Source organism: Ipomoea triloba, chromosome 5, assembly GCF_003576645.1.
Source record: "Ipomoea triloba cultivar NCNSP0323 chromosome 5, ASM357664v1".
NCBI lineage: Eukaryota > Viridiplantae > Streptophyta > Magnoliopsida > Solanales > Convolvulaceae > Ipomoea > Ipomoea triloba.
This window is the reverse complement of record NC_044920.1, coordinates 230,966-341,277: the sequence shown is the minus strand read 5'-3', so window position 1 is coordinate 341,277 and position 110,312 is coordinate 230,966. Positions and strand designations below refer to the sequence as shown.

General features: G+C 34.8%; 11 protein-coding genes, 2 long non-coding RNA genes and 1 other non-coding gene across 18 annotated transcripts; 6 read left to right on the top strand and 8 right to left on the bottom strand.

The window, feature by feature from the left end:
* The first annotated feature begins 26,831 nt into the window (after window positions 1-26,831).
* LOC116019516 (sphingosine-1-phosphate lyase) lies at window positions 26,832-31,437 on the top strand. Of its 2 annotated transcripts, XM_031259757.1 has the most exons (15): window positions 26,832-27,187; window positions 27,275-27,320; window positions 27,839-27,990; window positions 28,094-28,153; window positions 28,384-28,608; window positions 28,692-28,833; window positions 29,084-29,134; window positions 29,216-29,307; window positions 29,699-29,825; window positions 30,055-30,070; window positions 30,219-30,326; window positions 30,432-30,486; window positions 30,575-30,721; window positions 30,858-30,936; window positions 31,183-31,437. In XM_031259757.1, the coding sequence occupies exons 1-15, from the start codon at window positions 26,997-26,999 to the stop codon at window positions 31,303-31,305; spliced, it is 1,614 nt and encodes a 537-aa protein (XP_031115617.1). In that variant the 5' UTR covers window positions 26,832-26,996; the 3' UTR covers window positions 31,306-31,437. The 2 variants fall into 2 exon arrangements, with proteins under 2 accessions (XP_031115617.1, XP_031115618.1); XM_031259758.1 differs by lacking the exons at window positions 26,832-27,187; window positions 27,275-27,320 and having other exon boundaries at window positions 27,843-27,983.
* A 193-nt stretch (window positions 31,438-31,630) lies between these two features.
* On the bottom strand, window positions 31,631-33,901 carry LOC116019517 (protein LAZY 1-like). Its single transcript, XM_031259759.1, has 5 exons — window positions 33,714-33,901; window positions 33,572-33,638; window positions 32,593-33,374; window positions 32,063-32,336; window positions 31,631-31,938 (listed from the first exon to the last, which is right to left on the bottom strand). The coding sequence occupies exons 1-5, from the start codon at window positions 33,717-33,719 to the stop codon at window positions 31,919-31,921; spliced, it is 1,149 nt and encodes a 382-aa protein (XP_031115619.1). The 5' UTR covers window positions 33,720-33,901; the 3' UTR covers window positions 31,631-31,918.
* Window positions 33,902-42,554: 8,653 nt separating this feature from the next.
* Window positions 42,555-46,475, top strand: LOC116019942 (glucose-6-phosphate 1-dehydrogenase, chloroplastic-like). The gene is made up of 10 exons (XM_031260340.1): window positions 42,555-43,009; window positions 43,477-43,709; window positions 43,879-43,973; window positions 44,130-44,244; window positions 44,368-44,573; window positions 44,654-44,803; window positions 44,897-45,017; window positions 45,116-45,345; window positions 45,428-45,628; window positions 45,745-46,475. The coding sequence occupies exons 1-10, from the start codon at window positions 42,820-42,822 to the stop codon at window positions 45,992-45,994; spliced, it is 1,791 nt and encodes a 596-aa protein (XP_031116200.1). The 5' UTR covers window positions 42,555-42,819; the 3' UTR covers window positions 45,995-46,475.
* Window positions 46,476-47,442: 967 nt separating this feature from the next.
* On the top strand, window positions 47,443-49,844 carry LOC116019920 (exocyst complex component EXO70B1). The gene has a single exon (XM_031260304.1). The coding sequence runs from the start codon at window positions 47,551-47,553 to the stop codon at window positions 49,525-49,527; it is 1,977 nt and encodes a 658-aa protein (XP_031116164.1). The 5' UTR covers window positions 47,443-47,550; the 3' UTR covers window positions 49,528-49,844.
* Window positions 49,845-50,136: 292 nt separating this feature from the next.
* LOC116020842 lies at window positions 50,137-52,287 on the top strand. Of its 3 annotated transcripts, none has more exons than XR_004098857.1 (3): window positions 50,138-51,614; window positions 51,683-51,947; window positions 52,025-52,287. It is a non-coding gene; the product is annotated as an uncharacterized LOC116020842 (long non-coding RNA). The 3 variants fall into 3 exon arrangements; XR_004098856.1 differs by lacking the exon at window positions 52,025-52,287 and having other exon boundaries at window positions 50,139-50,397; window positions 51,129-51,614; window positions 51,683-51,910; XR_004098858.1 differs by lacking the exon at window positions 52,025-52,287 and having other exon boundaries at window positions 50,137-51,614; window positions 51,683-51,910.
* An 8,682-nt stretch (window positions 52,288-60,969) lies between these two features.
* On the bottom strand, window positions 60,970-61,892 carry LOC116021193. Its single transcript, XM_031261805.1, has one exon. It carries the CDS (start codon window positions 61,356-61,358, stop codon window positions 61,050-61,052), a length of 309 nt encoding a protein of 102 aa, XP_031117665.1. The 5' UTR covers window positions 61,359-61,892; the 3' UTR covers window positions 60,970-61,049.
* A 482-nt stretch (window positions 61,893-62,374) lies between these two features.
* Window positions 62,375-66,300, top strand: LOC116021033 (4-sulfomuconolactone hydrolase). 2 transcript variants are annotated; one of them, XM_031261630.1, is made up of 11 exons: window positions 62,375-62,389; window positions 63,911-64,296; window positions 64,389-64,460; window positions 64,670-64,749; window positions 64,955-65,054; window positions 65,134-65,187; window positions 65,318-65,395; window positions 65,532-65,629; window positions 65,726-65,783; window positions 65,867-65,988; window positions 66,074-66,300. In XM_031261630.1, exons 2-11 carry the CDS (start codon window positions 64,099-64,101, stop codon window positions 66,225-66,227), a joined length of 1,014 nt encoding a protein of 337 aa, XP_031117490.1. In that variant the 5' UTR covers window positions 62,375-62,389; window positions 63,911-64,098; the 3' UTR covers window positions 66,228-66,300. The 2 variants fall into 2 exon arrangements, with proteins under 2 accessions (XP_031117490.1, XP_031117491.1); XM_031261631.1 differs by lacking the exon at window positions 62,375-62,389 and having other exon boundaries at window positions 63,875-64,296.
* Window positions 63,934-64,007, bottom strand: TRNAV-AAC. Its single transcript has one exon. It is a non-coding gene; the product is annotated as a tRNA-Val (tRNA).
* Window positions 66,301-66,419: 119 nt separating the features above from the next.
* Window positions 66,420-67,436, bottom strand: LOC116019569. The gene has a single exon (XM_031259840.1). The coding sequence runs from the start codon at window positions 67,434-67,436 to the stop codon at window positions 66,420-66,422; it is 1,017 nt and encodes a 338-aa protein (XP_031115700.1).
* A 2,163-nt stretch (window positions 67,437-69,599) lies between these two features.
* Window positions 69,600-71,658, bottom strand: LOC116020066 (exocyst complex component EXO70B1-like). The gene has a single exon (XM_031260529.1). The coding sequence runs from the start codon at window positions 71,593-71,595 to the stop codon at window positions 69,841-69,843; it is 1,755 nt and encodes a 584-aa protein (XP_031116389.1). The 5' UTR covers window positions 71,596-71,658; the 3' UTR covers window positions 69,600-69,840.
* Window positions 71,659-72,336: 678 nt separating this feature from the next.
* LOC116020067 (bidirectional sugar transporter N3-like) lies at window positions 72,337-74,361 on the bottom strand. The gene is made up of 6 exons (XM_031260530.1): window positions 74,157-74,361; window positions 73,902-73,938; window positions 73,586-73,796; window positions 73,331-73,492; window positions 73,088-73,207; window positions 72,337-72,829 (listed from the first exon to the last, which is right to left on the bottom strand). Exons 1-6 carry the CDS (start codon window positions 74,206-74,208, stop codon window positions 72,446-72,448), a joined length of 966 nt encoding a protein of 321 aa, XP_031116390.1. The 5' UTR covers window positions 74,209-74,361; the 3' UTR covers window positions 72,337-72,445.
* A 12,472-nt stretch (window positions 74,362-86,833) lies between these two features.
* Window positions 86,834-90,065, bottom strand: LOC116019514. The gene is made up of 2 exons (XM_031259754.1): window positions 88,223-90,065; window positions 86,834-88,138 (listed from the first exon to the last, which is right to left on the bottom strand). The coding sequence occupies exons 1-2, from the start codon at window positions 89,581-89,583 to the stop codon at window positions 88,105-88,107; spliced, it is 1,395 nt and encodes a 464-aa protein (XP_031115614.1). The 5' UTR covers window positions 89,584-90,065; the 3' UTR covers window positions 86,834-88,104.
* Window positions 90,066-100,290: 10,225 nt separating this feature from the next.
* LOC116020962 (NAC domain-containing protein 83-like) lies at window positions 100,291-101,604 on the top strand. The gene is made up of 3 exons (XM_031261541.1): window positions 100,291-100,556; window positions 100,647-100,918; window positions 101,006-101,604. The coding sequence occupies exons 1-3, from the start codon at window positions 100,376-100,378 to the stop codon at window positions 101,279-101,281; spliced, it is 729 nt and encodes a 242-aa protein (XP_031117401.1). The 5' UTR covers window positions 100,291-100,375; the 3' UTR covers window positions 101,282-101,604.
* Window positions 101,605-105,071: 3,467 nt separating this feature from the next.
* LOC116020880 lies at window positions 105,072-109,376 on the bottom strand. Its single transcript, XR_004098863.1, has 4 exons — window positions 109,167-109,376; window positions 107,146-107,318; window positions 105,321-105,668; window positions 105,072-105,139 (listed from the first exon to the last, which is right to left on the bottom strand). It is a non-coding gene; the product is annotated as an uncharacterized LOC116020880 (long non-coding RNA).
* Window positions 109,377-110,312: the final 936 nt, after the last annotated feature.

Below are 110,312 nucleotides of genomic sequence, written 5' to 3'. Positions count from 1 at the left end.
TTTTTTTTTTTTTTTTTTTTTAACTATTTTTGTTTTGTTTTTTTTTCTTCCTTTTCCACTCTCTCTTTCCTAATCACACTTACAAAAACTCCTCAGTTACCGTGAAAAAACTCCATTAATAAGGATGCTCTTAGTTGTATTATTAGTTGTATAGCACCATGAAAATGTTACAGAGCTAGGGCCTAGGTGCCTCTGAATCTATCAGATGGATGATTTTTTTTCTCAAAATAGAATACTTTAAAATTTAATTTACCAACAATAGTATGGAATTAAATCTTAGTAATCACATTTTAAAATTCTACTATTTTATAAAAGGAAAGAGTAAAATTACACTACTCTCATAAATTTATCTCTTAGCACTATTTACCTACCTGTTCATAACTACTTTCTCAACCTACTGAAACACAAAGAGTCAACAGTTGACTCAACTAAGGCTCGAACCCACTCCCATCATCCATGTGGGAGTGTAAACCAGGATACTGGGTGACTAGACCACAAGGTGATCTTTGGCTTCCTAGCCAAACTATTTGATTCATCTTATTGTATACTTTATAACTATGGTAGTTTTTTTTTAACATGCATTTATATCAATTTATTCATGAACAACTAATAAATATAAAAAGTTTTATTTTCACGTCAAAATCAAAATGTGAACATTTTGACATAAATTTAAACGGGCAAAGTAGCATCTTTCATAGGAAAACAACATGACAATGAAAAAATGGGCGATGACGAGGGGAAAAGAAATTTGTCGATGAAAGAAAAAAATTTTTCGATGAATATACTTGTCAAATGTAGAAGGGAATTTTACACTTTTGATCCCTTAATTATTTTGCATGTTTAAATTTAGTCTCTTAATTATAAAATGGACATATTTAGCCCCTTAATTATCTCCTTAATAGTCAATATGATCATTTAATTCTAAGATAAAACATATTTGGTTACTTAATCATCTCATCAGTTGTAGATATGATCTTCTACTTACAATGTAAATAGATTTTCATTTCAACCAAAGAGCAAAAAAAATTGTTGATGTATTAATGATTGAACAAAAAAATTAGGATAGTTTTAAAAAAAAAATGAGGATAAAGAAAATAAAATGGTATGCAAAATTTCCAAAACATTTGGCTTAAACAGAGATTTATTTGCTCCACAAATAAAACAAATCATATTTGTAACTGAGAAAATAATTAAGAATTCATATGTATTCATCACCTCATAGCTCAAGGATCACATTTTAAAACCTACAATAATTTATATAGATCATCGAAAACATAGATCATCAAATGAACATGCACATACTCTTGCTATGACAGCTAATTCACAATCTGGTCATTTAGTTAGCTGATTCTATACTATAATCCTAGCTAGTTGTATTCGCCACTTTTTTAATGATTAATTTGATTGCTTGATTTATTTTCAAAAAAAAAAAATTGTATGTAATTTAATTAATTAACATATTTAAAAGATGACTTACTAATTCATCCTTGCAAAATCAACTATACAATTATTAATGTTTCATGAACTAAGTACATTTATATAAAATTTTGAGTCAAGCATTACATATTGCATGCAACAACTTATATAACACAAAAGTGACAATAAATTCAATTGAAATCTCTCACTCTGCTTATATTTACACTCACTCATGATATCATAATCCAATTAATTATGTGATATTATATTATAAGAAATATTTCTAATCATGAGAGGGGTCAAATTATAAATATTAAAATATACTCTGTAATACATATTACACCGCATTATATAATGGTGTTATGAATTTATAATCCCTGGCGTAAAAGAATATATATCACATTATCCCTACCAAATAATAAGGAATATAGCTAGGGAATTGAAGATCATGAAACCCATCATGTTTATCATTCTTGATTCAAAATCGTCTCTATATTATGGATCTTTTAGATATGCTTCTAATATAAATCTTATATATAATTCAGCATGGATTATAATACATATTTTTTTTATTATGTGAATATTATATGCATGCATATTAGGCCTTAGTTGGCTAATTTCATATTAACGAGAGTTGCTACAATTTGGTGAATAATATTACTGTTGGCATATTATTATGAAATACAATTAGAGTGCAACTTCGCTCTTGTATAATAATTTATAAATTATACTACGTATATAACATGATAACTAAATCATACTATAAAGATCTTACGCAACTGGTTCAACTAAAAGGATCGATGTGAGCAATAATCAAATTCGTAATTATATTGAATCATGCATGTTTTATTTATTACATCATTCTTTTTGAGATAAATTGCATCTTTCTCATAACTAGTAAGAGTGGGTGGCAGCCTAGTTATAATATTCCTTTTTTGCAAACGTTGAACGCTTCCTTAATTTTACCAAAACATACATACACGTTAGATAGTTTGGACGTATGTGGCAAATTGCAGATTGGTGAGCTGATCATTGGATCAGTAGCTTTTAATTTCTGTGATGCTGTCGTTTCCTGAGCACGTGCTTCCTCTTTTATTTTGTTTTTTTGGGGCACCAAGAACACGTGCTTCTACATTTCTGTTCTACTGACCCTTTCGCTTAGCTTTTCGCACGTTGTTTTGAAAAGTCAATGGTAATCGGTGCGGCTGCGCAGCCCTGCCTGGGGGGCGGGGCGGCTAAGTGCCTGCATCTGCCTATCACGGGGAAAGAACATCATATCATATCGCCTTTAGTCTGCAAACACCTTAATTGTGCTACACTATGTAAAACGTTGGACTCGATCTTGTTCATCTAATAATTACTGAAGTTTATCTGGGTGGGTAGTTCAACATCTCTTACGTTATTTTAAATACAATTATCATTCTTTACAATAATGTTTTTTTTTTTTTTTTTTTGCAATAATGTTTTTTTTTTTTTTTCCAAAAATGTTTTTTTTTTTTTTTCCAAAAATGTTTTTTTTTTTTTTTCCAAAAATGTTTTTTTTTTTTTTTCCAAAAATGTTTTTTTTTTTTTTTCCAAAAATGTTTTTTTTTTTTTTTCCAAAAATGTTTTTTTTTTTTTTTCCAAAAATGTTTTTTTTTTTTTTTCCAAAAATGTTTTTTTTTTTTTTTCCAAAAATGTTTTTTTTTTTTTTTCCAAAAATGTTTTTTTTTTTTTTTCCAAAAATGTTTTTTTTTTTTTTTCCAAAAATGTTTTTTTTTTTTTTTCCAAAAATGTTTTTTTTTTTTTTTGCAATAATGTTTTTTTTTTTTTTTTTTTGCAATAATGTTTTTTTAATACATTTGATCAGCTAGTGAGCACTGAAACTAAAGAAAGATAAATGTTACTGTTTTCAATGTTTTGGTACTTAATTCGTGGTTTATGAAACACTAATGGCATCTTTGGTTCATAGAATAAGTCAGGAATAACTTATCATTTTCTGAAATAGACATATTTCATTATTTGTTTTCACATTTTACTCATGATGAAAATAACATTTATGAAAATATGAGATATATATACACACCCTACCGAAGTAAGGAATTGTAGATGGAATTTCTTTTCACCATTTGTTTTTTCAATTAGATTCAGCAAACACGCTCCAAGTTTTTTTTTAAAATTACTATACTAAGTAATATTATATGAAAGATTCTAACATATTTTGAAAAAATATATATATAAAATGGTGAGTTGGATATCGGCGGTTCAGTATTCGGCCTCATGGTCCAGGCCCATTATAGTTTGAAATGTGGGGGACTTATTATCTCATTTATGACAAGTACATCGGAGAGATCATAAACTAATATTTTAATATCATTTTTTGTATTATTTTGAATATTGTTTTCCTTATGTTTGAGATCAAAATATCAACTTACAATAATAATACCCTTGATTTGAGTGATTTACTTTTCATATTCAGCCCAATCTTTAATTGGTAGTTGTATATGTACAAAAGCAATAACATTGCCAATTTTTTCAAGTTCTTCTTACGTTTTTTAGTTTTTTTTTTTTTTGAAAACACGTTTTTTTTGTTCTTTTAATTTGCTTCCTATTGATTGTATTGGCTAGTAGTCATTTTAGTCGTAAACGGCAAAATTCAAATATCATTGATTATATTTGTAATAAAAGTGATAAAATTACAATGCTTCCTATTGCTTCCTACGATCGTAAGTATCAAATATGAAAACGGCAAAATTCAAAGTGCTCTCAAGAGTTCCTATATGCATCATTGATTATATTTGTAATAAAAGTGATAAAATTACAACTTATATATTTGATCTATTGCATTTTAAAGAGTATAATTTATTGTCTAATTACACACTAAATAAATATCATATTTTACTACAATGACATAGTATAATTTATTTCATGCAAACTCTCATTTATCATGAATAAACAAACTGACTATTGTTAGCCTTCAAATTGTATATATTATCTTATATTCAAATCCACTAGCCAAAACAATTTGATAAATATTTGTCCACTTAGTAACCATTAAAAATAATAATAATAAAAAGTCACACTTGTGTGAAACCTTCTTAAGATCTTAATCAGTGACTTTGTAAAATGGGTTAAATCTAAGATAGTTACTTGTTACCTATTATATAAATTATAATATTTATTAAACAAAAAAATTATACCAATTTGAAATAAATAAAATATTACTTATAATAGACATTGTAATATTTTTATGTGATATTGTGATAATATTTAAGATACAATGATTGTTAGTAATGATAAATATTTGGAATAATGCTCAAATTGGCCACTGAACGAAACCTGAAAGTGCAATTAGGCCACTGAACGAAAAAAAGTTCAATTACTCCCCTCAACACCCCAAATGTATGCAAATTTACCTGATAGCAGGTCAACACTCCATCCAACAGGTTACATGTTGACGTGGACGATGACTTGGCTTTTCTTTTTTTTTTTTCTTTTTTTTTTTCCTTTATTTTCCACCGTACGTGTACCAGTCAAACTAATAAGGTATATTATGAAATTTCCAAATCAAAATTTCCAAATCAACTAAAATTCAATTAGAAATTTCCATTAAACACTCAATGTTCCATCACCGTGTGTATAACACTCAATCTTCCATTAAACAACTAAGCTTCAATTATATATTTCCAAATCAACTATGAAATTTCCAAACCACACCTTAAATCCCTAACAATTTATCAATTTGTAGCTTTATCGGTTCATAGCTTCATCAGTTCGAATTTTCAAAGAAAAAAAGGTTCATCAGTTCGCAGTTTCAATTCCTTAAGGTATGTATTTCCCANTTTTTTTTTTTTTTGAAAACACGTTTTTTTTGTTCTTTTAATTTGCTTCCTATTGATTGTATTGGCTAGTAGTCATTTTAGTCGTAAACGGCAAAATTCAAATATCATTGATTATATTTGTAATAAAAGTGATAAAATTACAATGCTTCCTATTGCTTCCTACGATCGTAAGTATCAAATATGAAAACGGCAAAATTCAAAGTGCTCTCAAGAGTTCCTATATGCATCATTGATTATATTTGTAATAAAAGTGATAAAATTACAACTTATATATTTGATCTATTGCATTTTAAAGAGTATAATTTATTGTCTAATTACACACTAAATAAATATCATATTTTACTACAATGACATAGTATAATTTATTTCATGCAAACTCTCATTTATCATGAATAAACAAACTGACTATTGTTAGCCTTCAAATTGTATATATTATCTTATATTCAAATCCACTAGCCAAAACAATTTGATAAATATTTGTCCACTTAGTAACCATTAAAAATAATAATAATAAAAAGTCACACTTGTGTGAAACCTTCTTAAGATCTTAATCAGTGACTTTGTAAAATGGGTTAAATCTAAGATAGTTACTTGTTACCTATTATATAAATTATAATATTTATTAAACAAAAAAATTATACCAATTTGAAATAAATAAAATATTACTTATAATAGACATTGTAATATTTTTATGTGATATTGTGATAATATTTAAGATACAATGATTGTTAGTAATGATAAATATTTGGAATAATGCTCAAATTGGCCACTGAACGAAACCTGAAAGTGCAATTAGGCCACTGAACGAAAAAAAGTTCAATTACTCCCCTCAACACCCCAAATGTATGCAAATTTACCTGATAGCAGGTCAACACTCCATCCAACAGGTTACATGTTGACGTGGACGATGACTTGGCTTTTCTTTTTTTTTTTTCTTTTTTTTTTTCCTTTATTTTCCACCGTACGTGTACCAGTCAAACTAATAAGGTATATTATGAAATTTCCAAATCAAAATTTCCAAATCAACTAAAATTCAATTAGAAATTTCCATTAAACACTCAATGTTCCATCACCGTGTGTATAACACTCAATCTTCCATTAAACAACTAAGCTTCAATTATATATTTCCAAATCAACTATGAAATTTCCAAACCACACCTTAAATCCCTAACAATTTATCAATTTGTAGCTTTATCGGTTCATAGCTTCATCAGTTCGAATTTTCAAAGAAAAAAAGGTTCATCAGTTCGCAGTTTCAATTCCTTAAGGTAAAAAAAAGGTTCATCAGTTCGCAGTTTCAATTCCTTAAGGTATGTATTTCCCACTAATTTCAGTCTATTTTAATAGTATGTGTTATGTTGGGTGTTTATGTTTTTTTTTTTTTAATAGTATGTGTTATGTTGGGTGTTTATGTTTTTTTTTTTTTGACTTTTGTCTTTAATTGAAGAAGTTGTAATCTTCAGACATCTCTGCAGCGTTGTTGTTATACATGCATGGTTGTCCATCTTTGTCTAGGTCTTTATGGAACATTGAGTCACACTTGTAGTCTCTAAACTAAAAAAAAAAAATTGCTTCATTGTTTAATGAAGCATTGAGTGAACCGTGTGGTCCCTAAATCCTAAGGAAAATTAATAAAATAGCTTATTTGTTTAATGAACATTGAGTGTACCTCATGTTGTTCGATGAAATGCCCAAAAGAAATACGTGTCATGCATTGGAATGAATGCTGAATATGAATTGATGAATAGATGCCGTTTTAACTAATCAATGAATATGTAGCAGAACTGCAATGGTATATATGAATTGATGAATAGATGGCGTTTTAACTAAAAGTTTAAATAAATATTATATCATTGAGTTTATATATTAATTATTTTATATATTTATGCTCGCTAGTATGCAGAGAAAGCCAGCGGGTTTAATTATGTTATGCTGTAAAAGTATGGATTAGGGAGATGTATGATTTCTTGAATTTCAGTCAGAATGCATTGAGATGCAGAGAAGACTTTAATTTTAGGCTACTTGCAGATTGATATAAAAGTGATTTTAGCTATGTATGGAATTTAATTGATGTATAGATGATTAGATTATAGAGACATGACACATGTGCATGAATATTGTTGATGCTATTATTTGTCAAGGATTAGTTACAATTGATTTTAATTTATTTATTTGTCAAGTTACAATCGATTTTAATTTGTTGTAGATGACCTATTTGTTAGAATTGATACTGTACTAGTGCAGATAGTGTTCTGATCTATTTAATTGAATTGATAGTCTTCTATTTAATTGAATTGCCTAGAATGAATTGTTTGTTGTTAGGTTTTGGCAGTCATGTGCACTAGTGTAGAGCTAATAATACACCATGGGGGAAATTTTGTTAAAGAAAAAGATTTGCAGTACATACATGGGGATCATTGGTATGCAAACATTGACCCAAATTTACTTTCATACCCACATTTAGTGAAGTTCATCCAAGAAGGTCAATGTGGAAAAATTGAGACATTATATTATAAAGCACCCCGTGAGTCATTGGAACAATTAAGAGTTTTGTGGAATGATGCAAGTACCCTAGACCTAACTGCACTAGCAATAAAATTTAAATCATGTGATATATATGTGGATCATGGAATAGATGATGCTGAATTAATTTCAACATATTTGTTACCTGGATGTGAAGGGAATGATGAGGGTAATGCGGGTGATGTAGATGTATGTGAAGGGAATGAGGGAAATGAGAAAATAAATGAGGGTGATGGAAATGAAGGTGATGAAGAAGATAGTGATTTTGATGATGTAGATGAGGGGGATAGTCAAGATACTAACTTTGAGAATGATATTGGAGGGTTTACACAAGAGGATGAAACACAGATTAATGTGGAGTTACAGGATGAAGGAGAAGATGATGGTAAGGGTAAGGGAAAGGAGGTTAAGTATAAGGGCAAGGATAAGGGCACTGATATGAACCTAGAAAAAAGTAAAAGAAGCAAAGATGAGGGTGAGGATTATAGTGATAACTATTATTATGACTCTGCAGACCCACCAACATGTGAGTTAGAAGAAGATAGTTCAAAAGATGCAACACCTCCATCAAGGAAATTTAAACTGCCATCTTATAATCCATTATGTGATTTTCCAGAGCTAGAACCAGGATCTTATAATCCATTATGTGATTTTCCAGAGCTAGAACCAGGAATGTTATTTGAGGATGCAAGACAGTTTAAGACTGCCATGATCAAGTATGCAGTGCACTTTAAAAGAGATATATACTTATACAAAAATGAGAGTATGCGGGTGAGGGTGAAATGTGTTGAGGGGTGTCCATTTCTTTGCCATTGTAGTTGGGAAGAAAGATATAGATGTTTCCAGCTGAAAACATGCATGCTTGAACATAGGTGCAACTGTAAATACAAGTTGAAAATGGTAACTCAGAAATGGTTGGAAGAAAAATATGAGGATATAATTATAAAAGACCCAACCATGCAACATACCAAGCTTAAGGATACTATACAGACTGACTTGAAAATTAATGTGACAATTAGTATGGTTAGAAGGGCACAACAAGCTGTTTTAAAGAGGATGAATCTAGGGTATTCAGAACAGTTTAAGAGAATTAGAGATTATGCTCAAGAGTGTTTGAACTCTAATCCTGGAAGCACTGTTATTGTCGAAACTACTAGGGTAGTTCCAGAGGCACCTTGCACATTTCAAAGGATTTATGTTTGTTTTCAAGCAATGAAAAATGGGTTTCTATCTGGGTGTAGACCTATTATTGGTTTGGATGGATGTTTTCTGAAAGGGGTTATGAAGGGCGAGATCTTAGCTGCTGTTGGGAGGGACTCTAATAACCAGATGTATCCAATAGCTTGGGCAGTTGTTGAGATAGAAAACACAGATTCTTGGAGATGGTTTTTACAGTTATTGGTACAGGACTTGAATATCAACAACAGTTGGAACTGGACAATAATTTCAGATCAACAAAAGGTAATTTTGAACTGATTTTTTTTTTAACTATGCAATTTTTGTTTTTGTTTCTACAGACATGGATTTTTTAAAAAACAAACAGGAAAATTGTGTTTGACTTGGTCAGTTTTTTTTTTTTTTTGGCAGGGTTTAGTCAATGTGATCCAAGAACTTCTACCCCATGTTGAACATAGGAACTGTGCTAGACATATACATGCTAATTGGAGTAAGAAACACAGAGGCAAGGTATTGAAGATGTACTTTTGGATGTGTGCAAATGCAACAACTGAAGAGCATTTCAATGCAATGGTTGAGCAATTGGGTTTAAAAGATGCACAAGCTAAAGCTGATTTGGCCAACTATCCTGCAAAGTTCTGGTGCAAGGCCTTTATGAGAACCGAAATCAAATGTGATTCTGTAGATAACAACATGTGTGAAGCATTTAATGGAACAATTGTCAAGGCAAGAAGCAAACCAATAATCAAGATGTTAGAAGATATAAGGGTTGCTACTATGACAAGGGTTGCAAGATGTAGGAAAGAGGTAGAGAAATGGTCTGGTAACTTTGGACCTAGAGTAATGAAAAAGCTAGATGTGAACATAGTTGAAAGTATAGGATGGCATGTTGACTTCAACGGGGATGATGGATATGAGATCAAGAAGGGAAGACAACAATTCAAAGTGAAGCTAGAAAGAAAAACATGTTCATGTAGATATTGGGATCTAACAGGTATACCTTGTGCACATGCAGTGTGTGCCATATTTGATAAAGGCCAATATCCAGAACAATACATTCATGAATGTTACTCCAAGGATGTCTACAAGAAGATTTACAGTCACACTATCCAACCACTTAATGGTGACATCAGCTGGCCTAGGACTAATAGTGAAGAAATATTAGCTCCTTTACCAAGGCCAATGACGGGTAGGCCAAAGAAAAAAAGAACACGTGAACATAATGAACCCCCTGTTGGAAAAATTTCAAGGCAAGGTCGAATTATGACATGTTCTATTTGTAAACAAAAGGGACATCAAAAGAAAGTTTGCCCTACTAAGAGTTCTATGTCAGTTTTTGGTTCTGCTTCAGTTGTTGGTTCTGCATCAGCTCCTGGTTCTGCTTCAGTTGATGGTTCTGCTTCAGCTTCTGGTTCTGGTTCTAGGACAACTAAACAAAGAAAAAGGTATGGTGGTTTTGGTGTGTTCATCAACCCAAACAGTGGAGCACAAATATTAAATGTAAGTGACTCATAATATTAAATTAATATAGTTTAATTTTAAATGTTAGAATTAGTATGACTAATATTTTAAGTTTTATGCATTATGTAGCCTGGACAAAGAGGACAACAAGTGCTATCTGTTGAAAGGAATGCAACTGCATTGGGCAAGAAGAATAAGTAGTGGAAAAACTTGTGGCCTATTATTTTTGCTGTGGAAACTTGTGATTACATTGTCAAATATTGTGCTTCCTGGAGATTAATTTTTGGGTGTATATGTTCATACAAAAGAACTAGGTACTACAGTAGATTTTTTGCAGATTGTAATAAAAGGAAGTACACTAGATGTTTTAGCTTCAAAGTAGTGTTTGGTCCACCTTTTAGCCTAATTTAGCTCCAAAGTATTGCACTGTCAAGGATCCGTTTCCATTCTATTTATTAACATCTTAGTTCTTATATAAATTGAATATATACTGTTTTTGGTCCATCTTTTTTACTGAATATAAACTGTATAAAATTGAATACTCTTCCACAAAATTTATCTACTTCGTAATTTAATTTGGAGAGAAGATTTGGATGCTATGTAATATTGCAACTCATACGTCCTACACTTATCTTAATTATGGTTAGTTGTTCTATAAAGAATAAGACAAATAGAAGTCTGTTAAAAAAAAAAAGAAAAAAAGAAAAAAAAAAAGAAGACAAATAGAAGGAAAGGAAAATAAAGGAAGAAAAAAATGCCAAGTCAAGACAAATAGAAGGAAAGGAAATAAAGAAAATAAAAAAAATGCCAAGTCATCGTCCACGTCAACATGCAACCTGTTGGATGGAGTGTTAACCTGCTATCAGGTAAAATTGCATATATTTGGAGTGTTGAGGGGAGTAATTGCACTTTTTTTTTGTTCAGTGGCTTAATTGCACTTTCAGGTTTCGTTCAGTGGCCAATTTGAGCATTATTCCTAAATATTTTAATACTTATAACTGAAATTATGATACTTATAAAGTGTAATTCTAATGTAAATATTATAATACTTATATGTGAAATGTTACTTATGAAATAAATTGTAATACTTATCGTAAAAAATAATAATATTAATTTAAATTGAAAATAGATTGTTACTTATGATAGATATTGTAATACTTATATGTGAAATTGTGATACTATTTAGGGTTAAATTGATTGTTACTAAAGTTGTCTTTAACTCAATTCGTTTTATCCATAAAGATCCATAAGACTATTTTACACAAATTTTTACCTTAAAATTTTGCAGAAAATACAATAATAGGACATGCATTATTAGGACTAGTGTTTTATAAAATATCACATATTTTATGTACCAACAGTCCAACACAAATATAATACTTAAAAAATGCTACTCCGTATTTCATATAAAATTGTATTCATTTATAGTATATTTTAATCACAGCATACCACCTAATTAAATTTAATATAATTGTCACGGCGTGAATGTGCGTTTCTTGTCTATTTTGAACAAAAGAGTTACTGGAAGATGTGACCTCTCCGTCCAGTCAATATCATCTAGAGACTCGATTACAATAATCAATTAATATTAATTAATTAAGTATAAAATTGACCAGTCAAACATAAGAGGAACATATACGCATGTTCCAAACTCGGAAGTTATCGGAATGTTACAAACTTGCGTCAGCCGTGATGTCACCGCCATCTGGAAGTTTTGCATTCAAATTAATACAAGGCAAAATAACAATAATACGGAGTAATAATAATAATAGTTTTAAAAAACTTGCGTGAGACAATACGTGAGATGAATCGGTCGAAATAAAATAAAATGTAATACTTATATTATCAAATATAATAATAAATCAGAAATAAAATAATTATATGAAAAATATAATATTTTTGAAGAAAAATATATATAATATTTTTACATTTTAATGTAAAAGTATCATATTTTTCATAAAAAATATTACATTTTCCTTTATAAATACAACATTACTTATAAGAATACTATTTATGAAAAAAGTACTCCGTAATACTTTTATATCAAAATATAAAAGTATTACATTTGTTCTTAAAAGTATTATGTTTTTCCTTATAAGTAACAAATATGTTATTCCTGATTTAGTATTATATTTATTAATATAAGTATTACATTTGCATATTGATATGACTCGACGCGATTCGCCTTACAAATAAGAATCCGTGACAATCTTATACAAGTGTATTCCTAATAATAATTGAGTATTAGGTTATTAGTAAAATTTAATTTGGAGCATAATTTTTCCTCCCAGTTTAGTGTAAATTCAACCCATGAGTCTCTTTCGAGATGAAAATGTGTGTTTATTTCTCTCTAAAATAATGAGACCTCGAAACTTTGGTGTCTAGCCAAAGTAGAAAAAATTCTCTTTCTACCTTCACAACTGTTTATACTTGCCGCTTAGGGCTTCTATCATCTAAAGAAATGGTTACAAATAGGTGTAGAGTTTGCTTTTTTCTTTACAATATAATATATTCAATACTGCCCCCACTGGGGCTTGAACCTATAACTTCTCATTTAAGAGAACCACTTCGTGCCACTAAACCGCAAGGTCATTAACAGGTGCAAAGTTAATTAGAGCACACATTAGAAATTTTCAGTATAGATCCCATATTTCTTCTCAGGTCATGAATCATGATGGTGCATGACAAACCTTTCTTGAGGGCACTCTACTCGGTTCGTCAAACTGGTACTTGGTCCAGTTGACAGACCTACTTGTATTTTCTCCAAGACTACCACATTTCATTGCATTGATTATAAAAGTCATAAATGTGTAAATCGTCTAATTAAAGAGTGACAAAACAAAGACTTATAAATATTTATCCTATTTCAAATCGACAAGGTCAATAGAAATGTGTAATTTTAGATTATTTGAGGGTGTTGCACAAACAATAAGACTATAAATGAGAGAAAAGTGATTACCCATCATTCAATATGTACACTTATTTACTTATGACATTTATTGATGCAATCAATCATGCAAAGCCATTGTGTGTTCGATCGAGGATCACCTTATCTCATATCTTCTTAATTAACATACTAATTGTACAAATCTTTACACCATATCGTGACCACCAAATCATCAACTAAGCATGCACAAATTATTAACTACATCAAACAATTAATGTAAACATATATTACATTTTTAAACTACGGCACTATATGTATAGCAAAGTAAAGGCGGTGTTAACCATCTCTACGAATTCTTACACGAATTCTATTGTATGTACTTCTATTTTAGTATTTATTTTCTAGTGTTTTAAACAGAGGGTGCCTCACTTTGTTTTTCTTTATCTTTGACTCAAGATTGTATTTACAGGAATTTAAAGTGCAAGCAAGTCAAACAGAATCTAGTTAGTTAAAGTTTAAATTTAATGCAATTATTAAAAAAAAAAACAATTGAAATTCAATGTTAACTGAACTGAAATATAATTTTCAAATTTTTACATTAAAAAATTATAATAATGATGGGATTTTGAAGTCTGGGCCCAATAAGCAAATGAATGGAGTGCATGTTTGGCTTAAGAAGCTAAGGGAAGTGGTACAAGTTGGGCCTAAGAAGCTCAAAGAGAATACATCAAGACAAATCATTATTGTGTGGACCATATATACTACGGAGTATTAAATAATGTGCATTTAATACAAAAATAATATATTTTGAGTATATTAAAAATATACATTTTATAAAGTACATTATTTGAGTACTAAAAGTACATTATTGGTCCACACAGCATTATAAGGACCATAGTCCACACAATAATTTACCTATCAAGACTATAAAGAGTACAAACTAAAACCTGGAGCTGTGTTTGAGCAATCCTTACATGGACCAGGATTCATAGTGCACTGTGAACCCTGGTGCATTTGAATGTGTTTTATGTTGTGAGATTTTTGTGTTTTGTGTTATCAAATTATGTGTCTTAAAAGTATGAATTATGAACCTAAAACAAATTAGTAATTGTGTCTTATGTTATGAATTTATGTGTCTTGTGTTGTGTAATTCTATGCCTATAAACACAAATAATATTACTTAAATCAAATTCAAAAAATAAGTAAATATATAACATGTGTATACGTCTTATGTTGTAATTATTAGAGATTATTATATTTAGTGTTGCAATACTTCTAGACATCTATATTGTATAGGATTCTTGAGCCTATATCTTGTATTATCTTCTGTTAATCATTTGATCAATTTTATCTAATACTAGACTTCTATATTCATCGTAATTTTTTGTGTCTTGTATTATGTAATTTTGTACTTTATCAGTTATCTATTAAAAAAAAACTGTTGTACAATAAAACAAATAATCAACTACCATTGAAGTGAAAGCTCAACAAACTCAAAGGGCCAAATGATAAGCCAAACACAACAATGTAACGTATACGATTTTCCCTCGCATGCACTCTCCTCACGTCATCTCAGTGTATTAACAAGTTCCATAAAGAAATGATATACTTTATCTATTTATCTTTAATCAGTATTTTAAAATATTTTAACTTAAAATGTTTAATTACGATTATTGAAATAAATAATACTTAATATGTAATTTATAAATATCTAACTGGCCTTTTCCATTCTTACGTAATACTGTAAATATATAATTTATTACGGAGTATAAAAATATAATTTACTATAATATAATAATAAATTGTTCTAATACTAAATAATACATGTTTACTACTGTAGTACTGTGTGAAATATTGGGTCTAAATTTAGATCAATATGACCAACACCCCGCAGTGGAGTCTATGCCGCAGGCATTGAGTTTTTTCAGTGCGATTTTTCTCTTTTTGTGTAGTTTGCAACTTTGCGTGTTATTACACGAGAACATGATTTATCGTCACATATAATTACTGATTTTTCTAGCCACTTAAAAAATAAATATACTATTAGAGCAATTCAAACCTGGAAGTACAAATTTATTAGGCATGTTTAAGCAACGTCATTAATAATAGTTAATGTCGCACATAAACCGGTGGCCATAGTTGGCACAATAGACGAACCCAGGGCATAGGGACTTATGTAATGCTCATATGTGTGTTAGTTTATAATGCACGGATGTACGTTCACTACCGATTTTAAATATCACAAAAACCGATCTCGATCAAGAATAATATTTGGAAGGTATAGCAGAATAAGAGACAAATAATTATAAGCACATATATTTGATAACGCAGTTGAAGACTGCCTTCTATTCTGCGGGGCCACGCCCAAAATACTTTTCAGCCAAGTGCAACTCTAAGTTTTTACACTTTACAAGATTCAATGAATTACACAAACTAGGACTAACACCTATTTGAACCACTAATCTTGTAAGTAACTTTCTGAAAAATAACGAATTACAATTTTGGATAATTCTACAAATTACACAAATTGTAACGAACCTGATTTTCCAAACTTAATCGTTGAAGTCGTGCCACTTCGAATTTTCCTCCGTTCAGCTTGTTGAAGTTTTCTTCTAAGTAGAATGTTATTTCAATAGTGTCTGAAAACTTCGAATTGATTGCTATTACACAACGCCAATTTATAGGAAAAAAACTCCTGAGACTTAGGATCATAATTATATGGACGTGTGGCTGTAGCTCCACTTGATTTCTTCCACATTTGTAGCCTCATTTCAACCTTCCACGTACTGAAATTGAATGTATGAACATGTGGCTTTGAATATGTCATCTGATCTCAACTAATATGTCATCCCATCCTTTTAATTTATGCAGTGCAGTAGACTAAGCTTCATTTACATGCATTACATTTATTTGCATGTATTAAACTCATCTCATATACTTCATACGTGTAGGTCCATGCATTACATTTATTTGCATGCATTAAGCTCTTCTCATATACCTCTCATACGTGTAGGTCCAAAAAGACCTCATACGTGAAGGTCCAAAAAGCCTAATCTTCATATAATTCATGTACTGGACTCATAATTAATTTATCAACATTTAGCCAACATGCTATTTACAGTATCACAAACTCCCCCTTTGGCATATGTTGATCAAAATTAATTGTGCTCCCCCTGAGTAGAACGTTCTCCCCCTTTTGATGAACAGGTGCCAAAAACACCACTTTCGAGGCAAAATCAAGTAGGAAGCCATAAATTTCTATCACGAACAATAAATGCATCGAATGTAACTAGATAGAGTATCACTTAGAAAGCGACCAAACAAAAAAACCGCAATGAATTTGTAGCTATGAATTTGTGAGATTGTGATAGATGTACGACAATATATAGAGCAAGCCTTTGAATTTTTTATTTTTTATTTTTTCAAACTTGAAGCTGTATATGTGAGAGTTTCATGAGTATGTGGAATTATCATGCTGCATGAGATGTGTACGTGGGGGGGTTCATGTAGCATGGTCAACATGCAAAGAAAATTTGATTTGCCATGGAAGCGCAAGCGCTAGAAGAACAATTTTGGACTTTTGTCATTTTTTTTCGATTTCTTTGAGGTGTCCGGATCTTTCTTTGTCCGTTTAACGGTCCAGGTCCACCCGACTAATCCTCGGTCACAACGCAAAAGGAAGTAGGTATATGGCTGTAAACAGAGGTGGCACATTTGTCTTGATTGTTTGGTATTTCAAATAAAATACTCATTGCAAGAGTGTCAGTAGGAATTTGTTGACGGCTTGGCATACATGCATACAAATTCAATATACGGAGCAAATGTAAGGTGCCCTAGCAATATCAACATCTACATCTAGTCACATCGGAAGAGTTTATTGAAACTAGAAGAAATTATTGGCATACCAACTATATTTGACTTTCAAACGAAACAGATCAACGATTACCATTTGGAGAGTGGGAATCAAGCAACGCGAGATTTAGTGGTGTCACCCGGTGCTAGCGGTGTATAACCTGGATTGGAGGCAGATGAGTCAGCAGGATGGTGCGAGGGCCTGGCAGGTGCAGCAGAGTCCCATAATAGTGAGGACAAGAAAGCATTAATAATCTTTTCTCTAGTTTGTANATGCCTATAAACACAAATAATATTACTTAAATCAAATTCAAAAAATAAGTAAATATATAACATGTGTATACGTCTTATGTTGTAATTATTAGAGATTATTATATTTAGTGTTGCAATACTTCTAGACATCTATATTGTATAGGATTCTTGAGCCTATATCTTGTATTATCTTCTGTTAATCATTTGATCAATTTTATCTAATACTAGACTTCTATATTCATCGTAATTTTTTGTGTCTTGTATTATGTAATTTTGTACTTTATCAGTTATCTATTAAAAAAAAACTGTTGTACAATAAAACAAATAATCAACTACCATTGAAGTGAAAGCTCAACAAACTCAAAGGGCCAAATGATAAGCCAAACACAACAATGTAACGTATACGATTTTCCCTCGCATGCACTCTCCTCACGTCATCTCAGTGTATTAACAAGTTCCATAAAGAAATGATATACTTTATCTATTTATCTTTAATCAGTATTTTAAAATATTTTAACTTAAAATGTTTAATTACGATTATTGAAATAAATAATACTTAATATGTAATTTATAAATATCTAACTGGCCTTTTCCATTCTTACGTAATACTGTAAATATATAATTTATTACGGAGTATAAAAATATAATTTACTATAATATAATAATAAATTGTTCTAATACTAAATAATACATGTTTACTACTGTAGTACTGTGTGAAATATTGGGTCTAAATTTAGATCAATATGACCAACACCCCGCAGTGGAGTCTATGCCGCAGGCATTGAGTTTTTTCAGTGCGATTTTTCTCTTTTTGTGTAGTTTGCAACTTTGCGTGTTATTACACGAGAACATGATTTATCGTCACATATAATTACTGATTTTTCTAGCCACTTAAAAAATAAATATACTATTAGAGCAATTCAAACCTGGAAGTACAAATTTATTAGGCATGTTTAAGCAACGTCATTAATAATAGTTAATGTCGCACATAAACCGGTGGCCATAGTTGGCACAATAGACGAACCCAGGGCATAGGGACTTATGTAATGCTCATATGTGTGTTAGTTTATAATGCACGGATGTACGTTCACTACCGATTTTAAATATCACAAAAACCGATCTCGATCAAGAATAATATTTGGAAGGTATAGCAGAATAAGAGACAAATAATTATAAGCACATATATTTGATAACGCAGTTGAAGACTGCCTTCTATTCTGCGGGGCCACGCCCAAAATACTTTTCAGCCAAGTGCAACTCTAAGTTTTTACACTTTACAAGATTCAATGAATTACACAAACTAGGACTAACACCTATTTGAACCACTAATCTTGTAAGTAACTTTCTGAAAAATAACGAATTACAATTTTGGATAATTCTACAAATTACACAAATTGTAACGAACCTGATTTTCCAAACTTAATCGTTGAAGTCGTGCCACTTCGAATTTTCCTCCGTTCAGCTTGTTGAAGTTTTCTTCTAAGTAGAATGTTATTTCAATAGTGTCTGAAAACTTCGAATTGATTGCTATTACACAACGCCAATTTATAGGAAAAAAACTCCTGAGACTTAGGATCATAATTATATGGACGTGTGGCTGTAGCTCCACTTGATTTCTTCCACATTTGTAGCCTCATTTCAACCTTCCACGTACTGAAATTGAATGTATGAACATGTGGCTTTGAATATGTCATCTGATCTCAACTAATATGTCATCCCATCCTTTTAATTTATGCAGTGCAGTAGACTAAGCTTCATTTACATGCATTACATTTATTTGCATGTATTAAACTCATCTCATATACTTCATACGTGTAGGTCCATGCATTACATTTATTTGCATGCATTAAGCTCTTCTCATATACCTCTCATACGTGTAGGTCCAAAAAGACCTCATACGTGAAGGTCCAAAAAGCCTAATCTTCATATAATTCATGTACTGGACTCATAATTAATTTATCAACATTTAGCCAACATGCTATTTACAGTATCACAAACTCCCCCTTTGGCATATGTTGATCAAAATTAATTGTGCTCCCCCTGAGTAGAACGTTCTCCCCCTTTTGATGAACAGGTGCCAAAAACACCACTTTCGAGGCAAAATCAAGTAGGAAGCCATAAATTTCTATCACGAACAATAAATGCATCGAATGTAACTAGATAGAGTATCACTTAGAAAGCGACCAAACAAAAAAACCGCAATGAATTTGTAGCTATGAATTTGTGAGATTGTGATAGATGTACGACAATATATAGAGCAAGCCTTTGAATTTTTTATTTTTTATTTTTTCAAACTTGAAGCTGTATATGTGAGAGTTTCATGAGTATGTGGAATTATCATGCTGCATGAGATGTGTACGTGGGGGGGTTCATGTAGCATGGTCAACATGCAAAGAAAATTTGATTTGCCATGGAAGCGCAAGCGCTAGAAGAACAATTTTGGACTTTTGTCATTTTTTTTTTCGATTTCTTTGAGGTGTCCGGATCTTTCTTTGTCCGTTTAACGGTCCAGGTCCACCCGACTAATCCTCGGTCACAACGCAAAAGGAAGTAGGTATATGGCTGTAAACAGAGGTGGCACATTTGTCTTGATTGTTTGGTATTTCAAATAAAATACTCATTGCAAGAGTGTCAGTAGGAATTTGTTGACGGCTTGGCATACATGCATACAAATTCAATATACGGAGCAAATGTAAGGTGCCCTAGCAATATCAACATCTACATCTAGTCACATCGGAAGAGTTTATTGAAACTAGAAGAAATTATTGGCATACCAACTATATTTGACTTTCAAACGAAACAGATCAACGATTACCATTTGGAGAGTGGGAATCAAGCAACGCGAGATTTAGTGGTGTCACCCGGTGCTAGCGGTGTATAACCTGGATTGGAGGCAGATGAGTCAGCAGGATGGTGCGAGGGCCTGGCAGGTGCAGCAGAGTCCCATAATAGTGAGGACAAGAAAGCATTAATAATCTTTTCTCTAGTTTGTAGCATTTCTTGTTGATCAGCAATCCATTTCAATTCTTCGTGAAGGAAACTAATAATTCGATGACTCATAGGAAACGATGTTGTAAACTTCGTAACTCCAATGTCCTCGGCATGATCATGGNATAATAGTGAGGACAAGAAAGCATTAATAATCTTTTCTCTAGTTTGTAGCATTTCTTGTTGATCAGCAATCCATTTCAATTCTTCGTGAAGGAAACTAATAATTCGATGACTCATAGGAAACGATGTTGTAAACTTCGTAATTCCAATGTCCTCGGCATGATCATGGACTAGTAAGCGTGAGTCCACTTTAATTGGTACGGCCTCCGTCTCAAAACAATCATCTTTATTGACTTGGAATCNATGTATGAACATGTGGCTTTGAATATGTCATCTGATCTCAACTAATATGTCATCCCATCCTTTTAATTTATGCAGTGCAGTAGACTAAGCTTCATTTACATGCATTACATTTATTTGCATGTATTAAACTCATCTCATATACTTCATACGTGTAGGTCCATGCATTACATTTATTTGCATGCNAAATGAGTTCCTTTCTCCTTTGTTTGCCATCCCGAGCGTCAAACACTTGATCAAACAAAAGTTTCCCTAAGTTAATTTTTACGTCATTTGCAATTTTGTGCAAAAACACAACTAATGACGCTTTGACATAGCTTTTGTGTTTTGTTGGCATCCAATTATGCAGGGCAACTTTATGCAACAATGCATATGTCGGAGTGAGAATGGTTGATTGCACAGTATCTTTAGTTGTCCACAAATGCTTGATCCCACCCGTCAATTCATATGCCACGATGTCTAAATCCTCTTGATAGTCATCATTTATATTTGGTGAATCAAATAGGGAATTAATCACGGTCGGATTAAAATCATAAAACCTTCCTCGTAGAAAAACCTTCCCTTGTTGAACCAATTCCGGTACTAGGTTTGTGTAAAATTCACATACCACTATTTTCACAAACCTATCAATTCTGACAATAGTTTGCGACAGACCAACTTTTTCAAGTAACCCTGTGACTCCAGGGTGTAGGCTAAACTTATCCAGAAGAAGTTTCCGTTGGCAGATAAAATTTTTTTGTATCATGAGATCGAACACAGGTTTTAGGTCATCAGTANAGCTTTCTTTAGCTTGTACACATGGTCTGGATGTTTTGAGCTTTCAAACCCTTTAGGTTGTGCAACATATACTTCTTCTTTGAGATATCCGTTTAGGAACGCTGTCTTGACATCCATTTGTTGTAATTTGAACCCTAGTGAACATGCGATGGAGATGAGAAGTCTGATAGATTCTAGTCTTGCCACTGGTGCAAATGTTTCTTCGAAATCAATGCCTTCCATCTGTGAATACCCTTGTGCTACCAAACGAGCTTTATTTCTGACGACTATTCCATTTTCGTCTGATTTGTTCCTGAAAATCCATTTAGTACCAATGACATTTACATTCTCAGGTCTCGGTACTAAGTCCCATACCTCATTCCTTTCGAATTGGAGTAGTTCCTCTTGCGTGGCATGTATCCAGCACTCATCTTTAAGGGCTTCACACACATTTTTTGGTTCTATCATTGAGATGTAGCACGAGTAGCCTATCATCTCACGATAGTTTTTCTTCTCTTTGCCCCTTGTTCTAACCCCTGATGTGATTTCACCAATCACATTGTCAATTGGGTGATTTTTCTGAATTCTTGTGGATGGAATTATGTCTGAGCTGTCTTTGTGTTCCATATTTTCGGTTGACGATGCATTTTCTTCTGCCTTTTCTGATGTTTCTCTCAAGCATGCTGTCTGTTCATGTGCTTCTTCATCATCGTCATCATGTTTATTGCTCACATGATCATCAACCACCACATTTGTTGATTCCATGATGGACTTGGTTCTCTTGTTAAATACTCTATAGGCTTTGCTATGTGTTGAGTATCCTAAGAAAATTCCTTCGTCGCTTTTAGCATCAAACTTGCCTCTTTGTTCCCTGTCATTCAAAATGTAACATGTACTTCCAAACACATGAAAATACTTTAGATTCGGGATTCTCCCTTTCCACAGTTCATAGGGGGTAAGTTTAGTACATGATCTTAAAATTACCCTGTTTGTGATGTGACATGCTGTACTCATTGCTTCAGCCCAGAATCTCTGAGAGATGTTTTTAGTGAGTAGCATTACTCTTGCCATCTCTTGTAGAGTTCTATTTTTTCTTTCCACTACCCCGTTCTGTTGCGGTGTTTTAGGAGCAGAAAATTCATGTTGTATGCCAGTTTTGTCACAGAAGTTACTAAAAGAATTATTTTCAAATTCCCTACCGTGGTCACTTTTTATCCTGATGATTTTCACAATCTGTGCCTCCTTTTCTCTTTGTAATCTCAAACAGATTTTTTCAAAGGCAGGAAAAGTGTCAAATTTTTCTTTTAAGAAGTCAATCCATGTAAAGCGTGAAAAATCATCCACACATACCAACACATATTTTTTTCCTCCTAGACTCTCTACTTGAGTTGGACCAATTAGGTCCATGTGTAGTAGTTCAAGAATTCTAGTAGTAGAAATGTGTACTAACCTTTTATGATGCACTCTGGTTTGCTTGCCTTCTTGACATGGTCCACACAGTTGAGATTTCTTCGTGATTGTGAGGTTTGGAAGTCCTCTGACTGCCCCAGCTTTACCTAACTTTTCCATGTCATGATAATTTAAATGCCCAAGTTTGTAATGCCAATTTGTGCATTCATTGGTTGTGACACTATTACACATGAGCACAGATTTGATCATATAACAATTATCAGCTATTCTAATCCCTTCCATAACACATGTTTGTTGAGTATCAAACACTTTGCATTTTTTCTTGGTAAAACTAACAAGCAAGTTTTGATCACATAATTGACTTATGCTAATTAGGTTGGCTTTTAGACCTTCTACCAAAAAGACATTTTCAAGTTTAGGCATACCTTCTGTGTCGAGCGTTCCTCGTCCAATGATTTCTCCTTTCTCTCCGTCACCGAAAGTGACATGGCCAGCATGTGCATATGTTACATTTGTCAAATACCCTTTGTGTCCAGTCATGTGTCTGGAGCACCCGCTGTCGAAGTACCATGTTGATGACACGCTAGCTGACATTGAAATTTTTGTTGCCATACATGTGATCTTGGGTCTCCACATTTTTTTTAGTTTTAGTTCTAGTGCTTTACACCACCTCCAACTATGCCCTCGTTTGTTACATCTAAAACAACTTTTATTGTAAAGATGATTAGTGTTTTTCCTTACCTCTATTGTCTTTTCTCTCAACCAGGTAGTCTTTGACTGATTGGTTCTTCCTTCAACATATCCCAACCCTATTTTGGTCAAAGATTGTCCATCTGTTCTTAGTATCTCCTCTAACTTGTCGGTACCCGTGTTCAGCATCCGGACTTGTTTCCTCAAGTGCTCCAGTTCCTTTTGTAAAGATCTTTCACTAGAATCTTTTGTTCTTATCTCGTTTTCAAGAACTTTTACCGAAGATTTCAGTTTCAGATTTTCTTCTTCAAGATTCTTAGCATCTTTAAGCAAAGAACGATTTAATTTACTTACCTCAACCCAACTTAGGCACAGTTCTTCATATGCTTTTGCTAGACCATCTTCATCTTCTGATTGAGAGTCATCCTCGTGACATGACACTTCCTTGAGCTCTGGTTCTTCTTGATCTGCACACTTGAAGAATTTTTCAAAGTTAGCTCGTTCTTCTATATCGTCTGGGTGATATATATTACCATGAAATGCCACAAAGTTGGTTTGTTGCTCCTCTTGTGTATCTTTGTCGGAGTCATCTGTATCACTCCAAGTGAGAGTAAAGGATTTCTTTCCTTTGTTGTTAGCACAGTCTGCTTGCACGTGCCCATAGCCTCCACATTCGTAGCACTGAATTCCCTTCTGTTTGTAGTCGACACCCACAATTTTTGGTTTTTGATTGCTTCCTTCATTTCTAGAGTTTGATCCTCTCGTCTTTCCTCGACCTCTAGCCTTCTTCAGAAACTTTGTAAATTTCTTGGTTAACAGTGCCATGGCCTCATCAGATTCAGAATCTGAGCCAGTATTCTGTGTAGTTACACCAAAAGCTACTCCCTTGTTTTTCTTCGAATAGTTGTCTTCCTCGTCTAATTCCATCTCGAAGGTTTGAAGATTGCCCATCAACGCATCTAGTGTGAGTGTTTTTAGGTCTGTAGATTGTTTAATAGCAATTGCTTGCATTTTAAACTTTGGAGGTAGAGACCGCAACACCTTACGAACCATCCTTTCTTCATCAAATGGCTCCCCTAGGTTGAAAGCATTGTTTGCAAGGCTTTTGACACGTGCACTGAACTCTGAGACAGTTTCTGTTTCCTCCATCCGTAGACTCTCATATTGGGACATGAGCATCTGTATTTTGGATACTTTCACAGACCCAGTACCTTCAAAGTGAGTTTCTAGTGCGTCCCATGCATCCTTTGCCCGATCTGTGGCGGATATAAGCATAAATTGGTCTGGGCTCTGTTGTTTGCTGATGATAGCCTTTTCTCCTCAAATGTCCAACTGATCACTGGTTTTTTCTTTATCTCATTTTGTTCGATGATCGTTGGTGGGGTCCAACCATTGTCTATAGAGTCCCAGCATTCCTCATCAAGCGACTTTATGAACGCCCTCATTCTTGCCTTCCAAAAGGCATAATTGCTGACACCTTTCAATAATGGAGGCCTCGAAATTGATGCCCCCTCTTCCATCCTGCAAAATATAACTAGAGTATCCCTAGGATCTCGCTAGTAATTTGAGCGACACTACTCTGATACCAATTGTTAGTTTATAATGCACGGATGTACGTTCACTACCGAATTTAAATATCACAAAAACCAATCTCGATCAAGAATAATATTTGGAAGGTATAGCAGAATAAGAGACAAATAATTATAAGCACATATATTTGATAACGCAGTTGAAGACTGCCTTCTATTCTGCGGGGCCACGCCCAAAATACTTTTCAGCCAAGTGCAACTCTAAGTTTTTACACTTTACAAGATTCAATAAATTACACAAACTAGGACTAACACCTATTTGAACCACTAATCTTGTAAGTAACTTTCTGAAAAATAACGAATTACAATTTTGGATAATTCTACAAATTACACAAATTGTAACGAACCTGATTTTCCAAACTTAATCGTTGAAGTCGTGCCACTTCGAATTTTCCTCCGTTCAGCTTGTTGAAGTTTTCTTCTAAGTAGAATGTTATTTCAATAGTGTCTGAAAACTTCGAATTGATTGCTATTACACAACGCCAATTTATAGGAAAAAAACTCCTGAGACTTAGGATCATAATTATATGGACGTGTGGCTGTAGCTCCACTTGATTTCTTCCACATTTGTAGCCTCATTTCAACCTTCCACGTACTGAAATTGAATGTATGAACATGTGGCTTTGAATATGTCATCTGATCTCAACAAATATGTCATCCCATCCTTTTAGTTTATGCAGTGCAGTAGACTAAGCTTCATTTACATGCATTACATTTATTTGCATGTATTAAACTCATCTCATATACTTCATACGTGTAGGTCCATGCATTACATTTATTTGCATGCATTAAGCTCTTCTCATATACCTCTCATACGTGTAGGTCCAAAAAGACCTCATACGTGTAGGTCCAAAAAGCCTAATCTTCATGTAATTCATGTACTGGACTCATAATTAATTTATCAACATTTAGCCAACATGCTATTTACAGTATCACAAACTCGAAAATCAAATTAAAATATTCATATTTGATCATTACATTATAATTTTATTTTTAGGTAATTATATTTGAGCGTAGCCAATAAATATTAAATACTATACATGATTACATATTATTTTATTTCCAAATATTATATTTGTAAGATTTACATAATTATACTAATATATATAGTTTTATTAGAGATGTCAATATGAATGGTCATTTTCTCTGAATTGTGACAAGAAACCTACTTTTTCATCCCAACATGACGGGAACATGAAAAAATTCGAGGAATGAGAGGAGTGAGGGGGGGGAGGGGGGGAGGGGGGGGAGAATGAAATACCCTCCAAATGTCGATCGACTTCTTAATTTATGATATCTATTGAATTGGTTCAATTTTGACTACTTAAATCTCCTATTTAACTTTGAAAATGTTGAAAAATGTGTTTTGTAAATTTTCATACAAAAACTCTAAACTCATTGAGGAATAGTGTTTGATGTTTGTATTTGCCTAATTGAAGCAATCAAACAATTACTATTTTATTTTATATTAAAGTAAGAAAAATACTATTGCACTTTTTATGTTCATTGTGATTAAAAAAAAAAAAAAAAGAAGTACTTTTTTGAAATTTGGCATCAATTAATTGATTAAGTTGGTCTATCCCAAGATATGGACAAAAGAAAATAATTTTGGACTTTCTCTCTTCCACCCTACCGCGCGATTCTTGCGCCCATAGGATTGCTTAAAATGCAGTACGATGGGAGAAGAAGAAGATGAATAAGACAAGGAACCACAAATATTAATATACAATTCTCCTTATCTTCTTCTTGTATAGTTGTTTCGGCTTTGAACTCTGAAGAACTATCTGCTTTCTTGTTCGCATCGATCTGGCAATGGAGTTTGATTCGCTAACCCGACTCAGAGCTTCCGCCAACTCCTTCTTGGCCCAGTACGAGCCTCTTGCTCTGCTTCTCGCTCCGCTGCTCTCTCTGCTCGTTGCTCGGGGTTTTCAATCTTTCTTCGCTGTTATCCATGAACATGGCCTCAAAGCTACGCTTGTTGGGTTCTTCATGAGCTTAGTCAAGTAATTTCTCATGGGCATCCTCTTTTTTTTTTTTTTTTTTTTTTTTTTTTAAACTTGATTTTCTGATGTTTCGACTTTGAGAAACAGGTTGTTGCCAGGCGTGAAAAGGTATATCGATTCCGAGAAACAAAAGGTGTGAACTTTGCTCTGAAATTTGCGGATTTTAATGTTTTCTGCTTCGTTTGTTGTATTAACTATGATTTTCGGTAATCCCAAGATTGTGTTTAGTGTTTTCTTGGTATGCTTGTTGATTGTATATATTCCAAGGTCTGTTGGGTGCTAAGCTAATAGTGACTTTCTACCGGCTCCCATTTCGAAGGGCTTGTGGGCCAATTCTTAGTGGCAAAATACTAGCTCAAGTAAACTGAAAATAGCTGTGGAATTCATAACTGTATTTTCAAAGTAATCATTGCCAAATAAGAGTAATAAATGAGCTCTGCTGATATGATACTCTGTTCAGGTTTAAAGTTGGTTCCTTTACTGTTGTCTCTGATGGGTACATTAGATTGTACAGTGTATTTATTTTAATGCCTCTGTTGTCACACAGTGATGATAGAAAGTTGAAGATTTCATGATTCTTCCTCTATCTTTCTTTCATCAATGATGACCATATCCTTCTGGAGCTGAAAGATTGTGTCTTTGACTGGGCAGGTTGTAGAAAAGATGCAAGCTTCTGGTAAATCTAAGAGAGATGGATGGAGAACTGATTTGCCGAAGAATGGTTTGGGAGACGGTGTCATAGAGAAAATGAGAGATGAGAAAGAGAAAGATGTGAACTGGCAGGGCAAATGTTCTGGTACAGTGTATGTTGGTAACAATGTTATAGTACAAACTATAATTCCGAAGTAACTGTTAGAAATCATGTTTTATGTCTCATGGACTGAGTAATTACATATTCTTATGCAGCTATATTGGAGGGAATGAGAATGAAGGGCATTTTTCTTTGATAAACCAAGCATGTTCAATGTAAGGGCTTATGGCACTTGCTCTCTCTCTCTTATTAACCCATCAAAACAAGCGTATACTTCTGCAGTTGCATTATATCATAAGTATTGTATGATATGTAAACCATAAATTGTATGAAATGTTTTACTAAGCAAGGATTCTAAATCTGTCATTCACCTTTCCATTGAGTATCTTCTATTATCCTTTTATATCTGCTAATTTCTCACTTTGTTATATACATGACGTTTCAGGTTTGCCCATACCAACCCGCTACATATGGATGTATTTCCTAGTGTCGTAAGATTTGAAGCTGAAGTTGTTGCAATGACAGCTGCACTTCTTGGAAGTAAGGAAAAATCTTCGGGAGGACAAATTTGCGGAAACATGACATCTGGGGGGACTGAAAGTATATTGTTAGCTGTTAAATCATCACGTGATTATATGAAAGCTAAAAAGGGAATCACTAAGCCGGAAATGTAGGCAGTTCTCTTCTCAAATTGCTTAATATCCATTTATGATGTGTGCATTGTGCATTACTGAGTAGCATTTGTTACTGTAGGATAATACCGGTATCTGCCCACTCAGCATATGACAAGGCTGCAGAGTATTTTAAGATCAAGCTGTGGCGAGTTCCTGTAGATAAAGAATTTCGAGCAGATTCAAAAGCTATTAAGAAATATATTAACAAAAACACTATAATGGTAAGAGCAAATTTCTTTGTTATGAACAATATGCCATCATATTTTTTTCCCCAAATCGTGGTATTCTCCAGTGTCATGCTCTGGGAGTAATATTCTTAGTTCCTAGTTTTGCTATTATGCTCTTTTATGCATCTCAATCGAATAAACTAAAAACATTTATGATCATTTCCAGACTTTTCCAGTTTTCCACTCCCAGCATTAGTATACTCAACCGTTTCAGATTAGCTAACTAAATCTAATGCATGTACAGATTGTTGGGTCAGCACCTGGCTTCCCGCATGGAATAATTGATCCAATTGAGGCAAGTGACATAGTCTTGTCAGTTTGGGATGTTTGAGCAACTATGCGTTGCTTTTCATTCATGAGTTGTATTCTTCTGCAGGAGCTGGGTGAATTAGCTTCTAGCTACAAAATTTGTTTACATGTGGACCTTTGTCTGGGTGGATTTGTATTGCCATTTGCTCGTAAACTTGGGTATGTTTCACTCCAATGATCTTTCGCTATCCAATTGTTAGACCTATTAAGTAGCTATTATTGAGTGCTGGAGGGGGTTCCGGTGCTCCAATTTCTTTTCTTAACGGTGTATGCTTTTAGCGGGACTTTCTAAAAAGTAATTCCATTTTGTTTGTATAGGTTTAGAAAAAGTCGGTATTCTATTTTGTGTAGAACTTCATCAGGATATAGTGGTATTAGAAAATGAACTTGCCTGGAAGTGCATAATTACATCCAAGTTACTTTCACTTTTCTGTAAGAATTTAAAAATCTGTCGGGTCAATCTATCCTTGATGTTCTAGACAATATTCTTGTCAAGAGTCTAAGTCGTCAAAAATTCTCAAATCAATTACTTTTGCTTTTGCTCTATTAGGTATCCTGTCCCACCATTCGATTTCACTGTTCAAGGAGTAACCTCAATATCTGTGGATGTACACAAGTATGGATTGGCTCCAAAGGGAACCAGTGTTGTTTTATACAGAAATCATGACATTCGGAAGGTATTCAATTCGTAACTTTCCATGTCCTTCGTTTTATCCACCAAACTTTCATACTTCATTTAACAAATTACTGTGTTACTGAACTGTTGATTGTATTTGTACTTTATATTTTGCATTGACCAAAATAATTGCACGGTTAATTTTTTTTTCTTTGTTTCTTATTCAATTTTCTGAATGTGGGCTCTTATGTTGTGGCTCGTTTGCATTTTGCTGGGACTGCTTTTAACAGCATCAATTCGTTGCTGGTGAGTTCCTTTATTCTTAAAACAGATGTGGGTCATCATACGATCACGACCCAACATTTGATAGTGTTTTTGGATGTCAAATACATGTGCTCGGCTTAGTTGTGGATAATCACTCACTGTATGTATATATCTTCATTTTACAATTCAGTTACTGAATGGACTGGCGGGCTTTATATTTCTCCCACCATTGCTGGGAGCAGGCCCGGAGGTCTGATTGCTGGAGCTTGGGCAGCGATGATGTCCCTCGGACTGGAAGGTAGCGCCTGACTACTTTCTCTGTTGTTGTCCGTCTAATCGTCTCTAGCCGGAGCTAGATACTTGATCCATGGCTTGTGGACTGACATTGCATTATGCCTTACAGGTTACCTGGAGAATACTAAGCAGATCATGGAAGCGTCTAAGAGAATTCAGAAAGGGTGAGCGTTTTAGTATTGCGAAATTTTGATTGGGATTTGAACTATGAAACAACATCGATATATAACCATTTTTCTTTAATTATTGCAGAATACAGGAGATTCCAGAATTGTTTGTCATCGGAAGGCCTGACATGAGTATTATTGCCTTCGGGTCCGATGTTGTAGACATATTTGAAGTCAATGATGTGTTGTCGTCCAAAGGATGGCATTTAAACGCACTGCAGAGACCCAATAGGTAAGCACTGCACGGGCGTTGTGAATCTTGCAAAGAAGACTCCTCGAGCTTATTACCTCTTGAATTATTATATCTTAATATTCTCAAAACTCGAGGAAAATTTAGTTCTAATGCCAATTTTAATTGCCCTTTCCAGCATTCATATTTGCGTTACACTTCAACATGCATCAGTCGCTCAAGAGTTTGTGAAGGATGTCAAAGACGCTTTCCAGACTGTAAGTAACTCGTTGCCTATCTTTCTCTTACCCCTATTGGTCCACCTGTTCTTAGCTTTCTGATCAGATTCTGAAACAATTTTATACAATAAAGACACATACATGGAAAAGTAACATTAACATTGGGGAGCTTATTTAGCTGCCACTACAAATCTACAATAGAATTAACTATAACCATCGGTGCTTTATCTCTGCTGTGCACTGCGATGAAATATTTGGGATTTCTTAATCTGTGTTGTTTTTCAGGTGAAACAAAACCCAGGTCCTATGAGTGGAGGGCTTGCTCCAATATATGGCGCAGCTGGGAGGATACCGGATAGAGTTATGGTTAAAGATCTATTGATAGATTACATGGATGGAACATGCTAGTGTCATTGCTCTGTTACTCCATGATTCTTTCTTGTAGTGGGAACATATCCCAGAAACTTTGTATTGATGATTGCCAATGTTTACAACAAGAACATAAATAAAATGAAAAGCTTCACTATGTTTAAAACATCATTTGCTTTTTTCTAGTATTGTACACTTTTCATATTCATTTTGTTCTGATTGATCATATATATAAGGATGCCATGATCAAACGCTTACCACTATGTCAAAATTTTATTTCCTTATACCTGTGATGCTTTCTGTTGATAAGCTGTCTGCATTTTGCAAGTGGAGAAAACATAGTGTTATATATGCATAATAACCAAACATTAACTTAACATCTCAAATACTTTTATGCATAAATCATGCTCATCTTGGTCCATACATCTCAAACCTTTGTACATAATAATACTCATAAAATAAGCATAAATCAAAGAGACAGACACTCTTTAATACATATCTTATTCTGATGCTATAAAGTTCTCTCTCAACCTTGTCAAGACTCAATCACTCAAACATATTAGTATAGAGAAGAGTTTCATTAACCCAAACATGTTGCAGGTTTAGCTGGCAGTGAACCTGAGCTGCTTCTGATGTTTTCTGGTTCTTGGCCTTAGAGCTCCAAAACCAGGTCTGCAATAATGCATACAGAACCAAAGAACAGATTGTAACAGTTTTCGGTTTTAGAGAACAGATATGATGTGGAAATGTAAATGATGACAGAATATGTTGTGCAGATCAAAGTGGGAAGACTTACAGTCTGCGTCGCTTTTGATCCAGCATTCTCTGTTCCCGTTACAATCAGCAGCACTAATGGTGAACTGATGCATGTTGGATTGGCTCTTCAGACGCCTTATGCTCTCCTTTGACATGCGTCGCTTAGGCACCAGGGCAACATCTTCAGCACCTCCGAGGTTGTAGGCCCCATCATACATTAGATTGTTCCTGATCTCATTTTTGGAGGGCTTGTCGAGCTTTTCTGCTGTTGCTGTGCTCTCAGGATGGACTTTCCTGTGGAACATATGCAGAATCTGCTTTCCTCGCATTATCAATACAGATCATACTCAGGTGCTATACGACTGCTAAGAGTCTCACATTGAAAATATAAGAACATATGGGTTTATAAGGTTATGTGTTAGACTAGCTAATTGATTGGATTCAGTCTTTTAGTGTGATTTGGCCCATGTGCATTTATAGTCCAATCTTATATTATAACATGGTATCAGAGCTTGTTTCAGATTCATAGGATTCCTATTTTTAGGATGTGCATAAGGAAAAAGGGCATACCTTGTGCAGTTTTGTCTCAGCAGCAGCAGAATCAATAGTGCAGCCCAAAGCTGCAGTTGAGCTCTTGGAAGAGGCATGGGGCATTCCTTTCTTGAGTATTTTCTTCACAAGGTGCACAGCAGACTTGTCGTGTTCCTTGTCCATACGAGGTTTTTCGCCCCTGTCATATTTTGCTCCTCCAGAGTTTTCATCTGCTAACTTGGTTTTCTGGAAAAGCTCTCCGAGAGATGGCCTAGGTTCTTTCTTTGCAATGGTTGTGTCTGGCAGACCAATTGCAGAACCAAACAGGTAACCTTGGAGCGGACAAATGTTTGTTCCAATGTTTCCGCTGTTGTCTAAGCTCTCGAGCTGCTTCCCGCTGAGTGTGATGGTGCTGCAGTGACTGCTCCTCCCAGCACTAACCTGACTGCTTCTCCCAGATGAGATGTCGTCTTTGGCCTCTACTCCCAACACCTTCTCCAACTCGTCATTGATCAGCTTCAGATCATTCTCTGTCACTTCTGTTTCTTTCTCCGCTATGTTCTCCACAGAGATGGAAAACGTTGGGGTCGAAGGGTCGTTCACAATAGGGTCTCCTCCCAATGTGCCAATTGCGAGAAAACCATGGAACAGTTCAGTGAGTGCAGCTGAAGATTCTTCTTCAAAGTCCTCTTCGTCCGCCCTGTCTCCATCTGGACCAGCAAACGATTTGCGCAGAAGGTTGTCTCTCTGAGATTTGCTGGAGGACTTAGTGTAGAAATTCGTTTTCGGGTAGCATTGTATGTCATCCAACGACGGCTGCCCTGCAAGACAAGAACAAACAAGAAATCTAGTTTATCTAGTCAAATGACAATTAAGGATGATGAATCAGATACAAGAATCTGCTTAGGTTGCCCCTGACAGATGTTTTGTGATTCATGTTTACACTACCTTAATTGCTTCAAAAAAATATAATCTTTAAGGATGACATTGAAGAAGATGAGAAAGGGGAGAGTGATACCTAAGGAGAAATCTTTGAGTGGTTCATGGCTACCTTGTCGAAACTTCCGATGCATCCAACCTAGTAACTGCACAGAAAAGAAGATGATAATCTGAGTATAGTGATAAGCAAAGACAACATTTTCAGTTGTGTCTGGGATTACCTTCATCTTGGAAAGTGTTCCACTCAGCTAGTTGTTGGGAATGAGAGAAACAAAGCTGATTTGTTTAGGAATAGTTACAAAGACTGTAGAGCCAAGGCGAGTTCGAAAGGCTTTGGAGGTGTATGGCAAAATATAAGACCTGTGATGGGTGGTTAAGAGTCACTATGATACTACAGCTAATCGTGGTTTGTTCGGGGGGTAAAACGATCGTCTGGATGAACTGAAGGATGGTTTGGACCCCATTCCATGATAAGATGCATTCATGGGAGTGGTTAGACTAAGCAGATCATGTTGTGAGCATGAAATTGCCTGTATTGATTTGACGGTTTACGAATGGATATGGCTGAATGATATATTTGCTTTGGTTATCTCATTTGGCATTGCATGGTTGTACACCTATAATGAACAGAAGCAGGGTAGGGGATATTTTGTTGGTGCTAATACAACAGATATAATCTGACAAAGAGGAAGATTAGAGTGGTTCTGCCCCAGGATATGAAGGTGGAAAACTGCAATAATCTCTGCTGGTGTCACTGCTTACTGGTGTAAAATGGCCTTAAATTTTGTGGAGGGTCTCAAGTGCCAACTTGTTCTGACAGTGAGAGTAGGATGGTTTCAGATCAGATTGATCTTTTGATACAAACATTCATGGCAGATATATGAATCCTGTTAGCAATTTCCTTCTAGTTTGGTTGTCTGTCAAACCATTTTAGGCTGATCTTATGTGGCTAGGGGTTCTGGGGACCTGACCAACTGAGGTAAAGTGTCCCATGATGTTTTTGTTAATTAGAATCAAACACTTACCAATATGCCAAAAGTTATTGCTAACTTTTTTCTTTATATTGCCACGCATTTTCGAGAGCCAGGGTACTACACCTTTATCGACATCAGCCCAACTCTGTGACCTGACTCTAATACCACTTGTTAGGTTCAAGCGCTTATCACTACGTCAAAAGCTATACTTAGTAGCGAAGAAACAACTTTATTTTCTTATACGGCCATACATTTTCGAGGCCCAGGATGCTGAACTTGGCCCTTTACTGACCTCTGCCCAACAATTCACTAGTCACATGGTGCTAGACTTGGCCCTTACCAGCTTCCGTCCAACAGTTTTCTTGATAAGTTGTGTTTATCCTTGTTAAAGTGTCCAATGAGATTGATAAAAAAAAAAGGGTCAAATAGAAAGCACTAGGATCCGCTTACTACTATACTAAAAGCTTGAGCTATAGGAGTTGGCTAATTATATTTCTTTGTAAACGGTAGAGCAAAGGCCTGATAACTCGGTATTATGGTTGTCAAGCACTGATAAGGCTAAGAAGGTAGAGAATCCAGGAGAGGGCCAATGGCATTCCAGTTGACAACAGCAAGGTGGTGGATACAGAAGAAGTTGGTGTGAAGTGGATAGATTTATGCATTCTTTTGGGACAGCAACAAGGGGCTAGAATACAGAGTTTGGGGAAATTTTTCAGCCCAGGACATGACTTTAGCCAACACATGCATGCAGATATTTATCACAGCGATGTGTTTGTCTTTTAATGTTTGCCTCCCTCAAAGTCTGATTGTGAGAGCACTAAGGTTGCATGTTTTTCTGCTCTGACAGCAACTGGGAAGAGAACCTGAATGTGCTGCTGCAGCTCATCATGGTTCTCTAAAGGAAACTCAGGCCAAACTTTTGGATGATGAGGAAAATCACAGTCAATATTCGAGAGAGTGCACGGGGTAAATCCCGTCTTGTCGGTAAAGGAATACAAGGAGGTAGACGAGCATAATAAGTTGTCTATAACTGACCGATTCAAATCAAGAAGGTCACTAAGTTGCTCCTACTGAAAGTCCAACTTGGAACCTTGTGGTTACCAATACCGAACCAAGCCAGAATTTGCCCTACTTTATGTAAACAAGAATTTGTTTAGGGTTAACATAATACTTGTGGTTCCAGTCCCGCGAACAGTTAGCTCATTTAGTTGATTAATTCAAAAAAGTCAATATAATAGTTTTGCTTCGCTAGTTCAAGGTATGGAATTGACTCTATCGCGAGCACTACCAATATACAAACACTTTAAAAAATCTATTGCCTGCTAAACAAGTTTTACAATTTACTTCTTTCACCAAGCTAAAAGCCATAATTACACACTTTGGGCATCTCTAAACTAAAAGAAGCCAAACCAATGAAACCTTGTTATATCTTCTTATGGAGAGAGAAAATTCATTATTATAATTGGCTTAACTATCATGTACACAAGAAATTAGTCAAAATCAACAAAGTTTAGTTAAATAGACTTGACAAGAGGCCATTTATACTAAAGATAGTTTTAACAAAAGAAAATAGACAAGTAGAAAATGTTGGATAAATCTATATATAGTGTCCCATCAAGTTCATGCACAATAATTAGAGGTTAAATTAAGCCATTGCAAAATATAATAACATAGCAAAAATCTCTGAAATACCTTAAATTAGCTTTGATCTATATAATGTTGGAGTATGGCCAATAAGTCCATGCTCCAACATTAGTAGTTGATGTAATAGAGTTTGACGATGATGTTTTACGTACAATTATTATATGATAGATTATGACCATCTTATAAGGTGAATTATTGACATAGGCCTATTTGGTAGCATAGCTGATCAACTAATTTTAGATGGTTTGATTATTATTAGTTGTTTGACTTGGTCAAATAGGTAATATGAATGTTTGGTTAATCAACTTTTCATAACAACTTATTACTTCCAAACGCTAAAATTCTAAAAGCTGTTCAAAGTATCCTTTTTGACAAGCTTTTTGAGAAAATAAATTATTTTCTTCAAAACACCCTCAATAATTTTTATATATATTTTTTAAATGAGAAAGTGCAGACAAGTTTAGCAGCTCTTCACGATACTAGGCAACAGGGCGCTTGAGCCCATCGACGAGGCTCATAAGCCCGTTGCCTAGTATCATGAAGGTAATTAGCAACACGACATGTGATTAGTGTTCACAGGCTTCCTAAGCTCATAAACATATGTTTATTTTATTTTACATAAATTTTATAATAATAATAGGTTTATTATTATTATTATTATAGGTTTAAATAATATAATACACTCATACCTTAAAGATAATTTTATATGTAATCAATTATTAGCTAACAACTAATAACTTACCAAACACTTTTCTGCAACCAACTAATGCTATCAGTTGGTTAAACTCGCTAACCCAATCCACTAACAAATATCAACTAAGTCAATTCGCTATCAGTTCTCAGCTAATAACTATTTGCCAAACACACCCTATAATGTTCATGTTTAGTATATATTGAAGGTTCATTTTTAACATATGAATGGTTATTTTTTAAAGATTCATTTTTAGCTATATCATTAATCTAAACATGAATAATATACGTGGTTCACAGTATAAATTTGTTATGCGAATCACTATACCATAAACCATGGTTCAACTTACAAAGTGAATGATCAACATAAGTTCATTTTTAGTATATTAAAATTCATTTTTAATACAATTTTTTAAAAGTTCATTTTGTGTGTAATGAAAATGTTTGTTTTAAAATATAATATCTAAAATTAAAATTTATAAACTTTTAATATACTGAATGAAAATGTTTGTTTTAAAATATAATATCTGAAATTAAAATTTATAAACTTTTAATATACTGAAAATAAATATTTATTTATGGTTTATATTGTAATGTGGATGATGTTGGGCAATGTTTGAGGGGCTGATCTGAGCTATGATTGCAGCGGCGCTGCGGGCCCGAGTTGGGAATTATTATTGAGGTTTGCAAAGCATGTCGGACTAGGTCTAGGTAGCTAGAATCTTGTAGAGGAGGATTAGCCACTTGGGCGGCTGGTGACCAAGCACAAAAAGTGAATGGTAACAATAAGGTTGTACTTTAATTTGAGGGAAGGAAGCTATGTGTTTTTTCATGATCGATCGACATCGATCGAGTAGGTTGAATTGGGTTGGCCAACTGGGGGCCCTCATTCCTTGCACTTTTGCCAGCCCAGACATATCATTCACATCGTATTTGTTTGGTTGGAAGTTGGAAGGTTTCTGTTGTTTCTACTACTAAACAGTGTCTCAAAGTTTGGGATTTGTTGTATGAAATGTCACCAGACATTGCTATACTCCAATCACGTCCTTGCATGGAACTGCTCATCTCATCATTCCAAGAGAAAAACACCATGCACAGTTTTTACTCATGTTATTTTTTCCTTCTTACCTTTTTTTTTTTTTTTTGAGTTATCAGGAGAATTCTAATCACCACTTGAATGTGCACACAAAGTAAATCTACTAATCTGGACTTTGAGTAGCTTATGTGGAATCAGCTTACATACTCTAAATAGAGCACCAAATGATATATGGCTCTCAAGTTATATCAAGCGCTAGCTCTTAATTCTTCTACTACAAAAGCTAGCTCATGATCAAGTTTGATCCCATCTCACCCAAGTACCATTATACAATATTCCTTGTGGAGCCGGTGTGAGATTTATTAAAATCTAGCTTTGTGACACTGGCTAACAAATTAAAGAACTACATGTAGATCAGATAAATTTGACTAAGTGTTCATAATTAAATGACTCAAACCAAGAAAGTCAATAGATAATTTTGAGAATTAGCATTGAACCTTCTTGCTTTGGGGTAGATCAGATCAAATGAGATGAACCTCACATCTGACAGGACCCAACTTATATATACCACCACCTCCTGAAAATTAAAGCGACGTTTGTGGTCATTTTATCACCTGCAGCCATGTGAATGGTCCATCTTACTATGATGATCCATCTGATGATGATCAAGAAGGCCGGCAGGAATGGTTTTAATTTGAATATAATGATTTTTCCAGATTCTCAAAGTACGTCATCATGAAGTTGACTGGAAACCTAATTTTAACAATTCATCTTAACTTTTTGAACTATCACTTCCTAGTATGTAGTTGGAAGGAAATCACAGAATTGGAAGTGTGTTTACTAACCTAACCGGAGAACTGAGTTACATTTCTGGAAAAAATGAAAATTTTGGAGAAATATAAGTTTTTTAATTTCTGCAGTTAGTTAGGTAGCAGAAAGGTGAATGAGCTTTGAGGTTGTAACAATGGCGGATCGGATACCGTTGGGCGGTTGAGAACGAATTGAACCTCCCATGCATAAATATTACACTCGATCAACCGGAGATCATGATCAGAGACGCCTGCTGTAAGCGGTGGAATTTTGACATTATTATATATATTGGAGAATTGAATTGTCAGCTCGATCAGCTCTTTATTGTTAGCCTCATCTGATCTGTATTAGGAGTACGTCTATATAAACACTACGTACGTCGGCACGTGCTTGTTGAGGTTTTAATGTTTTATAGTACGTAAGTAGCTAGTCTTCATTGATTTGCTTATGTACATGAGTATATACAGTGTTCATTGGTTGTTGAATTGGTTTAATTTGTTAAGCTTTGTGCTACGTCGTCATCCTATCCTCTCCTCAGATCAATCTTGAATGGTCCCATAATCCGGCACCGGGAAATGAATAAACTCCGATCAAATGGTGGTTTTCATCATGGACGTACTATACATACCCACTTAATAGCTAGTAATGATAATATAAGCCAAGAGTTCACTGGTGAGGAGGAGGAGGAAGAGGAAGAGGGAGAAGGGCACGTGGACTTCACCTTTAATTTATTTTTCATTCTCTTGGTAGGGGAAAGAAAATCAAGATGTGGGGGGTGGGGGAGAATTATAAGAATTGAACTATATTGAAACATGTTAAATAATTAAAAATAATGATAAACCTTTAATTTAAGAAAATCTCATTATTATTAAAATATGTGTTCTAAGTAAAACTTTTCATGTGGCTTAGTTAGTAAAGGATTACATGAAACTAAATTAGCCTAGATTGTTCACTATTGTAAGGTTAACTCTTTCTTCTGGCTGTTTGGATTATTCTTATGCAGATACTGTTGTTGGTAACTGTCTTAAACTAGCTTTGATTTTTATCTTTGTGATCTTAAGTTCGTCCGTAGGTCAATGAATATTGTTGCTGATACTTTGGCTACGAGAGGTATCTCTCAAACGTTGCCCATGTTTTGGGAGAACTCTCGCTTGCGTTTATTGTGATTTGTGAACTTGTTTTCACTGGTTATTATTATTATTATTTTGAAATATTTATGATTCTTTACAAGGCCACAATGTGATATTATTTTGGTGTTAAAAAAAAAAAAGTATTGCTTATGAAAGTTACGAAACCGAGTAGTTTTAGTGGAATGGTTGGTTAACATTCCATAACAACGGCCCAATAACTGGCCTTTTTTGGGCCAATTCAAATTGATCAAGGCCCAAAATATAACTGGAGGGTCCAAGTTAGTGGAATTGCTTTGTATCTCCTTGTAATTCCAGGTGTAAAGTAGACTTTCAAAATGGTTTGGACTAGCCCAACTCGGATCGGCCAAGGCCGGTCTCTAATCTTCATTCCACGGATTAGACCCATTTAAAAGGTGAATAGGGACCGGCGGACCGCCCCGCATGCCCATAGTCTTACAAAATAAAATTTATTTATTTATTTTTTAGATCTCAAAAATCTACCACTTAGGCTCAGAGAAATAAATTGAGTCAACTTAATTTCGAGACTTAACACCAAACTATACACTTACAAACAATGAGCACAAAAACCCAAACCTCCATCATTCTTGATTAGATAAGTAGTTTGAGATAATTTGTAAACATATTCTACCACACTACCCAATGTTGCGCATACTATGTAAACTCTACTTTTTGGGTAATAGAGGTAAACTACGCACATTGTGTAAACCCTACTTCATGTTTAATATAATAGAGGTAAATCACCTACTCATGTGTAATAGCCGGTAAGAGGATGTTGACAAGAATCGCACGTGCACACCTCGCTCATATATAATAGTGCACTGGACTTAAACTAAAATGATGTTGACAATAATCAAACTTACGATTTTTATTGTTTTAGGTATAAGAATCACGCTTCATCCACTTAACAATGCTTCATTTTATTTATTTTTTAATTATTAATCCAAGTTTTCAGTTGGATTATATCTGCACAGGAAACCCACAAATGCATGAGTTTCTGAATTAATTTTGTTGATGGGTAAGTTGGGTCAATTTGGAATAGCACTTTTTCTTTTTTGAAAAACTTAGTTGCACTTTTCTATACACGCAGGTGCACAGATGCACATGAGGCGACTCAATACTAGTGGGCGTTTGGCCATGGAAAACGCCAAAAAAGGCATATAGTTGAGAGGATGGGAGAAACCAAGTTAGCTTTGTCTCTTCAAGATTGCCAATAGGTTGACCACCCACCTAAAACTTGCATGTGATGGGTAACGTCACCGCTCTCTCCATCCAATACGGCGATTGATTGAAATGTGCATATTTTAAACATTGAATAAAAATGTGTAAATAGTACCTTTTTTGTCATGGAAAAAAATCACAATAATTACTTAAAATTGTGCCACTTGATCAATTTCGTCATTGTATAATAATCAACTAATTACATAAGAAAGACAAATTACACTAGAAAAATTTTGTGTGACTGACTCGACTGATAATGTGTTGACAACAATTGAATTCACAAATTTTCAGTACGAGAATCATGCTTCACCCAATTTTCAAATCCTTTTGTGACATTTAAATTGTATTTTTTCTTGAAATATTCGTCGTGTTTGTACCAAAAAGAAATTTATATAGTATACGTTGTATTTTTAATTTAGTTAGGAAAATAAAATTAAAGGGAGATATGGGTTTTGGTTATGCTTATACTTTGCACTTCTATTTTTCCCCATTTTTAAAACACGTGGATTTTCGTCTATATGTCTTCAAGTGTGCATATAAGCATATTTCAATAGGTTCATCGCCAAGGACCTTGTGGTCCAGTGGCATTAAATCCTTCCCTTTATACGGGAGGTGGTGGGTTTGAGCCTCAGTACTCTTGTGCTTCAATAGGTTGAGAAAGTAGTTATGAACAGATACTGCATTGTAATAGAGTTAGTAGTATTCAAAAAAAAAAAAAAAAAAAAAAANAAAAAAAAAAAAAAAAAAAAAAACATAGTTCATCAACCTTCCCCATTCCTTAATCTCATAATAACTTAAATGCAACCACCCTTTTGGAGTTTTGGACTCTACTTGGCATGTGTCCACACTAATGTTAACAACTCCTTTACAAAAATGTTAGTTTATGTATCACAATGTGAATTTTATTTAAAACACATTTTTAGGCGATAGCTATAAATTTTGTTGTAAATCAAATTGTTAATTAATTTTAAATTTAATTAATATATAATTTGTTACAATTTAGTGATAGTTATTTGACCGTTTTAGGAATATAATTTTCCCTAACTCACAATCAATTTAGAGTAGTTAGAGACTGACATTAATCTTAAAACTAGTACGGAATAACAACTAAGGCCTAACCTTGACCCTTAAACTAGTAGTCCATGACGAAGTGAACACTTAAACCATATATTACATCTACTTTAATATTTTATATGAGATTATTTTGCATTTAAATAGGGTGTTTTTACTTAATACGTTCAGATAAGATCACTTTAGATACGATGTGGGATGGTCACAGCTATGCTATTTGACCACGAGGTCTTTGACTATCGCATTCTTATATAAGAGTGCAATTTGATGTCACTAGACCATAAGGTTTTGCCACATATTAAGAGTTATAATCAAATTAAAACTATAATAATTATGGGGTGCCCTTTAGGTTGTTTAAAAAGCCATGTAAGACCAATGGCTAATTAACCCATTAGCCTAGAAGTTGAAAGACAAACGTATCTTGAATACTCAAATAGTAGAAGCCTGTTGAGAATTCAGAATGAGGAGTGCAAGCAAGTACGGAGTTATATACAATATAGTTTGTTGCTTGCGAATCCTAAAACTTATAACTCCTATACTATACGAGGAGCAGCCTTTCGGAGATCTCAAGGGTCTGTCCTCTCGACATCTCCGAACTCTTTTGACCCCTATAACCACTAAATCCTCTTCCATTCTTTCCTCTGAAAACTGAGAACCCGTTCTCGCAATTCTGTTCTTCTGTTATAATCTGCTCCGCAAGATACTTTGTGAGATTCTTTATAGAGATTGGGAAATGGTGATTTCTTCCGCGGCTAATTGTGCTTCATCGTCGGCGGCGGCGGCGGCGACATCGCACTCAAATTCATCGTCTGTTGTCCTGCGTCACCATAAGAAGATATCTGTTTCTTCGATCTTTTCACGGAAGGTTGGCCCCCGGGATATTTCTTTAATATCTAAGCCAAGCCCATCGCGGAGTGTGATAAGTACGAAAGATGCCTACTTTCTTTATTGTTGTTCTTTTGAATCTATAAACTCGTTTTGGGCTGTCTTGATTCTATGCTGTTTATTCGTTGACAATTTGTTTGATAGCTGCAGTTTTTAGTATCTTCGATTGGTTTGTTATGCATTAGTTTACTATCTGGATTCTTGAGCTATGCAATTGATTACAAAGTTTCTCGCCATATGTGAAAATTTTTAGTCTTTTTAGCTGGATTCTATGAATTTCAATTGTAGTGAAACAGTAGGATTATTAGGGTAATTACTGTCTTTTTTGGTCTGTGTTATATTATTATCCTTAGTTGATGCATAGTTTATTAGTATTCTTGGATCAATGGCATCAACACTGTGTTATTTGCTATAAGATGTATTCAAGAATTGTATTGTTGAGAGATTTTCAGCTTTGTGTGTTACGCATTGTTGATTTTGTATGTAAATGGCACTTTGATTTTAGGTTGTGTAGTGTCTCCATTGGCTCCGGCAGGGAATGAAACTACAGCGAAGAAATTGAAAGACAAGGTGACATCAGTTCCCCCACCTGAGGAGCTTAAAGAAGCTGTTATGTGTTTTAAGAATAAAAGTAATTCAACTGTCAGTATAACTGTCGTGGGGGCATCTGGTGACCTTGCTAAGAAGAAGATATTTCCTGCGCTTTTTGCCCTTTATTATGAAGATTGCCTCCCTGAGGTCTGTCTCGAAATTCTCTCCTCTTTATACATTATACTGGCATTTGTAAACTTGCCTGTATTTCTAAACTGAATGGGACTGCATTATTTGTTGTTCATCTGAAGAACCTTATGCTTAGAATGGGTTTTATAAGGAACTTATTTGTTTTATCGTTTTATGGGGGTTTCAGCACTTCACTATTTATGGTTATGCCCGGAGCAAGATGACTGATGAAGAACTTAGGAACATGGTTAGCAAAACTCTTACTTGCAGGATAGATAAGAGGTAAAGCTTTTCTATTCTAATAGTGATTTGATGTTTTTGGTTTTAGTCCTTGCAATAAATGTTTTGGTCTTTCGCTTTCTTTCTAAGCAGGGGGCTTCACGGTGATTGTAATGTTTGTTGATTGGCTAATAAAGCTTTAATGAATTTCATGTGCAGGGAAAACTGTGGCGAAAAGATGGAACAGTTCCTAAAAAGGTGTTTCTACCATAGTGGTCTGTACGATTCGGAGGAAAATTTTTCAGAGCTTGATAGGAAACTCAAGGAGCATGAGGTATGTTGCACTAGGTTCTCAAATTGTTTACTGAAGTGCTCTATTTTCATTACTACATTTTATATCTTTATGATTATGTTCTCTTTAGGTTCCGGTTTTGATCATAAATTAGCATATTTACAGGGTGGAAAGCTTTCCAATCGCCTCTTTTATTTGTCGATTCCGCCAAACATATTCGTAGATGCTGTACGGTGTGCAAGTGTCTCTGCATCGTCTGCCCATGGATGGACTAGAGTCATTGTGGAGAAGCCCTTTGGTCGGGATTCTGAATCCTCTGCTGTGTTAACACGATCTCTTAAGCAGTACTTAAAGGAAGATCAAATTTTCAGGTACGAAGGCTTGCCCATGATCTTATTGTGTCAATGAAATCTTCTTCTTTTTTTGACACTTTTCTCTCGTTGTCGAATAGGATTGACCACTATCTCGGGAAGGAGCTTGTGGAGAATCTTTCTGTCCTCCGCTTCTCCAACCTTATCTTTGAACCACTGTGGTCAAGGCAATACATAAGGAATGTACAGTTTTTATTCTCTGAAGATTTTGGCACTGAAGGACGGGGAGGGTACTTTTTCTTCTTCTCTAAGGCCTATTTGCGTAATCCAAATAATTTTCGTTTAACTCATCGTTCCTGATGCATTATGCATGCTATTCCCAGTTACTTTGACCATTACGGGATAATCAGAGACATTATGCAAAATCATCTTCTTCAAATCCTTGCCCTCTTTGCCATGGAAACTCCTGTCAGTTTAGACGCAGAAGATATTAGGAATGAAAAGGTTAGTCCTTTTATTACAAGGCTAATAAGCTAGTTGTTATTATTGTTATTATTTTATTTTAGTTTTTAGTTCTATTTCTCATGGGCGGTGTATTCCAGGTAAAAGTCTTACGTTCCATGAGGCCTTTACAACTTGACAATGTGGTAATCGGGCAATACAAGGGGCATACGAAAGGGGGAGTTACTTATCCAGGATATACTGATGACAAGACTGTACCAAAGGATAGCCTAACCCCGACATTTGCTGCTGCCGCTCTTTTCATAGATAATGCTAGATGGGATGGTGTGCCTTTTTTAATGAAAGCCGGGAAAGCTTTACATACCAAAAGGTAAGTTAAATCACATGAAGTCTTGTATTTCCTTCTCTCCAATTTCAATTACAGTCATTTATGTATTCTGTTTTTGTCTCAGTGCCGAGATTAGAGTGCAATTTAGGCATGTGCCCGGAAATTTGTACAACAAAAACTTCGGCAGTGACCTTGACCGGGCAACAAATGAGCTTGTTATACGCGTCCAGCCTGATGAAGCTATTTATTTGAAGATCAATAACAAGGTCCCGGGTTTGGGGATGAGACTGGACCGCAGTAATCTGAATCTTCTTTATTCAACCAGGTACCTTTTTCAAATACGATTTGCTGTATACCTTAATTGTTGCCACTGCTGAATCTTCTATATTCAACCACGTCCCCGCTTTACAATTTATTTTTTTTTTAAAAATTAAATTATAGGTACTCTAAGGAGATCCCGGATGCATATGAAAGACTGCTTCTCGATGCTATAGAAGGCGAAAGGAGGCTTTTCATTCGCAGTGATGAACTCGATGCTGCTTGGTCTCTATTCACCCCGGTATTAAAGGAGCTCGAGGGGAAGAAAATAGTTCCCGAGTACTATCCCTATGGAAGCCGAGGACCCATCGGAGCACACTACCTTGCAGCAAGATACAACGTGAAATGGGGCGATCTTGGGGTGGATCAATAACTCTCTGGACTTCATCATCATCTTAACCAAAACGCCATTATTGAAGCTCAGGAAGAACACTGTTTGGATGCCTTCTGTGATTAAGATGTGTAAAACTTGAGTGGCAGTGAAGGTGAAACATTAGTTTAGTGAGATAGATGATAGAAGCCAAAGATGGAAAACTGGGGAAATTTCTATTTTTTTTCCTTCACCTTCAGTAATTATTTTCCTTGTCAACAATCCTATTGGTTGAGATTTTTCTCCCAAGGAGACAGCATTGATCTTTAACTTCCTTTTTGTCCTTAATTCCTTAATAAACCATGCAATGTGTGACTTGAGGGAAAGATGCATATCATGTGCATCTGTTTTATTTGATAGTGATGCAATCATGTGCATGTTTGGTATTTCTTTTATTTTGTCTTCATGTAATTAAGCTGCTCCGCTGCTACTTCATTGTAGCAACACCTATATATACATACATGTATCTCATGTCTTTTATTCACATAGTTATCGTGTATTCAAGTATTGTTTATGATGTATATATTGAGGTTCCGTATTGTTATGGTTAATGTCATGGTGATATTTTGTTGCGTAATTATCATGTATTCAACTGTAGTTTATGACGTATTGAGGTTTCGTATTGTTATGGTTAATGTCATGGTGATATTTTGTTGCGTAGTTATCGTGTATCCAAGTGTTGTTTATGATCTATCAAGATTTCATATTATTATAGTTAATGACATAGTAATACGTCCAATAACTAGTAATGTTTCTTCAACAAGTAATTGAGTATCGAAAAAAATAAATGGATACCATATTTGATTTGATCTTTTCATTCAAATTAGGACATAAGAATCCTATATAATAATATAGACATGATCTTTTTTGGTATATGTAATCTCTTTTAGATATTACATTGATTATACAAAAATATTATTTATATATATATATATATATATATATATATATATATAATAATAATAATAATTTTTTTTAGTGGAATATGATGGGAAATTATATAAATAAATAGATTTTAGCGATTTATTTACTATGTATAGGTAAATCTTTGTTCACAAAAAGATGAAATACAAATACTCATGCCTCAAAGTCCTCACACTGGTTAGAATAGTGAAACGATAAATTATGGTGACTTAACAACTTTGGCATGATAATAGAAAGATAAATTATGATTACTCAATAACTCATTGGTTGAGGGAATACTGACACCTAATACATATAAGGAGCCCATCATATTTTGATATCTCTTATGAAATAACGATTTTGGTATGAGAATTATACTCTACTTACTCAATTATACATTTCGGTGATAAGGTTAACTGTCGTCTGTCCATATATATTAGTAGAATGATGATTATCATTTAAGAAAAAAAAGATAATGAAAAGACACATGAGCTGAAATTAGCTGAAGGATATATTTATATATATTTATACGCAGAATAATACGGAAAAGGGAGTAATAGATACATAGGGTGAATGAGTGTGTATAAGTATATATATAGAGAGAGAAGGAGGGAGGTGTAGAGAGAGAAAGAAAGACAGAGAGACATAGAGGCGCGATGGAAGGGCAAGATAGGGTTCTGGCGACAGCGCAGCAGATCGTGAAGAGCCTCCACACCTCCACAAACGTCAACACTGATGACATGCTTCTCATCTTCTCCAGCTTCGACAATCGCCTCTCTAACCTCTCCAATTTCATGGCTTCTTCATCCGCAACCTCTACTCCTTCGTCCGCCAAAGCTGCCGCCGCCGCCGCAGACGACGATTCCTTTCTCGATCGTCGCTTCGAGGAGGCTGAGAAGCTTATACTTGACGCCGGCGTCGGCGATCCCGCTTCCACCGAAGTCTACCTCGCTGCCGTTGACGAGATTATTCGGTTGACCGAGGATCTGGATCTACCGCCGGACAACGATGCCGTTATGGACCGAGCGGAGGCCGCTCTTCAGCTTGCCATGGCACACCTCGAGGACGAGTTCCGTCACATCCTCATTCGGAGCACTGTCCCTCTCGACGCCGAACGCCTCCACAACTCCTCCTTCCTCCGCCGCTCCTCTATGTCTGCCTCTGCTTCTGAAATTCCTGATTTCGAGACTGGCACCGTTTCTGAAGGCCAGGAGGACGGCAGCAGTGGGAGGTACAATCACTTGAGGGGTCCCAGCCTCGGAGGTATAGAATTGTCCCTCGATTTGATCAATCCCGATGCTACTGTTGAGCTGAAAGAGATTGCAGACCGTATGATCCGATCCGGCTATGAAAAGGAATGCTGTCAAGTGTATTCTACTGTCCGCCGAGACGTACTGGATGAGTGTATGTCTATTCTTGGCGTTGAGAAGTTGAGCATTGAGGAAGTCCAGAGGATTGAGTGGCGTTCCCTGGATGAGAAAATGAAGAAATGGATATATGCTGTGAAAATTGTGGTGAGAGTTCTTCTGTCTGCTGAAAAACAACTTTGTGAACAGATTTTTAATGGCTCTGAACTCACCAAAGAAATATGTTTCATTGAGACTGCAAAAGGGTGTCTAATGCAGCTCTTGAATTTTGGGGAGGCTGTTGTCATAGCCAGGAGGTCTTCAGAGAAGTTATTTAGGATTCTGGACATGTATGATGCTCTTTCTGCTGTTTTACCTGATTTAGAACTTCTTTTTTGTCACAAGGCTGGGGAAATGGTGTGTAGCGAGGCTAAGGGAGTGTTGGATGGCTTAGGAGAAGCAGCTATTGGCACATTTGTGGAGTTTGAAAATGCAGTTCGGGGTGAGGCTTCCAGAACACCTATACAAGGTGCTGAAATTCACCCATTAACTCGCTATGTTATGAATTATGTTAAACTGCTGGTGGACTATAGCAATACAATTAATGACCTTTTACCAAGTGTTGAGAGTGAGTTGGAATCTGAGGGTCTGCAAGTTGATGATAGCAATGATAGCGAGTTGGAGAGTAAATCACTCTTTGCAAGACGGTTGTCCTTGTTGATAAAGTCTTTGGAAGCTAATCTTGAAGAGAAGTCGAGGATGTATGAGGATAGTGGGATGCAATATATATTTTTGATGAACAATTTACTGTACATAGTTCAGAAAGTGAAAGACTCTGATCTTAGGAAGCACTTGGGTGATTTGTGGGTACGCAAGCGGCGTGGTCAGGTCAGACAGTTCGCCACAGGTTATCTTAGAGCTTCATGGAGCAAAGTGTTGTCTTGTTTGAAGGATGAAGGGATTGGTGGAAGCTCAAGTAGTGCCTCAAAAATTGCCCTGAAAGAAAGGTTTAAGAACTTCAACACCTGCTTTGAAGAACTTTATAGGATTCAAACGTCTTGGAAGGTGCCAGATGCTCAACTTCGTGAAGAGCTTCGAATATCCATTTCAGAAAAAGTGATTCCAGCATATCGCTCCTTTATGGGGCGATTTGGTAGTCATCTAGAGAGTGGCAGACATTCAGGGAAGTACATAAAATATACGCCTGAAGATCTAGAGAATTATTTGTTGGATCTATTCGAAGGAACACCTCTGAGCCTTCATCACATGAGAAGGAAAAGCTCATAAAATGCAGGTTATTTTCTGTTTGCCTCACAAGAAAAAGAAAAAGAGCCTACTTTGCGTTTGCAGAATCTCTGTAATTTACCCCATCCATGTTAAAAGAATGAAAGTTTCATTCCATTTCTTTGTTAGTTTCATTCTTCTATGAAACACTCCCATTATACAAACTATGAACAGTGCTGGTATAGTTTCTGTATTTAGAGCAAAGTATACAAAATTCCATGGCTATTTCCGTTCAACGAAGAAGATAAAATTTGTAGATGCATTATTTAGATAAAGATATGAACTTCCAAGTGGCAAAGCAGTTTGCCTCTTCATTTTAATGTTACATTAGTGTATGAGTGGGGCTATTTCAGTCTCAATTATTGACTAAAATTTGCAAGATTTGTCCATCAACAAGGACAACATTCTGTGGCATGCAGAAAGAGATAAAAAGGACGAAAGTAATTTTTCAAATGTAATATTCTTGAGTGAAGCTGATCTGCTTAAGAAATTAAAATGGAATTACTGTTATATATATATATATATATATATATATATATATATAAAATATGCACAAGTAAATAGCATCTCAGTTTCTTGGTTCATTATTTTACTTTCTGATATATGGTTTTCCTTTCCCTGAACCTACATGATGCCGGAGTTTTGCACAACATTTCGTTATTTTAGACACTATGCTTTTCAAATTGTTCAAAATGGGCTAATGACTTCAACTTCTTGCATTGAAGCAAGTAGTAGAAGGTCCTTAAGCTTTGTAAGTTCGTGCAGGTGACCAGCAGTCCAGCACGACCTCTATATTGCACAAAGTTGAAGAATTGCACCTTTTAATATCAAAAATTCTTTTGGAGACATGGCTTGCTAGTGGTTGTTTCAAAGGTTCCTGCTTTAACTTGATGATATCTTTATTTCACGGGCTTGCATTCTCCAAAATCTATAACTTATTGTGCATATACAAGTAATTGTGCTTAGGGGGTTGATGATATAAAGCACAAGACAATATACTTTCTGAAGTTACGTGTAAATATGAAGTTATGAACTTTTGCTGTGGTGATATGGTGTCATTTTATTTTTATTTATTTGTTTTTAGGCCAATAGGCAAAAAGTAAGTTCACTTGTTTGATAAAATTCCCACATTGGTCTTTTCCTCTTTTTCTCAATTAAATATCAGAAACCCTTGGATTCCTTCCTGCTGCATGACTGCCCCTTTTTTCTGCTCTGCAAAAACTGTCGGAGTTTTGGATTGGTAGTCCTCAATGATGTGAAGTACGGACTACGGAGTAATATTTAAATAGCTATATTCATATGCTAAGTCAGTGTACTGAGAATGATATAAATAAATAAATGAATGAATTATGCACCATTTTTAAGTTGCAGGAAAAGTAAAACGAATTAATTTCATTTTGAGGATGATTATTACATTCAAACTGATTGAGGAGGAATATGTTTGGCGCCTAGGAAATGTGAAATTGTGAATATATTATGGTTGGGTTGATCAACTGTGGAAACCCCAGTCATAGACTCAAAGAGTGGAAAATTTGAGGTTTTTAAAGGCTGAAGTTTGCTAACAATAGAGTAATTAGAGTAGCACTATGTGTCTGATGTTGCAGGTTTTGTGAAGGAGATGGGTGGAGGAAAGTAAAATCTTGTTTTGGGAAACAAGATATGGCTGTATAGTGTATGAAAGAAATGAAGATTTTGGCTGCAAACAGATCAAAGTAGGGCTTTCAGAGGTTGATGCTGCATGAAAGCAAATACATGATGAAACAAGGACAGAAGAGATAGCATATGAAGCTTAATAGAATTGCTAGAGAGCCATATTTTTTGGTTCGTGTGTTTTCCCCTTTCTTCAAAGAATTGTTCGTATTACTATTTGTTAATTTGCAGATATTTGCTGTGGATGGAATTGGGCTTGGCAGAATCCAGTTTCTATCTCTTTCTTCTTGTTTGTTAATGAATCAGGGAAGTTGTGTAATATAGCTTTTTCTTTCATTCTTTGCCGCTCCCAAAGCTTTTAAGAAACTTCCTGATATGTTTTATCGAATCAAGAAATGGGTTCATCTCAATAACAGCACAAGCTCTGCTATGATGAGGAGGTACTGCAATGTTTCTTTGGATTAATTTTTCTTTTTAAAAGGTTTGTTCCTGATAGATGATTTTGCAGGTTTCTTGATTTGCAAATGAGATGACAATGAGAGGGCTTAGCCTAGTGCTTGTGCTTGTTGCTCCGCCCCGGTTCATGTAGTTTTCTGGTGCTCTTTCTGCCTTATCTGTACTTAGCTGTTGTGTTGGTTCTCTTTATTCTGGTTAAAACTACATTTGTTGGCAGTTGATACAGTAAAATTTGAGGTTAGATTCACCCCAGGTCAATGCCCATCACTGTTTCTTGGAACCGGACCTCCTGATCCTGCTTGGAACTATGATCAAAGGTTTCCCCCTAGGCCCTAGCAGCTCAATAATTGTTTTACCTTCATAGGATGATGACAACAATTGATTATCAATGTAGGACTAAATTGTTGATAATGGATTCCATGGCACCCCAGCTCAAAATTAAATGTAGTACTCAATTTGTTGGATACTAATCCATTTTATGATGGGCAACCGACCCAGCCCATAATGATTCATGGGATCCAGACCATCTGTATTCTGTCACAACAACCACAGTAAAACCCCAACATTCTTCACACAATTATATTAAATCGTAGATCAGGTTTATTAGTTCTCTATTTCATAGTCACGCTAAAATTTTTTCTTTGTATATTCATTGATTATGACTCTTTTATATCACTATAAATAATCCTTTCATGCATATTGTATTATTCAAGTATTCAATAACAATTTATTCTTCCAGAATTATTATTCTTAGATTTATTGTTCTCATCTGTTATCCATAGACCTAAAAGATCCATGGTTACCAACCCAACCGCCGCCACCAATCACGGGTGACTCAGTATCCACTTCTCGAATTGTTATACCATGGATCAGGGTCTACCTTGCAAGATGGATCCTGGTCCTAAACTGTGTATTTTTAGTATTGGAATTGTAAACTTCTAGAATATAAATTGTGTTTCTAAGTCAAAACGCATAAACTGTGTATGTTAATATTGTGTGTTCGTAGTATACAAATTGTGAATTTTAAAAAATAAATTATGAACATTTTAGTATCTAAATTGTGAACATTCACATTGTGCATTTGTAGCATACAAATTGTGAATTTTTAAATGGTAAATTGTGAACATTCAAAGTGCAGGTCCACAGAATAATTTGCACCACTTCTCATACCCTTTCAAATATATCCTCCACCCCTCCACCATCCATAAATACCCTATAGACATCCCATCAATTTGTATCAATAAAACTTACATCCTCTAATTATTTATTCCGGAAGTCCTAGCTCGTTCTGTTTCTTTACGGGCAAGATCTCAGTGGTTATGTATATGGCATATTCTCGTGTTAAGCTTCTTTTAATAAGACTCTGGATGGATCTTCCATGGTAGCCAATCATGTGGCTCAAAATTGGGTACGTTAGATGCATCTATTTTGTCCATATACTCATCTCATATATATCCAATAAGGTTATGTACGTTGTTGTGGGTCATACCACATCCTGAGCCCTGTGGTTAGCTATTGAAGCTGCATTTGGGTCGTTTCGGGCACATTCTTTGAGTCTCCTTAGTCAATTTTAGTCTTTGCGTTAGGGAGACTCCACAATGAGTGAGTATCTTGACAAAATCGGTTAGTTGCTTTAATTAAAGAGCTTGGTCTTACTATGCAAAAAAATCACCTAAACTTTGATGTGAAAATCTTGGAACTACCTATATGTGTGCGAATCCTGTGTTTCATGCACGAACCAAACATGTTGAAATTGACTACCATTTTGTTCGTGACAAAGTAACATCAAAATTAATACAAATAAACTTCATCTCTACAAAAGACCTGCAGCTAGTAGACATCTTCATCAAGTCACTAATCACAATAAGATTCACTTATCTAAGGAACAAGTTCAATGTTCTTTCTATAGAACTTCAAACTAGAATTCTTCTCTTTGTATATTCATTGTACTATTCATTGTCTGACTTGGACGCTTTATATCCTTATAAGTAGTCATTTCATGTATATTGTATTATTTAAGTATTCAATAACAATTCATTCTTCCATAATTATTATTCTTCTCATATTTATTGCTCTCATTAGGTTTACTATGTGCATTAATTGTGAACCTAGGTCTATATTATGTACATTCGTTACATCCAATTATTTATAATATAATATTTGTTAATTAAATGTACATAATCTGAATTGAATAAGGTTCACAATTGTACTGTTATGATGAATCTTGGTTGATGATATAATAATATAATTGCATTATGCAGGTTGTGGCCTGTGGGTTACCCTGAGTATTAAAATGAGATTAATAATATCTCAAAAAATAAAAATGAAAATGAAATTGAAATGTGGACAGGAGGGTTGAGGGAGGAATGGCGTAGAAATGGGGCAGGAGGAAGAATAAAGAAAAGCGATGCCGTAGTACTGGAATATAATTAAGGTGGACGGAGCGAATTAAAAGAGGGTTTTTAATGTACGATATGATACACACCACATACATGATACAACGTAGGAGCAGTAGTTGGTAGACGACCAAGTCCACATTTACAATCAACTTAGGTTTGATTTTTGTGCTCTCATTTCTCCCAATTGTCAATCCTTTTGGTATTAGTCAGTGTCCCAATATCATTATTTCTGCGACTTCCAAACCTTTTCATCCTATCCGACAAAACCCACACAGCCTAGCCAGCTTAATTGATTGGAATTGCTGCCGTTTCAACAATATAATGTATGTTCACATGCTGTGACTGAAAATTAAACCAATGCCCATGCATTCCATCATCTTCTACTATACAATTCAATCAACTATATATCACTTGTTCATTCATTATAATTCATGCTGAATATATACATACACATACAACCTCTGGTGTCTCTATTCCTGTGAAATTAATTTGAATTTGGTTCAGATTACAACCACTTTTTACTTGAGGGAAGGCGAGACCTAGAACTCTTTAACATGTCACACTTTTACACGAGTCGATCATCTAACTTTATCTCACAGTTGCATGACACAAGGTGAATATATACATACAACATCGATCCTGTATCTCTATTACTATAATATTAATTTGAATTTGGTCTGGGTCACCATCCACTCTTTACTTGAGGAAGGCGAGACCTAGAGGTCTTTGACATGTCACACTTTTACTGGAGTCGATCATCTAATCTTATAGTTGCATGACACAAGGTGAATATATACATACAACATATGGTATCTCTATTACTATGAGATTAATTTGAATTTGGTTCGAGTCATGTCCACTCTTTACTAGGGAGAAGGAGGGACCTAACATAAAGCTCTTTAACACGTTACACTTCTATAGGAGTCGATCATATATATGATTTTATAATTGCATGATCCATGGTGAATATATACATACAACATCAGGTATCTCTATTACTGTGAGATTAATTTGAGTTTGGTTCGGGTCACGTCCACTTGTTACTTTGGAGAATAAGGTGGGACCTAAAGCTCTTTAACATGTCGCGCTTCTACACAAGTTGATCATATGATCTTATAATTGAATGAAATAGGATGGATGTATATTTTGAATTAGAATATAAGATTTTGGCTATATTATAATAAAAGTTTAATGGAATCTTGATACTTTTTGCATTTGGAAAATACTATGTGTACTCCCATTTTCTAATCCCAATTTTTACTTCCACATAACATACAAAATCTTGACGTAGATACTTACATTGGGACCCACATAGAAAAATTAGTTTATTAGTGTCCGTCACATCAGATAGTAAAATTTAAAGAGTAATATTTGAAAATACATGTAGTAAAATTCTTTGCATTTATTGTATGAGTCAACTCGTTTTGATTCTTGTATGGAATTTAATAATTTTATATTAAAATCTAATTAATTATATTTTGAAGTAAAAAAGGTCAAGATTGAATGAATTGAACTTCATACAGCTCATTATTAACTCCCTCCTAATTAACCCCTCTTCTCTTTTAACCTCCAATTCAAATTTATTACAAGTTACATCACACTAGTCAAAACAAGTTGAATATTGAAATATGAGCTGTGTAGACTAGTCAACTGGTTTTGATCCACTATAAAGTTTAACAATTTTATTTTTATGTCTTAAATTTAAATTTCATATAATCCACTAAATTTTTTTAAAACCATGGACACCAATGATTTTTTTTTTCTTTTGCCTTCTGACTTTATGAGTTTCTCATAAAATCTCGCAGAAACCAAACAAAAATTAAAATTAAAATTAAAAAAAAAAAAAAGACAAAAACCACACCTCCAACCCACCCCTCAGCTCATCATATTCTCTCTCCTCTATTCTTTTTCTTCTCATTTGTTATCTAGATGGTAGAAAAATTTACTAATGTTTATCTATTTTTTTAATTAATTAAAAAAGTGATAAGATCGAAATCACGAAATTTTCAACCGTGTTCACTAAATCGAAGCACTCCACACATGTATAGGAGGGCCTAGCTAGCTAGTATAAGCCAAAAATTAAGGAAGTGGGATTAGAATAGGGTTTGATAGATTTAGAAAGCTAGTAAAGTAAGAAACTTTACTATTATTTTTATTTATTTATTTAAGAGTATAGTTGGACAAAAACTTAGAAATGAAGAGAGATGATAATTATGGTTGATACGTCAAAGGATTGGCTTTTAAGGATGACCCCATATGTCCCCAAGGTGGCCAGCAATCATCTCAATAATTCACAACCCCTCCATCCATCTTACTCCGATCATCATGCCCACCAACCTTTCTTTCTTCTATCCCATCCTAATCCTATCAATTTATTAGACTTTTCTTTTTTCTTTCTTTCTTTTTTATTTTTTCCCCCATGAATAATTAAAGAATCAAATGGCGTCAATAACACACTTTGTAGTAAAGTTTCACTATATTAACGCTGCAATCATGATATATTGCCACTAATGTGGCAAGCTCTGGTTGGTACGTAGATGTGACCAATTAATTCGTAAACGCAACGTATCTGTCAACTTAATCTAGCACCCGCTAATTGTAAGTTGGCTTATGTCATGGGTCGGGGCCAGGAATATTGTTAACTAGGAGTGAGAAATTAAAGTATGTCTATACATTATAGAAAATATTCATGACAAAAATTGGATAAAATTAATTGAATTGAAAATATATAATCATACATTATCTCTATTGATGATATGATATTCATAACTACTTTTTCTTTTAGTTAGGTCAATTTAAAAAAAATTTAAAACTAATTTGAATATGAGAACGATAATAGGAACTTTTAGACTGTTTTGATTAAATGTTTCATAATATAAAATGTAGATATTCTTTCCAATTAACTAGACAAGATAAGTTCTTTAGAATATCAGTTCTTGAGTTTGATGGAATGAACTTATTGTTAAGTTATTTGTTTTTAGTACCTTGTTAAGTTATTAAATGAGTTGAGTTGCTTTAATTTATAACCTTATTAATGCATAATTTCATATTATATAAGTAATTTTGTGATATTCAATCTAAGATAATGACAAATTGACTATGGATTTGCACCGCTAAATACGTAGTTACCATTTATTTGACATTTAACTAAATTGTTTAGATGGAAGTTTTTTTTTAGTGTTTGACATCAAAGAGGTGATTGACATTGGGCACACTGATGATGGCATGTTACTATAAATTATTATTATTATCACAAATTCCGTGGAACACAAGGTAGCTACACAAATCATATTGGCGGCACTCCATTTGGGACACCTTACCACCTTTCTTATTCTACACTACTCTCTATTCAATTCTCACATACTAATTAAATTGACAACTTTTATATTTATAGTTGAGATGATTGTAATATTAAGTGTCTTAAGATATAGTTCAGTTGGTCAATTAATTCAAAATAATTTTATAAACAGTACTTTTATAGCAACCACATGCACTAGTATACAAGCACACATTTAGGACATGTAAGTCCATTAATGCGTATGTAGTTATTTGCCTCTCTACCTCTTTCAAAGATAGGAGCGATGATAGGCATTTAAGTTTTGAGTTTAAACTTATAATGTAATATTAAAGTAATTTTTTTAAAATACCATTCTAGGTAGTGATATATATATTGTTATGCCTCTTAAACATGTGATAAATATTAATGTAAAAAAATTGGCTTGCTTTGTGAGAGTGAAAATTTTGAAGATGAAAGAAAGATTTCATTTTGTTTCCTTGGCTTCCCCATAGTTTGGTGTGGCCAATATGCACCATGGTCCATAGATATAGCCACCATTTCAGCTCTATGGAAGATGATGAGCATGCATTTGCATATGGATTCTTATTTAGGGTATCTCCAATAATGGTGGATATTAAGGATGCCATATAAAGTTATATTCGCATGTTCACCATTTGGAGATCAAGAACTTGCCAATATGCACATGCAAAATTATTGCATTAGAATATGGCATGCATTTAAAAGTAAATTTAAGAGGGAGGATACGGTGGAGATTTATACAATAATAATAGATACTTAAAAACTTTTAAACGTGATTGCTTTGAACTAGTTTTATTATAGTTATTAATATAATAAATACTTGATGAGTTTTATAAATATTTAATATGTGAATATTTTAAATATTAGATTTAAATTTAAATTATTGTATGGAAGGTTGATAAGGGAAGATTAAAAGAAAATTTATATTAGGACTTAATGGACAACATTCAATTAATTATGTTAAAGGCAAATTTAATTGATGTGATATGATAAATTATTTTTTAAAAAAAGAAAATTAAAGGAATATGAAAAAGGATTTTTTTAAAAAAAAAATTAAAAGAAAAAATTATAACCAATTATTATTTTTGAACAATTCAAGGAACTGAGGACGGGAGTGATAGTTGTATGGTGTTAGACATAGACATGCATAAGATAGATGAGATGAAATTTGAGCAGCACAACAACCGATAACTAAGCTAATTAAGGGAATGGATCACCATTATCCAGCAATCATCATCATACCTTAATGTACTTGCTTGCAATTTGCAATGATAAGGATGTCAACTAATTTTTTTGTTTTGTTTTATTACTTGGTACACTCTACACATACATATTATATTATTCAAAATAAAATATGTCAGTTTATCATATAGTTAACTTGATAATCACAAGGTTTAAGTTTGACGTACTCCATTGTGAATTGTCTATTGGCGTACTCTCTTGGTTTGAGTCAGGTTATTTATGTGCAACCTAGGTTAATTTACATTCTTGTGATCCTTTAATTTATAGGAAATTCACCGTCGATAAAGAATTTAGTTGTCTGATTAATATAAATTGAGATAGTCGAACATTGTGTTTATCAAATCAACTAACTTAATTGAGATTATCCAAATATACATGTAACTGAGCTGGCATGTGTGTGGCGTGTAGTAACCATTCTCCCCTTTTAAAGAAAGCAATCAAAGCATAGATAAGGAAAAGAAGAACAGAGATTAATTAATTAGTTAATAAAAATGAAAAACAAGTTAACAACCTCGGATGTCTAATTAATAATAATATAAGATGGAGATAATGGTTATCAATTACGTACCGGTCATCTCAAGGCACCTTCAAAGTGCCAAAGAAAGTTACCATCTTTTTCCCCAGCTGTGAAACATCTCATATCAACCTCATTTTATTAGTTGGAATGCTAATGATACTTCTTTTTATAGTTCTTTAAATAATACCTCATTAGATTTATTAGGCTTTACAAGAGAAACACGTAATCACTATTTGAGAATGTATAATAGATAGTTACACAAAAAATATTATGTATGATGGACTTGACTAAGAAAGTATTAACAAGAAGCAAACTTGTGACCTTTAGGTACGAGAAACATGTTTCACGTGTCCACTTGATCATCATTTTTAGGGGTTTCATTAGACTATTAGGTAGTTAGCTACTTGACTCAAGTCTTTATGCCTAACCTATTTACCAATTAATATGAAAGTTATTCCAAGAACTATTGTCCAAGTCTAGGTCTATGCAGCTAAGACCATATCAAATTAAAGAGAGAATTTCTATCCTTACAAGATTGTAGTGTTTTATAATTATATTAAGAAAAGAAGAGATATATATAGTTATTATTATTATTATTATTGTTGTTGTTAAAATCTTCTCAACTAGCTACTATACTCTCCTAATTAGAAAACTTCCTTGCTTGTAGTTTTACTCAAATTGGGACATTTTTACGACTATGTAATTGATACACCATTGATTCGTGCTCATCCCACATCAAGATAATGCATATTATTTTATGCTGGTAATTAAGAGATTAATTAGAATTTATGTTTAAATCAGAAGAATAATTAGTCATTCCGATCCATAAGTATATTTATATTTAATTGATGTATTAATTTAAAAAGTGATGTGCTATATATAGGTATTCCATGTATTGTTTTAAACATTCATAAATCAATCAAAAGAGTTATTTATTTCCTTTCAATGCTTTGGAGCTATCAAGACTTAATTAGTGAAAACGGATAATATCATTGTGACTTGTGAGATGGAAGAAGTGAATATATATAATAGTAGTAGTAGTGATGAGGTGAGTTGTACATTTAGTAGTAGGTTAATACGTACAACAATATAATATAGGGTTTAGTCAAATCGAAGTAATTAATATTATTTTTTGAGTGTATACAAAAATTAGTAGCTGTTATTTGAGAATGTGTATTGTGTATATCAAGTTTTGTGATCTTAGTGGCAAAGGATGTAAACCAACATATATAGGCGGCCTGAAGTTGGTCTGGTGTTTAAATCAAGAAGGTTAATAAACCACTTCTACTGAGAATTGAACTTGTAATATTGTGGTTGTGAACATAAATATAATATAAGCACAAATGTGCAGTCCAACTATCTTGGCTAGGTTGTACCCAACTAATTAATATATTTTTATACATAATTAATATTAAAGGGTTGAAAGGGTGTAGATAAATATAGAATTAAAAAAATAATAAGTGATTGAAATTTGAAGAAGAAGCCAAGACAACACAATTGACGATTACAGTGAAAGGGTGTTGGAGATGACTTTTCACGTCAGCTTCAATTCATCAATCAATCCTCTCTCCATTAATTTAAAAAAAAAAAAAATTATTAGTAAAACATTTGCAGTGCAGTGTTCCCACTGGGGGGCTGATACAATAGAAGGGAAGGGAAGTTGGGTGTGGGGGTACCCACCACTACTTCGAATCGTTTCCCCCAAATCAGACATGGCCGGAAACAAGCCAGCAGAAATCAAGGACCTTCAAATTCTATCTTCCCATAATACTAAAGACCAACCACAACCACAACCTCAACCTCAAGAAAACAACAAGAAGCTTCAGGTTGCTCCTAAGAGGAGTTCTAACAAGGATAGACACAAAAAGGTGGATGGACGAGGTCGGAGAATTCGCATGCCTGCTCTCTGTGCGGCCAGGATCTTTCAGCTTACTCGGGAGTTGGGTCACAAGACCGACGGAGAGACGGTGCAGTGGCTGTTGCAGCAGGCGGAGCCGGCGATTATCGCCGCCACCGGCACCGGGACAATTCCCGCCTCTGCTCTCGCCGCCGCCGCAGAGGCCTCTGTTTCCGAACAGGGTACTTCCGTTTCCGCCAGTCTCCATGAATTCGCCGGGATTAGAAGCCACTGGGCGGTTATGGGCGGCGCCAACAATCTAAGCAGACCCCAAATTTCCTCTGCCGCCGCCGCCGCGTGGCCTTCTATTCCCGGATTCGCCCCCGGATTCTCCGGGAACCAAATCTTGAACTCCATACCCAAATTCGGTTTCCACGGATTCGAGTTCCCCAATCCGGGCACCTTCACTCAACACCTCCCCGGTTTGGAGCTGGGATTATCGCAGGAAGGGAGGATTGGGAGTGTGAACTTCCAAGCAGTCCCGCAGTCTTACCAGATGGGGACAGGAAATAATCCGATGAATCAGCAGCATCCTGGGACTGGTCGGGATGAATCTCAGGGACCAGGACAGTAGAATTAAGGAAGGTGAGCTGGATAGCTAAAACTCTAAAAAAAAAAAAAACAAGTATTTTTGTTTGTGTGGATTTCAGTTTATAGCCGACCCAACCAGATCCGGAGTCGAGTGGACAGTGGCAATAATCTAATTAAGGAACCCAAGCCGTCTGTTTGTCTGTCTGTAACGGTTTCTAGCATTATATTCTCAGAGCAAAACGATGAAGACGCAAGTCCATTCTGTGATGTTCTGGGATTAATTATATTCCTCCTCCTAGCTTGCTTCTTTAATGTTGCCACAAAGCCCAGTTGCAAATTAAATAGGTATGTTACGTTGTTGAACATTTATACATCTTCTCATGATCTGATTAATGTTTTTGACGAGGTTAATTGGTTCAATTTGCAGTTTGGACTAGTATACATACACTGCATACATACATACTCCATAGCAGAAGATTTGTATGGGTTGATACCAAATTTTGATGCGGTTTTTGTTTGAATTTAATTTGAGAGAGAGTTGATCCATGTTATATATATTTAGTATAGGCAAAGGATATTATGTTTAATTTGTGTGTTTTCATGTAAGCGTGCTGCAGTTTTCCCTTTAATTAATTTGTTAATGATGATAAAACACTTTGAGATATTATTATGTTGGATTTCAGTTGAGTTAGTTGATGCATGTTCCAACTTCCCTTTAATTTCGGCTAAAGGCTCCTTAAAATATTTGTTTTGGTAGAACAACAAGGTTTGAATGTTTGGCTCCTGGGAACCTAGGATTTTTCAACTTTCAACTTCTTTCAACCATGCAAAGTGCAACCATGCAAAGTGCTTAAGAGGTAAAAAAAAACAACTTAAGTTGTGTATAATTGAATTGATCTGACTTAAATCAAGAAGATAAATAAGTAGTGATTATCAAGTCAATATGATCGACTTGGTTGTGATGCCTCAATAACAAGTTCATCTTGCCCAAAGGTTGAATCCTCAATTTGAAGTTCCATAATCCAATCCTCAATTTGAAGTCCCATAATCCAACCAACAAATTTTGGAAGGATGATTTGTAGCTTTAGCTTGGACAAGTCCTTCAATTTACACGAACACAAAACTAAACTTGTAGCAAAAGAACAACGGAATTGCGGTGGACATTTAGTATAACCGTTTAGTATAAATCAAACGGTTATGTTTTTGGCAAATCCAACATTAATCGAACTGAAAATCGTTCCGGTTATATATACACTTAATTTTTTTTTATTTATTTATTTAGGGCCCAAATATACATACTAATTATTAAATTCTCAATTTCTTAGAATTCTTAATTTTCTATTTTTTTTTCTATTAGACATTTAGACCGCCATCTTACTCCTCAATTTCTTAGATATATCATGTCTTTGGACTTTGAATTTTTAAATATTCATTGTTGACTTATTATTTTGACTTATTTTAAATTAAGAAATTCGAAATATGCATGTTATTTAGATTTTAAAATTTAAATTATTAATACAAATAATTATGTTCGAAAGAGAACTGGAAAATGCTTGAATCCTTAAAGAAAAAAAAAAAACTGAAAATCGAATTGCAATCCGAACTTAACCAAATTCAAAGTGAACCCAAACTAAAAAACTGAATGGTTTCATTTTTTCAAAAACTTAAAAAAATAATAAAAATAAAAAATGAACCAAACCCAAAAAAATGGAACTGCAAAATCAAACATGTGAGGTTGATGAAGCTCACGGAATTTGAGGTTTCTGCATTCCATGTCGTATGTAGCAGCTAAATGACAAAGCATTGAAATTGCTGCTGCTGCTACTAAAGTGATGATTCAAAATGCCCTCCCTCCCTCTACAACTTGTCATCTTTGCTTTCAGGATCATTCTTATTATGACTCTGACTCCCCGACAAACTAATTAAGTTGCAAAACTAAACCTTAAACGACGGTTGATAACCGGATTCCCTTCCCAGCTCAGACCATCGGTAATTCTCCACAATCACTGATCACAGCCCCTGTCTGTGTCCTGTGATTCGATTAACTTCACCACATGACATCCATGCCCTCTACAACTTGTCCAAACACGACATGCCTCGTATCCAGCCATGCTGTCTACAATTCATCAAAACATACATACGCGCCCTGGACTAATTGGTCGACCAAAATTAGATGCACAAAACCTTATTTAAAAAAAAAACAAAAAATATCATATAAATTAACTTATTAATAGAACAAAAGGTTCAGACCTAGTTGATCTACACTTTAAGGATCGGACATAAAACAAACAAAAGAACTATCATGGTTAGAGTTGAGTATCGCATCACTGACTGATAAAATTCTTGTGCTCATGACGGAATAAAGTTTTTTTTTGCAGGAATGCAACAGGGCCTTAAAAAATGGCGTCGCCCGGACTCGAACCGGAGACCTTCAGTGTGTTAGACTGACGTGATAACCAACTACACCACGACACCAATTGTTCAAGCTTTTAGATTATTCTTATTTATACAGAATTTCCATCAAAATCATGATTAAGGTAGACGAGGATTGGTCCACAGAGCAGGCATGGCTGTGAGGGTTAATGCGCTAAAGCCACTGGGCTGCAATTGGCTTCCTTTCTCTGCCCAGAGTTCCAGGTGGAAGAAGATATCAGTGCCTAGTTCAAGGCTGAAAGTGCAGTCGAGTCAAATGGCAACAAATTCCAGCGAGTCTTCCTCCAAAGTTATTGATTCCCATTTGCATGTCTGGGCATCTCCTCAAGAGGTAATGCTACTAATCAACAACAAATTTAATTTATTGTTTTCAAACGGTAATTTAAACTTACGGGTGTATTTCTAATTTGATTTTTGTTTCAGGCCGCAGACAAATTTCCATATTTTCCAGGACAAGAACCTAGTTTACGTGGCCATGTCGATTTCTTGCTCGAGGTACCTTAAAAATAGCAATCTTTTTAACTAATCTTAGAATAATTGGCAGCACTGGGGAATAAGAAAGAATCAATTTTGATAAAACCATATTTGAGTAGCCAAATTCCTTAATTCTTATAATCCATTCCAGATTGATTAATATTAAAAATAAAAAATAAAATTTAAGGAATGTTTGTGATTGCACATAATGGCTGGCTATGTTTGAGCAGTGCATGAAAGAAGCAGATGTGGATGGGGCACTTATTGTTCAACCCATCAATCACAAGTTTGATCACTCTTATGTTACCAGGTCAGTTATGTTCGATTCCAATAAGGTTTCGATTCATGGCTGCTATGTAAGGAAGTTGCCAACTGTAACTTATATCTTGTCTCTGCAATGCACTTTCGCTTTTCTGTATTTTTTTATTTTTTTTTTTACTTTTGAGGTTGCTTTATATTACCATCAGCTGTGGTTTCAGAGATTGTTGTGTTATATAAAGTTAATTCTTGTCCAGTGTATTGAAGAAGTACCCATCGAAGTTTGTTGGTTGTTGCCTCGCTAATCCAGCCGAAGATGGAAGTGGAGTAAAGCAGCTCGAAGATCTTATTTTAAAGGTTTGGGAAGAACTAAAGTTATCAGATTCCACTGCTCGTGTTACATGAATTATGCTGATACAAACTGTGTTCATGTTAGGATGGTTATCGTGCTGTTCGCTTTAATCCATACTTGTGGCCTTCTGGCGAAAAGGTACTACAGAATAGTAATCTACAGAGAATCCTAATATACCTTAAATCCATAGCTTCTCTACATTCTCTTGTAACATAAAATGCAAATAATATCTATACGAGGAACATATCATGCTCTCTTGTCTCTTCAGATGACAAATGGAGTTGGAAAAGCTATGTTCTCTAAAGCTGGAGAGCTTGGAGTGCCAGTGGGTTTCATGTGCATGAAGGTGCAAAAATCTTCATACTTTTTCACATTTGCCTATAGCCGAGGTTTTCAAGAAAGCTTCCATTTAAGGCATTTATTCTTCAGACTTGATCCAATTTTATTGGCAACTGTTTATATGCTAATGGCATTGTGTTTAGGGTCTTGATCTGCATCTCTCGGAAATTGAGGAACTTTGCACTGAGTTTCCCTCAACTGTTGTTCTGCTTGATCATGTAGCTTTCTGCAAGCCCCCGGTGTAAGCCTTCGACGAATTTTCAGTTGGGAAGTAGCAAAATTTAGTTCTTCGATAAACAGGTCATTTCAGGTCTCTAACGCTTCCTGCATCTTGCAGAAATGAAAAGGAAAACCAACTTTTCTCTGCATTCTTAAAGCTATCGAGGTTTCCACAGGTAAATTTTGGTGAAAATGTTTGAACTTGTAGATTGTATAACACTGTAACATCATCCCTCAACTGCAAAATTGTTGTTGGCAGGTGTATGTAAAGTTCAGTGCTTTGTTCAGGGTGTCGAGAAATCCATATCCATACGAGGATCTATCCCCAGTTGTGTCGCAAGTTGTCTCCAACTATGGCGCCAATCGGGTCATGTGGGGAAGGTAAGAACATTGTATTCTAAGATTTCAATGGTTAGGTTAATCCTAAATCAAAATCGAAACTGATTAAGATTGATTCTGTTTGCAGTGACTTCCCTTTCATTGTAGAGGAATGTGGTTATAAAGAAGCAAAAGAGGCAGTGTATAGCCTTGCCCAGAAAGCCCAACTATCATCTTCTGATGTGGAGTTGATTATGGGTAAAACAGTTCTGAAAGTTTTCAATGGCCAATGGCTTTCTTAATCGCTCTAAGGCAAGGATTTTAGAACAAAAATGGTGTATAAATGCAAAATGGATTGATAGAATTTTCCAGAAATATGTTTTTGAATCATTTCCAATCTACAAGGATTATTTCAGAACAACAATTCCTGAATGAAGAAATTATCAAGTGAGATTCATCATAATATAAAACATGACTGTATATATAAGCATCGATCAAGGTGTATGCTTCTTCTTCATCTTCTTCCTTCTTAGCCTATCACAGACGATAGATTTCTCCAAGTGCTCCACACGCTGCGTTAGCGCTTCCAGCATTCTTGTCTGCGCTTCATTTCTCTCTGAAAGCTGTGCCATCAATCCCATCATCTTTCTATTCTCCTCCATCATCTTCTCCAGCAATTCTCTGTTTCTGTTGTTTTCATATCCCCTGTTGCTAGTCTCTGCTATCTCCAGGCTTCCATTCTTCTCCTCGGCTCCTTCATTCTCCGCCTTCGCATTTGTTACCTCTGAAACAAATCCTCCCATTGATTGTGTCTCATCGCGCTCATTATCCTCCAATTCGGATTTTTCAACGTTTCCTCCTTCTACTGGAGAATCGTTAGGTTTTTCAACACCATCGGTATCAATTTGAGCAGGATTATCAGATTGATCGGCAGTATTTCCAGTTTCAAGTTCACTCTCAGACGAATCATCGATACATGGTGTTTGATCAACTGATTCAGGAGAATCGCACACCTTAGCAGCTTCACTGTCGCCATTATCCATTACAGTTTGTTGATTGGAGTTAACAATTGCGTCAATTCTCTCTTGCAGAGCAATGGCCTTTCTGGTGACAGCCTTCCTGCAAACCCTAACTCCCGAATCAACGCCGCGAACCGAATCCAATTTGAAGAGCAGAGACATGAGCATCTCGTTGACGCGGATCCTCTCCCTCTCGTCTCTCCGCAAAACCTCCACCGTTTCGCTCTGCGAAACTCTCCGCTCAATTTCATCCACCTCCCGCGCAACGGACATCACGCGATTCATGCTTTTCCTCACCAGAAAGCCTCGAAACACCTTCTGGATCTTCAACGCAGCATCGGCTCGGGTAGGCTCCGACCGTACGAAGTGGACCGGAATCTGAACGGTCTTCGACTTCGGCGCTTCATCAACCGGCTTAGGTTGAAACGGATAGACAGGATAGCGGGGGCGAGAGGGTCGGGACCAGTAGCTTCCGTAGAATGGGCTCTCCATTGTTGTCGAATTTTGAGGCTTGGATTATCGCTTTGTTTTTCAATTCTGGGAATTCAAATCTTCAAATTGGGATATTTATTGATGGAGGGAAATTTCAGGAGATTTCCAGAAGGTACTGGAGATATTTTGCAACTTCTTCTAGAATCTTGGGGAGCATTCTGATATTTAACTTAAGCCCATTTAGTGAAGTCCAGTTTTCAGGATTTGGTCAATTAGAGAGTTCGGGCTTAGACTTTTTGTCTTTTTGGGTACAGTCTGAGTCCACTGTACAAGTATTTATAGCTAGTCATCAACATATCAATAAAAATTACAGTAGTTCGTTATAGATAATTTAGACTGAATTATATAATCAAATTTATTTAGAATATACACTTGGATAGGACTTCTTTAAACATATAAAATCAAAATGAAAGACCCTCCAAACCCGTAACCATCCCGTCAAATTAGCAACTCTTGATATCATTAATGATATAGATATCAAGGTGTCTAACATTTCTTCTTGCATCACTTTTTACACGACAATTTTGAAATCATTCCCCACCTCAACGTTTCAAAAACCTTTCCTAGAGCAAAGCACAAAGAAACTAGTGAATAATTGAATGTTATCATTCATCCACACTTATCGATTTTTAGATTATTATTATTATTATTATTTACAAAACTATTTATTCTAGAAATTTCAGGAGGTTTCTAGAAGCTCCGGGATCATTTGCAGATTCTTCTAGAATCTTGTGGAGCGTTCTGATATTTAACTACCGCTAATCTCATTATCTAATTTGTACTTTTCATTAGCATTTTATTTTAGGAAACTTATGCCCTTTAATTAGTCAAGTTCAATTTGTTTTTTTTTGGTATAATCCACGTATATGTATTTATAACTTGTCTCCAGAACATCAATAAAAATTAACTAGAGTCAGTTTATTACAAGTAATCTAGATTGGTTTAATTCTTGATATAATTACATGATAAATTTTGCCATATCATACTTTAGGATAATGATTTCAAACTTTCTCGTAAATAAAAATAAAAATTAGCCATGTACAAATGGGTCTAAACTCGTAACCATCCGGTCGCATACATTAGCAACTCCTGATAGCACTAATGATATGGAGATCAAGGTCTCTAGCATTTCCTAATAGCAGTTTTCAAAAGAGCAAATTGTCATTTGGTCCACTGACTATAGAGGTCCTATTAATTCTAGTTCACGACTTTCAAAAGTGTTAATTGCATACCATGACTTTTCAATTTGTATCAATTTTGAACACTCCGGTGAAATTTTCGGCCAAATGTCGCCGGATTCTCTTAATCCCACCAATTTGGCTTAATACAATGGGCAAAAATGTAATTTCCACGATCCAAAATAACCCAATGCAACCTAACCCGGAGGACGAACAAGGGTGGCGTCATGAAGCAGTGATGAACCGGCGGCGACGGCGAGCTTACATCTCCCTCCTCTCTGTTCAGCGACGGTAGCATGCGGACAAACCAGCAGAGGCATTCCCCTGTTTTCGGCGTCGACCGACAGACAGCAGCGGTGGAGGTCGCAGGCAGCTTGTGCGGAGCGTCCGTACCCGTTCGTTGTGTGCGTCGTGCAGCAAGGGTGGCTTTCGGCGTCCTCCCCTTTCCGGCAGCAGCTGCGGCTTGGCCCTCTTTCTCCGACGTCTTTACCCAAATGGGTTTCTAGCAAAAGTGAGATTCAGCTAAAATTCCAAGACACCCAAAGTCCAGTTATCCCTAAAACTTCTATAGAACTTCTCAGTCGCCGGAACCCCGGACCAGTTCTTGATTTTTCGGCGAAGTCTTTCAAAATCTAGAGAGAGAGAGGAGAAACTAGAGAGATAAGTGAGGGACAGCAAGCTAGCTAGCTAGCAAAGTTCTTTGATTTGGGTGCTAGTTCACTCTACTTTTTGAGAAAAAAAAGTCTTGAGGATGGTAATGGGTGGTCTGACGGTGGAGTTTGGTGGAGGTGGTTGGGTTCCCTCTAATCTCAGCGTAGCATTTCAAAGAGAAGCATAGTAATGAACTAAGGTGGAAATTACATTTTTGCCCATTGTATTAAGCCAAATCGGTGGGATTAAGAGAATCCGGCGACATTTGGCCGGAAATTTCACCGGAATGTTCAAAATTGATACAAATTGAAAAGTCATGGTATGCAATTAACACTTTTGAAAGTCGTGGACTAGAATTAATAGGACCCGTATAGTCCGTGGACCAAAATGGCAATTTGCTCTTTTCAAAATTTTATAGATGCTGATGAAGATACATGGATTAACAAAGAAAAAACAACAACAAAAAATAAGAAAAAAAGAAAAGAGAAAGAAATTAACGATACATATATCCGGCCATTTCGTTGTTTAGCTGTGTTGACGAACGAAATGAACAGAAATTGCTTGGATCTAATTAATTAATTCTTCCTGATCCTACTCATTGAAGTGTGATTACCATCGAATAATCCCTCGATCAATGTCTCAATATCATCAGGCTGGTACTTTACATACTTCTCCACGTGCTTAGTACCATCAAGATGGTGTTTAAACCTGGCCACGAACGAGCGGTACGCCGGAATCACCACCGCCGATATGGAAACCCGAAGCTCCGACTGAAGCTGCTCGTCGTTCACCACCCAAGTGCTCTGCGATTTGTGTATCTCATCCATCATATTGCTGAAAGTTTTGAACCGTTCTTTCAACGCCGGTATGGCTACTTTTCCGTTGTGTTGAAGCCCTTCGTGGCTTAAAATTTGCAGCACTTTGCTCCACGTTTCTCGCTGGTAGTTCTTGTGGAACTGCCTCACCACCGTCGATCTTTTCCGGTAACTTTTGTCGCCCATTACTTGGTGGATCTCCGGGGAGCCTTTGATTTTTTGTAAGATGTATCTGCCGTTGTTCATCAAGAACACGTGGCGTAGGGCTGGGTCTTTGTAGAGTTTGGATTTGGCTTCGAGGTTTGCGTCGAGGAGGTCCATGATGTTTTGTACCTGCGCGGAAAACAAGGAGGTTGGTCGGGCGGTTGTGTCGGAAGTTTCGCCGTTACGGACGGAGTTGGGATTTGCGTGTTTGTGGAATATCTGCTCGAGGGTGGTTTTGAAGTCGCAGGCGTATTTTAGATAGTTGATGACGTAACGGGTGAGGGGATGAACGGCGCCGCCGGGGACCGGATTTCTCGCGGCGATGTCGTTTTTTATTGAGTTTTCCAGGTCGCAGAAAATGTTTAAGGAGGCTTCCCCGATTCTGTCTCCGACTGCGAGAATCTCGGACTTGATCTCGTGCTCGGAGTCGTCGGAGCAACCGCCGTCGCTGATGGCGGGGATTAGGTCCCGGATTGTTTCGTACATGTGGAGGAATTTGAAGAGCTTCTCGGCGGCGCGTTTGGTTTTGGCGACGGCGTCTGCGAAGTCGAGAAGCTGAATGACGACGGCGCGTGCGAGGTTGCTGAAGAGGCTCCGGGAAATCATGGGGTGATCGGAGAAAACAGCCTCGGCGAGGTCCCTTTCAGCGGGGAAGAGAATTTTGGAGCAGATTTTGGCTACTCTCACCCATTTCGTGATCTCTTCTTCAAGAGAATCCCAGTTCGTCTTCTGTATATCCTCGGTGTGGATTTTCTCGTGTTCCAATTTTTTCATCTGCTTCGAGAAATCGTTCCGGCGACAAATGGAATACACCTGGCAACATTCCGTCTCGTAGCCGGCGGAGAGCATGACGTTGGCGATCCGGTTCATCCTCGTCACCACATCCGGCGGATACGGCTGATACTCCTCTTCTGGCGGCGGCGATTCCTCCAACGCGCCGCCGTCGTCTCGCTTGACGGCGGCCACGTCATCTTGTACTGAATCTTCCAATATGATGCGGAATTCCTCTTCCAAGAAAACCATGGCTCGCTGTAAAACTGAACTAGTCTGCTGGTTCGAGGAGGAAGAAGCGGAGGGAAATTCCGTCAATTTTGACAACCTCGTAACTGCCTCGTAAAAGAAAGATTCCTCTTCCGTCATTTTACCAATCTTGGTTCGGCTCTCGCCGGACGACAAGTTGCCATTATCGTACTTGGCGATCCTCGACTCTATGATTTTCGTCAAATGTTGGACGTTGTCCCCCACTTCCTTACTCCTATCTTCATTATTATTATTATTGTTTTCTGTCTCTTCAGAGCTGCTCTTTACCATTATATATATTTCAGATCGATTTCAATATAAATATTATTCAGACTGGTAAACCAGATCGGAAGTACTCGATCAGATCAGATCAGTCTGGAATGAAATCAACACCACATTAACGCAATAATGTAATCGACAAAATTAAACCATTAATGGATCGGATATATGGAAACTGATGAAAGGATAGGGACCGGGACGACGACATACATAACAACGTTGGTTTTGTGAAATTATTGAAAAATGGTTACGTGAATTGAAGAAGAATAGATTCGTCGTTGAGCGTTTGACACTTGACCCGATTGACAAGGTAATTAATTAGTGCTTCCCCGCGACTCATTGCTAGCCTTTAAATTTTAATTTATAGCTTATTATACTTAAATAACATATATATTTCACAGTCACAGGATCATGCATCAACTATACATATAAATTAATAATTTTTTGAGAACCAACTTACCAAATCAGACCGTTGACTTAGTAGTAACAGCAAAATTGTAAGAGCAGACATAGTGATCTTCTTTTGACCTGGACTGAATTACTTCCTTTTGGTCCTTTATTACTCCGTACATACGCACCATCGGGAGTGGATCGGATGTGGGTTTCTCTTGTCACCCGTGCAACTAATAATAATACAACATTTATTACATTGACTTGTTTAACTAATTAATAATACAACTTTTATTACATTGGGTTGTTTAGTGACAGAAAGATGTTATTATAAGTGGTAGCTAGCTAGAAATTACTCCGTAATTTATATGAACAAATTTGATAGCTTAATTATTGCGTAAAAAGCTAGCACAAAATTATATATATTAAAGGAAAGACAAAGAATAATAATAGTACAATAATAATAATATAATTAAGCAGCACAGACGACGACATTCACAGGGTGAGTAAATTGGAGGACATTATCGTCAAGGTTAGGATTTGCCGGCGGCAGAGGCTGTGGCGCCGTAATCATCATGGTTTTCCCGGCATGGTTTTCTTCTTCCTCCTCTTCTTTGTTCTTTTGATCTGGGTTTTCTCCTTTTTCTTCAGTAACGGCGTCACTGACGGTGATGGCTGTCGTCTTAGAATCCTCCACAGATGAGTGCAATAATTCCCCTAGCCCTGCCACGTTTATAACGAGCTCCGGCACGGCGCTCTTTTTCTCCTCCGCCACTTCAACTGGCTTCTTGTTTCTGTAGATTCCGTATAACACCATTTGTACGATCCCCAAGAGAAACCCCAATACGTTTGGTAACTGCACCATTTCAAAACCTTATTAAGTAAAGAATTTAGTAGCTAGCAGGTTTAGGGTAATTTACTCTCAAATTCTACTCCGCTCTCCTACTTTTATTTTCTGTTGTGACAAATAATAATATGTTATTTTCATTATGTGGGTCCCATAAAAATGTCCACGTAATAATTTGGGGTGCACTTAATTAAAAGACATGGATGCATGGGTACGAGGATTATGTCCAGTGCCACTCGCAATAGTGCATGTGTTATGTGTACTTACAGCAATGCACATGTCCTTCAACAGCAAGCCATAGCCTAACCACATAACTGCAGTCAACGTAAGAAAGAAAGACAGGTTGAACGGCATGAACTCTACGCTCTTTGTCTTCACCACTTTGAACTGCATGCAATAACAATCATTTTTAATTTATATATATATATATATATATTTATTTATTAATCAAATTCACACACAAAAAAAAAATAAAAAGGAAATTAAAATCATTTTGAAAAGTGTATGTACCACAATGCTAAGAGGCGCAGCGAAAACACAGACGGAAAAAGCCACACAAATCCATCCCACAATGGCCACACGAAGGGCGCCCTTAAAAGGGAACATTGTGGCCAACACAATCACAGAGTAGAGTCCTCCAACAAGTAACAGCAACATTTTCATGGTTTGACGCTGTATAATATATATATATGTTAATCATTCCTTAATAATTAATTATCTTTACGTTTAATTAGGTTAATTAATTAGCGAGCATATAGTACTTACCCTAGCGGTTTTGGAAGCATAACCAAGGAAAATGGAGATGTAAAGAGTTTCGATGACACATCCGATGGAGTTGATAGTGATGAGAAGAGGAGCGGTCTTCTTGAGGAAAGCATAGTACATCCACAACATAGCAGAAAATAAGGATACAACATAGGGAACGGATTGATAACCCAAGGTTGATTTTGCTTTGTAGATTCTTATAAATGTCGGCCTGCATGCATATATGCAACAACAATATATATTAGCACTTTCATTACAACATGCAACTTCAAGATTCTTTAAAAAAAAAAACAAGAATTGAAATCTGTCAACTTACACTGGGGCTAAGAATACAAGAAGTGATACAATGTTACCTGAAATAATGATACACAATACACAAGGTCAAAATCAAAAGAATTGAAGTAATATTAGTGTATATATATATTAGTAATATTAGTGTATATTAGCTTTAACATATATATATATATATATATGCTTCGTTTTAACTAAAGAAGATAAAGGTTTACATTCTGAGCATACGAATCGAGAAAGGTAGGAATGAAAGTTTATTGAAGACGATTGTGTGACTTACCAAGTACTCCAAATGTAAAGACCCATGGGTGGTGAAGATCAAACAATGCCATCTCCTTGAATGGGTAGGAAAACTCAAACCTCAACTCTCTTAGCTTCTTCAACAGATCCAGATATAAGGATTAATTAGTAGCAGATCAGAGTTCTTGATTGAGAAACTTTGCTTCTCTCTCTCTATCTCTCTCTACAATATCATGGTGGCAACTCTAATGGGATGGTTAGTATTTATAGGTGATGAGGCAATGGAAGGTTGCGGGCAGAAGTAATTAACGTTGGAGCAAGGTGCAGTGTCGTACGACAAAATCATTAGCCTAGCTAAATAATGGACCTAACGCAACGCGGCCCTTATCAGTTGTTCCCCACGTCATCACATCCCATCTGTCCAATCATTATTGCATGAACCATAGTTCACATATTTGTATGAACCATAAATAAAAAGTACACACTTAATAGACTAAGAGTACATTATTTATATACATAAAATACATTATTTAAAAATATATAATTTTTTAATATATTATCAAATAATGTGCATTCAATATACAAATAATGTATTTTTAGTATATTGAGAACAAACTCCAACGAAATTGTTAAGGGAATTAGCTTCATAGTACAAAGTTCTAAGTTTGATTACATGTGGGATCACTTATAGCTATAACTTTTGAAATAGGGAAAAACATATCTTTACAATTACTAATATATTTGGGGTACGAAATACTAACACTTATTTTTTACAATAGTTAATTCTATAAATGTTTCATTGACTATTGATATTTATCAAATAATATTATCCTTAATTTTCAATTAGACCATATATAAATGGTCCATTGATTATTAATTTCTCTCAATTTTCATTTTCGACTTTCAATTTAACGATAAAGGGTCCATTAACTATGAAATTTGTTCTAAATTTAATTCTCCAGTTAATTAAATATTAATTTAATAAAAATTAAATTTAAGAATTAGTATCAATAAATGATTAGTATTATATGTAGAGAGTAATATAATTATCAATAAATGCAGTGTACACTTGTGATCGGCCGTCTTTTCAAGAATTCGCAATCTACATTCTACACATATACTGTTGAGGTGATGTCCCTTTATTAATTCCAATCCTATTATTGAAAGATTTTTTATGGCTTTTTAAAACCATCACCACACATTTTATTTTATTTCTTATTTATTTAAAGAGGAATTATATAGAAAGACAACAACCAAATAGAAAAAAAAAATTCGAGATCCTTCTTAGGCTGGATGCCCTTTCATGCACTACAATTATTCGAAGACCCCACATATTAATTCACGAAAATGTTACACATGGACCAAAACGTTACACATGGAATTGTACGTTTAAGGAGGTCAATTTTAAGGAATTGAACAATGTATAATATGTTACACATTATTATGTTTTTAGTTCCGTATAACAAAAGTAATACAAACGCAATTTTTTTTTTTAAATTCTTGTTTTTGTGGTTTGGCGAAGATTAATTGTGACAACATCCCTACAAAATAGGGCACAATCTTACCTAGGAGCATGGGAATTAATCTAATTAAGTATGCAGGAAATGGAAGGTCTGACACAACATTCAATTCGCCTGCCCAATGCTACGTACGCTGAAGTTGATCCACTACTTCTACTTGTCTTTCTGAATCTTCATATAGATCGAATTAATAACTAATTTTTAGGATTATTAAAGCCGCATAATCGTGATTTAAAGGTGATAATAAAGTGTCATTATCCGTAAGACTTTTTAAGGAATGGTGAATTCAATTTTAAGAATCAGAATTGCATTAACTATGAGTGCAACGTAACATGCTTATAAGACAAAAACTTAAAGGATAGAGTATTAATGATAACTTGATGAGGATTAATGATTTTCGGGACAACCCAACCAAGTTGGTTGGACATTTAACTTTATAATTATAAAATTTCAAGTTTGACTCATCATGAGAGTGTTTTATTGATTTTCTTAATTTGAGTAAGTCAACTATGAGCGACGTAAAATGATTTATTTTTAGTGCACATTTAAATAGCAGCTGTGAGCTTTCTGGTAAATTAATGGATTATTAATGATTTCCATACGTATAGTAGGTGCACATATGCCTTGGTTCCTACGTATTACTTTATTGTATAAGTAAATTAAAGGGCGAAAATGGTTGAATTATCCTTGTCTTATGCCAAGTTGCCAACTAGTGACAGAGGTGATGAATATGTGGAGTTGAGAATTGAATAAACATTACTGATGACTACTGAGCTCTGTCCACCCAAAATAAAATTTTAAAAATAAAAAAAATTGTTGGATAAAAAAGGATAAATAATATATATTTAATTAATAAAATTTAATAAATTAATTAATCGAGCGTGTGCGCACACACATAGAGAGAGAGACAAGGAATTAGGTGCAAAACTTCACCCAGGTAAAATATGCGGATTAATCATAGTCATTAGTCTTGCCAAAATCAACAGCCCAGAGTGAAGATAATTTTTTTTAAAAATGCGGTGAAATTATGGTAATTTTGCATATTGTTGAAAGTTTAAAGTGCGTAATTGTAAAGCTTAAGGTGCATAAGTTTATAGCGTTAGGCGGCTAAGTTTAAATCTTAAGGTATTTAAGTTTAAAGCGTAAGGTGCTTAAGTTTGTAGCTTAATGTGCGTATGTTTAAAGCTTAAGATACATCAGTTTGATACTTAAGGTGCATCAATTCTGCACTTAAGATGCGTCCGTTTCATACGTAAGGTGGGTCAGTTCTACACTTAAGGTGCGTTATTTTAACACTTAATGTGTGTCAGTTCAACACTTAAGGTGCGTTAGTTTGACACTTAAGTTGCATCAGTTTGACATTTTAAGGTGCAACAATTTGTCACTTAAGGTGTGTCAATACGATAATTAAGGTGTGTTAGTTTGAAACTTGTGCATAATTTTAGACCTTAAGGTGCATCAGCTCAACAATGGTAGGAGAGAATGCATCCAGTTCCCAAGAAGCTCAATTTAAAAAGAAAATCCTTAATTTGATCTGTTGATTTAGACTATATCAACGGCTTAGATCTCGCCCCATCTTTCACACGGGAGACTCTTCATATGTGAACCATCCTCATATATGAATTAGTTCACGTGCAAAGATTCTCAACGACTTAATTCAAGAAATTTTTTTTTTTTAAAACATGCTTCTGTCAACATGCATGCAAATGATCAACAGTCTCAAACTGATGCACTTTAAGATATAAAATGCACACCTTAAGTTATAAAATCACGCACGTTAATGTATAAAACAACGTGAAGTCTATTACCACATTTGATCTCTATTATATATATATATATATATATATATATATATATATATATATATAGTAGACTACTACAGTTAATGTAATCTTGGTGAGAGCTAAAGGTGGACGGCAGAGGTGTGTATATATATATATATATATATATACTGTCACTTCTCACGTTTTTTTTTTTTTTTTTTTTTTTAAAATCAACTTGTCATATTAATATGCTAAAGGTCAATGAAACTACCTTCGACCTTTTACCTTATATTCATGAAATTTTCGATAATGCCTTTTTTTTAAAATGTTTTTGTTTGTTTGTTTTATATCTAGAAAGGACATACAAAAGTATTTTGGTACTGTATTATCAAACCATTGGAGTGAACGTCACTACTGGAGTTCGAACATGTGACCTTCATTTAGGGAAGATTTAATTCTAGCCATGGTCCTCCGACTATGTTGATTTTCCAAAATTAATCCCCGACTTTTAATTTGGACAATTAAGTCCCTTGACTTTCAAATTCTTTCCAATGTTGGTTCCTTTCGTCAAATTTTAGTTAAATTGACGTCAAATGAAGGGTAAAATTATCCGTTCACTTGTATACTCGTATTTCTTCTGTCGTATACGCTATATATATGAATATAATATCATTTGAAGAGACATCGACTGAGATTATATGATTTTGATTGAGACTTCGACTGAGATTATATTCATATATACAACATATAGGACAACAGAAATGCGAGGAATAATACACTAAACAGGTGAACGGACAATTTTACCCCTTTATTTGACCTCAACTTAACCAAAATTTGACGAAAGGACCAACGTTGGAGAGAATTTAAAAGTCAAGGGACCTAAATTGTCCAAATTAAAATTCGGGGACTAATTTTGAAAAATCAACATAGTCGAAAGACCATTGGTGGAATTAACTCTTTAGGGAAGCAACAATCATACCGATCGATTATTAGATCTTTGGCCTCGTATTTTTTCTTTCTTTCTTTATTTTTTTTTCTTTTGAAAAAAAAAACACAAAAAATAAAGGCATCAAGGTGTTTTTAGACAAAAACAAAAACAATTATGACGTGTTTGTTTTACTTTAAAAAAATTATGACGTGTTTTATATACTTTGTCCGAATGTGTGTAATTATATGATGAGAATGAAGGCGAAGGTTGCTAAGGTGGAATTCTTAGAGAGTGACACAAGTTTTGTCCACGTATCCCTTAGCTTTTTTCCCATATATATCATTTACGTGTTCAATTCCAAGTTCTACAAAAGCTACAGTATGTAGTTACTTCAACTTGTTCTTTATTTCTTCTTAATATTTTGTTGATTAAACATTTTTGTATATAAAGTCTCATTCAACTCTGATGTGGCATTTGGCTTGCATAATAGACAAAGAGAGAATAGAATAGTATCCCATGCATGGAATAAGTTTATCGAGTTGTTTGATTCATTTTTTTTTAAAAATGTATAGTAGAATTTTATGGATTTGTGTATTCTCATTTACTCCGTATTACTTTGTACTGACGGGATAAGCTTTAATTGATTCATCAAAAGATTTGTATCGATTCGCAAAAAAGCAAAGAGCCAAACATTAGGCAATACAACATACAATGTTTAGGTGGCTTGAGTTTGCGTTTTTTTTTTTTTTTTTTTTTTTTTTTTTTTTTTTTTTTTTTTTGTGCTCATTCAGTTGTTTGTGTGCCCTTTTGATTTTTTTAGTTGTCCTTTATGTTGTTATAATAACTTGAATATATTTTATTCAGCCGGTTGGCGGTCTACGCGCAATTGAGGGGGTTGAATTAATGTTGGGGCCCTGGTAAGTTAAATGTTAATATTCACTATTTTGGCGTGCCTCTTCGTTCTAGGATGTGTGCACTGTTGGTACCTGTAGTTGCTGGTGGGGTGGTACTTGTAGTTGCTGGGGGGGGGGGCAAGTCTTTTCCACGTATCCCTTAGCTTTTCCCATATATATCATTTACGTGTTCAATTCCAAGTTCTACAAAAGCTACAGTATGTAGTTACTTCAACTTGTTCTTATTTCTTCTTAATATTTTGTTGATTAAACATTTTTGTATATAAAGTCTCATTCAACTCTGATGTGGCATTTGGCTTGCATAATAGACAAAGAGAGATAGAATAGTATCCCATGCATGGAATAAGTTTATCGAGTTGTTTGATTCATTTTTTTTTAAAATGTATAGTAGAATTTTATGGATTTGTGTATTCTCATTTACTCCGTATTACTTTGTACTGACGGGATAAGCTTTAATTGATTCATCAAAAGATTTGTATCGATTCGCAAAAAAGCAAAGAGCCAAACTTAGGCAATACAACATACAATGTTTAGGTGGCTTGAGTTTGCGTTTTTTTTTTTTTTTTTTTTTTTTTTTTTTTTTTTCCTTTGGGACAAGAGAAACAACTCGCACTAGTCAGTATATGATGGTATGCACTAGGTAAATTTCGTTCCTTGTACTATACTGAAAAGGTAATTTGTATTAAGAAAATTTGGTTTACTTACTCAATCAAAAAATACAGAAATCTTCAAGTACGAAAAATTTCACATAACCCATCTTTTGGGGTTGAATGAGCTCCATTTATTTGCATGCATGGATGTATCAACATCCCGCCTACGCAGTGCTGACTCCTCTTCATTAAAGTTTCAATATAAAATCTTAGTCCCTTATTCATCATATGCTTCATTAGCTACATACCCTATTAGCTAGGCAACTCAAGTATTTAATGAACTGTATACTCCTAGGAGGCTAGGACTAGGAAAATTCTATAATGTTCGCCATTGTAAATCCTTTAATTTGCTTAATTAATAATACTTATTTTGACTTTAAACAACATGACTAGACTTGGTTGTAAAAGGAGAAATTGCATACCTCCATCCACACACCTTGACCTTACGTGAACCGTAGAGGAATTAAATTACTGTGACTCAGCAGCCATTTAGATGGGAAGACCAATTCCTGACACCCACACATGAGAGTAAAACTCGCACTGTGACTATTATATCCGTCCTTGTGACCGCAACAAACATTATATTATTATGAGACTTATTCAAATATATAATCATTATGCCTCAGACTCTCCGATCCTCAATGATATGATCATCAATCAATGTTTCTTGACTCTCAAGCAACTCTCTAAACTGCACTTATCAAGCCTAGCTGCAATTAATTTGATATAATAAGAGATTACTATAAACCAACATACATAAATATAATATGCATATACATATTATAACATGAAGAAAGTGGTGGTAATGTAGTGTCAAAATCGAAACGATAAGTATTATTATCAATCTCCATGATTGGAATGTGAGATGTCAATGCGATCTGCAAGTAGCTACCCAACAAGCTAATAATCATCAATGCATATATATAATATGATGGCTTGGAGTTGGGGAGATGGAGATAGATAACAATCATGATTCTTCATATATGGATTGCAATTAACCAAATTTTTATCAATTGTCTTCTAGAGTTGTGGCTGGTGATTTTTGCTTCTTATGTGTGGTACTGCTCATGTTGAGTCATATCCAGGTGGAGCCTCCAACCATATTTGTACATTTTCAACCAATATTGTGGATTCTATTCATCTTGTGAATACAGCTAATAAATGCTGGTAAAGTTCAATCAATTCGATCTCTCTAGCTAGTTCCCTTGAAATACTACTTTAGGCTTCAGCACTTGTGAACAAAAAATTAATATTAGCCCAAACTAAATCTGGTTGCAATTCAACCTCAATTCGATATTTAAACTACGTCACTCACTATATATACCACTACTGCAACACATGTTAAAAATTTTCTCCATATAAATCAATATATATAACTATTAGATATTTAAATTACGTCACTATACCACTCCAACCATTATTCTGTGATTTTTGTATGGATTTGTAACATGTGTTAAATTTTTCCTCATAAGTTTACTTGTTTGATGTTTTTTATTGATCACAAAGAAAAGATGAAGAAGAAGAATGATGCGTATAGTTAGGGTTAAGAATAGTCGAGTTGACAGGGGTCCTATTAGAATCCTACAAATGGAGATATAAGAGTCGTGAAGATTCATGAAATCATTCATGTGATTGAGGATGGCAATGATTAGGGCTTTGATGTTGTAAAATCGAAAGGCTTACGTAGTAGTTGTTGTACAGTAGTAGCTAGCTAGGATTTCAGATCGAGGAGAAAACATAAGATCCAACCACGTTCGAATACCGACGATTCAGAAACGTTAGTCATATCTAACATCACTACAACCTATATATATGATTTGCATACATTGCATGTGTGGTCAATTACGGCAAAAATTATTAGGTCGTCACTGTTTGAGATCGAGATCCAGCAACCTAGCTAGCTAGCTGCGGCATCCATAACTTGTCATGATTGTTTTTTTTTTCCTTTTTTTTTTTTAACAATAAAAGAAACTCGCAATTACTATCTGAAAGTAAGGTAAACTTTTTTCTTATGTAATGTTTGACAAATCATTAAAAAAAAAATTATATTATGGGCTCAAGTGAGAAGATGTTGGCAAGAATTAGACTCGGAACTTTTTAATATGAGAATCACACTCTACCCACTTGACTATTCTTTTTGAAACGTTGAGTTGCCTTTTTTTTTTTCAACATGTATTACATTTAAATTAGAATACAAGTATATTAAAAAAATTTGTGCTCTTTTAGTTGGATTTTGGTCCAGTCTACCACAAGAATTTCGTACATATAAATCTCAACCTATTCAAAAGTATAAAAGCACCTTTAATTTACTAAATTGGAGTGATCATGCATACCTTATTTAACTACTATTAATCATACTCAAAAACCTTACTAGCCAAGTCATGACCATGACCTTGTACTAGAAGTATCATCACTTAATACCATACTTGTTTCCACCAATAGTGTGAAGTTCGATTCCCATCATCATTCTCATGAACATCCTGATTTCGACCGGAATCATTATATGTAAAGATGCACAGTTTAGAATTGACACTCAAAATTAGATCTGATCAATTTATCTCACTATGAGCTTAAGGCATATTCATTGGGTCCATAATATAATCCGATAAATAAAAAAATTAATTGGGTTATAAAAAAAATTTGACAAATAGAGCTCTTCAATTCCCATGTACCCACACGCAATACCTGTCCAAGGATCGGAGTTGCACTTTTGCTTAGATATTATTTTTGATAGTCCAATCACCTCATTGTTGGCACCATTACATTGAACCTTAGCTTATTATGTGATGAACACAAAAACCAAGATTGATCATCACATACATCAACTCTACCTCATCAATTCTAGGGTTATCAATTCGAATTGAAGGTCGGGGTTGATGCGTCCAACACGGCAACATTAGGAAGATTGGATACTGCAGCCTATTACATTTTTTTTTTTTTTTTAAATGGGGTACAATAAAACTCACATTGTTTTATGACATTACATTAATTTATTATGAAATTTATTTAGATTAGCTAATAATCTGTAATTATTTTTAAAAAATGTAAAATAATTATAGTAAGTGATGTTAAATAATACAAGATTAATTAATTTCATGCATGAAAGGGAAATGTTTATCCAATCATTATTGTGTAGATTGTGGTCCACACAACTGTATAGTCTACCGTCCAAAAATACATAAATTACATTATTCTAACTCATAAAATACATTATTCTAACACATAAATTACATTCTCTTATCCTAGGAATTTCATTATTATATTCTAACACAAAATACATTATTCTAACTCATAAAAGACATTATCTTACCTCAGAATGTTCATTATTCTAACATGCGCACAAAGCAAGGAATTTTTTTAACATCAAAATAACGTCATTTTAGACCGTGCATGGTTTACACAATATATAATTTGCTATGTTTATCACCCCTTCTAAATTTCACCTCCCATATTTTTCCTTTGATGTGGCTCCTAATCATGGGAGGCTCATGAATAGGCTAACCAGCCACTAATTAAAAAAAAATAAAAAAATCTAAATCAATCAAATGGGAATTAGGGTATATATCATTACTCTTCATGAAAATATAATAGTGTACTTGTAAATGGGAATTGTTTAACTGAATTAAGTGCAAATGTAGATTATTATCTATATTGTATTGTCATCATTAATCTATTTGAAGGCAAACCTATCAATGTAATTTATTGCAATCGTTATATAGTGGGTCAGTGCTTGCTTAGCCAAAATATTTGCAGCCCTATTTTGGTCATGCCAAACAAGCTTCAATTCCACTTCCCTGTCCTTATTCAGCCACATTATCCATGGATTAATCATAGCTGCATTGCCTCCCTGGATTCAATCAATCACATATTTGGCATTCCTTTATTCCATGCCCACTCAGAACCTCTCAAAACATCCCAACACTCAATAACAGTTGCATGGGATGCTTGAATTGAGTTCTCGCCATGAATCCCCCTCTCCAGTTTCCATTGCTGTCTGATCTCTCATAATCCCTCCTCAAAGTGTTTTTAGTAGCATCATTTTTTTTATATAGTAGGCACATAATTTATTAACTAATACAAAGTACATAATATGTCAATTGCAGATATATAATATCAATGTTGTATTGGATCAATGTTCATAATGCATATGGACCATGGTCCATGTATAACAATTGTTATAAAATATACAGCCACTCAGAAAAGTTCCAACAGGGCCTCTAGCATCTTAAATGGGCCTGAATCTTTTCAGGACTATTCATTGAATAAAAGTCTAAATATGCAGAATTTTCGTAATTGAAAATGCAAAACATTTTGAATTTTTCATTTTTTCCGATCAGCCTTTTCAAGTATTCTATTTTTGTCGATGGAAGGTGGTGTAGAGCGGTGGTGGATGGTGGTTGGTAGTTTCAGTTGTGGTGTGGTACGGTGGCAACGGCAGCGGCGGCCAGCTGTTTGTTATCGACTGGTCGCGAATATGATATTACACGAAAATTAATAAAATAAAAACATCTTGTTATTTTAAATACGAGTTAATTTCAGCAATGGTCCTCCGACTATGTTGATTTTTCAAAATTAGTATCAGACTTTTAATTTGGACAATTTAGGTCCCTTGACTTTCAAATTCTTTTCAATGTTGGTTCTATCGTCAAATTTTAGTTAAGTTGATGTCAAATGAAGGGGTAAAATTTTTCGTTCACCTGTATAGTATATTATTACTCGTATTTCTCATGTCCTATACGCTATATATATGAATATAATCTCAGTCGAAGAGACTTCGACTGAGATTATATGGCTTCGATTGAGATTTCCACTGAGATTATAATCATATATAAAGCGTATAGAATAAGAGAAATACGAGTTATAATACACTAAACATGTGAACGGACAATTTTACACATTCATTTGATCTCAACTTAACCAAAATTTAACGAAAGGACCAACATTGGAAAGAATTTGAAAGTCAAGAGACCTAAATTGTCCAAATTTAAAGTCGGGGACTAATTTTGAAAAATAAACATAGTCGGAGGACCATGGAATTAACTCTTTTAAATACTGCTTATTGAATCAGTAAGTAAATTCCGTGCCAACAAAGTGAAAACATCCTTAGTGATGGTCTTGGCATATGTAAAGGGTGTACGTTAGCAAGTAAAGTAAATTAAAAAGGTAAATAAATGTCGTCCTTTCCTTTTGCTTTTAATGGCGGAATCACAATGCATGTAAGCTTGGTAGAATAAGGCAAAGATGCCATCTTCTTTCTATTCTTTCTCAATTGGAAAAAAAAAGTTCTTTGTACAACACTTTCGTACAAAAACTACATTTTATATTAAGTGACTGGTGATACTGATGCCATCTTTTTTCAGCCTATTACCATTATATTCCACTTCACAATTGCCATAACATATCCGGCATCCAACTTGTCATTTTTATTATAATTGCATCCGCACCACCAACAATCAATAACAACATAATATTACATCATCGGCCCCATGAACAGCTCAGTTGGTTACAGATGTGAAGTCTGGGATGCTCTGTCGAGCCCTTCGGGTACGTTGGAGATTCAACATTTTGGGAAAAAACATAATATTACATCAATCTGGTACGAATATCATTATTATTTTTTAATTAACTTTTGAGGTGAAAAAATTGGATTTGTGTGGGTTCACATGAAAAAAGATGAAAATCTTTTGTTGTTGTGTGCATGCATGCTTGCCTTTACGAGGAAGCTAAGTTTCTTCTTCTGACCTCAATTCCCATAAAGTACAAAGCTCCACCGTTTCTTCTTTCTTTAAACATCTTTTTATTTATCTTCTACCTCTTTATACACATACGTAACATGTATATATGCTAAACTGGTACGCTTTGATGTACGGCAATACAAGTTTTGCATAGGTTATACGTAGGTAAACGCGTACGTAAATTGGGGAAGCAAAAGCAAAACATAGGAGAGTGAGAGTACATGTGACTATGTGAGGCACCTTTTTTTTTTGAAGGAATGTGAGGCACTTAGTTACATAGACATCTACAAATTAACAGTTGGACGAAGAAGTCAAAAAATTTGAGTTATAAAAAAAATTCGTTTAATTGTCGACACAATGATTAATTTCCTCGTGGAATTGTATAGCTAGTCTGGAGATTTAAAATTTTTCCATACTTAAAAACTTAAAGTTAAAGATCGAATTATTGATGTTTGGTTAATAATTAATGAGTCTCTTCCGTTTAATCACTTACAAATTAAAGTGACTTTCTTTTAACCTAACTCTAAAAAATATTGGGACAAAAGAAATTACTTTACAATGTGAACAAGAAAATATGAAAAGTATATACTTGAATTTCAAAGGGTGCGCGGGTACAAAATCTCTATCAAGGAAATCCTCTGATTCTCCACTTAGTTAACTTGACTTGAAACTTTAGCTGAAGGGCCTCCGGAATGCGGCTTGTTCTTCAAAGAAGGGCTTTGTTGCTTGATCTTCGTTGAAGGGCCTCCGGACTCAAATTGGCTTGATCTTCAGTCTCACTTTAGCTTGACTGGATCACTTGAATTGTTTTATCTTCAATCCACTTTTGCCGAGCTTCGGTATATATTTCTGCAGGGCTTCTTTATGACTTTTGAAATCTTTACTCTAGAGAGAAGTGGAGCTTCAAGTGATGATTGAGAATGAAATGAATGCCTCTATTTATAGGGGTGAGAATGAGAGACTCCCACCTCATCTAGAACTCTTTGATATTATCTCAAAATTAATAAATAAATATTTGAGATAATATAAAGAGTTATCCAAAATGTATTTAGTCACCATAATGTCTAGATTCATGATCCTATCACAACTATAATATCTTAAATAATAATATATAATTTGACTAAATCTTTATCAAATAATTAAATTAATTAGGCAAATAACATAACCCAAATTAATTTAATTAATTGATATACAAGTTCAAATAATATGGGGTCCAATATTAATAACCAATTTAATTCCATCAAAATTTCTGTGTCTACAAATTGCCCCCTCGAGACTTGCTTGAATGTGTCACGTGAGAGCGCATCCAGCTTGAAAGTGCATAATTCAAGGAAGTCTCGACACCATATGAAGCAGTTTATCCTCGTACTACGGAGACTGAAATGATATGAAGCAGTTTATCCTCGTACTAAGGAGATTGGAATGATTTGAAGTAGTTTATCCTCGTGCTAAGGAGATTGAAATGATTTGAAGGAGATAAGGCAGTTTTGAGTCATGCCAAGGAGCCTTGAATGAATATGAGGCAGTTTCGACTCGTGCCGGGGAGCCTTGAATATGTTGTGTTTTCAATTCATACTGAGGAAGCTTGACAAATATTGCCTCCATCACAGATAGTGGTATAATATGATGATGCATATTCTTCTCCATCACATAGGTTGATTTGAGGAATTTTCATCTTCATTTCTTGGTTAGTTGGAGTATGTAACCACTTCGGCACATAATCCGCTAATGTGATTGGAACTCGTACTTTCATATGGTGGTTGCAAGTTTTCTCATCAATAGTGTCCTTTAACACTCTCTTCTTGACCCACCTTTTCAAAACTTGCTTAGGTGGTCGTGTTGCATCACAAACTTGTTGTTTAACATGTTCAACACCAAAACGAGTACCATGTTTAGCTATGACATTAAGAGGTAATGGACACTTATGTCATTTCTCATTTCCTTTCACATTGTTCCTCTTAACGAGTAGTGAAGTAGATTTATTGCATGAGATGGAAACTTGATTGGCGCTTGCTGTGGAATCTGCAAGTTCAACTTTTCCCTGTTGAGCTAACTCCATTACTTTATCCTTAAAGACAAAGCAATTTTCAATTGGATGTCTGACGAGTCTATGGTACTTGCAGTAACTCGGATCATCTACCATTGATGCCTCATGTGGTCGCCTCATTTCTGGCAAATCAACGAGGTTGTGCTTTAACAGCTCATCAAACATATGTGAGACATCAGAATCCAAGAATGGATACTGCTTGTTTTGTCTTTCCCTTAGAGAAAGCCTTCTACCGCCCCGCAATGACATAACAGCATTCTTAAACTCACTAGTAGCTTTAGTGAACATCCGAGATGGTTGAGTATTCACATGCATAGCATCCATGCTTTCGTATTTCTTAAAGGATTTGCCCCCATTTTCAACATCATGACTCTTGCCCCCATTGTAGAAGCTTTGGATGGGTATGTTTTGTCCACCATTAGCTGCTATGCTTAACTCCATATCATGGGCGCGACTAGATAATTCCTCTATGCTTAACTCCATATCATGGGCGCGACTAGATAATTCCTCGAAGGTTTTAGGCTTGAGTCCTTGGAGGATGTAAGATTCCTCGAAGGTTTTAGGCTTGAGTCCTTGGAGGATGTAAGAAAGCTCGAAGTGCATGCCTTGATGCACATTTCAATCGCGGAGCTCTGTGATATCTTTTCCTTGCAATTCAAGCACGACTCCCTCCATCTTTCAATGTAAGCAGTTGAGCATTCACCCTTCCTTTGGCGGGTGGTGGTGAGTTCTAAGAAGCTGACGGTTCTTCTTGTGCTATAGAAGCGGGTCAAGAACTCTCGCTCCATGTCATGCCAGCTATCAATGCAACCCGACTCCAAGTCGGTGTACCAATTGAATGCAGTGCCCTTCAAAGAGCGGACGAACTGCTTGACAAGAAGATCTCCATATGTCCCAGCGTCGTTGCATGTTTCCACAAAGTGGGCGATGTGTTGTCTTGGATTGCCTTTCCCATCGAATTGTTGAAATGTTGGAGGTTGATAGCCAACGGGCATCTTCAAATCCTCTATCCTTTGGGTGTATGGCTTGGAGTAAGTGTATGAAGGTTGTCCTCCCTCGAGCTTGCCTTTGATAGCTCCCATGATGAACTCATTAAGTCGATCTACAGGTATCATGCCCCCAGTGACTGGAATGCTCATGTCCGAAGTTGACTCCTCGTGTATCGTTGTTCGCCCAATGCGAGTTGGTGAGTGCGAGGCGTCTTCTCCTTGAATCTCGGGTTGTTTCCCAAGAGCCTTGCTAGTTTTGCCATCCCTTGTGCAATCGACCTTTTCAGCTAAGTCGTTGATTCTCTTTTCTTGGTTTTGAAGGAGGGTGGTCATCCCTTCAAGAGCCTTAGTAATACTATCAAGCTGGTCCTCTATAGATGTTGCGCTTGTTGTCATAACTGGCATGATGGTATAGACATGTGACCATTCTGGCGCAACTTTCCACATGTTAGACGTCGGCGATGTTGGTGACGAGCCTCCAGTATTAGCGTTTCCTTTTGGTGATGCTTGACTCCTGCTATCAGCAGCTTCTTTCAAAGATGTTGGACTCCCGCTACATGTCGCTTCTTTCGGAGATGTTGGACTCTCGCTATCAGCAGCTTCTTTCAAAGATGTCGGACTCTTGCTATATGCCGCTTCTTTCGAAGAAGTTGACCTCCCGCTATCAGTTTGCCCTTTTGAAGATGGTGGACTCGCAACGTAGGTAGGCTTCCTCGGGACGATAGGGGCTGTTTCGAGTCTTTGAATCATGCGTCGAACGATTGACTCAGGTTCAGGCGATCGCATTCCTAAGCTCATTGCGCGGCTCCTAGTTAATGATTCTTCGGTCTCTCGGCTAGCTTCGTAACTAGCTGTCGATGAAGACTTGGAACTAGCGACTTGGGCATATGACTTCTTGAACACCAAGCTTCTTGACGCCATTCAGATTGCTGGTAGAGTTGCTTGTTGAGTTGATCAATAGTGAAGAGATGAGAGGTAGAGATGTCCCACTGGGCATGCCAAAATCTGTGAACAAGAAAATATGAAAAGTATATACTTGAATTTCAAAGGGTGCGCGGGTACAAAATCTCTATCAAGGAAACCCTCTGATTCTCCACTTAGTTAACTTGACTTGAAACTTTAGCTGAAGGGCCTCCGGAATGCGGCTTGTTCTTCAAAGAATGGCTTTGTTGCTTGATCTTCGTTGAAGGGCCCCCGGACTCAAATTGGCTTGATCTTCAGTCCCACTTTAGCTTGACTGGATCACTTGAATTGTTTGATCTTCAATCCACTTTTGCCGAGCTTCGGTATATATTTCTGCAGGGCTTCTTTATGACTTCTGAAATCTTTACTCTAGAGAGAAGTGGAGCTTCAAGTGATGATTGAGAATGAAATGAATGCCTCTATTTATAGGGGTGAGAATGAGAGACTCCCACCTCATCTAGAACTCTTTGATATTATCTCAAAATTAATAAATAAATATTTGAGATAATATAAAGAGTTATCCAAAATGTATTTAGTCACCATAATGTCTAGATTCATGATCCTATCACAACTATAATATCTTAAATAATAATATATAATTTGACTAAATCTTTATCAAATAATTAAATTAATTAGGCAAATAACATAACCCAAATTAATTTAATTAATTGATATACAAGTTCAAATAATATGGAGTTCAATATTAATAACCAATTTAATTCCATCAAAATTTCTGTGTCTACAACAGATAATGATAAACAAAAAGTATTATTTTTATGTAACATTTTAAAGAAAAGTTAATTGAAAGGAAATGTATATGGTGTGTTGATATGAAATATATATGATAAGCATTGACAAGTTTTATAAGTCAGACATGGCCACTTTTGTGGTTCGCATGTCGGAATCGAAACTTGTTCTTGCAAAAATACGTGAAAAGAAAAAGTAAATATAAAAAGTAAAAAGGTCAGCCGTCAGATTAGTGGTCCTGATCACATCCTACTTGCACTCAATAATCATCCTAAACCATGCGAGGGGTTACCTACGAATCAAGAAAGGCACCAAAGCAAAGCAAAGCAAACGCCGTTTTCTTTTAATGAATAATTATAATTATTTTATTCAATTATTAATTACGACATTGCTCGTGAGTGGTGGACAGAGGTAGCGTTACATTTAAGAAAACTGCGTTTAGTACTCTACGAATTTAATTTATTTGACTAAAACCACTTTAATGTCTAATGTAAATTCACCCAATTATCTGCAACTATACATACACTATTATATATTATATTATATAATAATAGTTATTGATAAACAAAAATGTATTTGGTCAACTTCCTGTATCATTACCACCTTTGAACTTTACTATCCTTGTTCTAGAAATTCCCTTAAAATAATCGTTTACCTATTGCTATTTTGCTACTCCGTATTATATTCTTTTATTTATTTATTATATGACTGAGTGATAATATTTAAAAGGAAAAATTACACTTTTCGTCTCTAAGTTAATTTCTCGTGCTCAATTTTCGTCCCTAAGCTAACTTATCGTGCTCACTTTTCACCCTAATGTTTTGTTAGTAAAGTGACGAAAAGTGCAATGCCAATGATAACTTACGAACAAAAAGTGAGCAAGACCAACAATTATAAACGAATTCTATAATTACTCAATAACTTAGGAATTAAAAGTATAATTTTTCATATCTAAAGTTTTGAAGTTTTAAAATTCATTCAGAAATGAAGAAAATTGAATTTAGTATAAATAATAATAATGCGTATACACTTATATAGACCAAACAAAATATTTTTTTTTAAAAAATCACTCTATTTTAATTTATAGTGAGATTTGGAGGTTGAAAATATGCACATGAATCATGAAACTGCTGACAGTAGTTGGAAGTTAAAAGCATAACGAAATCATGGCATATAGGGAAAAAAGAGTACATGATGTGTAAATGATTGACTAAACTATTTGCTTCATTATATTTCTTACCGCTCATCATTTTCCCTTTTGCTTCATGATGTGTTTTTTATTTATATGTCAAACATACTAGCGTCTAAATTAATGATAACATTATATTACATGAATCTTGACCAAACCACACTAATATATAATTGAGTCTACAAAGAGCTAAGTGTGTGTTAAACTCGGGTACGTGATTAATCAAACATTGACGATTAATATTTCAACGAAGAGATGATACCGGCCCTTTGATTGCTGGTTAATCAAACATTGATTTCAACATAGAAATTTGTCTCTCGATGTAGTAGTGATTCCAAAACTCTCTAATTGCCTATGAGAGATGAAAATTTGGATCCTTATTGTGAAAGGATTGATTCGCATTGCTTTCTCAATTACCATAAGTGTGCCATTTTCAACTACATGCACCTCTTGTTGTGGCCTTGCCTTGCCCTATTGTATTTTCATTTAACGAGCAATAATTATTCACATAAATATTACTAAAACTACATTAAAAAAAAAACATACTTATATTCTAGTAGAGAGTATATATATATTTTTTTACATTTAGCATCCAATATCCTCACTATTATAAGATTAATAAAAATTCGACGCGAATCATTCTCCAGCATTACATTAGTAATTATAATAATCTAATCTCTTAAGACATTCATTTCATCACTTAATAATTGCTTACCCATATGAGTTAATTGATGGTGTTATTGGATTTGATGACTAGCATAGGTTTCATAGTACAATTTTTTTTTTTTTTGAGAACTATTATTTATAGTACTATTATTTAGTGGGGTTATACCATTAGCTAGTAGATATAATAAGCAGTTGTAATCATATACTACGTAGTAATTAGCTATATATAAATCTCATTGAATCAACAAAAGATAGTTAGCTCTAGCTAGGGTTCATGCAAATATCAAGATTGGTCAACTTAAGAATACATTTACAAGATATATCTTAATATGTGTATATATATATGCCACCTCACATGAGAATTATTTATATGAAAAAATTAAAAATCAATCTTAACCATCCATTTTTAAAATATAATGGATTTGATGCAAATGTGGTAATTTTTCTCAACTTTAAAAGTCTAATTTCTAAAAATATAGACTGCATTTGGATAAGGCTTAAAACCTAAACCCAAAAAATAAAATTTTTAACCTAAAACATAAATACTAAACCCTAAGTAATAAAAAATAACCCTTAAACCCAAAATAAATAAATAAATCATAAACTCTAAAAAGTAAACCCTACATTTTTAAACTTGTCAAAATCCACGATATAGTGTTGCAAAATACACCGTATAGTGTTAAAAAGTACACTTTTAAAGCTTAAAAAATTATTAAAATGTCACTACGATTTTTCTCTTCTTGCTCTAGAATGGTTACGTTAAATTTGATCAAATGAATAACTAAGATCGATTTTTAATTTTCTGAAAACAAATTGTCATATTATCATAAGTATTATATTAGCAGAGTTTAACGTAATTAAGTAACCCATTAAGAAAAATGTTGAATTTATTTATTGATAGTGCATATTATTATGGCATAATTAAAATGAGAATGTTTGGTAATCATCATCATCCCTATGCACCCATTCAAAATGAGTTGCGTATAAAATTCTAAATGTAGTTTGGGTATTCTAGAAGCATGTAAAACAATATATTTAATTCTATATATAATATTATTATATCCTCAAATAATTTTTGTTTCCGCCAACTCAACACGTTGTAAAATACAATGTATATATACATACATACATGTTCATGTATATAGAATTGTTTCTTATGTTGAATTATGGGTATGCTGTTGCATTATTGTTATTTAGCTATTTTAGGTGATGAGAAAAGTCCATAAGTACTATTCAAAGTACATTTATACATGATAAATTTCATTCTTCTGTAATAATTTACAAATCACACATAGTGATCGATAGAGTCTAGAGATACCTTGTGTAATGAGCTCGATCAAAAGGATATTAAAAATAATCAAACTCATGAAATTTTAGATTTTTAGTACAAGAATTATAATCCGCATCTATCATTACATTCACGAAATTAAAACACTTATAATTGTCATCAAATTATTTGGAAGATTTTTTATTGAGTAGGATTAAAGTAACCTGAATATAATAATATGATTGTGCAAATATCTTTGCAGATTTGCCAAATTGTATTGTATGGAAAGAGACCTAGTGGATAATTTATTAAAACAAAAATATTTTGTATTTTCAATTTGTACAGTAATTGGTATTATATTAATATAAAGTCCATAATTTGGGGCAAGATTTTGTTTTTAATGACAAATTTTCAATTGTTAGCATTATTACAATCTTCCTATGTTCATACACACGTATACACCTAAGCCCTAGGTGCAACTCAACTGGTCAACTAACTCAAAATAAGTTCATAAACTTTGCATTGGTAGCAACTATAGGATGTAAGATCCGAATAGTCTTATTGTGAGCACTAGTGTACAAACATTTGTGGACTTGTACATGATTTACCTCGTACTTGTCTCCCGGACAGGAACAATGAGTGGCTCTTAATTTTAAAGTTCAAACGTATATATACCTAAAAAAAATGTATCTGCTTCACTGTATTGAGCTGTCTCAACAAAATTCATTTTTATAAATGCATTAACAATTATGATATCATTACTCAAAATATTTACTAGGCCTTTGTTATGGATAAAATATTTTCTTAAAAAGTATATCATTTAGCCAATGTTCTATTCGAAGGCCAAAAGAAAATGATCGAATTAATGAGAAATCTAAGCATCAGAAATGAAAGTAGAGAGAGTAACACTCTACGCTCCTTGATCAATCTGGAAACCCTAGTTGATTGAATGGGGCAATATAGTACATATAGTAAATTTAATTTGCCCTCATAAATTTGTATGTCCAATCGAAAAAAAAAAAAAACATTGATAAATTTTAGAGTAATGCTACACTTGAATTCATGTTTTGACTTCTTTTTTTTTTACTCAACATTTACGTGATATGCTTTGATTCATTAAAAAAAAAATTTGACAGATAAGTCATATTTTTTTGTTTGTATTTCTCTTTAATTAATAGAATTACAATACGTGAGACAATCTCAATCGAGTTGGTCGAATAGTTAACTTGGTAACCATAAGATTCTAAGTTCTACTACTTATGGGAGGTATCTATTGATCTTCTTAGTTTGAGTCGGTCAGCTATAGACAACCACTTAAGATATTTGTATAGTTGTGTATGGAGGGAGGGAGAGAGGCGTTGAACATTATAATATATAAACATAAATGCAATGTGCAATTTAATTATCAGCTTAACATATAGAGCACATACATGCTTTAATTTGGTATGAAATTAAAGCCAATTTGATGCAAGAAATTATGGATTTGTGTGTTGTTTAGAATCCGTGAAATGTAACCTGGCTCGCACATTCTTCAATTAGGAGAGAGCGAGGGTTGGCGTTGTTTCATAGGCAGAAGGAGATGCATGTTGGAGTTGACAACATATTTGAACTAAAAAGACAATAATTGCAAAGTTTGACGTTTCGATCTCTCTTATATAAAAGCCTCTCTTGTGTTGGTTGTGTATAAAAATGTTCATCCCCGCACGCAAACCACTTTTGACCCCCCAACCAAACAAACGCACACACAAAAACAAAAACCCACAGCCGCAATCGCATTTGGGTTTCTTACCAATTTTTCTTTCCTTTTTCATTTTCCTTTTGCTCATAAATATTTAAAAATTTTGTGGGTTTCCCTTTTCCCCACGGAACCAAAATATAATACATTTGAGCTTTCATGAGTTGTCAATGTAGGAGGCTTAGCTTGGGTCCACCTTAACCATGTCGGACCCCTCAACTGTTTTGAATTGCCTCTTTCACAATTGCCCTTACGTACCGCACTTTTGTTTTTCCGGTTTTGATTCATTAAAGATGTGAATTTTAAATGTTTAATTTGACAACATTATTATTATTATTATTATTTTCTTCTTCTTCTTTTTCAAAAAATTGGAAAGTGATGAAAATCGTGAGACAAAAAAGATATGAGAAAATCTAGAAATGAAAATTGGATCATTCGTCATACACCCAAGAATCTGACGTGGGTGCCTGTCCTTATGCCACCTTGTGGGACCCCTATACTTTATTCCTCATTTCCTCCACCCACCCTTTGCAATTCCTCAAATCACAATGCTATCCATAACCTTTTAAAAAAAATTGGTTAATTGTTTACTATACATGAATAATTTTGTAAATGTATCATTAGAGTTACATATAAAAATGATGTTGATAATTTTGAATTTATTATCGTCACATTTAATTAAAAAATATTTCACAGATATAGATATAAGCACACTATTGAACCACGTAAATCTTATATTCTTTTTTCATTTTTGGTTTGTAATTGATTTTAATTTCACTTTTCTCCTCCCCATTTTACGTGGTGAATATAAGAGGCCACTTTAATACATAATGATGAAGTGCGTGTATTAGTTTATATGTATAAACAAGATGTCATGGGTATCAAACCTCACCATTGTTAGCTTTATTGTATCAAAAATATAATATAAACCCTAAGGTTGTTAGTTACATTGCGTCCAAATATAATTTTCTTTAATGAAGAAAAGTTCCTTTTTATAATACTTACTTATTTTAAATACTTTGCTTTTGAAATGAAGTGATTGCCTCATACCATTAATCTAATAGATGAGAACCTCCATTTAAAGATTTGTTTTCAGCGATAGTTCTACTACGAACGTCCTGGATTTGAGTTTGGGTTGGGCTTCTACTGTACAAAAGTGTATAATTTAGTATTGAGTCTTGAAGTTGGTTACAAGAATCTCGAAAGCTGGTTCATGAGGTCCACGATATAGTTCAACAAATTCCAGAAACTTGATTTATATATAAAATTAAGAATAATAATAAAAGGATGAGGTAATAAAGTATAGTTAATTAGTTAGGGGGTAGGCTATGGAGGCTCCAATTCATCGTAGTGAGTGTAAAGGAATCTCCAGCACATTTTGTCAAATTTCTAACAACCTTTCCAATTCGAACATATTCTTCCCACATTATGTACCAAAACAATGTATCATTTGGTTGTTGGCATTCCATGCTTCCAAGTATGAAACAATATTATATTTCGTTAAACTATGGTTGAATAGTAATTTTAATTTTAGCGCAGCTTTAGCATATATATATACACACACAATAAATATTTACACAATTTTGTCAATTGACATAACTTATTGCACAAAGGCAGCATAAACAAACCAAATTATTAAGACATGCTAAAAGAAATACAAAAGTATCGATAAGCCTACCTCAAATTGAACTCTCAAAATTTAATAACGTACCATTAGTATAAAAAACAAATATTGAATATATCACGAAATATATTGAGAATAAGATATGACATTCAATAGATTAAAGCAAAGTATATATAATAGGGCTTTGGTAGAAGATGTTGGAGTATGAAATTTGTGCTTCATTTAGGAGTGAGTATTATATTATGGACAAGAAAGAGTGATAGTAATTGGCAAACCATATTACTTGCCGAGAAGATATTCAACCATTCTTTCTCTAAAAATTAAAATAAAATTATAGAAAAATCTTATTTATTTCTTTAGCAGAGAAACTTAGCAAGTTGGGAAAAGTGTTGTCTCCCTCAAATAGAGTTGAGAGGCATTATATTTAATTATTTATTAGTTGGGGCAATCCATTCAAATTGGTCGAATAATTGATTTGCTAATCACAAAGTTTTAAGTTCAACTCCATGTGAGATTGGTCTATTAGCCTTTTTTATTTGAGTGTGTCAATAATAGAAAATCATTGTTATATGGACCATGCATATTGAATTTATATTTTTTTTGTGAATATATATATATATACACACACACACAGTTTTAAATTCACGAAAACAATATATAGTACATTTTTAATACGGAGTATATACTAAAACTACATTATTTGAGTATATAAAGTATATTATTTGAGTACTGAAACTATATTATCTATATACTATAAAATAATGTACAATCAATACACAAACAATGTATTTTTAGTATATTAAAAATGTAATTTATATTTATGGTTTACACAGTTATGTAGACCATGATATACACAATAATTTGTGAATAATTGACAACTTAAATTGATTTATCGAAGCGACTACAAAAGCTTTTGTCAGTGGCGGATACCATTTTGCTGACCTTAGCTTGCATGCTTAAATATAATGCAATTTCGTCAAGTTATTGTTTTCGTCTCATAGGAGCTGAGCATGATAGGCACTGCACAACTCATATATACACACACGCACACAATTTCTTGATTCAATATATAATTCAACAAATTAAATATCGCTATGTAATGAGAATTACTTGGCACCAATGCAACAATATATAACCTCTAAATTTTTGTGTGTGTCTATATATGCGTGTGTATTTAAAATAAAATTATAGAAAAATCTACTTATTTATTATGCAGAGAAACTTAGCAAGTTGGGGCAAGTGTTGTCTCCCTCAAATAGAGTTGAGAGGCATTATATTTATTATTTGGGGCAACCTCATCTAAGCATGTTGGTTGGAAATTAATTTGATAATTATAAGATTTTAAATTTAATTTCTCATGAGAACTGTCCATTCAATTTCTTGATTTAAACTGGTCAACACAATAACCTAGACTGATTTACCAAGCTGCTATACACACACACACATAAATACACATACATATATAAAGATTAACGAGGTTCAACAATATAATGTGTCTACATTCACGGGTAATTGTGATGATAAAACATCCAGGGTTACAAGCAACATATTTAATGGTCATAACTTTAATTACTGTCAAGTTTGTTGATCCATGACTTTGTCTTGTCTCTCATTTATACTTATTCATAAAATTTAATATTCCATACGAGAGTGAAGGCCGAAGAATAATTATTCGAGATTAAACCGAATACCATTGCTCCATAAACATGTATTCCATATTTGTAAATATATATACTGAAAAAAGGTTAAACTCGATTCTTATTTTAGAGTCTCTCTTTTCAACCAATAGGGTAGAATTTATCAATAGAAATATTAATGTAGCAAATAATTCAACTTTGGTGTAATAGGAAACGTAGTTGCAAAATGGTTGGCTCAAGGATCACATCCTAATTAATCAGGCATACATGCATTAAAGTAGATTGGGTGAGTAACAAGGCGAAGCAATGTTAAGTTTGGCTACCTTAACACCCAATGTATTTACCTTACAATTAATAATGACATGCGGACTTATTTTGCCTACAACGAGGACAACACATATGTACGTTGTAAAGATTTGGGAGACAGCCAGAGAGAGAGAGAGACATCATATCTACACACTAGACAGCCTATGCTAATGCAACCCCAAATTATGGATTGAGGAGGGAATACACACCTAAACCCCCCTCAAGCCGCATGCATTAACGTTGCAAAATTAAATACCCTAGAAAAAGCAAAATTAGAGATTGTCATAACATATTTATAACAATAGGTTGGACTCGGTTTATCTCCTAATCTATCTATATAATTTTTTTACTTGTATATGTAAAACCATATCAATAACAATAAAATTTCAACTTAACCAGATTGGGAACTTTGAAAAGGAAAACTCCTAAAAAGGTTGTGCGCATTTGTATAATTAACACAATATGCCATATATAACCACCAATTTTTCAAACAAACTTATGAACTTATCACTTAATAAAATATCATTTCAAACATGAATGATTTTTATTTTAATCCACTTCATTATTGCACCAATATTGCTATTAGTATGCCCCATGGCCCAAACTATTAACTGGAAATGGTCTAATAATCAAACACTACGCGTGAAGTCAATTCATGGAATAATGAAATACTAGTGCTTCAAGAAACAGGAAAAGCGTTTGACATGGAAGGAATAGTGTGATTTGACGGGAGAAAATTAAACAAAACATAACTTACTCGCATATAAAATGAGAAATGACATCCATTTAAACATGACATAAGTTGAGTATACTATACTGTCTTTACGTAAGCGTAACTCTTTTTTCCAGTTTTAGTTGGGGAAATGAAATTTCTGAAAACATTAACCACACTCCAACTCTCATCCAATAACTCCCTCACCAGGCCAATCCCACAAACTCCAAACTACCCCTCTTCCACCGTCCAATACTTGACACTTCTCCTCGCAAATTAAACTTTCCTTTCTTCAACATTTTTGCAGTAATCCCCACACGCAAACGTACATGACATATATAGGATAAGAGGTTAAAGGTAAAAGTAAAAGCGTAGCTTTGGAGTAAAAGTAGAAATTTACAGCTGTATGTGGCGGATTTTATTAATTCCGAGTTTCGACAGACAAGAAGTAGAATAAACGGCGTTAATGAACAATAGAGAAGTGCATAGTTTTAGGTATTTGGGTTGTCGTGTAAGAATGCGTTAAAAAAAATAAGAGAGAAAAAAGAAAAGGTAAAGAGGCTTTTTGGCAGGGGAACAATGTGAGCTGCGGCTTGGGCTTATACTTTAGTTAAAGATGCGTCAAAGCAAAGGAGTTTGAGTCTGTTTTACGCTAAATACCCTTCATGTCCTTATTCCATCACCCCCCCCCACCCCCTTACCCTACCCTTTCTTATTCAACTTCAAGTCTTCAACCCCCCCTCCCTCATTATTTTCTACTACTCCCTATAAATAAAAGTGTCCATACTTTTGTTTCCCTGTCTCACCAATACCCACCTTTCTTTCTTTCTTTCCTCTATTCTGGTTTCATTTTCTTGAAATTTGGGGATGGAGAAGATGAGTTTTGTGAAGAATGGAGTTTTGAGGTTGCCCCCCGGGTTTAGGTTCCACCCCACGGATGAGGAGCTTGTGGTTCAGTACCTGAAGAGGAAGGTTTTCAGCTGCCCTTTGCCGGCTTCCATCATCCCTGACTTTGATGTCTGCAAGTCTGATCCCTGGGATTTGCCAGGTTAGTCCTATCCTGCAACCATAAACAAAAAATAAAAAAAAAATGGTGTGGTTAGTAATGTGAAAAGAGATGATGTTGTTGAATGTGCAGGTGATTGGGAGCAAGAAAGGTATTTTTTTAGCACCAGAGAGGTGAAGTATCCCAACGGGAATAGGTCAAGCAGAGCTACTGGGTCTGGGTATTGGAAGGCTACTGGGATTGACAAGCAGATTGCCAGTTGTAGAGGGCGGCAGCTTGTTGGGATGAAGAAGACACTTGTTTTTTACAAAGGGAAAGCCCCACATGGCTCCAGAACTGATTGGATCATGCACGAGTATCGCCTCGCCAATGCCCCAACCTCCCAGCACCCTCCCAACAACAACGTACAACACCAATAACTAAACAACTAATTCCTTCTCTACAACATTTAAGTGTTAGTTTGTTCACACTTGTTTTCCAAATTTGTGCAGGAGAATTGGGTCCTCTGCCGGGTATTTTTGAAGAAGAGGCCGGGCAAGAAGGAAGACGAGGAGACAGAGATGAGAGGTGCTGCAAGTTTAGGGAATGGTACTAAACCAGTTTTCTATGATTTCTTGGCGAGAGAAAGGGCGGATTTGAATCTAGCTCCAGCTTCATCATCATCAGGGTCTAGTGGGGTCACAGTGCTTTCATCAAACCAACAAACGGAAGATCATGAAGAGAGTAGCAGCTGCAGTAGTTTCACCACTTTAAGGACCAAACCTTAAAAAACTAGCACTCACCCCTTTTTCCAGTACTAATTTAGACTTTCCCCCGCCCGCCCCCGCCGGAATAACCCAGTTCAGAGACGTTGTAGTTATTGGCCACTCAATTTCAATCTCTTGCCTTCTTGCCTGCCATTATCATGGAACACCAGCAAAACCAAAAAAAAATATGTAAACAGGGAAAGAGAGAAAGAAAGAAAGAAAGAGAGAAAGAGAGACAAAAATGGGCTTCTTCAGACTTACAATCAATGTTGTACAAAGATAATGTTAGAGCAAGTTACTTTGTACTTGGCCAAATCAAAACATTTTCTTCTCACTTGTGTTAACCAACATGTTTTCTTTTTCATTTCTTCACCAAAGTATGCACATGCTTGCTTCCTACATTAACTTTCTCTAAAAGAGAATCCCTTTTTAGGAGCACAAGAATAAGAACATGATCTTTGCAAAGATAGATCCTCCTCTTCTTTGGAATCTTCAAAACCCAATTTTACCCTCAAGAACCCAGTTCCCTGATACCCATTCTTTCTCTGTCCCCACCCCTATTTACTGCCTCTGCCTTACATTCAGTCTTGCTGCACTTCACCAAAGTACAGCAAAACAAAACAAATTTCTTGAGGGGACACACATAACTGAAGCATTATTGAAGTCACAAGACTAGTAGGTGAAACTGTACTCCATATAAGTCATAAGCGTCGTATTTATTGACTACAACGAGTTAATCTGATCATGAACACTAAAACTAGTTCACATCTCAATCTCCTATATTCCTAACATGGTGTGAATTACACGTATAAAGCTGTCATACAGGATGAAATTCAAGAAAACATTGTCTGTTTTCAAGAATTTAGGATGGTTATTGTTGAATTTGAAACATCCAAAGGCCCGACAGGCAGAGAATAACAACCACCCACTAATTAGGCGGGAGCAGAGATGAAGAATCAAGAGATGAGAAATAGTATATAATATTAAAAGATTACAATATATTTAAATAGTATATAATATTGAAAGATTACAATATATTTATATAATTCTATGTTTCTAATGAAGAAACATCATACATACATATATATATACACACACACACACACACACACAAACACATAACAGTTAATTTAAGTACATATTCATAAACACATACAATCCTATAGACAAACGGCAAATTTTACTGTAGACCATAATCCAAAACGGTGTCGTTTCTTTTCATTAAAAGAAGCGTTCCGCGCAATAGTTCCGTTTGTATAAATTATTCAATTTCATTTTATATACATTGTAGTTTTATTTTAGCATAACTAAAATTTCATTTTGTTTCAACTACAATTTCATTTGACATTATACATATAATAGTTTTATTATAGTGAGACATGTTATTGAATTTCATTTTATACACACGGTAGTCTTATTACAACACCACTTAATTATAATTCTAATTCAACAATGGTTTTATTGGACAATATACACTCAAATGTATGAGACATATTCAGTTTCTTTTTATACATACTATAGTGTCATTTCAGCAAAACTAAAGTATTATTTCAATTCAACTACAGTTCTATTTGACAATATACACTCAATATGTGAGACATGTTATTCAGTTTCATTTTATCATACTGCAGTTTCATTTCAACCCAACTAAAGTATCATTTCAATTCAATTACAGTTTCATTTTAGATACACTGTATTTCATTTTGTTATGAATACACAAAGAATAGAGAATTTATTAAAATTTAACGGCTACCGTTTCTTTACTTAGAGAAATTAAACGACGCTATTTTTGGACCATGATCCACGGTATAACATCCGATAGACAAACATAATCCTTTGTTTTTCAACAGTTATATCACCTAATTGGACGAGGGCATAAGAAAAACTCCAACCTCACAGGTCACACTTTCCAACAAAGTCCATATAAAAGATTCCTTGTATTGTACAACAAGGAATTAGACCTTCTCCACCACCCTTACACACATACCTATGACTTTACAATAGGTCATATGGGTATAAAATTTCCTAATAATTTGTTGAGAGAGGTCTACAACTCATTAGCAAACCAAACACAGATTCTCCCAACCACTTTGCAGCTTTGACTTGGCTAAGAACCCCGCAACAACATTCTTAATACAACGTTTCTATAGAGCATAAGAAATGTTTTAAAATCATGCTGTGCCGTGGAGGCATCAAAGAAGCTGAAGACTTAGTCATGGCCCATGTCCCTTGACTCACCCATCATAATACATACAGGGCAGGGCATTCACATTTACCCAACATGACCGTATATCATAACAGTGAAATAAATAAATAAATAAATAGTTAATTCCATTTTTAGTCCTAGATTTATAGTTGATATTTCACTTTTAGTTTTTTTTTTTTTTCAAATTATCCATCCTTGGTTCTAGTATTATTGTTTGAATGACCATTTCGGTCCCCATCAACAAAATCGTTTATATTTCGTAAAATACAAGGGCATTTAAGTCTTCAATTATGAATTTTTTTCAAAAAATTAAAAATAAAAATATAGCAGGTTAACCAGTTTATATAAAAATTATCACGATATTTCAACGATTTTGTTGACGAATGACAAAAAATGAATGTTCTAAAAAAAGACTAAAAATGGATTGTCACATATAAATTTAAGATAAAAATGAAATTAACTCAATAAATAAACATCACTTACTATTGTGGAGTACAGAGTACAGAGTAGTGCTATAGAAATTTAAAAGAAAAGGCAACAGAACGAACATATACGTCAGGCCACTGAAGGCTGAAGGTGAATTATATACATTTTATATACGCAGTAGCATGAAAAGCAGAAGTAACTAAAACAATGAGGTTTTGATGGTTACCTAATAAACTTGATAATCTGGGATTAGACAGGGTTAATAAGTGGGGCTTAAACATCTGCAGATGCGACAAGTGTTAGTTAGGCATATTAAGGGCGGCATTTCGTAAAAACATTATTAAACATTTGATATTAACATGATAGAAAGAAAGAAACAAACACACGCAGAGAAAAAAAGGTATATATAATAATTTCAAGGAAAATTGTAGAATAAAAATTGCCGACCAGAGTAGGTTTGTTGAATTATCTAAGCTATTATGTTTTTGGAGTCCTTCACGTCACCAAAGCCACAAGGTTATGTGGGGACTTGACTTTCCTAGACAAGGTTGCCATGGGGCAGATATATCTTATATCACAGAGGATGAGGAAAATATTACTCAGATAAAATTTAAGCTGTTACAATCTAATATGACACGACATGATTAGAACATCAGCTGTTATAAATTAATAAGGGGATTTCAGTGGCTCAATAATACAGCCTACAGGCAATGAATATGAAAGACATAACAGTTAATGCATTGACCAGATAAGGCTATTTCTACTGCTGACAGCTACTTGTGTTGTAGGTCTTGTGCAAGGGAGAATGGGGTGCTGGAAAGAAAACAACAATAATTCAGTAATTGATGTGGAATAAAATGGGGGGTTTTGGTTTTGGACAAAAAACTAGGATCCCCTGGGTTGCTTAGTATCTCTGCAACAAGGACATGTTAAATCTCTTCAACCGTCCTTTTAATGAACTCTTATCTGACTTGATAGAAACAACATAGAAAGAGAGAAACATTAGGCCCCTGATTTAGAACCAAAAGAGATATGTGTGTTCAACTTTTCTTCTATGCTCTTGTATTGTTGCCTATGCTAGAGGGAGGGAGTTGCATTTGGCAGGCCAAAATCAATCAATTGTCTGCATCAATGTATCATCTGACAATCTTATCAAGACCAGACCAACTTTACATTCTCTTTTGGGGAATCGGGGATGACCCTTGAATTCTTGAAAAGTCCATTTCTTTCCTCACTCTTCTTCCCAGCTGTCACAAAGCAGGAAGATAAGGATAATATCATGCAGAAAAAAAAAAAACAGTAGTTTTAAAACAGAACAATAATATATGGAGTAATTTTTATTTATTTTTGCTCAAGACTTCTACCATGATCTTAGGTTGTAGCCTATGTAAGAAGTTGTCCCATAAAAGGAAGCATAAGATTGCTGACCTCATCCGCAGATTTGGCTCATGGGGCCACAACAACCTGATGCATGATCCGTGTGTCCACAACAATGAAACATGCACTGAGTGGAGAAAGAAAGTAAAAGAAGATAAACCAGATGATGAGATGGGTGGCTGAAGAATCTTTGAAAGGTTCGTAGTGGTGTTACACAAAGGGTTACACAACCCTCAATTCTAACTTCCTCAACGTCAAAATCAATCTTCTGTATCAAAAGGTGACTTGAGGGATTTCCAGCTTTCGGCGGTTTCCACAACTATTAAGCCAAAAGAGTTGATATTCTTTCTCATAAATGGAGATGGACCACATCATCCATTTGCCCCATCTAACATCATCCTGCACATTGTTGGAGATTTATAAGGTAAACGCAACTCAATAATTCATACATATTATGTTTTTGTACACACAAATTATTTGGTGCTGAGGAGTGATACATAATTTACATACACAAAAAGGTATTGGAAGGAGTGTTTTAACACTACTTGTTGTGTCAAAAGGCATCATGAGGGTTGCATGAGGGGCATGGATACTGAAAGGCACCCACTGATTAGCCAAAGAATACTCCTAGATAAGCCTACACCATACCCTTGTGATTAACTTACAAAAGCAACCTAAATTAATTGTTTCTTCTTTTTATCCCAAAAATTCTATCTTGCAACTCTACCTAGTTGCTTGTGTAAAATATAGATAATAAATTTGTAGGAAAGCATGAAAAGTCACATTTCTAGAAGATATATCTCGTCTTCTTCTTGTAATCCTTGTTAAACTTGTTTCAATACACATCATATCAACACACATGACTTTAACTGTTAGTTTAAGCATGCGCAACAAGTCTAGGCCAATTTTCAACATCTAATTCAACCCAAGGGGCCAGCTTTGTATTTCTAAGAGCCATCTAGGATATGACATAGAAATTAGTTTTTATAGCAGTTACATAAGTCAAGCATAAAAAAGTGCAAGCTGTAAACCAAAGAAAGTTAATGGAAAATCAGTCTCCCAGCAGGGAAACTGATATGTGACTTCAGTTTTTTACAGTTCCTAAAAAAAAATCAACGTGTATCAAGGATGAAGTCCCCAAGTTTCATTCATACAGGAATCTTTTATCAAGAAACAGAAAAAGGATATGCTCTCAATCACTAATGATAGCAGGATTTTGGTAGCTACTAATCAAAAGCCTCAGCAAATATGGTAAGATGGATAACTTTGGAGTTTGGATGATGTACATATATTCTGTAAACAAATAGTTTCAGCTACTTCAAAGCCAATGAAAAAGAAATACAAACCATAATTAGGTGGATAGAATTATTATTCTGTGTATTGTCATCATTTTATGCAGGAAAATTTGAGTAGGGTGATTTCAAGAAAACTAGGGTCATAATCCATTCACTATGACAATATACTTGTATGTCTGTGGGAACTATAGCTTAGGTGGTCCAGTTTATGTTGTCTTCTCTTGCACGAATTAAAGCTTTCCTAATAAAATGGTTGTTCAACAAATTAAATGACTCCTAAGCAAAAGATGCAAATAGCAAGTATGATGCTAACTGAATTTTTATTAACCCATTGAAGACTGAAGCAGAAAATGATATTCTTAATTTAATCTTGATTACTATGCAATCAACTTTGGATTCCCAAACATCACAATCATACACGATCCAATGTGCATCAGCTGCCACAGAAGTTTAAAATAGCGAACATAAATAGTGATGCATGCAGGAAATTTCAACAGATTGTGACAAAATGTAACATCAACATCAGTCAGTAGGAAGCTCTAGCCAAGGGCAATAACGTAGCTGCAGGACATAAAGATAACCTTGAAGCAGGTAGAACGGATAGATTATTTTATCCCCGGTTTACATCTTCCATTTAGTCAGCTAACCCTGGCAGTTTGTGAACTCTGTTCAACCAGTTTCTCCCCCATCAGTATGTATAGTTCTTGAGAGATAAGAATATAAGATTCAGAGCAATCTTCAAGACAGCTTCATTCTGTAAGGAAATTATTTAAAATATACTCATGGCAACTAATTTAAATAAAAGAAGACAAACCTAGAGGCAATAATTGATAAATATGTGCATACAATTATGGCTGAAATGGTATAGGGATATAGAGTAGGAATAATTGCATTTTATCTATTGCAAGGCAAGGAGTGCTTATGAATTTCAAACTTTATTCAAGTTATGGTTTGATATTTTTCCAAAAACTCAATTCAAATAGGCAATTCAGTCACATATAGATGGTGACAAGGCACTTAGAAAGAGGGGAGGTCCAGATAGCACAATGAGCTGGAAGATCATCGTGTATCAATTGAGGGGACACAAACAGACGTGTGTAAGTGGCATTTTCTGAAAAAATTGACGATGCTTCTGGTGAAGACAAGACATTCATAGGTCCAAACAGCTTTCGTATCTGTAACATTGAACAGCTTCAATCCTACATTCTCAAGTTTTCTTTTTTATTGTTATTATTAAATAAAAAGGAAGGCAGGATTTCTAGCTGAATTTTCAGCTAAAAATTGAAGAACTAATAAATCCGGTAATTTTTAGTTTCCAATGAATCCACTTTGCATTTCTGGAAAAGTTTCCAGACACCTGCACTGCAAACTAAGCAAGCAGTGCCTTGAATGCAGGAATTGTTCTTGCCAGCTAGTTTTGAGCAAAATTTAATCTCCCATCACTCTTCAGTTACTCGGATTCATCTTCAAGACTTGAACAGGATAAAAATCAAATCTTAGGATAATCCTACATGTATCTGTTGGGAAAAATCCCACCTCCTGTGACAATCAAAATCACAGACCCGACACGGTACACGAATACGAGATAATACACAATAGCCCAAAAATAAATATGAACACAAGGAACACAAGATTTACGTGGAAAACCCCAAAACTACGGGGAAAAACCACGGGCCACCAACAACAACAATTTCCACTATCACAAATCTCGGGTACAAAGTTTCAGGCTACCACACGAGCCATACATTCACAAATCATCAAATACAACAACTCCTAGGCCAAAACATTCTTATAATATTCACAGGCTAAAAGGAATAATATCTCGTACTCAAAATATTCAATCTCCAAAACTATGATAAAAATGAATACAAATATTACGAGATTATCCAAAGAGATGCCTGGAATAAATACAAGCTGACCTCAAAGAATTGATTAAGATGAACCCAAGAAGCTTAGGCAAACTCCATGACAAAATGACACCAAGATGAAGAAGAGAAAATGGTTTCTTCCCTCTGCTGCAGACTGCCGAATGGAATGAGAAGAAAAATGGGTTTTCTTGCTCTGTTTACTGCCTCATTGTGTGTGTCTCTCTGGCCGAAAAAGAGAGTGAAAATGGGAAAAATAATTCCCCTCCTCTGCTGCTGCCCACTATCGAAAACAACAACAAAAACAAATGAGAATAATTGGAGAAAGTGGAAATTGCACTCCCCATGCGCATGCTGCCTCCACAAGCTGCCAAAGTCACATCCTCCTTTTACATTCCACTACATTGTGTTTTTGTTATTTTATTTTATTCTATTGCACATAGGAGGGACCCAACAGTATCTCAATTCTAGAAGCGAACAGTATGCTAACAGAGCACTCAAGTATCATGAATTATATCCTTAATTCAAGCTAACCAATAACAGAACAATCAAAATGAAGTTCATACTCAGCTACAAACATAGCACAAAATGCTGATAGGATTGTAGATTATGAGTTAGAGCACAAAAGAGAAATAAAGGAATTCCGTAGCGCAATTAAGAGAATGCATGTTGGCAGCTTATTGGCCAGGCGGGCGGTTACAAATAGAGGGGAATAGCGATGAGAGGGAGGAGGATACCTGCCAAACATGACGGAGACGCTTTGGGAGTGGTAGCGAGATTTTTATTCTCTTCCAAACAAGGCCGCCGGAGTTAGTATTACTATTTCCAGAATGCTCCCCACCCCACCCCACCGCGCGCGGCGACGCCATTCCCATTCCCTGTCATCGTGTCAACTGTCAATTGTCAAAGCTCCCTCCTCCATTAATGGGCTGGGCTTTAATGTTCAAACGCCACACAAAGCCCTAGTTCAATTATTTTGCATAAATCATTTCGATCCAGATACATCTCGCCGCCAAATAGGCCCATGTATAAATTTCAAAAAAAAAAAAAAAAAAAAAAAAAAACGTTGGTGCCCCAATCCCTAATTGAGAAGCCAATTTGTTGAATCGTCGTCGTCACGGATTACGACTTACGAGAGCTCTGCGCCGTCTAATCAGACTGGTAACAGGTTTGCCAGCTAGTACGGCCACTCACCGCCTTACACCGCCATCCGTACAGCTTAGAAAAGGGCAATAATAGAATTTAATCCTCCTCTGCTCTGCTCGATGTGATGTCTGTCTACATGCACGCTCGCGATTTCATCATATCCGATCCCATCCCCTGCAACTATAATATATTATTCACCCAATTAACACCGTACGCCTAATCCTTATCGCTTAACATTCCCTTCCGGCTTAAGTAATTGCTTATGCATGCGCTGTAAATAAGTTTCAGCTTTTTTTTTTTTTTTTTTTTTAAATCTTCTTATCATCTGATCTGATCTGATGATCGGCATCGCATGCATACTATATATACACTGTACTGTAGGTAGCAGAGAGGATGCATATATACAGAATGGAATGAATGAAATTTTACGGGAATTGAAGGGGAGCGTTTTAGGCGCGCATAGCGTGGCTCCATCGGATCGACAGTAATGCAATCATTAATGTTTGATATGATAGTGCCACGCTGCGTGCGTCTGAAACACACACTCTCCAATATTTCTCCATGCATCCATCTTTGCTCCATCTCTCTTCCAATTCTTCGGATTTGCAGACTCAAGAGGTGTACGTACTCTGATCTGATCTGCTATAATTTGCTTGGTTATTAGTTTAATATATACATCATATCGTGATAATTGATGTAATTAAAGTTTGCTTTTAAGTTGGTTTTTTCATGCATGC

Excerpts from the sequence above, each read along its gene's own strand:
- LOC116019516 (XM_031259757.1), top strand. The coding sequence starts at position 26,997 with ATGGAGTTTGATTCGCTAACCCGACTCAGAGCTTCCGCCAACTCCTTC. Across the intron at positions 30,722-30,857 it reads GCACTGCAGAGACCCAATAG|CATTCATATTTGCGTTACAC; the intron begins GTAAGCACTGCA and ends TGCCCTTTCCAG. Across the intron at positions 30,937-31,182 it reads TCAAAGACGCTTTCCAGACT|GTGAAACAAAACCCAGGTCC; the intron begins GTAAGTAACTCG and ends GTTGTTTTTCAG.
- LOC116019517 (XM_031259759.1), bottom strand. Across the intron at positions 33,375-33,571 it reads ACTCAAAGATTTCTCCTTAG|GGCAGCCGTCGTTGGATGAC; the intron begins GTATCACTCTCC and ends CTTGTCTTGCAG. Across the intron at positions 32,337-32,592 it reads CTGAGACAAAACTGCACAAG|ATTCTGCATATGTTCCACAG; the intron begins GTATGCCCTTTT and ends CGAGGAAAGCAG.
- LOC116019942 (XM_031260340.1), top strand. The coding sequence starts at position 42,820 with ATGGTGATTTCTTCCGCGGCTAATTGTGCTTCATCGTCGGCGGCGGCG. Across the intron at positions 43,974-44,129 it reads ACTTGCAGGATAGATAAGAG|GGAAAACTGTGGCGAAAAGA; the intron begins GTAAAGCTTTTC and ends TTTCATGTGCAG. Across the intron at positions 45,629-45,744 it reads AATCTTCTTTATTCAACCAG|GTACTCTAAGGAGATCCCGG; the intron begins GTACCTTTTTCA and ends ATTAAATTATAG.
- LOC116019920 (XM_031260304.1), top strand. The coding sequence starts at position 47,551 with ATGGAAGGGCAAGATAGGGTTCTGGCGACAGCGCAGCAGATCGTGAAG.
- LOC116021193 (XM_031261805.1), bottom strand. The coding sequence starts at position 61,358 with ATGGAGTTCAAGATTTGGTTCCCGGAGAATCCGGGGGCGAATCCGGGA.
- LOC116021033 (XM_031261630.1), top strand. The coding sequence starts at position 64,099 with ATGGCTGTGAGGGTTAATGCGCTAAAGCCACTGGGCTGCAATTGGCTT. Across the intron at positions 65,055-65,133 it reads TCGAAGATCTTATTTTAAAG|GATGGTTATCGTGCTGTTCG; the intron begins GTTTGGGAAGAA and ends TGTTCATGTTAG. Across the intron at positions 65,989-66,073 it reads AATCGGGTCATGTGGGGAAG|TGACTTCCCTTTCATTGTAG; the intron begins GTAAGAACATTG and ends TTCTGTTTGCAG.
- LOC116019569 (XM_031259840.1), bottom strand. The coding sequence starts at position 67,436 with ATGGAGAGCCCATTCTACGGAAGCTACTGGTCCCGACCCTCTCGCCCC.
- LOC116020066 (XM_031260529.1), bottom strand. The coding sequence starts at position 71,595 with ATGGTAAAGAGCAGCTCTGAAGAGACAGAAAACAATAATAATAATAAT.
- LOC116020067 (XM_031260530.1), bottom strand. The coding sequence starts at position 74,208 with ATGGCATTGTTTGATCTTCACCACCCATGGGTCTTTACATTTGGAGTA. Across the intron at positions 73,493-73,585 it reads ATGCTTCCAAAACCGCTAGG|CGTCAAACCATGAAAATGTT; the intron begins GTAAGTACTATA and ends TATATTATACAG. Across the intron at positions 72,830-73,087 it reads TGAAGGACATGTGCATTGCT|TTACCAAACGTATTGGGGTT; the intron begins GTAAGTACACAT and ends GAAATGGTGCAG.
- LOC116019514 (XM_031259754.1), bottom strand. The coding sequence starts at position 89,583 with ATGGCGTCAAGAAGCTTGGTGTTCAAGAAGTCATATGCCCAAGTCGCT. Across the intron at positions 88,139-88,222 it reads TCAAGCCTAAAACCTTCGAG|GAATTATCTAGTCGCGCCCA; the intron begins GAATCTTACATC and ends TTAAGCATAGAG.
- LOC116020962 (XM_031261541.1), top strand. The coding sequence starts at position 100,376 with ATGGAGAAGATGAGTTTTGTGAAGAATGGAGTTTTGAGGTTGCCCCCC. Across the intron at positions 100,557-100,646 it reads TGATCCCTGGGATTTGCCAG|GTGATTGGGAGCAAGAAAGG; the intron begins GTTAGTCCTATC and ends TTGAATGTGCAG. Across the intron at positions 100,919-101,005 it reads AGCACCCTCCCAACAACAAC|GAGAATTGGGTCCTCTGCCG; the intron begins GTACAACACCAA and ends AAATTTGTGCAG.